Below are 144,179 nucleotides of genomic sequence, written 5' to 3'. Positions count from 1 at the left end.
GACTTACTCACTATCATGAGAACAGAATGGGAAAGACCTGCCTCTATGATTCAGTTACCTCCCACTGGGTCCCTTTCACAACATATGGGAATTCAAGATGAAATTTGGGTGGGGACACAGCCAAACCATATCAATTCTTTCCATGATATATTATGATATAACAGTGCAATTGAATTAACTGTAGGTGTATGTATTTACATAAATTGATCCTAAACTATAGAAAGGAAAAATAAAGTCACTGAAGAGTATATCCTGTGTACTCCCTAGTACCTGGGACCACAGGCACGCACTACCATGCCTGGCTAATATTTTATTTTATTTATCTTTTTTTTGTAGAGATGGGATCTCCCTATGTTGCCCAGACTGGCCTCAAACTCCTGGGTTCAAGGGATCCCCCTCCCATAGCCTCACAAAATGCTATGCTAGGATTACAGGCATAAGCCTCCATGCCAGGCCCCTATATAGCTTTTTATTCTTCCTTTTCCTGTGTCTTTTTTTCTTTCTTGTTTTTCCTTGCCTTGCCTTGCCTCCTTCCCTTCCGTTCCCTTCCCTTCCCTTCCCTTCCCTTCCCTTCCCTTCCCTTCCCTTCCCTTCCCTTCCCTTCCTTTTCTTTCCTTTTCTTTTTTCCTTTCCTTTTGTTTCTTCTTTCTTCCTTTCTTTCAACAGATATGTGATCTAATCACAGATATGTGTTTTAATTACAAAGTAAGGTAGAGAGCACCTTGAAGTATAGCAGATTGGTGGACTGTATAACTATCCTAGTTAAGGCCAAGTGAATTTGAGTAGTCTATGAAACATCCAGGTAGAAAGGATGTCTAGAAAAGGTATATGGTATGTCTGGAACTAGAAACTAGGCACTATTAGCATAACTGGATACTTAAAACCATGAGAGTAGTAGGCATTTCTCAGAAAAAGCAGGCAGAGTGAGAAAAGTCATTGCTGAAAATGAAACCCGATGGAATACTAACACTTAAAGGCAAAATACAAGAAAAAAAAAAAAAAAAAACACCTGATAAAATAGGCTAGCAATACATTCTGAAAAAAAGTAGAGAGGTGCAGTGGTAGTGTTTTCAAAGTCAACTGAAGAAACTGTTTTTACTAGAAGGAGACTATTAAGAGTATAATTATTTATCAGGACAAGTAAAATGAAGAACAGAAATATGACCATGGAGTTGTATAATTGGCAACTCTAACTACCTTTTCTGACCCTGCTTTTCTCTGTCTCAATCCAGAGGGTAGAGGGGTGGAGAAGGGAATTGAGTGTTAAGAGTTATTGATCCATTCAGCCAATATTTATTAAAAACCAACAGCTACAGAATACTTAGAAAGCTCCAGGTTAAAAAAACAAAAACAAAACAAAACAAAACAAAAAACTATCTCTCTCATTGTTTTTCTTTCCTTTTTTAATGAAGTGTCAAGAATTGGTAAATGTTAGGAAGAAAAAGCAACTGTGGAGAAGAATAGCCAGAAACAAGTAATCTGAGAATGGGAATATGAAGGTTCAATCAGGTTTAGAACATTATTCAGTTTAAGAGATATTTGAAAATAAAATGCAGAAAAATCGTGAAAAAAAAGATAGAAAATAATGGGGTTCTATTTACAAAGTGTACTCAGACAGATCCATTAAGAGGAGATGCTGTTTGATTGAGACCTATACAATGTGAGTCCTAAGACCATATCTAAGGGAAGAACGTTTCAGAAAATTGAATAGCAAATTCAAATTTACTAGATTGGGAATTTTTCAGGCAGAGAATTGTGTGGCATATTCAAAATATCATTGGAGGGTCAGCAGAGCTGAAGTGCAGTGAGCCCCAGAGACAAAGGTAAGACATTATGTCAGAGAAGAAGTGTAGTGGGAAGACAGAGAAGGTAGTGGAGAACCTGGATTTGAACCCAGCTAGTTGGGCTCTAATGTCCCCATATTTAATCTCTAGTTGGTATTACCTCTCAGCTTAGAAATGACGCCTGAGGTTCTACAAAGCATTTGCAGAGATTGGGGCCCCATGTACTCCTGCCAGAGTCTATCGTTATAAGTCAACAGAGCTCCCAATGTGACCTGGAGGGACATGTCAGTCCATGTTAGAAGTTAATTTCTGAGAATAGACCCCATTGGACAATCACCCTGGTCTTCCTTAGAGGTCAGTTAAGGATTTCTGAATAAACAAAACAGGATGTTCCTCAGATTTGGTTACATAAATATATAATATACAGCAATTACTACTACTACTATAAATAATAAAATAATGATGATAATCTCATCAGTTTCTTATGATAGAAATGGTTATTTACTTCTTTACAGAAAGGCATATATACCCTTGGAAGTTTAACCACAAGTTATGAGGTCATAGGCTAAAAAAGATGGACTGATCGATGTTGTATATTAATTAGGTATAAGGAGTGGGCCACCCAAGATTAGGAATCACCAAGAACTGACCCAAACATCTCTTAGGCAAGCTACTGATCCAATACCAAGAGAAGTTCAAATAGGCTCTAAGGCTAAGAATAACAAAAGGTTTGGATTTCATCTCCATTAGGTGGATTCATACACATACAAATCTTCATCCTTATTACACAAAACAGAAATGTGAAAAGGATCTCAAGTTTTTATGACCAACTAAAGCTGTGTATTATTTGCAACCACTGTTTCCAGTTGTCAGTTGTGCTCTTTTCTCAGATTCACAGAGGATGCCAGGTAATAACTTAAGCCCCACTTGTGAAAATAAAGCCCACTGTTAGCTTTCTGCAGGTTTCCTTAGCAATTACAATATCTACTCTGTTACAGACTGAATGTGTATCCTCTCAAAATTCATATGCTGAAACCCTTCTCCCGAGTGTAATGGTATTAGAATGTGTGGCCTTTGGGAGCTAATTAGGATTAGGTGGGATAACGAGGGCAGAGCCCTCAAGAATGGGATTCATTTTCTTTTGAGTCACTAGAGAGTTTGTTTCTCCTCTCCGCTCTCCACTGTGTGAGGACACAGTAAGACAGTTGTTAACATCTGAAAGAGGGTCCACACCAGAACCCAACTGTGCTGACACCCTGATCTTGGATTTCCAGCCTCCAGAATGGTGAGAAATAAATTTCTGTCATTTATAAGCCAGCCAGTCTAATGTAATTTGTTATAGCAGTTCTAACTGGCTACGAGATGCTCTATAAAGAACGAAGATATATCTGAATTGTCAACTTTAAATCATTCTGTACATATCTAAACCCAATTTTTACTTTTGTTCTTATTTTTTCTTAAGCTTTAATGATTCAAATTTAAACAGAACTTCCTATTTACCTCTCACTAAAATATTTTATCAGAAAGTTAGTGCCAAAGAAGTCAAAAGCATTTCCCAACACACTGAGAGCCTTCCTCTAGGATTCATGTCATTTTCTTTTATATGTATTCATGGCAAAACTGAGCTAAAGAGCTTTAGGCTCTATTTCTCATGGGCAAGTCAGAGTTATAGTTATTTCCTTACAACATTTCAAAGTGGTGTGAGAAAAATGCCCCCATTTCTTCCAAATGAGTATATTTTCTATGCATATACTATAATGATAAGAGGTGAAAAAATATTGAAGTTTTGGTCACACATTAGTCTTATTCATATTATGATATGAGCAGTGTTTCTTAAGAATACAGTTACAGGTTGGTGTTTGAGAACTGCCGGAAGTCTAGTAGCTTGGACCATCACATCTTCTTTAAAATGACTACATTGGCAAATATCCTTGCAATTATTTGTCATGTTGTGATGGTTAATACTGAGTGCCAGCTTGATTGGATTGAAGGATGAAAAGTATTGATCCTGGGTGTGTCTGTGAGAGTGTTGCCAAAGGAGATTAACATTTGGGTCAATGGGCTGGGAAAGGCGGACTGACCCTTAATCTGGTTGGGCACCATCTGATCAGCTGCCAGCATGGCTAGAATCTAAAAAGCAGGAAGAAAATGTGAAATGATGAGACTGGCTGAGCCTCCCAGACTACATCTTTCTTCTGTGCTGGATGCTTCTTGCTGTTGAACATCGGACTCCAAGTTCTTCAGCTTTGAGACTCAGACTGGCTTCCTTGCTCCTCAGCTTGAAGACAGCCTATTGTGGGACCTCACCTTGTGATTGTGTGGATCAATACTCCTTAATAAACTCCCCTTCATATATACATCTAACCTATTAGTGCTGTCCCTCAAGAGAACCCTGACTAATACAGATTTTGGTACCAGGAGTGGTTCTAGAGGAACAGAATATTAAGGATGGAGTTCTTTCATTGGTTTTGGGGTTTCTGGAGTTCGGTGCTTAATACCCAAAATGCTACGGACTCTACTTCTAATAGTATGGAGAACACTATTAGTCGTTGGCATGAACTGTTTAGACAGTTAGGCAAAATAAATGCATTTGACACTCCTGATTCACCAATCGTGAGAGGCAGGAGCTTAGCTACTCTATACATAATACCTTTGGCCATATGTGGAGAACCAAGGAACATAATGAAGCTGGTTGGTTTCTCCTAAGTTCACTGTACTAAATGATGAAAGAAAATTATGAACTCAGGAATTCTAACTCCTGGCTTCAGAAGCAGATACTGAGACTCAAGTCTTCTAAGATTGCCTTGAGTGAGAGTCTTATCTCCTGTAGAGAAAGAGCTGAAATTGTGGAAAAACAGACATGAGCTCTTATCATTGCAAGTGGCTGACCTGCAACCAAAAGTGCATGCACAGCCTCACCAGGTGTCTGCTGTTAAAGTGAGGGCATTAATTGGAAAAGAATGGGATCTTGCAACCTGGAATGGGGGTATGTGGGAGAACCCTGATGTAGCTGGGGACACTGAGTTTGTAAACTCCAATGAACCTTTTTTGCTAGAGGAAACAGCTTCCCATTTCCAAGTAGTGCCAACATCCCCTCCCCAACCCCTGCTGCCATTAGCCTTTCCACCTTTGTCTGAGGAGATAAACACTGTGTTGCCTAAGGCAACAGTTATGGCTTCCCCTCAGGCAGTTGCCAGGCAAGAAAATGTTGATTATCCTCAGGAGCCACCCCCAACACCCTCGTTAGCTTCTAGACCTATAACTAGACTAAAGTCCTGGTGGGCCCCTAGAGATGAGGTTGAGAGTGTGACCCATGAGGAGGTGGGCTACACTAAAAAATAATTGCTTGAGTTTTCTAATTTATATAAACAGAAATCTAGAGAACAGGCTGGAAATAGATGTTATGAGTGTGGGATAATAGTGGAAGGAACATAGTGTTGGATCAGGCTGAATTTATTGACTTGGGTCAACTAAGTAGGGAATCTGCATTTAATGTTGCAGCTCAGGGAGTTAAAACAGGTTCTTAATAGTTTATATGCTTGGTTAGCTGAAATATGGATTAAAAGATGGCCCATTGTAAGTGAGCAGGAAATGCTTGATCTCTCTTCGATTAATGTAAAGGAAGGGATCCAAAGGCTTAGAGAGACTGGGATGGTGGAGTGGACCAGTCACTTTGGACCTACTCATCCTAGCTGGGAGGGTCCAGAAGATGGATCCTTGACCAACGCCTTGCGAAAGATTTGTGAAAGCAGCACCTGTGTCTTTTTTTTTTTTTTTTTTTTTTTTTTTACTTTAAGTATTAGGGTACATGTGCACAACGTGCAGGTTTGTTACATACGTATACATGTGCCATGTTGGTGTGTTGCACCCATTAACTCGTCATTTAACATTAGGTATATCTCCTAATGCTATCCCTCCCCCCTCCCCCCACCCCACAACAGTCCCCAGAGTGTGATGTTCCCCTTCCTGTGTCCATGTGTTCTCATTGTTCAATTCCCACCTATGAGTGAGAACATGCAGTGTTTGGTTTTTTGTCTTTGCGTTAGTTTGCTGAGAATGATGGTTTCCAGCTTCATCCATGTCCCTACAAAGGACATGAACTCATCATTTTTTATGGCTGCATAGTATTCCATGGTGTATATATGCCACATTTTCTTAATCCAGTCTATCATTGTTGGACATTTGGGTTGGTTCCAAGTCTTTGCTATTGTGAATAGTGCCGCAATAAACATACCTGTGCATGTGTCTTTATAGCAGCATGATTTATAATCCTTTGGGTATATACCCAGTAAAGGGATGGCTGAGCCAAATGGTATTTCTAGTTCTAGATCCCTAGAATTGCCACACTAACTTCCACAATGGTTGAACTAGTTTACAATCCCACCCACAGCGTAAAAGTGTTCCTATTTCTCCACATCCTCTCCAGCACCTATTGTTTCCTGACTTTTGAATAATTGCCATTCTAACTGGTGTGAGATGGTATCTTATTGTGGTTTTGATTTGCATTTCTCTGATGGCCAGTGATGATGAGCATTTTTTCATGTGTTTTTTGGCTGCATAAATGTCTTCTTTTGAGAAGTGTCTGTTCATATCCTTTGCCCACTTTTTGATAGGGTTGGTTTTTTTCTTGTAAATTTGTTTGAGTTCATTGTAGATTCTGGACATTAGCGCTTTGTCAGATAAGTAGGTTGCAAAAATTTTCTCCCATTCTGTAGGTTGCCTGTTCACTCTGATGGTAGTTTCTTTTGCTGTGCAGAAGCTCTTTAGTTTAATTAGATCCCATTTCTCAAATTTGGCTTTTGTTGCCATTGCTTTTGGTGTATTAGACATGAAGTCCTTGCCCATGCTTATGTCCTGAATGGTATTGCCTAGGTTTTCTTCTAAGATTTTTATGGTTTTAGGTCTAACATGTAAGTCTTTAATCCATCTTGAATTAATTTTTGTATAAAGTGTAAGGAAGGGATCCAGTTTCAGCTTTCTACATATGGCTAGCTAGTTTTCCCAGCACCATTTATTAAATAGGGAATCCTTTCCCCATTTCTTGTTTTTGTCAGGTTTGTCAAAGATCAGATAGTTGTAGATATGCGACATTATTTCTGAGGGCTCTGTTCTGTTCCATTGGTCTATATCTCTGCTTTCGTACCAGTACCATGCTGTTTTGGTTACTGTAGCCTTCCAGTATACTTTGAAGTCAGGTAGCGTGATGCCTCCAGCTTTGTTCTTTTGGCTTAGGATTGACTTGGCAATGCGGGTTCTTTTTTGGTTCCATATGAACTTTAAAGTAGTTTTTTTCCAATTCTGTGAAGAAAGTCATTGGTCGCTTGATGGGGATGGCATTGAATCTATAAATTCCCTTGCGCAGTATGGCCATTTTCACGATATTGATTCTTCCTACCCATGAGCATGGAATGTTCTTCCATTTGTCTGTATCCTCTTTTATTTCATTGAGCAGTGGTTTGTAGTTCTCCTTGAAGAGGCCCTTCACATCCCTTGTAAGTTGGATTCCTAAGTATTTTATTCTCTTTGAAGCAATTGTGAATGGGAGCTCACTCATGATTTAACTGTTTGTCTGTTATTGGTGTATAAGAATGCTTGTGATTTTTGCACATTGATTTTGTATCCTGAGCCTTTGCTGAAGTTGCTTATCAGCCTGAGGAGATTTTGGGCTGAGATGATGGGGTTTTCTAGATATACAATCATGTCATCTGCAAACAGGGACAATTTGACTTCCTCTTTTCCTAATTGAATGCCCTTTATTTCCTTCTCTTGCCTGGTTGCCCTGGCCAGAACTTCCAGCACTATGTTGAATAGGAGTGGTGAGAGAGGGCATCCCTGTCTTGTGCCAGTTTTCAAAGGGAATGCTTCCAGTTTTTGTCCATTCAGTATGATATTGGCTGTGGGGTTGTCATAGATAGCTCTTATTGTTTTGAGATACGTCCCATCAATACCTAATTTATTGAGAGTTTTTAGCATGAAGGATTGTTGAATTTTGTCAAAGGCCTTTTCTGCATCTATTGAGATAATCATGTGGTTTTTGTCTTTGGTTCTGTTTATATGCTGGATTACATTTATTGATTTTCATATGTTGAACCAGCCTTGCATCCCAGGGATGAAGCCCACTTGATCATGGTGGATAAGATTTTTGATGTGCTGCTGGATTCGTTTGGCCAGTATTTTATTGAGGATTTTTGCATCAATGTTCATCAAGAATATTGGTCTGAAATTCTCTTTTTTTGTAGTGTCTCTGCCAGGCTTTGGTATCGGGATGATACTGGCCTCATAAAATGAGTTAGGGAGGATTCCCTCTTTTTCTTTTGATTGGAATAGTTTCAGAAGGAATGGTACCAGTTCCTCCTTGTACCTCTGGTAGAATTCGGCTGTGAATCCATCTGGTCCTGGACTTTTTTTGGTTGGTGAGTTACTAATTATTGCCTCAATTTCAGAGCCTGTTACTGGTCTGTTCAGAGATTCAACTTCTTCCTGGTTTAGTCTTGGAGAGGGCATGTGTCGAGGAATTTATCCATTTCTTCTAGATTTTCTAGTTTATTTGTGTAGAGGTGTCTATAGTAGTCTCTGATGGTAGTTTGTATTTCTGTGGGATCGGCGGTGATATCCCCTCTGTCATCTTTTATTGCATCTATTTGATTCTTCTCTCTTTTCTTCTTTATTAGTCTTGCTAGTGGTCTATCAATTTTGTCGATCTTTTCAAAAAACCAGCTCCTGGATTCATTGATTTTTTGAAGGGTTTTTTGAGTCTCTATTTCCTTCAGTTCTGCTCTGATCTTAGTTATTTCTTGCCTTCTGCTAGCTTTTGAATGTGTTTGCTCTTGCTTCTCTAGTTCTTTTAATTGTGATGTTAGGGTATCAATTTTAGATCCTTCCTGCTTTCTCTTGCGGTCATTTAGTGCTATAAATTTCGCTCTACCAGACTGCTTTGAATGCATCCCAGAGATTCTGGTATGTTGTGTCTTTGTTCTCCTTGGTTTCAAAGAACATCTTTATTTCTGCCTTCATTTCATTATGTACCCAGTAGTCATTCAGGAGCAGGTTGTTCAGTTTCCATGTAGTTGAGCAGTTTTGAGTGAGTTTCTTAATCCTGTGTTCTAGTTTGATTGCACTGTGGTCTGAGAGATAGTTTGTTATAATTTCTGTTCTTTTACATTTGCTGAGGAGTGCTTTACTTCCAACTATGTGGTCAATTTTGGAATAGGTGTGGTGTGGTGCTGAAAAGAATGTATATTCTCTTGATTTGGGGTGGAGAGTTCTGTAGATGTCTGTGAGGTCCGCTTGGTGCAGAGCTGAGTTCAATTCCTGGATATCCTTGTTAACTTTCTGTCTCATTGATCTGTCTAATGTTGACAGTGGGTTGTTAAAGTCTCCTATTATTATTGTGTGGGAGTCTAAGTCTCTTTGTAGGTCACTAAGTACTTGCTTTATGAATCTGGGTGCTCCTGTATTGGGTGCATATATATTTAGGATAGTTAGTTCTTCTTGTCGAATTGATCCCTTTACCATTATGTAATGGCCTTCTTTGTCTCTTTTGATCTTTGTTGCTTTAAAGTCTGTTTTATCTGAGACTAGGATTGCCACCCCTGTCTTTTTTTGTTTTCCATTTGCTTGGAAGATCTTCCTCCATCTCTTTATTTTGAGCCTATGTGTGTCTCTGCACGTGAGATGGGTTTCCTGAATACAGCACACTGATGGGTCTTGACTCTTTATCCAATTTGCCAGTCTGTGCCTTTTAATTGGAGCATTTAGCCCATTTACATTTAAGGTTAGTATTGTTATGTGTGAATTTGATCCTGTCATTATGATGTTAGCTGGTTATTTTGCTCCTTAGTTGATGCAGTTTCTTCCTAGCCTTGACGGTCTTTACAATTTGGCTTGTTTTTGCAGTGGCTGGTACCAGTTGTTCCTTTCCATGTTTAGTGCTTCCTTCAGGAGCTCTTTTAGGGCAGGCCTGGTGGTGACAAAATCTCTCAGCATTTGTTGTCTGTAAAGTATTTTATTTCTTCTTCACTTATGAAGCTTAGTTTGGCTGGATATGAAATTCTGGGTTGAAAATTATTTTCTTTAAGAATGTTGAATATTGGCCCCCACTCTCTTCTGGGTTGTAGAGTTTCTGTCAAGAGATCAGCTGTTAGTCTGCTGGGCTTCCCTTTGTGGGTAACCCGACCTTTCTCTCTGGCTGCCCTTAACTTTTTTCCCTTCATTTCAACTTTGGTGAATCTGACAATTATGTGTCTTGGAGTTGCTCTTCTTTAGGAGTATCTTTTAGGTGTTCTCTGTATTTCCTGAATTTGAATGTTGGCCTGCCTGGCTAGGTTGGGGAAGTTCTCCTGGATAGTATCCTGCAGAGTGTTTTTCACCTTTGTTCCATTCTCCCCGTCACTTTCAGGTACACCAATGAGATGTAGATTTGGTCTTTTCACATAGTCCCATATTTCTTGGAGGCTTTGTTCATTTCTTTTTATTCTTTTTTCTCTAAACTTCTCTTCACACTTCATTTCATTCATTTTGTCTTCCATCGCTGATACCCTTTCTTCCAGTTGATCGCATAAGTTACTGAGGCTTGTGCATTTGTCACGTAGTTCTCGTGCCATGGTTTTCAGCTCCATTAGGTCCTTTAAGAACTTCTCTGCATTGATTATTCTAGTTATCCATTCATCTAATTTTTTTCAAAGTTTTTAACTTCTTTGCCCTTGGTTCGAACTTCCTCCTTTAGCTCAGAGTAGTTTGATCTTCTGAAGCCTTCTTCTCTCAACTCGTCAAAGTCACTCTCCGTCCAGCTTTGTTCCATTGCTGGTGAGGAGCTGCGTTCCTTTGGAGGAAGAAAGCGCTCTGGTTTTTAGAGTTTCTGGTTTTTCTTCTCTGTTTTTTCCCCATCTTTGTGGTTTTATCTACCTTTTGTCTTTGATGATGGTGACGTACAGATGGGTTTTTGGTGTGGATGTCCTTTCTGTTTGTTAGTTTTCCTTCTAACGGTCAGGACCCTCAGCTGCAGGTCTGTTGGAGTTTACTGGAGGTCCACTCCAGACCCTGTTTGCCTGGGTGTCAGCAGCGGTGACTGCAGAACAGCGGATATTGGTGAACCTCAAATGCTGCTGCCTGATAGTTCCTCTGGAAGTTTTGTCTCAGAGGAGTACCCAGCTATGTGAGGTGTCAGTCCGCCCCTACTGGGAGTACCTCCCAGTTAGGCTACTCGGGGGTCAGGGACCCACTTGAGGAGGCAGTCTTCCCATTCTCAGATCTCAAGCTATGTGCTGGGAGAACCACTACTCTCTTCAAAGCTGCCAGACAGGGACATTTAAGTCTGCAGAGGTTACTGCTGCCTTTTGTTTGTCTGTGCCCTGCCCCCAGAGGTGGAGCCTACAGAGGCAGGCAGGCCTCCTTGAGCTGTGGTGGGCTCCACCCAGTTCGAGCTTCCTGGCTGCTTTGTTTACCTACTCAAGCCTGAGCAATGGCAGGCACCCCTCCCCCCCGCCTTGCTGCCGCCTTGCAGTTTGATCTCAGACTGCTGTGCTAGCAATAAGCGATGCTCTGTGGGCGCAGGACCCTTCAAGCCAGGTGCGGGATATAATCTCGCAGTGTGCCGTTTGTGAAGCCTGCTGGAAAAGCTCAATATTAGGGTGGGAGTGACCTGATTTTCCAGGTGCCGTCTGTCACCGCTTTCTTTGACTAGGAAAGGGTATTCCCTGAGCGCTTGCCCTTCCCAGGTGAGGCAATGCCTCACCCCGCTTTGGCTCACGCACGGTGCACTGCACCCACTGTCCTGCACCCACTGTCCAGCACTCCCCGGTGAGATGAACCCAGTACCTCAGTTGGAAATGCAGAAATCACCCATCTTCTGCATCTCTCACACTGGGAGCTGTAGCCTGGAGCTGTTCCTATTTGGCCATCTTGGATCCACCTCCCACACCTGTGTCTTTGAAGAGCTCTGTAATAGCTCTTCTCTGTATGTCAGATCTAACTGGGAACCACGGTCGCTCAACTACAAAATGTAAATACAGTGGGAATAATTGGATCGTGAAGTGGCAGGGACAAAGTGGCAGCACTCAACCATCAAAGGCCATGTAGGAGTAGCTACTGTAATGGACAGCAGAGGCAAAGGGCGAATCAGAATAGTCTGACTCCTGTACAGCTCTGGCATTGACTAACTATTAATGGTGTTTCTAGAAGTGAAATTGATATGAAGCATACTGCATTCCTTCTTAATTTATATAGGCAGAAAACTTCTAGGTTGAATAGACAGAAGGCTAATTTAAATTATAAAAACAGAGAATCACGATTCCTCAATCAATTTCTAGGCTTGAGCCAGTTTACAGACCCAGAACCCCTTCAATGAAAGGGAGGCTGGGTTGTCTTGAGGAAGGACTTCACTACATTACTGAAAATTTATGCTGTCAATCTTTCTCCCATCATTACCCAAGGAGACCTCTGGCCTTTAACAGAGTGACTGTGCATTGGGGAAAGGTAAATGATCAGACATTTTGGAGACTATGGATACTGGTTCTGAGCTGAAGTTGATTCCCAGAGACCCCAAATGTCATTGTGATCCTCCAGTTAAAGAAAGAGCTTATGGAGGTCAGGTAATTAATGGAATTTTAGCTCAGGTCTGACTTACAGTGGGTCCCTGAACTCATCCTGTGGTCCTTTCTCCAGTGCCAGAATGCATAATTGGCGTAGACATACTTAGCAGCTGGCAGAGCCCCCCCGCCTGGTAGGGTGAAGGGTTTTGTGGTGGGAAAGGCCAAATGGAAGCCATTAGAACTCCCTCTCCCTAGAAAAATAGTAAATCAAAAATAATATCACATCCTTAGAGGGAATACAGAGATTAGTGCCACCATCAAGGACTTGAAAAACACAGGGTTGGTGATTCCCACCATATCCCTGTTCAGCTCTCCCATTTGGCCCACCAAGAAGACAGATGGATCTTTGAGAATGACAGTGGATTATCATAAGCTTAACCAAGTGGTGACTCTAATTACAGCTGCTGTAGCAGATGTTGTTTCATTGCTTGAGCAAATTAACACATCTCCTGGTACCTGATATGCAGCCATTGACTTGGCAAATGACTTTTTCTCTATTCCTGCCCATGAGGCCCACCAGAAGCAATTTGCCTTCAGCTGGCAAGGCCAGCAATATGCCTTTACTGTCCTATCCGAGGGGTATATCAACTCTTTGGCTTTGTGTCATAACTTTATTTGGAGAGATCTTGATCTCTTTTCGTTTCCACAAGGTATCACACTGGTCCATTACTTTGATGACATTATGCTGATTGGATCCAGTGAGCAAGAAGTAGCAAACACCCTGGACTTATTGGTGAGACATGCAGGCCAGAGGATGGGAAATGAATCTGCCTAAAATTCAGGAAACTTCTACCTCAGTAAAGTTTCTAGGGGTCCAGTGGTGTGGGGCCTGTCTAAATATTCCTTCTAAGGTGAAGAATAAGTTACTGCATTTCACCCCTCCTACACCCAAGAAAGAGGCACAATGCCTAGTGGGCCTATTTGGATTTTGGAGGCAACACATTCTTCATTTGGGTGTGTTACTCCAGCCCATTTATTCGGTGATCCAAAAGGTTGCCAGTTTTGAGTGGGGTCCAGAACAGGAGAAGGCTCTGCAACAGGTCCAGGCTGCTGTTCCACTTGAGCCATATGACCCAGCAGATCCAATGATGCTTGAGGTGTCAGTGGCAGATAGGGATTCTGTTTAGAGCCTCTGGCAGGCCCCCATAGGTGAATCACAGTGGAGGCCTCTAGGATTTTGGAGCAATACCTTGCCATCTTCTGCAGATAACTGCTCATCTTTTGAGCGACAGCTCTTGACCTGTTACTGCGCTTTTGGTGGAAACTGAATGTTTGACTATGAGTCATCAAGTCACCATGCAACCTGAACTGACTATCATGAACTGGGTGCTTTCTGACCCATCTAGCCATAAAGTGGGTCCTGCCCAGCCACATTCCGTCATCAAATGGAAGTGGTATATATGAGATTGGGCTTGAGAAGGTCCTGAAGGCACAAGTAAGTTACATGAGGAAGTGGCTCAAATGCCTTTGGTCTCCACTCCTACACCCTGCCTTCTCTCCCCCAGGCTGCACCGATGGCCTCATGGGGGAATTCCTTATGATCAGTTGACAGTGAAAGAGAAGACTAGGGCCTTGTTCACAGATGGTTCTGCATGATATGCGGGCACCACCTGAAAGTGGACAGCTGCAGCATTACCGCCCCTTTCTAGAACATCCCTGAAGGACAGTGGTGAAGGGAAATCTTCTGGAGGGCAGAACTTTGAGCAGTGTACCTGATTGTGCACTTTGCATGGAAGTAGAAATGGTCAGATGTGTGATTATATACTGATTCATGGGCTGCAGACAGTGGTTTGACTGGATGGTCAGGGACTTGAAAGAAGCATGACTGGAAAATAGGCTACGAAGAAATTTAGGGAAGGGATATGTGAATGGACCTCTCCGAGTGGTCAAAAACTGTGAAGATATTTGTATCCCATGTGAGTGCTAACCAATGGGTGACCTCAGCAGAGGAGAATTTTAATAATCAAGTGGATAGGATGACCCACTTGTTCTGTGGACACCACTCAGCCTCTTTTCCCAGCCACCCCTGTCATCGCCCAATGGCCCATGAACAAAGTGGCCATTGTGGCAGGGATGGAGGGTACGCATGGGCTCAGCAACATGGGCTTCCACTCACCAAGGCTGACCTGGCTATGGCTACTGCTGAGTGCCCAATTTGCCAGCAGCAGAGACCAACACTGAGCCCTTGGTATGGCACCATTCCTCGGGGTGGTCAGCCAGCTACCTGGTGGCACGTTGATTATATTGAACCTCTTCCATCAAAGAAAGGACAGAGGTTTGTCTTCACTGGAATAGACATTTACTCCAGATATGGGTGTGCCTTTCCTGCATGCAGTGCTTCTGCAAAGACTACCATCTGTGGACTCATGGAATGCCTTATCCATCATCATTGTATTCCACACAGCATTGCCTCTGACTGAGGCCCTCACTTTACAGTGGGCTTATGCTCATGGAATTCAGTGGTCTTACCATGTTCCCCATCATCCTGAAGCAGTTTGTTTGATGGAATGGTGAAACGGCCTTTTGAAGTCCCAATTATAATAACAACTAGGTGACAATACTTTGCAGGGTTAGGGCAAAGTTCTCCAGAAGACTGTGTATGGTCTGATTCAGCTTCCAATATATGGTACAGTTTTTTCCATAGCCAGGATTCATGGGTCCAGGAATCAAGGAGTGGAAGTGGAAGTGGCACCACTCACCATCACCCCTAGTGATCCACTAGCAAAATTTGTGCTTCCTTTTCCCACAACATTATGTTCTGCTGTCCTAGATGTCTTAGTTCTGGAGAGAGTAATGCTGCCACCAGGAGACACAACAATGATTCCATTAACTGAAAGTTAAGATTGCCACCTGGACACTTTGGGCTCCTCCTACCTTTAAGTCAACAGGCTAAGAAGTTACAGTGCTTAAGTTACATATCTTTAAGTTACAGTGTTGGCTGGGTTGATTGACCCAGACTATCAAGATGAAATCTGTCTACTACTCCACAATGGAGGAAAGAAAGTGTATGCATGGAATACAGGAGATCCATTAGGTCTTCTCTTAGTATTACCATGCCCTGTGATTAAAGTCAATGGGAAACAACAACAACCCAATCTAGACAGGAAGGACTACAAATGGCCCAGACTCTTCTATAATAAAGGCTTGGGTCACCCCACCAAGAATAGATAAATAAATAAATAAATAAATAAATAAATAAATGACCTGCTGTGGTGCTTGCTAAAGGCAGAGGGAATACAGAATTGGTAGTAGAAGGTAGTCATAAATATCAGCTATGACCACGTGACTAGCTGCAGAAACAAGGACTATATTTGTCATGAGTATTATGAGTATTTCCTCCTTCTTTTGTTAAAAACTTGTTTGTACATGTATACACTTGTACTAAGAAAATATCTTCATTTTATTTCCTTTTTCTTTTATCATGTGACATAAGTTTTATTGACTTCACATCAGCATTTAAGCATTGTTAACTTTATGTAATAGTATTTGGGTTGGGGACTGTTGCGTTTCCGGTATGAAGGATAGTTGTATTATGTTAGGCATAGTTATGACCCTATTATTGTCTTTATTTGAAGATTATGTATGATCTCAGAAGATGTGTACAGGCTCAAGTTGACAAGGGGTAGACTTGTGATGGTTAATACCGAGTGTCAACTTGATTGGATTGAAGGATACAAAGTATTGATGCTGGGTGTGTCTGTGCCGGTGTTGCCAAAGAGATTAACATTTGAGTCAGTGGGTGGGGGAAGGCAGACCCACCCTTAATCTGGGTGGGCACCATTTGATCAGCTGCCAGCATGGGTAGAATAGAAAAAGCAGGTAGAAAAATGTGAAAGGACAGACTGGCCTAGCCTCCCAGCCTACATCTTTCTTTTGTGCTGGATGCTTCCTGCCCTCACACATCGGACTTCATGTTCTTCATTTTTGGGCCGTGGATTGGCTCTCCTTACTCCTCAGCTTGCAGACAGGCTATGTGAGACATTGTGATCATGTTAGTTAATTCTTAATAAACCACCCTGATATATATATATACACGTGTATATATATGTACATACATGTGTATATACGTATATACACGTGTATATATATGTACATACATGTGTATATACGTATATACACGTGTATATACGTATATACACGTGTATATACATATATACACGTGTATATATGTACATACGTGTATATACGTATATACACGTATATGTATACATATATATGTATCCTATAAGTTCTGTCCCTCTAGAGAACCCTGACTATTATATATGTCAATGACATAATTTATTTTCAAATTTTATTTATTATTTTTAAATTTTGTAATATTTAATTGACAAATAAAGATTATATATGTTCCAGGATTAAAAATGTGGTTACTTGATATGCATATACTGTAATTTTTATCATATCAAATTAACCAAATTATCACTGCCTATGGTTTGCATTAAATCCCATAATTGCTCATGTTATAACTGAAAGTTTGTGCCCTTTGAGCAACATCTTCCCATTTTCCCCAAGGGACCAGTATTAAGATCATATCAGAGCCAGAAAAGAAGGCTAGGAAATAAGCCAAGTATATATGTATTATCATAATGTCCATACTACCTGAGGTGATCTACAGATTTAATGCAATCCCTATAAATTTCCTATGACATTTTTTATAGAAATAGAAAAGAATTCAAAAATTCATATGGACTCTCAAAAGACCATGAATAGCCAAATAAATCTTAAGACAAAGCAATGTTGGGGCCATCACATTCCCTAATTTTAACTATATTACAAAGCTATAGTAATCAGAACAGTATGGTATTGGGATAAAAATAGACACATAGACCAACAGAACAGTATAGAGAGCCCAGAAAAAAACCCAATCATGTATGGTCTACTAATCTTTGACATATGTGCCAAGAATACAAAATGGGAAAAGGACAATTCCTTCAATAAATAGTGTTGGGAAAACTGTATATACACATGCAAAACAATAAAATTGGACCATCATTTTACATAATATACAAAAAAATACTTCAAAATGTATTAAAAATGTAAATGTAGGTTCTGAAATCATAAAACTTCTAAAAAAAGAATTTAGATAAGTAGATAGATATCTACTTAGCAACTTCCTCTTAACTAATTAATTACATGAGAAAAGTGTCACATAAGAAAGGATGCTCAGTTCCATTAGGAGCACATCAACTTTGTACTTTGGAAAAAGTGAATGAATTATGTTTTAATTTCAGTTTCACAATTTAATAACACTAAGACAAGTAGACTTATTACAGTGAGCCTAAGAGAACATAAATATATTTCTTTAAAATCCTCAACAGAGAAAAATAATTTTACCGAATGAAAGAATGTAATATTATAAAAACATCTACTGTTCTCAAACAAATGCATGATTTAATCAATTTTCAGTCAAAATGACAATTTTTGACCTTTTTTTAGTCATTTGAGAATGACAACTTGTCAAAAGTATTTAAAAATATATAGTAAATGTTAGAAATGCCAAAAGATTTTTGCAAAAATATTTAAAAAGTATTTTTGCTACACCAGTTTCTGAAACAGATCTACTGTAAATATAAAATATTTGTATATCATTAAACAAGCAGATGAGAGGATTGAAATATAGAGTTCAGCATTAGGTCCAAGGATATAAGGAAAGCACATATGACTAAAAAGTGGTGAGAATGTTTAACATTCAGCTCTCTGGGGCTGCAGCAGGGTAGAGGGGAGACTGATATAGAGTTTACCAGTTTCTGTGTTATAAATGCTTAGACTATAGCCAATTATAAGCTACCAATGTCATACCAACCAGCTTTCAAAACTCATAACACTTGGAGCACACAACTGATAAAAGTGTTATTTCAGTCTCCTGGAAAATGTTTGCTTAATAAATGATTGCCTAACCAACTTAACAAAAATAAAGTTAAAAGCCTAACACACTTAAGACAAAAATAAAATCTCTATTGTCTATATGTAAATTAGCCATATTTTATTACATGAGAAAATAAAACTTGATGGATAAAAAGACACAGATATAGATAGATGATAGACAGATAGATAGATAGATTGATTGATTTACACTGAGAAAAGCTAAAAGACAAACAATAGACTAGGAAAGCATTTGAACCATTTATTGTAATCAAAATTTAATATTCCATGTATACATGGACCATCATTTCTATATGGACAATTGTGTGTATACACACCCACCCACCCATCCACACACCGCACTATAAATTCAAAAGCAGCAAAAATTAAAATAAAAATGATACAATAAGCAAGAAAGACAACCCATAAAAGATAACTGAAAATTATTAAAGAAGGAAATAAAAAATACTCTGAAACTCATGGTAAGTAAATCACAAGAAAACATCATTTTTAAAAAACATCAGATTAACAAAATTTAAAAGACTAGTAATATCCGGTATTAAATGGGGAAATGTGTATACTGGAACATTTTGTGGAGAAATGTAGTCTTACATATTCTATAACAACTGTGAATTAAAATTATTATACATACTCTGACTTAACAATCCTATTTTGTTGTGTGTGTGAAGTGGAGGAGATCTCTCTTCAAGAGAAAAATTCAATAAACATGAATAGAAACATGTATGTCTACAGGGACTTTTTTAATGGTAGCAAAAGATTTGGGAGTAGACATATATATGCCAATAGAGTAGGTATGTTTGAATTGGTTATAAAATATTAACACTGTGTAGTATAATCCAGCATCAAAAGTGAATTGTATCTCTCACTATTGATGTGATGGGATATAAATGATACTCCAAAGACAAAAGTTGCTAAACTGTTATTAAAATCTCATTTTTCTAAGACAGAAGTAATTGAAGTCCCTATACATGCCTATATATTGGCATATGTGTGTTTAAAAACAGAATAATATGAGATATCTCTGCTAAAAAGATAGACTCAAGGTAGGTATGTTTGTGAAGTAGGTAGGGTGAGTGAAAATTACTAGCATTATCATTTTATATCTCAACATTATTTAGTTTGTTAGAAAGTGCATTGTGTAAATAGCTAGAACGGAAGGTTTGAAATGTTCCCAACACAAAGAAATGATAAACGTTTGAGGTGATGGATGAGCTGCATACTCTGATTTGATCATTACACATTGTAGACACATGTCAAAATATCACATGTACACAAATAAGTACAAATACCTACCAATTTAAAAATAAAGTATATTGTGTGGCATTTAATATTTAAAATATACTGAAATTTTGAAATAATTTGTTAGATTAATATATATTGAATTGAATGATTGCTGTGACGTATTTCATGAATAAAAGAAAATGATTACAAACAAAATAGACCTGTTTCAAAATTAAAACAAATAAAAGTGTTATATATGTTATGTATGATAAGTTGAATTTATTTTTATTATTATTTTATTTTGTGTTTGAATGAAACAAAAAACATGATAGAAAGATTGAGAAAAAAATTCAGTCTTTTACAATATTTGTAGTAATGGAATTGGCATAAGCATTCTGGGAAATATTTAGGTAAATACATATGAAAATACTTAAAAAATATTTGTCATTGTCTCCAAGAAACTTAACTTTCAGTCATTAATCTTGAGGAAATAATTGAAACATTTATTTGATGAATAAATTTAGCAAAGATTTGGCTGCTAATATGTCACAACTTAAATGTAGTTTTTACTAAGCGACTGATTAAATGCACTGTTGTTACAATCAGGCCTGATAAGTAGCTGATAGTCACTGACAGTCCCGATGGTTTATGTTAGCATCTGTTTCTGCCATTTGCTTTGTGGTTATTGGTTGGCGGTTTGTGCCCACAACATGCAAGATGTTAATATTCTAAATATTACACCCAAATATAATCTTCTGAGAGTACAGTCTACAACCATTAAAAGTGACATGGCGCAATGGTGTTTCCCTGCTTTAATAATTTGCTATTTTACTCTCAAGAATTTTGCCATATGCATGTGCCACCTGAGTCAATATTTTCTTAATATAGTTCCCTAAGTCTGCTAATAATCTTGTCAAAAATAGAAACCAGCATTGTTTAATATGAAGGAAGAGTAATGATAAATACAAATATGATCAAAACAATACTATTAATTATAAGCTTGATAAGCCTGTTTAGGCATTTTAGAAAAGGATAATTAACAAAAAAATGACTATTTAAGTCATCCGTAAGTCTTCTTTATATAATCCGAATGACTGCAGTAAAATGAGAAATGAAATGAAGTTTATGTTATTGACATAATGTTATTTAGTGACTTGTTCTAAACAACATGAAATTAGCTTCTGTAGTCATAACATCAAAGACATATATCCTACATTTAAGGAAACACTGAGATAGATGAAAAATGAAAGCCTTATTTGGTTCCAAGAGAGAGAAAACCCAAGCACAATGGCTGAGGCAATTTAGGTTTATGTTTCTCTCATATTGAGGAATCTGGTGGTAGGCAGTGCTGGGCTAGAGGCTCAAGGATGATGTGTCTGTGATCCTCTTTGCCTTTCCCTCATGCTCCAAAGAAGGCTGTTAAGGTGCCAGTCTTCAAATCTATATACAAGTTGGAAGAAAGTAAAAGGACGGGGAAAAGAAAGAATGAAGCCATCTGGACTTATTTAATTGGAAAAGCAAATGTTTGGCAAGGTGCGGTGGCTCACCCCTGTAATCCCAGCAACCTGGGAGGCTGAGGTGGACAGATCACTTGAGGCTAGGAGTTTGAGACCTGCCTGGCCAACATGGCAAAACCCTGTCTCTACTACAAAAATAAAAATTAAAAAGCCAGGTATGGTGGCACATGCCTATAATCCCAGCTACTCGGGAGGCTGAGGTACGAGAATCGCTTGAGGTGGAGGTTGCAGTAAGCAGAGATCACGCCAAGACAAAAAAAAAAAAAAAAAAGAAAGAAAGAAAGAAAAGTAAAAGTTCAACAGTTTTCTGGAATGCTCCCCGCCCCCAGCTCTCTTCTCTTAGACCTTTTTGGTCCAAACTGGATCATTGCTCACCCTACATGCCAAGGAGGGAAGGGGATTCTTGTGAGTGGTTTTACTAATCTTTATCCTTCCTTTGGACTGGACACCTTGCTGTTTCACAGACATCCTTTTTAGGAAGAAAATAGGGAATGGATGGTAGCCAACAATAGCTACCATAATGTGCATGGTGTTCATGATGTATTTTCAACACAGTTTAAAAATGACATATACAATGTTCTGTTTTTCAAAAGGATTTAGCATGTGTGTATACACATGTGTGTACTTATTAATGAAAATCTATGTGTTGCTTTAAAGGAACTTCCAGGGTGTTGGGATTACAGGGGTGAGCCACCATACCCTGCCAAGGATGTGGTTAAAGGAAATGTGAGGTGACAATTTTTTAACTCAATTCTATTTTAAATATTAGACTTATAGTATTTAAAAAATATAAGATTAATGTCCTTTTTGAATCAGATTTTGTTAGATTTTAGAAAATAGAAAATAGCCCAGGTTTTCTGACAGGCTTTGCTCTGCTCACCTAGTGTCTTAGTGTCCCAACAACCAATCTCCGTGGCCTGTATGTAGACCAGAAAATTACTTAACAGGGGTAAGAGGAATTACATGCTTCTTGTTCAGCAAATACGTTGTTTCATTTGGGAAAGTCTAAACTGTAGATAGAAATCTGACTTTAATCTTCTATTTATGCCTTCATAGCAGCATAAAGAGCTGGGTAGACAGTGCAGGGCTTACCGTTTTGAGACAAGAGCTTTCTCTGTTATCTAATTCTTCCAGAATCCAGATTTTGTGGCCTTTAGACAAAATGTAAGCTACATCTGTTTGATTCAACAATTGTATAAATTTTATTACTGTTGAGACAGAAAGTATCCCACAAGAAAAATAATGAATTTCCAGCATTACATCTTTGTGTATTTGTATGAATGGCATGGCTCTGAAATTTTGTTCAGCTATCTGAGTGGGTGTCTGCCTGGTGCCCTGGGATTTTAGTGCCTTTTAAACATTCTGGCACAAAGCAAGCCTTTTTTTTTCCTTAGTTGTGTGTGTGTGTGTATACATATATATACATATATATATACATATGTACACATATACATATGTACATATATACATATATACACATATACATATGTACATATATACATATATACACACATATATACATACGTATATATACACACACATATATATACATAATTCTTAATCACAATGATGATTCAACTAAAAATCATTTCTGTATTAAATAAAATTTCTGGAAACCAAAGATAACCTTCACGCACACTTGATATTAAAACAAGGTCACTGGTCCCTTTCAATAGTTCCAGCTAGCTCACTCCAGAATCAGTGAGCATAAAAGGCCACTCAGTCTGTCATATATGATTGCTACTTTTTATTTAATGCCTCTTGGTTTTCTCATTTCCTGGTGGGGGCAGGGATTTCTCAATCTTTTCTGAAATTTTAGATAGGTGTAAGGCCAAATTCTAAATGATGGCTGCCTTGACAGCCCCACTGACTAGACTTTATTTATTATCTATATCATGCAGGGCAAAATGAATGTGTACAGGTACACATAGTAGTGTTGGTGGAGAGAATGACCATCTATAACACTGTATTAGCGCTTTATCACAGTCTGACTATAAGCCATAACTACTTTTTTCATTAAAAATTCAAAATAAAACACACTTCATCCTTTCACACACCTGTGTTCTCTCTGCCCTGCTCATCCCAAGGGAACATCTGGACTCGGAATTTAGAAATCATTACATTAGTGAATTGAGAGCAAAGGCAGCCAGCATAAGGATGATAAGAACCAATGAATCATTCATATCTAAGAGTTATGAATGAAGTGGACACAGAGCTTTTCATTGAGGATCAGCATAAAATACCTTCCAGTTGTCAAGCCAGATTGAGCAAAAAAGCAAATTATCTGAGCATCATTTCAGAAAGTGTCAAAGGAAATGCCAACCAAGTGGCAGCAGAAATTTTTGCGTTTCAAAACTGCATGATTTGTCATGACAGAACTTTAACCATTTTATTTTTATAAGGTATTCCAAAGGTGAAAGCATTGCAAGTATTTCTCCCTTATGCTGACATTTAAGTGATATTTATGGGTAAATATAGGCTTTGCTTTTTTATGTGGAATAATAAACCCCATAGCATTTTCTTATGAATATGATCATTGAGGTATAAATTAAAGTTTTAATGAAAGGAAACCAGAGTGACAAGCAGGATTCTCCAAAAACAGCCCTAGATGCTTATGTCAGGTTGCCTAGAAGAATGCAGGCTCCAGAGGGAGAGTTCTACATCCCACATCCTTGTATTCATGCCCTTGTGTAATTTCCTTCCTTTGAGAGTGGGCTGCACCTGCTGTCTTACTTCTAACCAAAAGAATATGGCAAAAGTGATGAGATATCACTTGCGTGGTTAGGTTACAAAAGACTGTGACTCCCATCTTCCTAGCTCTCTCTCTCTCTCTCTCTCTCTTTTACTGGACCTCTCCTGCCTTCTCGTCTTTTACACTTTTCTGAAAAATATTGAAGAGACTTGAGTGGCAAAGAACTGAGAGTGAACTCTGCCCAACAGCTAGCAAGGAAATAATACCAACAACCAAAAAGATTGAATCCTGCCAACGACCACTGAGTAAGCTTGGAAGTGGATCCTACCTTGTTAAACCCCAGTGTGACTGCAGTCCAGTCTGATACTTTGATTATAGTTTCATGGGAGACCCTAAAGCAGAAGACTTAGTTAAAAATTGTGCTATGATTCCTGACACACAGACACTGTAAGATTATGAATGTGCATTGTTTAAACTGTTAAGTTTGGGGTAATTTGTTACAAGCAAAAGATAACTAATACACCCACCAAACCTCCCATGGCTTCCCCATATTTCCAAGTGCTCAGCAGCTGCTATTTCACAACTGAAAACTGCTGACACTAAGGTCAGAAAGCCTGGTGACAAAATAAATCTGTAGGTAAGAGTTGGCTTTCACACTTGCCCCATGTTTGAGGTCAAGTTATCTGAAAATAGATCCTAACCCAAGATGAAAGATTATCTTGTGCAAGTGATTCACTATAGAACTCTTCCTAGAGAAACATATAAAGGAGTGGGGAAAAGCAAGTCAGAGAAGGAGAAGAAGACAAGCAAAGATGTGATCCTTGATGAAGTCTGGAGAAGAGTAGCTTTAGCTTGATCCCACAGAAAAACTCTGGAGTCTAAGTTCCTTCTCAGATTTTTTCCGGGCAAAGGCAAGACAAGCTCTCAGCTGTTTGTTATTGGTGGGGGAAGGTCAGGAGTTGGTGGGATGTGACCTCCCAAGCACTTTTTGCCCTTTGTGCTTCTGGGAAGACACCTCTAGTAGTCCAAGGGTTGGGTGATGAAGAGGAGTCTTACAGTATGGACTGTATGAACCAAAAGCACAATGACACTGAAGAAGGAGAGTACAAAACTGGTAGAATGCATTTGAGAAGATCTGAACAGAGACCAGCAAGGTGCACTACTACACGCTTTAAAAAAACCTACTGAAGCACATTCGTCTAGCTCTGGCCTGGTGCAAGCACACCTCTCCACAGGATGCTGGGAAATGGGGACCCCTTCTCTCTTTATGACTTCCAGCCTGTGTTTCCTTCACGTGTTAAAGACAGAAACTTTACAGCGTCTTGAATTTATAATTTTTTTTAACTTATAAATACAGTGTACGGTTAAAAAAAATTGACTCACGTGACCATAAGTAACAAAATTAAAATGTTCTAGTCATGGATTTATAAAAATTAGATGATCTGATGGTGATGTTGGAGAGAACAAAATATAAATATTATGCTGTAGTAAGCCAATATGTGGGAAGATTCAATAATCCTGTGTAGTTGAATTCATTCCCACAGTCTGAGAACCAATCTGAGGCAGAGCACAGGTGTGGTAGCAGAGACCTCTGTGACAGGGACAGGTGTGCTAGCCGGGGCCCTCTGTGCTGTGTCTCTGTGACTTTGAACAAAGCCACATTTCTTTGCCCAGAATTAAAACCAGAAGATTCTATTTGGTCCTTTTGTTAAAATTATTATATTCACGACAATTAAAATATATACCTTATCCTTCTTACTTCAAGCCTGGTTGGCTTGGTTATTATTCAGTGCTAAGTAAAATGCTCTGGTGGACACAATGCATAAAATGGGTTATGTGTTCCTTCTGAGCACCTGTATATGTATCTGGATTTTCCACAGTCTCACCAATGCTCAGTTGTAGCAAAAGCCTAGGACATTAAAGATGGGGCTCCTCCCTACACTTGAGTCTCAGCATGCAAAAGTTAGAAACATTCAAGGCCACCGAGTGAAATGAAACAACAAATGAACCAAAAAAGCAAGTGATCTGAGGATACTCACTCTAATGAGTGATGTCTTCCACATGTGAGTCTTCATCTAGTGCCAATCTGTAGGTTGATTCTGACATGCAATAGAATCACAGGTGCTGTCACGTTACTTCAGCCTCTGACTGTCCATCTATCAAAAGAAGTCACCTCAGAGTGCTAAGAATGGCTGCACAATCTCAGCCAGACAACTGATGTTGCTGAAGGAAGACAATCAAAATATCCAGTAGATCAAAACTGGCAATCATCCACCACTCGCTTGCTGGTGATGAAGTGTCCACCAAGAAAAAGTGTAAGACCAGACTGAAAAGCAGTAAGACAAGTCATTTACTGGGGTCCTAGACATTGCAGCTTGAGGAACAGATCCTGCTAGAAGCCAAATTGTGTTCAGAAGACAGAGAGGGGAGTAGCAATGTAAAAGAAAGCTAAGGGTGATTACACAAGTTGTTTTCAAGTAATTAACGTTGAAGGAGCCTGGCTTAGTACATTATTCTATAGTTAATTGGTTGTTGCTGTTCAAGAGTCACAGTGCTGGTGAAATTTAGGTGTTTTGCAGAATGTTGTGGTTGTTGAGGTTTGGGCCAGTTCAAAGGTGCAAGGCAAAATTCCAGGATTTTTGTTTTTCTTGTTGTTGTTGTTGTTTGTTTGTTTTTTGACAAGGTTGCAGGTCATGCAGATAGTCCTTGGAATGGCTTCTCAAATTTATTTTAGGCCTCTGATCCAGAGAGATGCCATTTTGTATGTCACATTTCACAGAAGAAAGAACATTCATTACAACTTTGCCTAATCTGGGGAGGGGCTGCCGGGAGGCAGGTGGTACTCACACAGAGGATTAACCCTACCGAACAAAATTATCAGGTACTTTCCCCAAAAAAATAGTCAATAAAGTGAGGCTTTGGGGCTGATTACCTGCCAATCTGACATTTGAAGCAAATAGAATAGTCTGACAGACAACTTTAAGCCACTACTTTTTAATACGCTGGTAAAGTTTCCGTAACTTTCTTTTCTTCTTATATAACTCTCTTTAAGATAAAGGTTGTGAATTTCACGTTTTCACTTGCTCTCAAAAGAAAAAAAAACTGGGAGCATCCCCAGGAGCCCCATGTATTGAGTGGAGGTTCAGAGATAATGAAGGATAGAAGAGAACAGGAAAAAGGAGAGCATGGCAAGTGCACTCATAAGAGCAAAGTTTACACATCTGAATGTCAGTAATGTAAAGATTTCTGGGATAGCTTAAAGCCGACCTAAAACTTCACATAAAGGCACTTATGAGAACTTTCTTTTGCCTTAAACATTTTTCCCTTTCTTTTCTTTTTCTTTCTTTTCCTTTTTTGTAATCTCAAATTGAGAGACCCTCAACTGTTTCCCAGGAGGCAGATTTTTTGGGAAAAGCCAACATCTATTGGTTTTTAATGGGGCTTCTCACAGGAATTTTTGTACCTGGATAATGAATCAGATAAGAATTAGCTATTTCACTTTCTCGTTACCAGCATCTCCAGGTAAGCTTGACCTCTGTGTGCCCCAGGCTTTCTTGAAAAGGTTTGGCTCATTATTTTGAAGCAACAGGTCAACTGTTATCTTACTGCAATCATTTCCTGCCATCAGACTGTCACAAATCCTTAGAACACAAAACTGATATTTTAAATGTTAATACTGTTGTATTCATAGCCATGAATGAAACTTTCACTTTTTAATGGCATCACAGATTGTAAGATTTTTTGAAAATGTTATTTTATAATTATGTTCTTCAGGTTGCTTAGAGTCTTTTAACCACTACATCAAATTGAAAGAACAATTTAATAAATATAAAGAAAAGAGTTATTTTATTGTAATAGTAATGATATACTATGGGGAAACAACTATTGATTTTACTTACCATTAATTACCTAAGAAGCCGAGAGGAAATAATTTTTTAAAGCAATTCTCAGTTGTCTGTGGAATTCATGTATATCTGTAGGAGACTCTATGTTGGATTGTTCTCTTGAGAAAACAGCCATCAGTAAGAACAGCCATACAATTTTCATAATTATGTTTCTTATTTTACTGGTTAGAAAAATGGTACCCAAAAGGTATCCTGAAGTCAAATTTCATCAGCATTATGTAAGTGAAAAACCTTCACTAAAAAACATTATTTGTCTTGGAATTGTACACTGTGTACTATAAAATATATACATTATTTTTCTGTAGTTATTTATTTATTTATTTATTTTTACATGAATAAGTTCTTTAGTGATGATTTCTGAGATTTTGGTGCACCCATCACCTGAGCAATGTACCCTTTACCCAATATGTAGTCTTTTATCCCTCACTTCCCTCCCACCCTTTCCCCTGAGCCCTGAAAGTCCATTGTATCATTTTTATGCCTTCGCGTCCTCATATCTTAGCTGCCACTTATAAGTGAGAACATACAATATTTGGTTTTCCATTCCTGAATCGCTTCACTTAGAATAATGGTCTCCAATTCCATCCAGGTTTCTACTAATATCATTATTTTGTTTCTTTTTACAGCTGAGTAGTATTCCACTACATACCGTTTTCCATAGTGGCTGTACTAGTTTACATTTGCACCAACAGTGTAGAAATGTTCCCTTTTCACCACTTTCACTCCAACAAGTATTATTTTTTATTTTTTGATTATGACAATTCTTGCAGGAGTAAGGTGGTGTTGCATTGTGGTTTTCATTTGCATTTCCCTGATCATTAGTGATGTTGAGCATTTTTTATATATTTGTTCATCATTTATGTATCTCTTTTTGAGAATTGTCTATTCATGTCCTTAGCCCACTTTTTGTTGGGATTGTTTGTTTTTTTCTTGCTGCTTTGTTTGAATTACTTATAGATTCTGGATATTAGTCCTTAGTCTTAGTATAGATTATGAAGATTTTCTCCCACTCTTTGGGTTGTCTGTTAACTCTGCTGATTATTTCTTTTGCTGTGCAGAAGATTTTTAGTCTAATTATGTTCCATCTATTTATCTCTGTTTTTGTTGCATTTGCTTTTCAGTTCTTGGTCATGAAATGTTTGTCTAAGCTAATGTCTAGAAGGGTTTTTTCCAAAGTAATCTTCTAGAATTTTTATAATTTAAAGTCTTAGACTCAGGTCTTTGATCCATCCTGAGTTGATTTTTGCATAAGGTGAGAGATGAGTATCCAGTTTCATTCTTCTACATGTGGGTTGCCAATTATCCCAGCACCATTTGTTGAATAGGGTGTCTCTTCTCCGCTTTATGTTTTTGTTTGCTTTGTCAAAGATCAGTTGGCTGTAAGTATTTGGATTTATTTCTGGATTGTCTACTCTGTTCCATTGATTTATTTACCTATTTTTATACCAGTACCATGCTGTTTTGGTGACCATGGCCTTATATTATAGTTTGAAGTCGAGTAATATGATGCCTCTAGATTTGTTCTTTTTGCTTAGTCTTGCTTTGGCTATGCGGGCTCTTTTTTGGTTCCATATGAATTTTACGATTGTTTTTTCTTGTTCTTTGAAGAATGATCATGGTATTTTGATAGGAATTGCATTGAATTTGTAAATGCTTTTGACAGTATGGTAATTTTCACAACGTTGGTTCTGCCCATCCATGAGCATGCAATATGTTTGCATGTGTGTGTCATCTATGATTTCTTTCAATAGTGTTTTGTAGTTTTCCTTGAGAGGTCTTTCATGTCCTTGATTAGGTATATTCCTACGCTTTTAAAAAAAAAATTTTTTTTTTGCAGCTACTGTGAAAGGGGTTGAGTTCTCGATTTGATTTTCAGCTTGGTTGCTGTTTGTGCATAGCAGAGCTACTGATTTGTGTACATTAATTTTGTATCCTGAAATTTGATGAATTTATTTATCAGTTCTAGGAGCTTTTTAGATGAGTCGTTAGGACTTTCTAGGTATATTATCATGTCATCAGCAAACAGTGACAATTTGACTTCCTCTTTACTGATTTGGATTCCCTTCATTGCTTTCTCTCGTCTGATTCCTGTGGCTAGGACTTCCAGTACTATGTTGAATAGAAGCGGTGAAAGTGGCATCCTTGTCTTGTTCCAGTTCTCGGGGAGAATGCTTTCAACTTTTCCCTGTTTAGTGTAATGTTGGCTGTGGGTTTATCATAGATGACTTTTATCATCTTAAGGTATGTCCCTTCTATGCTAGTTTTGCTGAGGGTTTTAATCATAAAGGAGTGCTGGATTTTGTTAAATGCTTTTTCTGCATCTATTGAGATGATCATGTGATTTTTGTTTTAAATTCTGTTTATGTGCTGTATCACATATATTGACTTGCGTATGTTAAATCTTCTTTGCATCCCTGGTATGAAACCCACTTGATCAGGGTGAATTATCTTTGTGATATGCTGTTAGATTGGGTTAACTAGTATTTTGTTGGGGATTTTTGCATCTATTTTGTTAATCATATAATACGTTCATCAGGGATATTGGTCGGTAGTGTTTTTTGTTGTTGTTCTTATGTCCTTTCCTGGTTTTAGTATTAGGGTGGCACTGGCTTCATAGAATGATTTAGGAAGGATTCCCTCTTTCTCTATCTTTGGGAATAGTGTCCACAGGATTGGAACCAATTCTTTGAATATCTGATAGAATTCAGTGGTGAATCCATCTGGTCCTGCACATTTTTGTGGGCAACTTTTTAATTACCATTTCAGCCTTGCTGAAATGTTATTATTGATCTGTTCAGTTTCTATTTCTCCCTGGTTTAATCTAGGACGGTTGGGTATTTTTCAGGAATTTACCTATCTCTTCTAGATTTTCTAGTTTATGAGTGTAAAGCTGTTCAAAGTACCCTTGAATAGTATCCTTGAATGTTCTTTTTATTTCTGTGGTATCAGTTGTAATATCTCCCGTTTTGTTTCTAATTGAGCTTATTTGGATCTTCTCTCTTCTTGGTTAATCTCGCTAGCGGTCTACTAATTCTATTTATCTTTTTAAAGTGCCATTTTTTTTATTCCATTTATCTTTTGTAGTTTTTTGTTTCAATTTCATATAGTTCTGCTCTGATCATGATTATGTCTTTTGCTGGGTTTGAGTTTGGTTTGTTCTTGTTTCTCTAGTTCCTTGGGGAACCTTAGATTATCTGTTTGTGCTCTTTCAAACTTTTAGATGTAGGTATTTAATGCTGTGAACTTTCCTCCTAGTTCTTCTTTTGCTGTATTCTAGAGGTTTTGATAGGTTGTATCACTATTATTGTTCAGTTGAAATAATTTTTTAATTTACATCTTGATTTCATTGTTGACCCAAGGATCATTCAGAAGCAGGTTATTTAATATCCGTGTGTTTGCATGGTTTTGAGGGTTTCTTTTGGAGTTGATTTCCAATTTTATTTCACTGTGGTCTGTGAGAGTGCTTGACATAATTTCAACTTTCTTAAATTTGTTAAGACTTGTTTTGTGACCTATCAATCATATGGTCTATCTTGGAGAATGTTCCATATGTTGATGAATAGAATATATATTCAGCAGTTGTTGGGTAGAATGTTCTATAGATATCTGTTAAGTCTATTTATTCCAGAACGTAGTTTAAATCCTTTGTTTCTTTGTTGACTTTTTGTTTTGATGGCCTGTCTAGTGCAGTCAGGCCATCCACTATTATCGTATTAAAGTCCTCCACTATTATTGTGTTGCTATCTATCTCATTTCTTAGGTCTAGTAGTGACTATTTTACAAATTTGGGAGCTCTAGTATTAGGTGCATATATATTTAGAATTGTGATATTTTCCTGTTAGACTAGTCTTTTTATCATTATATAATGTCCTACTTTGTCTTTTTTTAACTGCTGTTGCTTTAAAGTTTGTTTTGTCTGATGTAAGAATAGCCACTTCTTGCCTTTGGTGTCTATTTACATGGAATATATTTTTCCACCCCTATACCTTAAGTTTATGTGAGTCCTTATGTGTTGGGTGAGTCCTTGAAGACAGAAGATACCTGGTTGGTGATTTCTTATCCATTCTGCCATTCTGTATCTTTTAAGTGGAGTATTTAGGCCATTTACATTCAATGTTAGTATTGAGATATGAGGTTCTATTCTATTTATCATGCTATTTGTTGCCTGAATACCTTAGTTTTATTTTTTTTCATTGTGCCATTGTGTTATAGGTCCTGTAAGATTTGTGCTTTAAGGAGATTCTATTTTTTTGTATTTCAAGGATTTGTTTCAAGATTTAGAGCTCCTTGTAGTGCTGACTTGATAGTGGTGAATTCTCTCAGCATTTGTTTGTTTGAAAAATATTTTATCTTTCCTCCATTTATGAAGCTTAGTTTCACTGGAAACAAAATTCTTGGCTGATAGTTGTTTTGTTTAACAAGGCTAAAGATAAGACCCCAATCCCTTCAAGCTTGTAGGGTTTCTGCTGATAAATCTGTTAATCTAATAGGTTTTCCTTTATAGGTTACCTGATTCTTTTGCCTCACAGCTCTTAAGATTCTTTTCTTTTTCTTGACTTTAGATAACCTGATAACTACGTGCTGAGGCAATGATCTTTTTTCAATAAATTCCTCAGGTGTTCTTTGAGCTTCTTGTGTTTGGATGTCTAGATCTCTAGCAAGGCCAGGGAAATTTTCCTTAATTATTCCCTAAAATATGTTTTCCAAACTTTTAGATTTCTCTTCTTCCTTGGGAACACCAATTATTCTTAGATTGGGTCATTTAACATAATGCCAAACTTCTCGAAGTCTTTCTTCATTTTTAAAAATTATTACTTTTTTGTGTTTTTTGGATTGGGTTAATTCAAGAGCATTGTTTTCAAGCTCTTAAGTTCTTTCTTCTGCTTGTTTGATTCTATTTTTAAGACTTTCCAGTGCATTTTGCATTTCTCTAAGTGTGTCCTTTATTTCCAGAAGTTGTGACTGTTTTTTGTTTATCCTATTTCACTAGAGATTTTCCATTTTTATCCTGTATCTTTTATTTTATTTTATTTTTTTTGAGATGGAGTCTCACTCCATCACCCAGGTTGGAGTGCAGTGGCGCAATCTCAGCTCACCGCAAGCTCTGCCTCCCAGGTCCACAGCATTCTCCTGCCTCAGCCTCCCGAGTAGCTGTGACTACAGGTGCCCGCCACCATGCCTGGCTAATGGTTTGTATTTTTGGTAGAGATGGGGTTTCACCATGTTAGCCAGGATGGTCTCGATCTCCTGACCTGGTAATCCGCCCGCCTCGGCCTCCCAAAGTTCTGGGATTACAGGCGTGAGCCACCGCGCCCGGCCCATTTTTTTTATTTTTTAAAGTTGGACTTCACCTTTCTCTGGTGCTTCCTTCATTAGCTTAATAATCGAACTTCTGGGCCAGACGGGGTGGCTCATGCCTGTAATACCAGCACCTTGAGAGGCCGAGGCAGGCGGATCACGAGGTCAGGAGATCGAGACCATCCTGGTTAACGCGGTGAAATCCCGTCTCTACTAAAAATACAAAAAAATTAGCCAGGCGTGGTGGTGCACACCAGTAGTCCCAACTACTCAGGAGGCTGAGGCAGGAGAATCACTTGAACTCGGGAGATGGAGGTTGAAGTGAGCCGAGATCGTGCCACTGCACTTCAGTCTGGGCAACACATCAAGACTCTGTCTCAAAAAAATAAAATAAAATAAAATAAATAAATAAATAATCGAACTTCTGGATTCTTTTTCTGGCAATTCAGAGATTTTGTCTTGGTTTGGATCCATTGCTGGTGAGCTAGTGTGATCTTTTGTCAGTGTTAAAGAACCTTGTTTTGTCTTATTACCAGAACTGTTTTCCTGGTTCCTTCTCATTTGGGTAGACTATGTCAGAAGGAAGATCTGGGACTCAAGGGCTGCTCTTCATATTCTTTTATCACACAGGGTGCACCCTTGATTTGGTGCTCTTCCCCTTCCCCTAGGGTTGGACTTCCCTAGAGCCAAACTGCAGTGATTGTTATTTCTCTTCTAGATCTAGCCACCCAGCAGAGCTACCAGGCTCCAGGCTGGTACTGGGGAGTGTCTGCAAAGAGTCCTGTGATATGCATTTTCAGGTCTCTCAGCCATGGATACCAGCACCTGCTCCAATGGAGGTAGCAGAGGAGTGAAGTGGACTCTGTGAGGGTCCTTGGTGATATTTTTGTTACATTCACTGGGTTTTGTGTTGGTTGGCCTCCATCCAGAAGGTGGTGCTTTCAAGAGTGCATCAGCTGCAGTAGAGAGGATACAAGCTTGCCCTAGGGTCAGGCAGTGGGTGGGGCCACAGAGCTCCCAAAAAATTATGTTCTTTGTCTTCAGCTACCAGGGCAGGTAGAGAAAGACCATCAGGTTGGGGCAGGGTTAGGGGTGTCTGTGCTCAGACTGTCCTTGGGCAGGGCTTGATGTGGCTGCTGTGGGGGTGGGGAGTGTGGTTCCCAGGCCAGTGGAGTTATGTTCCCATGGAGATCATGGCGGCATCTGCTGTGTCACACAGGTCACCAGGGAAGTGGGAGAAAGTTGGCAGCCAAAGGCCTCACCCAGCTCCCACATAGCCCGTGGCCCAAAAGGCTCGTCTCACTTCCACAGTGCCCCCTTAACAGTACCAAGTTTATTTCCAGATAGCCAAGCAGGGCTGAGAACTTGCCCCAGGTTACAAGCCTCCCAGCTTAGAAAGCAAGCTGACTCACAGCTCCTCAGCTGTCCCAGGGAGCCTGCAGCAGCAATCCACCTCCTTCAAATGATCTGTGGATCCCCTTGGCTTTCCTGGTATGTTAATGCGGTAGGGCTTGGAACAAAAGTTCATGATGTCAGTCTCACACACTGCTCTGTCTGTCAAAGTGGGAGCTGTAAGTTACTCCTGCCTCCTATCCACCATTTTTTACATTAATATTTAATATGCAAGATATTTTAAATACTTAATTATTTTTATTTGATTTGGAAACAAAATTCTGCACTGTAACCTCAAAGGGAAAAATTAAAAATATATTTATAGTCTTATTTTTCACTTAAGAACAGAATTTGCCTGTTTGTTTCTGCAAAAAAAAACCCTGAAAAAAATCTGCATTTTTTTCTTACACGTACAAACTCTAAAATTTTAACTCCTCTATATCACTATGATTCTATTTTATTTACAAAATTCAAGTTCTAATATTTTTCACCCTGAAAAGATTTATGCTCTCTTTAATCTGTGTGAATAAAATTATTATAAATGTGAAATATCAATGATATTTAGGTGTTACTTACTAGCAAAAGGTATGTCTGGTGAGGGCACAACAGAACAAAATGTAACCTTTGCAGGACTGGAATTATTTATGGATGGCTTGGAGGAGTCACTTGGGCTGGATGTGAAATATGAGCAAGTATCAGACAGTAGGTGATGGTTCAAATATATTCCAGGTAGACGGCAAATAAATGGCACAGGTTAGATTGACCACATGGTAAGGGATTGCAGACAGGATTTGACAGGGGGTTTAACCACTTTGACCTAAAAAATATGCACTAATCCTGGCATCCTTGCCTCATTGGATCTGATTTATCTCTAAGTAAACCAGACTTTGTTGGATATACAATACATCAAACTACACAATTTGGAGATGATAGTAGTAAACAACATGGTTATGAAGATAACAGTCATCATGATATAAGAGGAAATTATGTTTGTCTTGTTTCTATGGTAAAATTTATCAAGCTAAAAGAAGGACCTAAGAAGTTTAAAAGAGATTCTGCATACAATACCATAGTTATTGAACAAAAGTTGTATTAACTACATTGTTAATAATGCTCTCATTAATTTGGATCATGTGATCTTTGAATTACACTTTTGGAAACAGTGACAAGGAAATTAACCAAAACCAACCAGACAAACAAAAAAGAGGCGCAACAATCTGTTGTTTATGTTGTTTGTATATCAAGTACAGTTTAACATCTTCTCTATAAAGTTTTCTGAAACAGATCTAGGCCTCTTTTGACTCCCATATATCTCTGGTAATACTGCAATTGTTGCTTTCATCACACTGTATTATAATTACCTTTCACTTTGACATCTTCCTAACTATATTGTGCCTTGAATCCAGGTTTATCTTTGGAAATCCATTCCCTAGATTAATGCATAATAAATAATTGGTACAAACTAAACAGATAATTGATTGCCAATAACTACATATTATACTAGAAAGACTAACAAGAAAGAAAAAAATAGATACATTAATGTATGAAGATAATGAGTGTATAAACAGCCCCCAGAGAGATGAATTGGCTTTCTTTTTACTGTTCTGATAGGGAAAAATGTCAAGAATAATTTTTAGAACACCTTTGCTGTGTCATTTTATATAATGGTATATGCCATTTTATTATGATCAAAAAGAATTTAGGATCAAATTTTAACTGTCTTTAGTGAAATGTCAGTATCAGGACACCTATCCTTTTCAGAATTACATGCCTGAAGCTTCGTCAATATAACTATGTGTGGAATGAATGAGTGAAGATCTAATTTTAGATAAATGACCTGCTGAATTTCCACAGTGAATAATTTCCCGAGAAAGCATGAAAAAATGCTTTGCAATAAAATAATATCTTAAGCCCAATAGAAGTAGTGCAAATTCATTTGTAAAATGTAATGTAATTCTGTAAACAGGATAACCACTTGCAAAATAAACTTTTGGTTAAATGAAATATTTCATGTATGCACTTTGCTTAATGATAGGCACACCTCTATAACAAGGTGTAGATTGACCTAGAACTGACAATAAAATTTAATGTGGTTTCACTAGGTCAGAGATAGTTTAGAGATAAGGAAGTCTGCAAAAAAAAAATAAAACAATTAAAGCCAAAGAAGATATCTAAGTATGGAATATTAAACTATGTTCTAATTGCTGGCAATAAATACATAAACAGGAGAAATTCAAAAAATCAGTTTTAATATATAATACTCCTGAAGTGATCTAAACTTTTTTCCTGAATGTAAAATCATCATCTCAACAAGTTACAGTAAAACATAGTTTAAAAATCTTCTAAAATCAAATGCCGTTAGAACTAACAATGGCTCTTCCTCTCCCAAATACTTTATTTTTGTACCTCTATACACATGTGGAGTCAATTATTTTTCTACATAGTTTAAGAAAAGAAATACAGGTGTAAAACTGACTGAATATGAAAAGAAAAATAAGGAAGAATATGATTTTCATCTTATCAGCAAAATACTGGTATTGAAAAATTACCACTATAGTTCTTTTAGTCTGAGCATATAAAAAAATGTGGTTTTCCTACAATGTAATGATGAATAATGTGACATTATAATCAAACTGTCAAGTGCAAAAGACAAAGAGAGAATTCCAGAAGAACAAGAGATAAGCATCTAGTCACTTTTAGGGGAAACCCCATCAGGCTAACTCATCACAAATCTTATAGGCCAGGAAAGAATAAAATGGTATATCCCAAGTACTGAAAGAAAAAGAAACACACACAAAAAAATGCCAAACAAGGATATTATACCCAGTATAGTTATTCTTCATAAATGAAAAAGAAGTAAAGCATTTTGCAGACAAGCAGAAACAGAGAATTTACCACCACTAGACTGACCCCACAAAGATGCTTAAAGGAGTCCTATGCATGGAAGCAAAAGGACAATATCTGTCAACACGAAAACACACAAACGTATAAAACCCACTGGTAAAGGAAACACACAAATGAAGAAAAGAAAAGACACAAATATTACCACTTCAGAAAATTACCAAAGTGTGATGATAAACAACAAGAGAGAAAGAGATAACAAAGGATATGCAAAACTAACAGAAAACAACAAAATGACAGGAATAAGACTTCACATATCAATAAAAACCTTGAATGTAAAAAAAATCAAATCAAGCCCCAACTATAGTCTGCATACAAGAAACTTACCTCACCTGTAAAGACACCACAGGCTGAAAGTAAAGGAATGGAAAAAGATATTCCATGCATATACATATCAAAAGTGAGCAGGACTAGCTATACTTATATCAGATAAAACAGACTTTAAGTCAAAAATAGTAAAAAGAAACAAATAAGGTCATTATATAATGATAAACGGATCAATTCAACAAGATGATGTAACAATTGTAAATATATATGCACTCGACAGTGGAGCAGCCTGAGATATATAGTGAATAATATTAGATCTAAAGGGAGAGACAGAGTCCAATACAATGATAGCTGGTAATGTCAACACCCCACTCTTGGCATTAAACAGATCATCTAGACGGAGAATGAACAAAGAAACATTAGATTTAAACTGCACTTTAGACCAAATGAACCTAATAGACATCTAAGAACATTTTATCCAACAGATGGAGAATACACATTCTTCTCATCAGCACATGGAACATTCTCCAGGATACACAATATGTTAGGCCACAAAACCAATCTCAACCAATTTTAAACTATCAAAACCATACCAAGTACCTTGGTAGACTACAATGGAATAAAACCAGAAATCAGTAAGAAGAGGAACTTTGGAAACAATAAACATATGTATAATTAAACAATATGCTGCTGAATGACCATTGGGCCAAGAAAAAAACACAGAGGACATAAAAATGTGAAACAAAATATAAACACAACATATCAAAACCTGTAGGATACAAAAAAGCAGTGCTAACATGGAAGTTTATAGCGATAAATGCCTGTATCAGAAAAGCAGAAAGATTTCAGATAAACAATTTTAAAATTCACCTTAAGGAATTAGAAAAGCAAGAACTAATTAAAGCCAAAATTAGTAGAAGAAAAGAAGTAATAAAGATCAGAGAAGAACTAAACAAATACAGACTAAAAAAATACAAAGAATCAATGAATCAAAGATTTGGTTTTTTTGAAAAGATCAACAAAATTAATACTAGCTTAACTAAGCAAGAAAAAAAAAAAAAAAAGAAGGCCCAAGTCAACAAAATCAGAAATGAAAAGAGACGCAACAACTGATACAACAGAAATGCAAAGGATCATCAGAGACTGTTATGAGCAACTGTATGCTAATAAATTGGAAAACTTATGAATAAATTCCTGTACACATGTCATCTATTAAGACTGAATCAGGAAGAAATAGAAAACCTAAACAGGCCAATAATGAGTAGCAAGATTGAATCAGTAATACAAAGCATCCCAACAAAGAAAAGCCCAGGACCAGATGGCTTCACTGCCAAATTCTACCACACTTATAAAGAAAACCTAACATAATTTCATCTCAAACTATCCAAAAAAAGTGAGGAGGAAATATTTATTAACTAATTATATAAGGCCGGTAATACCCTGTTATCAACCAGACAAGGACACAAAAAATAAAGAAAACTACCAGCCAATATCTCTCATGAACATAGACACACAAATTCTCAACAAAATATTAGCAAACTGAGTTCAAAAGCACATTAAAAAGGTAGTACATCATTATCAAGTGTGACTTATCCCAGGCTGTAAGGATGGTTCAGCATATGCAAATCACATCAAGAGAATGAAACACAAAACCCAGTAGATGCAGAAAAAGCATTCCAGCCAACTTGCTGCAAATGACAAGATTTTGCTCATTTTTGTTACTTAAATATATTCCATTGTGTGCACGATGGAATATACCCATATTTCTCAGCAGTTTTATTCGTTTCTTTTCATTCTTTTTTCTCTATTCTTGTCTGCCTGTCTTATTTCAGAAAGGTAGCCTTCAGCTTTTAGATTGTTTCCTCCGCTTGTTCTATTCCATTATCTGTATTTGTGATTGCATTGTGAAGTCTTGTGTTGTGCTTTTCAGCTGTATCAGGTCGGTTATGTTCCTTTCTACACTGGCTATTCTGGTTATTAGCTCCTGTAATGTTCTATCATGATTCTTTTCTTCTTTGCATTGGGTTACAACATGCTCCTTTATCTCAGTGAAGTTAGTTATTATCCACCTTCTGAAGCCTACTTCTGTCCATTTACCCATCCCAGCCTCAGCCTAGTTCTGTGCCCTTGCTGGATAGGTGTTGCAATTATTTAGAGAAGAGGCACTGTGGCTTTTTGAGTTTTTAGCGTTTATTTGTGTTGACTCTTTCTCATTTTTGTGGGCTTATTTACCTTTGATATTTGAGGTTGCTGATCTTTGAATGGGTTTTTTGTGGGGTCTTTTTTATTGGTGGTGGTGGTGTTGCTTTCTGTTTGTTTGTTTTTATTTTATCAGTCAAGTCTCTCTTCCATGGGGCTGCTGTGGCTAGCTTGGGGTCCACTCCAGACCCTAATCGCCTGGATCCCTCCCAGACCTGGAGGTATCATCAATGGAAGCACCTCCTTTGGCTGGGGGTATGAGCTCCCCTAGCTCCATGCCACTCATGGGTGGGCTGTTGCCCCATCCTGTTTTCCTCACTCTTTGTGGGTTGCATTGAATGCCTAGTCAGTCTCACTGTGAGAACCTGGGTACCTCAGTTGAAGGTATAGAAAAGAGAGCAGCTGATTGCAGCCACTTCTAATTGGCCATCTTGGCCTGCCCTACCAGCCACTTCTTATAATTATTATTTGCACAGTGTATTTGTTTCTCCCTATTTAGTTTCAATCTATCTTTGCAATGATATTTAAAAGTGTGACTCTAGTAAGCATCATATATTTGGATCTTGCCTTTTTATTTAATTTTTCAATCTCTATCATTTAAGTTTAATATTATAAGTTAATATTTAATGAAACTGTTAATATGCTTTGATTTAGGTCTACTATTTTATTATTTGTTTACTTTTTTTCCCTGCTGATTTTTGACCTCCCTGTGTTTTCTTCCTTGGATCATTTCAATGATTTCTAGTTTTCCATTTCAATTTATTTATCGACTCCTTTGCTTTATTATTTTCTATGATTTTTAGGAGTTTCTAAAGGGATTGAAGTAAATATACCCAACTTGTTACAGCCTACTGGGAGTTAATATTGCACTGCTTCATTTTAAATGTAGAAATCTTACAACCATACATATATCTACCTACCCTCATGTTATACTGTAGTTGTCATAATATTACATTCACATGCATGAAAATTCTGATGTTACAATGCTTGCTTCAAAAACATACATATTTTATAGAATTTAAGAAACCATATTATTTTATATATTTTTGGTTTTTAGGTATGTTCTTAGTTACCATTTCTAATGTTCTTCATTCCTTAAGATTCAAATTATTCTCTGGTATCTTTTGCTTCAAACTGAAGACTTTGGTTTTGCATATTTTACAGAGCAGATCTATTGTCAACAAATACTTTCAATTTTTTATTCTAGTAAAGCAAAACAAAACAAAAATTGTTTATGTATCGTGCCTTCATTCCTATGGAATAGTTTCTATGACTATAGAACTCTCATTGATCCCCTTTTTTCTTGAGCACTTCGTAGATATTATTCTACTGGTCTAGCCTCCATATTTTCTGGTAAGAAAGTCATGACAATTCAATTGCTGGTTTTCTTTTCTTTCGTTCTTTTTTTTTTTTTTTTTTTTGAGACAGAGTCTCGCTCCATCACCCAGGCTGGAGTGCAGTGGTGCAATCTTGACTCACTGCAACCTCCATCTCCCTGGTTCAAGCAATTCTCCTGCCTCAGCCTCTCAAGTAGCTGGGATAACAGGTACCCATTATTTTTCCCTTCAAAGATTTTTATGTTATTTCTTTATCTTTGATTTTCAGCAGTTTAATTACGATATGTTTAATAATGCTTCCATTTTTCTGTGCTGTAGTGGAAATGTCAATAGAATTTGGAATTTGAAAATGTGAGCTTAAATACTAGTCTGGCCACTTACTTGCCATGTAACTTTAGGCAAGTCAATTCTCAGAGTCCAACATCTTAGCTGTAAAATGAGAATTATATGATCTGCATTATGAAATTTTTGAGAGGATCAAACAAAATAACACATGTGAAAGTGCTCTGTAAGGTGCAATATGAAACATACAATGTTTGGTGATGACTAAATTGAGGGTCAAAAAGGCTAGATAATGACCCATCTATTAAGTGGTAGAAGCTGGATTGGTAACTCCAGGCACGTCTGACCCAAAAGTTTATGCTTTTTCTACTTTTCCATGTTGCTTCCATTTACGTGATGACAATTCTCTCTTAACTATTTCTTCCAAATACACCTTTGAGTACCTACTATGGCTCAATTACTAAATTGGGCACTGAGGATAGAATGATACATCACAGTACCTGACCTTGAGGAATTCCACGTGCCATCCTCTTCAATGTGTTGACTCCTCTCCAGTTTCTGTATTCTTTTTGTTGCTTTTAGGAAATTCAGGTGGTTATTTTTACATTGTTTAGAGATATGTAAGTGTTATTTGCAAGAAGATTGGTCTAATACAAGTCACTTAAACACTACAAGAAGCAGAACCGCTGTCCATGAGTTTTGAATTTTGCTGTCTAGTTCCTTGATCAGTTTTATAGATTTGGAGAAATTAAAAACCACGCTGCTACGGCTGCCCCATCTGAAAATATTCTTCTATTTTTAAAAATATAAACCCAATGCCACCACTATTCTTTCTGTAATGCAGTGTTGGTCCAGATTACTACTTCTTTTAAAGAGCAACAATGTTTATTTGAGTTTCACTGCTAAGAAGTAAGAGATCAGCAGCATAAATTCAACTACAGATTCTTTCAGTGTATTTCTACCTTCCTTCACTCATTTATACCTATTGTCTTCTATTTTTGAAACTGCAATGTTTCATATTTCTGATGTTGATCATACACTTACTCTTATAGCTGTCAGAATTAAATAACCGGTTCCAAATGTCCCATTTGTTTCAGTAATTTTGCAGGTAAGAATAAAAGGTTTCATTGGAGGCCTATTCTAACAACATGAGTGAAAAACAGATACCGGTTTTGTAAAGTCAGCCTCTCAGAGTCTTTTTCTCTTGATCAATGTCTCAATTCTCTTCCAAGATGATACTGATCCACCTACAAAGGTAAAGAAATAACATTCATAAACTAAGTTATTATCGACTTGACCATTTTCCATAGCAGATTTCAATGAAATCAGCCTTTTACCTACAACCTTCTTCTATTTGTATTTCTCTTTGTAATCTTCCTATCTGTTATCTCTGAGATACTATATTAATGAGATTTGGATAGAACATGATGTATAAACCATCAGTGTTCACTTCAGCTGAGCATTTTTTGGTTTTGAGCAGCTCAAATTATGCCATGTGATAATGCTGGCATTTTACTACTAGATAGTGTTCTGTAAAGCATTATAAGACACTTGGAAATCATCCAGATGCTTGCTGGGAATGACTCATTTTATGTTGACGCTTACTTGCAATGCTGGCACCATTAGCTACTTTAGATTGGTAGAAGCCCTCTCCTCCAAATTTTGATTTTGGGTAAACAGGTTGAACTATGATAATATCGTCACAGCCTTCTCTTAGTGAAATTCAACCCCCCGACCTTATCTTGGATCATCTGAAAACTGGCAGATTCACATGCTACTTTTGCTGAATCTAGAACTTTCTTGCAATGACCCTAGTATCTTGTTCTTGGCTGCTGCCATCTTGAGAAAGGGAAGAAACTGGAAGAGGTTTATATGTATTTTTATTTAAAAACAAAAACAAAAACAAAAAAACACTGTATCTTCAATGTGGTTTGGGGAAGAAATGTAGACAACTATTTTTATTCTATTTTTAATTTTAAACTAGAACTTGCAGTTGTTTTTGAAAAAGCTTAGATTTCACATGTAAAATTCCTTTAATATATTTCATGAATCTCACTCTTTCCATTCTCGTGTTGCATATGCGCTCTTCATTTTGTACTTGAAAGTCTGCTGTAAGTAGAATTTCAAAAGAGAACTAACTTTCATGAAAATATATGGTATTACAAAAATGGTAAATATAAATAAGTAAGCTATTTTAGGAAATCTACAATCAAATCTTTGCAAAACTGTTTCATCAAAAGGAAAATATATACTGTATAACTTTTAAGGAAAAAATATTAATTTGATGCAAACAAATTTATAGGTAGCATACTTTACTGTAGTCTTGGTAAGTATGAAAGAATTAAGGAAGGCACTAAGTTGAATTACTCTATATTCACTGCTGAGGATTTTGAACCTGTGAATGGTGGTGGTAAGAAGATGGGTGATATGGTAATATCTCTGTGTTTGAAAACATAATTTTAGCTAGTGTGTTTGAAAAATTACTGATGGTCTGCGGGGCTACAACCAGGGAGTCAATAAGGAGGATATTAGAATGAAGGTAAAGGTTGATAATAGACGAGGACAGGGAGGAATAGGCAGGAATGGAGTAGAAGAGGAAACGGTTGGGAAGAGTGGGAATCTATTTGGATACATTAATTTGGAGATTCTATAGCAGCAAGAGTGCATACATAGATTGATAGAAGATGAAATATTAATATGAGATTTTTATATCAGGCAATAGATATTAGAGCTATGGTATATAGAGTGAGGAATAAGGGTAACAACAATATTTAATTGTTAGATAGAATGAAAGACAAAGAGGATAGAAAATACATAATCCTCATTTAGCATATTTTTCCCTCTCTTTTTGTGTATACATGTCTGTTTTTTTTTTTTTTTTTTTTAAGACAGGGTCTCTCTCTGTTGCCCAGGCTGGAGTGGGTGGCATGATCACAGCTCAGTGCAGCCTCAGCCTCTTGGGCTCAAGTGATCCTCCTGCTTCAGCCTCCCCAGTAGCTGGGACTACAGGCATGCACCAAACACCAGGTTAATTATTTTATTTTAAGTAGAGATGGAGTCTCACCCTGTTGCACAGGCTGGTCTTGAAATCCTGAACTCAAGCCATCCTTCTGCCTCAGCCTCCCAATATGCTGGAATTACAAGTGTGTGCAACTATTTAAATTTTTTTTTTAATTATACTTTAAGCTCTGGGATACATGTGCAGGACGTGCAGGTTTGTTACATAGGTATATATGTGCTATGGTGGTTTTGCTGCACCCATCAACCCATCGTCTTCATTAGGCATTTCTCCTAATGCTATCCCTCCCCTTGCCCCCCATCCCCTGACAGGCCCCCGTGTGTGACGTTCCCCTCCCTGTGTCCACGAATTCTCGTTGTTCAACTCACTTATGAATGAGAACATGTGGTGTTTGGTTGTCTGTTCCTGTATTAGTTTGATTAGTTAGAATGATTGTTTCCAACTTCATCCACATCCTTGCAAAGACATGAACTCATTCTTTTTTATGGTTGCATAGTATTCCATGGTGTATTTGGGCCAGATTTTCTTTATCCAGTCTATCACTGATGGGCATTTGAGTTTGTTCCAAGTCTTTGCTATTGTAAGTAGTGACACAATAAACATACGTGTGCATGTGTCTTTATAGTAGAATAATTTATAATCCTTTGGGTTATGTACCCAGTAATGGGGTTGCTGGGTCAAATGGTATCACCAAAAGCAATTGCAACGAAGCCAACATTGACAAATGGGATCTAATTAAATTGAAGTGTTCTGCACTGCAAAATAAACTATCATGAGAGTGAACAGGTAACCTACAGAATGGGAGAAAAAGTTTGCAATCTATCCATCTGACAAAGGGCTAATTCCCAGAATCTACAAGTAACTTAAACTATTTAAATTTTAAAAATAGTCTGTGACAAGAGGAGCCAAGGTGGCTGAGTAGACACAGCAAAGAGTAACATCTCCTACTGAGGGACCAAGACACTGGGGAGACTGGCGTGCTCCAAGCAGATCTTCAGAGGAAGGGTATTGAGAGTGCATCAAGGGAGGATGCAGGTGTGGGGCTGAAGTAGGAGAAAGGTGAGAACCCTGTACAGGGCTACCAAGCACCAGGACTTGTTCCCTGGACCCCAGTGATTCCTAGGGAAAGGGTGAGTTGAACAGGCAAAGTGGTCTGCTCTAACCACAAGAATCTGTATTCATGGCATCAGGAGACCCCACAAACACTTGCGTTGGCAGGGAGAGCTGCTTAGAGAGTTGGTAGGGGTGGGACTACAGCCTGTGTGGAGCCCAGAGAGTTTGGTGTGGGAGTGTCTGCAGTGGAGTATGGCTACAGGTGCACATACCCCAAGGCTCACCATACACCTCTAGTAGACTTTAGCCTTAGGGTGACTGGCGTACCTGCATAGAGCAGGGTGGTGTTGCCTGTGAGACAAAAACAGTTGGATCTGAATACTTACCTGTGTGCTGGCCTCTCCCCCAACAACCTGGCTGCACCTGCTTGCATGGAAGGCTCTGATGCTCAACCAAGGTACTTCCCTGTGGCCATAATCATAGCTCCTACCCTAACCAACAGAGAGTTCCAGCAGACTGACCCCTCCTATGGGCACCAGTCCACCCACACCCTCTCTCCACTGAAGCCCCTCCCCACTGCTTTGTTGTCATGCTCTCTCCCATGGCTACCCTCCCACCACTTTGCAAGCATGCATGCATGGCTGGACCTTGCCCCCACTCCCCAACCAGCATGCATGTGCACGTTCACTACTGTGTACTGCCATTACTGCCAGTGAAGATGCACTCCACTGACTCATCCCTCGTGGACATGCAGACACCTGACCACACAACCATCACTATGAATGCATGCATAGATGCCAACAATGCCCCACCGCCAGCCCATTGCTGTGAATGTCTATATGGACACTGGTGTCTATGCCGGTGCCAGCACCTTGCCTCCATTGCCACTGCCTCCACTGCATTTTAAGCATGTGTAGGAGTGCTGCAGCCCCAGTCCTGCTGGCACCCCACCCCAGCTAACACATGTACACCACACCGTACTGGTGCAGTTGCTGGCATGCACAAGCAAGCACCAATCTCATGGCCACTGTCCTGATGAAGTGCTTTGGCCAGCTTCACATATTGGAGTATGGTGGCCGGGGGACCCAGTACACTTCTACCCCTCCGGTGCAACAGGTTTATAATCTCAAAGGGCCACAGAACAAAGCTGGAGGCCCAGTCCCAGCTCCCAGAGTCAGAGCATGCAGCCCAGGAGTACTGAACTCAGACTTGACCCCATAAAATCTTCCAGAAAAAAGCCCCGTTGACTGGACCCACCTTATATCACAAACAACCCTCAAGGTCATCAAGGAGGATAAAGCAAAGAACCCCATCCAAAGGACAGGAACTTCAAAGACTGAAGGCACATCATCCCACACAGATGAGAAAGAACCAACACAAACACTCTGGAAACTCAAAAAGCCAGAATGTCATCTTACCTCCTAACAAGCATGTTAGTTCTCCAGCAATGGTTTTTAACCAGGCTGAAATGGTTCCAATGACAGGCATATACTTCAGAATATGGAGATGAATGAAGATCATCGAAATTTAGGAGAATGTCAAAAACCAGTCCAAGGAATCTAAGGAGCACAGTACAATGATACAGGAGATGAAAGGCAAATGGCCATTTTAAGAAAGAAGCAAAGTGATCTGATAGAGCCAAAAAACTCACTTCAACTACTTCATGATACAATATCAAGTATTAACAGCAAAATCAATCCAGCTGAGGAAAGAATCTCAGAGCCTGAATATCAATTCTCTGAAATAACTCAGACAACAATTTTTTAAAGATGAATAAAGAATAATGAACAAAATCTTCAAGAAACATGAAATTACGTAAAGAAATCAAATCTACATCTCATTGGTGGCCCTGAAAGACACGGAGATAAAGCAAGCCACTTGGAAAATGTAGTTCAGAATATCGTTCATAAAAATTTCCCCGACCTCACTAGAGAAGCCAACATTCAAATTCAGGGAATGCAGAGAACCTCTACAACATACAAGATGGCCATACCTAAGACACATAGTCGTCAGATTTTTCAAGGTTGAAATGAAATAGAAAATGTTAAACACAACTCTGGAGAAGGGGCAGGTCATCTACAAAGGGAACTCCAACAGACTAACAGAGGACCTTTCATAAGAAGCCCTACAAACCAGAAGAGATTGGGGACCTACATTCAACATTCTTAAATAAAAGTAATTACAACCAAGAATTTCATATCCAGCCAAACTAAGCTTCATAAGTGAAGGAGGAATAAGATCCTTTTCAGCAAGCCATCGTTAAGGGAATTTGTTATTACCAAACCTGCTTTACAAGAGATTCTTAAGGGAATGCAAAATACAGAAAGGAAAGACCATTACCAGCCACCACAAAAATGCACTTAAGTACATAGACTGCTGACACTAGATAGCAACTACACAATCAAGTCTGCATAATAACCAGCCAACAACAGGATGACAGGATCAAATCCTCATATATCAATATTAATGTTGAATGTGAACAGGCTAAATTCCCTAATTAAAAGCCAGAGATGGGCAAATTGGGTAAAGAAGAAAGACCCAAATGTATGTTGTCTTCATGATACTCATCTCACATGCAATGGCATCCATAGGCACAAAGTAAAAGGATGGAGAAAAATCAAGCAAGCAAACAGAAAACAGAAGAAAGGGAGGGGTTAGTATTCTAATTTCAGATAAAACAGACTATAAACCAACAAAGTTGAAAAAAAGACAAAGAAGGGCATTATATAATGGTAAGGAGTTTAATTCAACAAGAAGGTCTAACTATCCTAAATATATATACACCCAACACAGAAGTACCCAGATTCACCAAAAAAAAAAGTTCTTAGAGACTTAACAAAGAGACTTAGATAACCATAAGATAATAGTGGAAGATTCAACAACCCAGTGTCAGCACTAGACAGATCACTGTTTCAGAAAACTAACAAAAATATTTGGGACTTGACTCCACACTTGACCAGATATAACTAACAGACATCTACAGAACTTTCCATCACACTGGAAAAAAAAATACAGAATATACATTCTTTACATCTGCACATGACACATATTCTAAATTTGACCACAGAATTGGGCATAAAACATTTCTCAGCAAATTCCAAGATAAAAATAAAATCATACCAACCACAATCTCAAAGCACAGCACAATAAAAATTGCAATCAATACCAAGAAGATTGCTTAAAGCCCTACAATTACATATAAATTAAACAACCTGTTCCTGAATGACATTTGGATAAACAAAAAATTAAGGCAGAAATCAAGAAATTCTTTTAAACTAATGACAACAAAGATACAACATACCAGAATCCAGGATACAGCTAAAGCAGTGTTAACAGGGAAGTTTACAGAACTAAATGCCCACATCAAAAAGTTAGAAAAACCTCAAAGTAGTAACCTAAAATGACACCTAGAATTACTAGAAAAAGAAGAGCAAATCAACCCCAAGTTACCACAACACAAGAAGTAACCAAAATCAGAGCTGCAGTGAAGGAAATTGAGATGCAAGAAGCTATACAAGAGAACAATTAATCTAGTAGTTTGTTATTTGAAAAAATAAATAAGATTGATAGACCATTAGCTAAACTAACAACAAAAAAGAGAGATCAAAATAAACAGAATCAGAAAAGACATATGAAACATTACCACTGACCCCACAGAAACACACAAAACCCTCAGAGCCTCCTATGAACATCTCTATGTACATAAACTAGAAAATCTAGAAAAAAATAGATAAATTCCTAGAAACATACAACCTCTCAATATTGAACCAGAAATAAGTTGAATCCATGAACAGATCAATAATGAGTTCTGAAACTGAATCAGCACTAAAAGCCTATCATCCAGAAAAAGCTCAGGACCAGACCACTTCAGAGCTGAATTCTACCAGATGTACAAAGAGCTGGTGTCATTCATACTGAAACTATTTCAAAAATTGAGGAGGAGGGACTTCTTCCTAATTCATTCTATTAGGCCAGCATCATTCTGATCTCATAACCTGACAGACACACAAGAAAAAGAAAACTTCAGGCCAATAACCTTGATGGACATATATACAAAAATCTTCAACAAAATACTAGCAGACCGAATCCAGCAGCACATCAAAAAGTGAATCCATCACAATCAAGGAGGATTTATCCCTAGGATACAAGGTTGATTCAACATATGCAAATCAATAAATTTAAGTCATTGCATAAACAGAACTAAAAACAATAACCAAATGATTATCTCAATGGATGCAGAAAAGCCTTTTGATAAAATTCAACATCCCATCATTGTAAAAACCCACAATAAAGTAGACATTCAAGAAACATACTTCAAAATAATAAGAGCAATCTATGCTAAACCCAAAGCTAACTTGATACTGAACAAGCAAAAACTAAAAAGCTTCCACTGTGGGAATGAGAATAAGACAAGATGCCCACTCTTGCCACTCCTATTAAACATAGTACTGCAAGTCCTAGTCAGATCAATCGGGCAAGAGAAAGAAAATAAAGACATTCAGATAGGAAGAAACAAAGTCAAACTATCTGTGCTGTAGACAATGCGATGCTCTACCATGAACTCCATAGCCTCTGCCTAAAAACTCCTAGATCTGATAAACGATTTCAGCATAGTTTCAATATACAAAATCAATAGCATTTCTACACACCAACAATGTCCAAGCTGAGAGCCAAATCAAGAATGCAATTTTATTCACAATAGCCACAAAAAGAATAAAATACCTAGGAATACAGGTAGTCAGGGAGGTGAAAGTCTCTACAATGAGAATTAAAAAACACTGCTGAAAGAAATCAGAGATGACACAAATAAATGGAAAAACATCCATGCACATGGATAGGAAAAATCAATATGGTTAGCATGGCCATACTGCCCAAAGCAATGTACACATTCAATGCTATTCCTATCAAACTATCAATGACATTCTTAACAGAATTAGAAAATAGTATTTTAAAATTAATATGGAACCAAAAATGAGCCCAAATAGCCAAGGAAATCCTAAGCAAAAAGAACAAAGCTAGAGGTAGCACATTACCCAACTTCAAACCATACAACAAGACTGCAGCAACCAAAACAGCATGGTAGTGGCATAAAAACAGACACACAGACCAATTGAACAGATTGAGAGCCCAGAAAAAAAAAAACACACACACACACACACATTCACAACCATCTTACCTTTGAAGAAGTTAACAAAAACAAGCAATGGGGAAAGGACTTTCTATTCCATAAATGGTGCTGGGATAACTGGCTAGCCATATGCAGACAATTGAACCTCAATCTTTTCCTTATACCACATACAAAAAATCAACTCAGGATGGATTTAAAGACTTAAATATAATACCTTAAATTATAAAAACCCTGGAAGATTACCTAGGAAATGCCATTCTGGACGTAGAAACAGGCAAAGCTCACATGATGAAGGTGCCAAAAACAACTGCAACAACAACACCAAAAAAATGACAAATGTGACCTAAGTAAACTGAAGAGCTTCTGTAGAGAAAAAGAAACTATCAACAGAGTAAACAGATAACCTATAGAGTAAGAAAAATTAATTGCAAACTCAGCATCTGACTAAAGGCCTAGTATCCAAAGTCTACAAGGAACTTAAGCAAATTAACAAGCATTAACCAAACAACCCTATTAAAAAGTGGACAAAGTACATGAACAAACACTTTTCAAAAGAAGACATACATGTGGTCAGTAAGCATATGAAAAAAAGCTTAATATGACTGATCATTAGAGAAATGCAAACCAAAACCACAATGAGCTACCATCTTACACCTGTCAGAATGACTATTATTAAAAAGTCAAGATCTAACAGATGCTGGCGAAGTTGTGGAGAAAGGGAACACTTGTATACTACTGGTGGTAATGTAAATTAGCTCAATCATTGTATAAAGAAGTTAGGCAATTTCTCAAAGAACTTAAAATAGAATTATCATTTCCCCCAACAATCCTATTATTGGGTATATACCAATGGAATATAAAGCATTCTACTATAAAGACTATATGTATGTTCATCACAGTACTATTTACAATAGCAAAGACACGTAATCAACCTTAATGTCCACCAATGGTAGACTGGATAAAGCAAATATATATACACAATGAAATACTATGGAGTCATAAAAACGAATGAGATCATGTCCTCTGCAGAAACGTGGATGAAGTTGGAGGTCATTATCCTACGCAAACTAACACAGGAACAGAAAACCAAATACCACATGTTCTCACTTACATATGGGAGCTAAACATTGAGTACACCAAAAGGACATAAACAAGGGAACAACAAATACCAGGGTTTACTTGAGGTTGGAGGGTGGGAAGAGGGTGAAAAACTACCCATAAGGCACTATGCTTATTACCTGAGCGACAAAATAATCTGTACACCAAAACCCTGTGCCACGAAATTTACCTATATAACAAACCTGCACATGTACCCATGAACCTAAAATAAAGTTAAATAAATAAAAAAGAATAGCCTATGACAGCCTGGCCAACATGGGGAGATCCCATCTTTGCAAAAAAAAAAAATCTAAAAAAGTAGGCAGTTGTGGTAGTGCATGCCTGTGGTCCTAGCTACTCAGGAGGTTGAGGTAGAAGGATTACTTGAGCCTAGGAGAGAGGTCGAGGCTGCAGTGAGCTGTAATTGTGCCATTGCACCCCAACCTGGGCAACAGAGTGAGACCTTGTCTCAAAAAACAATAGCCTATGACTCATCAATTAACTTTTTGAATCTTGATTATTTTTAATTTTTATTTTATTTTCAGTTCTGGGGTACATGTGCAGGATGTGCAGGTTTGTTACATAGGTAGACATGTACCATGGTGGTTTGCTTGCACCTATGAACTCAACACCTAGGTATTAAGACCAGCATGCATTAACTATTTTTCCTAATGCTCTCCCTCTCCTCACCCCATTTTTATTTGAAGCCAAACATCCAAAAAAGCAATTCTTTTTTCTTAATATTTTGGTTAAATGGGGAGTGAATTTTGTATATTTCCAGTATAAAACTGAAGATGTTGCCATCATAGGATATTTTCCCAAAGGTTTTCATGTACACAATATCATTTTTTCAAGGATCCACCTGAATTACTTCCATTAGAGTCACTCATTTAGGCTAAGTAATTATTTTCAAGAGGCTCTTGTGTAAATGAAAATGTCTTACCTCTTTAGCCTGTAAGTTGTGGTGAATATTTTTGTGTTAGTAAATACGGACTATTAAAAAAAATCCTGAGGGAAATTACATTACGAGAGATATTTGAGGGACGGGAGCAGGAAAATCATTGTAATCCTGATATCTGTTATGGAAAGAAATATCATGTTAGGCAATTAACTGGTAATGCTTATACCACTGTGATGCAGGATGTTCTGGGAGGCAAAGCAGTATAGTGGTTGAGAGCCTAATGGCTTTGGTTCAAAATTCTGTTTACCACTTCCTGGCTGTGTGATCTTGTGCAAATAACTTAACCTCCCTATGCCTAATCCATGAAATAGATACTATTATAGTATCTGTCTGCCAGAACTATTAGAAGAATAAAAGGAATTTCTGCATAACAAAGAGTCTGCTTCAGCTAATGCTGACTATTATTATTAGAGAAGCTGAAAAAAACAGATAAAAATGGCTACAAAAAAATGGAAACGTATTGAAAAAAATTCACACTGTATGTTAAAATATTGACTGAATGAGAACAATTTGTGTCAGATGAGCAAACAATACATGTCAAAGAATAGAACCTCATAATGCCTTATACATATTAAATTATCAACACTAATAAATGAATAATTATAAAGGAAACATTTTTATGTCTGACCATATATTTGAAAGTAAAGTAATAAAATGGAATAATGCAGAAAAATAGGTAATTAGTTAACCACAAAACAATGGCAGGTATATTTTTTAAATTGTATTTATTGTTTTATGAATTATCAACAAAAATACTATATGCCTCTACTAAACAAAGAATGTGGTCAAATGAAATTATCATCAAAAAAATCTAAAGAGTATTAGTTAGTCTTTAACAGTGTTGATGCTGCATTTTTAACTATCTTCCCGTGTAATTAAATTATTTCCATTGAGGTTTCTGAAGGTTTTCTTATGGCATCACTACGACTGCGTTTAAAATGTGTTTAGACACTAATGTAGTTTGTATAATAACCTGTTCATCAGCAAAAGGCCTAGGGAAACAAGAAAAAAAGTGTCAAATTCTTCATATGAACTTATCTAAAAAACTCAAGTATGTATCTAATATCAGCAAACCAAATACCAAATATTGTTTTCATTCTTGATTTTCAGTATAAATAGCATTCTGTCTAAACTAGTTTGAGTTAAGGAGGGCTGCTGAGGAAAGCCTGATGTCCTAGTCTGTTCCAACTACTATAACAAAATACATTGACTGGGTGGTTTATAAACAACAGAAATTTATTTGTCACAGTTCTAGGAAAACTAGAAAGTCCAAGATAAAGACACCAGAAGATTCAGTTTGGGGTAAGTGCCCATCATCGTGCTCTGACTTCACATAGTGGAAAGGGCAAGGGATTTCTCTAGGATCTCTTTTATAAGGGAACTAATCACATATAAGGGAGTTAATCAACTTTCAAAGTCCCCACTTCCTAATCCATCACCTTGGGGATTAGTATTTCAACTGTAAACATTCAGTTAATTGAACCTAACTTTTGTGTGTTTGCATATGTCAGTATTTAAATGTATCACTACTTTTTATAATGAACCCCCAAAAAATCTGGAATTAGAATACATCTAAAGCCTTCTTTGAGGCTTAAGACTTGAGGCTGTTATCCGTTAATTTTAAGAAGTTGATGATTTGCACTACCACCGTAAATGTGCGATGACATAAACCAGATTATGTTTGATTTGATTTTGTGGTGCTCATATAGCAGTTCTAATTAACAGTCAAATAGCTCAGATTCAAGTCTCCTCAGGCAAACCTACAAAATCTTTGAGGGAAGAAAAAGCTGTTAACTGTCACCGAATTTTGCTTTTTATTTTTTCTCTTCTCTGTCAAATGTCAAAGTGATAAATCAGGAATTTGAAAACCATATCAAAGAAAGGCAAGCACATGTTGTGGCAGCTCCACATCAAGATTCACATCTGCATAAAGACTCTTGGACCAAGGTGCTGTGCAACCTACCATTGAGATGCAAGGCCCTGACTTGCTCTTCCTGTCACTTTCAATCACTCATTCACGTTCAACAGGGACCCATCCAATATAAAGATCAAATGACAAAATAAGCCTCCAATCATGAGTTGCTACAGCACAGGTGCATCACTGTGTCCACTTCATGCCATTTTGACAGGGCTTGTCATACAAAGGCAAAGACTAATGTTAATAGACATTTCAATAAATTATTTTTGAAAAGTTATTTACTGTATGCTTTCACAGGAGAAGCAAGGGTAAATCATTTAAATTTACTCGCAAAAAGTGATTGAGTTGAAAATAAAAATGAGATTTTAAATGTGTGTATATATATTTGAGATGGAGTGTCACTCTTACTGTGTCACAGAGGCTGGAGTGTAGTGGAATGATTTCGGCTCACTGCAACCTCTGCCTCCAGTCTTCAAGCAATTCTCCTGCCTCAGCCTCTCGAGTAGCTGGGACTACAGATGTGCACCTACAGGTGTGCCACCGTGCCTGGCAAAATTTTTATATTTTTAGTAGAGATGGGGTTTCACCATATTGGCCAGGCTGCTCTACAACTCCTGACCTCAAGTGATCCGCCCAACTTGTTCTCCCCAAAGTGCTGAGATTACAGGCGTGAGCCACTGCGCCCGGCCAAAAACAAAAACAAAAACAGAAAACACTGGTCTCCTTGAAAACTCTCATTGGTAAAAGCAAATGCAACATTGTGAGCATATTTTGCTGGCAGCTTCCCTCCTAAACTGAAGCCACACTGTCTTGTGTGTGTATCCTGTGAGTCATCTGCTGTTACTCATTTGTGTGCTCTCTTTTGCTTCTTTTCCCCCTCTTTCTGAGTGTCAGTTGAACTTCAAAGGGATAAAGGAAACAAAGCTTGATATCAGGTAGAGTGGCAACTCTTTTTTAAATAGAGGAAGTGGTTCCTGTGAGAAAAAGCTGAAATTCTTACATAGGGTTTGAGTCTCACGAACACAAGTCTTTCCTAAAACTCCTAGAAAAGCAGCACATTACATTTCATGTTTGTCTCACTATTGTTTTTTGATGACTACCATTTATGCTGGCAGAAACAATACAGCATTTCAGAGGGTTCTAGTCAGAATTTTTTGTAACATACTGCAAAAAATATGAGAGACCATTTGAGAGACCAGAAATAAATAGTCATCAACACCAAGAATTGAAACACATAAGTCATTAAAAATGACTTGCTTCAATAATATATTTCCCTAAAACAACAAATATAGTAATGTCATATAATACAAATTGGTATAGGAAAAAAAACCGTTAAGTGAGAAACAATGTCATAAAGTTAAAACAGAGTGACTGACTGTACAGTGATAAAATAAAACTATGTAATATTTAAGTTGAACTATATAAGATTGCTGATATCTGACTGATTTTTACCTAGAAAAATGCCAGTTTCATATGTATATTTTTAAATTACAGTGTCTTGCTCTGTTACCCAAGCTGGAGTACAGTGGCATGATCATAGCTCACTGTACTCTCCAACTCCTGGGTTCAAGCAATCCTTTCACCTCACCCTCCCAATCAGCTAGGACTAAAGGTGTGTGGCACCATGCCTGGCTAAGTGTAAAAAAATAATTTTGTAGAGACAGGGTCTTGCTATGTTGTCCAGGCTGATCTCGAATTCCTGGCCTCAGGAGATCCTCTCTTCTCAGACTCCCAAAGAGCTGGGATTACAGCTGTGAGCTACTGAGCCTCATTTATATGGTTTTATCTAAAGCTAAAATATGCTCTATACAAATAACATCTTCAGAGATCTTGCATCTATCATGTATGTTGTCAACAGGATTTTTCTTTTTTATGACTAAAACATCCAGGTAAATCATTATTTTTCAAAATTCTTCCCAAGTAGGAATCTTTATCAAATTATTTATAAAACCGTATTGCTTTTTATCTTTTCCTGCCCTTTTTTCACACTTGTGTCTGTAGAAAAGCTTGATGACATTTAGAAAGTGCATCTAATTCATATGTTTATCACTTGTTGAAAAGAAAAATCCATTTTGTACAACTTGAGAAATACACTTCCTTTGTTTGGGAATTCAAACATTGCTACCAGAGGTTTATTTGCCAGAGAGCAGGTAAACTTCCTGCAGTAGTCGAAGTTTGAGGCGATTATGCTGGCAGAAACAACTATCTAACCAGAGAAGTTACAACTGGGAAATAATTAGAACTCTGGTCTTTGGCATCCAGTTCAATGGTTACAAGGAGGGCTTGCAAAGATATCTCTGACCCCTTAGTCCTTATTACCTCATTAACAAATATCAACGAGAATGGCTGGTGGGTGATATCTTCCCTTTAATGTGATTGCTGCATAATTGACAAGAACAAAATATTTTCTTGCTTTATGCCACACTACCGTAGTTAGCAAGACTACAGCAAAATGTAAAAATGTGATGGACATGCAAAGAAGTTAAAGAGTTTACCAGCAATAGGATTCTCTAGTCTCATGGCATGAGAAGCAGTGTTAAGATGTTATACATGCATACATATATTTATGGGTAAATATCATATTATCAGAATTGTTAGGTACTTGTAAGGGTAGAAATGAACTAAAGATATACATCATACCTGGCTTTTTAGTTATTTTCAAACTCTAATAAAATTGCATCTGACCTTGGTAACTTTTTTGCAAAATAGAACTGTTAATTACCCATCTATATATTTATTGATTAAAATAGCATCCTTAAGCTTTTAATTTTCATATTTATTCTCTATATGGTTTTATGTTTTCAGTATATGGAGTTAATTTTTCTATGTGAATATGTACTCTATCCTCCTTTTTAATTTTTATCAATCTCAAATTTTACCTTTACATTTAATTTTATGTTTGCTATCCATATTACTTTTTAGAACCTACTATTTATGGAAAGAGAACTCTCTTCATGGCACCATGCTAGGTTGAAGCTAGGAATTTAACTTAGCTTATTTATTGAATAATCTAGACTTCTTAGGTGCAAGAAGAAACCAGTTAATTTTTTGTCAAAACTGCCCCTATTGTCTGCCCTAGGGACTCTTGCCCCTAGATGAAACACCAACAGATTTCATGTTTTTCTTTTTTTTCTGGTTATTACCAAATGCTTTAGAACCCAGTCTATTCTACTATACAAAATGTTAGATTTTAGGATTTCACCCTATATGGATACAATATCCCCTCTCACTCCACCAATTGGAAACATCATTGAGAGTGTTAGAGCAGCACAGTCACTTTGATGACTGCAGCATTGTCCCTCTGTATATGACAAATTTTTGTAGGGTGATTTTGTAACTGTCTCAGAAATTTGTCTGCTGGATATTACGTTAATTGCTCTCTAGTATAAAAGATATCTCGATTAGTTGGCTGCAATTAATTCAGAACATCTTAGCTCTGGTTTTCTGTGTTTGGTGTAACTGGGACATGTCAACTTATCAGCTTGGGGAGATAGGCCTTTAAACTTTCCTTGCGCCTCATCTTTATTTTTCAGGGTATACTCTGGCCTATAGGAAATAGATGCCTTAATCCCACAACTCCAGAATGGTGTCCCTCTCTTTCACGGTGTTAACTTAAGCTAGATTTTGGTCCTTTACTTTTATAAGTATAAATTGAAGTGCACAATCAGTTGACTTTAATTAAAGGAGATTATTCTAAGAAATCTGTGTGGGCCTCTTCCAGTCAGATAAAAAACCATAAAATTAGAGAGACAAGGTTTCCTACAGGAAGAAGAAATTCCCTCTATGAATAGAAGCTTTAGCTTCTGTCCAAGGGTTGCAACTTACATTTTTGATCTTGTTCAGATTTCAGGTTTGCCTTGGCAGCCTCCCATAATTGCATGCTTGCAATACATCTCTTAATACATATCTACTTCTGGTTTCATTTCTCTGTTTGTATCTCTTTGACAGATGCAAATCTTGGTACCTAAAGACATTCAAGAGAGACAGAAGCTTAGGATGAGTTTTCTGAATTGGTTATGTATTTTCTGGTATTGGTTCTCTGATTCCATCTAAAGACACTGACGACTCAATTTTCATTGATGAAGAAGGCATTGGTAGTCCGTGGCATGGTATGATAGTAGCAATATGAAAAACATTGCCATTGGACATTCCTAATCAAATGCTTATAAAAGGTAGTGTTCTGGGTGACCCTGTATTTGATATCTCAAAATATTCAAATTAAACTAAGAAGTATAATGGGATTGGCTGGTTGCTTCTAACTGCCCTAGAGAATGTGGGGAAAAGAGTCAAATAAGAGCTTCAAATTTGCAATGGAAACTCCTTATATATGACCTTGAAGCTTCTATGCTTGACCTGAAAGAAACTCTTAACTTCTGTTGCTGCAGGGCTGAGATTCTGAAAGTTAAACCCAGAGCCTTATCCTGCTGGTTGCTGAATTAAAAAGCAAATTTAATTACCAACTTTACAGAGTTTCTTTCATTAAAGTGAGAGCATTTATTAGGAAGAAATGAGATCATGAAAATTGGAATGGAGAAATACAGAAAGATCCATATGGGGGACATCAAATCTGTAAGTTTTGCTAAATATTCTTGCCAATAGAATGAGCCTTTTCACTCCTGCCTGACTAGGTTACCTCTGCTTGGCCTGAAGAACCAACTCCTGTGGTAGTTGCTTTGCAAAGCATTGCTGATTCTCGTTAGGATTTACACTGCTGTTTTTCACTTCGAGACCTATAATTAGAAGTCCCAGCAGGCCCTAGAGGATAAGGTACAAAATGCGATTCATAAGGAGATGCACTATACACATGATGGAAAAAATACAAAGGTGGATCAGGTTGAATTTATTGATATAGGTAAACAAAATAAAGATTTTGCATTCAAGTTTTCTTTCTTTTTTTTTTTTTTTGTTTGTTTGAGACAGAGTCTTGCTGTGTTGCCCAGGCAGGGTGGAGTACAATGATGCCATCTCAGCTCACTGCAACCTCTGCCTTCTGGGTTCAAGCAATTCTCCTGCCTCAGCATCCTGAGTAGCTGGGATTACAGGCACACACTACCACACCGGGATAATTTTTTATTTTTAGTAGAGACAAGGTTTCACTATGTTGGCCACGCTGCTCTTTAACTTCTGACCTCAAACAATCTGCCTGCCTCAGCCTCCCAAAGTGCTGGGATTACAGGCGTGAGCCACCATGCCCAGCCCTCAAGTTTTATTTCAAGGAGCTAGAAAGAACCCTGACAGTTTAGTTGGTTGGCTGAAACATGAATCCAAAGGTGATTTACACCAAATGAGGTTGAAATGCCAAAACTGATTCGGTATAATATAGAGAAAGGAATACAAAAGCTTAAGGAGATTTAAATGTTGAGTGGATTTATTATGGAAGACCTGCTCATTCACTCTGGGAAGGCCCAGAATTTTTCCCATGACTGTGAGAAATGAATTTTTCAGGGCATCTAAGCATCTTTAAGTTCTCTGTGATCACTTGTGTCTGTAGGTCAGAAATTACAGTGGGAATGCGTGTTGCCAAGCTAGAATCTATAAATGCAATGGCATAATGGTATCCTACGGAGGCGAGACCAAGTAGAAAAGATCTTCAAAGTCAAAGTGGGCATGGATGTCATAATAGACAGTGAAGTCAAAGCAGTAATCCTTAATCTGATTTGCAGAGACCTATGGTGTTGGGTGGTTGATCATGGTGTTCCTACAAACGAAACAGATAGGTAGTCCCCTAGTTCTGTGTAAAGGGGATAGTTCTAGGTCAAGTGAACAGAGGACTAACTTGTATGATAAAAGCAGGAGGCAGGACCACTCAATAAATTTCTAGACTGGAGGAAATTTACAGACACAAAACTCCTTGAATAAAGGGGAGGCTATATCCCCTTGAGAAAGGATCCCATTACACTGTAAACAATCTACTCTGGTATTCTTTCTTCAAGCCTTCTGTTAAGGGACACATGACCAAATGCTAATTTCCAGAGATCCGAAACTTTATTGTGGTCTATCAGTTAGAGTGGTAGACCTCAGAGGCTTATGAAGGTCTGGTGATCAAAACAGTTTTATAGCAGCTGTCTCACCGTAGAAGCAGTGGGTTCCTGAACATATTCTGTGGTTATTTCTCCGTGTTAGACTGCATCATTGTTATAGTTAGACTTAGCAAATGGCAGAATATCCACATTGGTTCCCTGACCTGTGGAATGAAAGCTATCATGGTAGTAATGACCACATGGAATACAATCAAACTATCTTTATGTACAGAAATAGTAAAGAAAAAGCAATGCTACATTTCTAAAGAGATTTCAGAGATTAATGCCACCACCAAGGACTTGAAAAATGTTGTGGAAGTCAGTGTGACGATTCCTCAGGGATCTAGAACTAGAAATACCATTTGACCCAGCCATCCCATTACTGGGTATATACCCAAAGGACTATAAATCATGCTGCTATAAAGACACATGGATACGTATGTTTATTGCGGCACTATTCACAATAGCAAAGACTTGGAACCAACCCAAATGTCCAATAATGATAGACTGAATTAAGAAAATGTGGCACATATACACCATGGAATACTATGCAGCCATAAAAAATGATGAGTTCATGTCCTTTGTGGGGACATGGATGAAACTGGAAATCATCATTCTCAGTAAACTATCGCAAGAACAAAAAACCAAACACTGCATATTCTCACTCATAGGTGGGAATTGAACAATGAGAACACATGGACACAGGAAGGGGAACACCACACTCTGGGGACTGTTGTGGGGTGGGGGGAGTGGAGAGGGATAGCATTAGGAGATATACCTAATACTAAATGACAAGTTAATGGGTGCAGCACACCAGCATGGCACATGTATACATATGTAACTAACCTGCACATTGTGCACATGTACCCTAAAACTTAAAGTACAATAATAATTAAAAAAAAAAAACCAGAAAAAAAAGGTAATAAAAGGCATGCAGAAAGAGAAGAGAGAAATAAGACTGTCATTATATGCAGATGATATAACTTTCTATGTACAAAATGCAAAAGAACTGACAAACAAGCTTCAGGAACTGATTGATTACAGCAAAATTACAGAATAAAAAGTTAATATGCAAAAAAAAAAAATGTAGGGGTTGTGATTCTCACCACATCCCCATTCAACTGATCTATCTGGCTTGTGCAAAAAAGAGATAAGTCTTGGAGAATGATAATATATGAACTTAATCAAGTGGTGACTCCAGTTGCAGCTGTTGTTCCAGACATGCTTTCATTGTCTGAGCAAATTAAGGCATCCTCTGGTACCTGATATGCAGCTATTGTTCAGGCAAATGCTTTTCCTTTATCCTTGTTATGAAAGACTGCCAGAAATCAGTTTGTTTTGAGCTCTTAATGCCAGCAATATAAATTCTCCAACCCTGTGTCATAATTTAGTCCATAGGGACACAATCACTTCTGCCTTCCACAAAACATCACAAAACAAAGTTTACACTGCCATCCAGTAACTTTGGGTTTCATGCCTCTGAAACAATAAGCAAAGAAGAAATAATATTATCAAGGCATTACATTGATAATATTATTCTGGTTAGAACTAGTAAGCAAGAAATAGCAAGTATTATAGACATATTTTTAAGGGTACAGAGGTGTGAAACATGTTGAGACGTTCCTTCTAAAGTTAAGGATAGTTGTCACATTTGGCCTCTTCTACAACCGAAAAAGAGCACAACACCTAGTTGGCCTTTTCTGGATTTTTTTTTTTTTTTTGTCAGCAACATATTCCTTATTTGAGTTTTAAGTACGGCCCAGAACAAAAGAAGGCTCTGCAAAATGTCCAGACTGCTGGGAAAGCTACCCGGACACTTGGTCCATACAATCCAACAAACATCTTGCAGTGTCATACACAGATAGAGATGTTCTTTGGAGTCTTTGATAGTTCCCTATCGGTGAATCCCATTGCAGTTCCTTATGATTTTTGAACAAAACTTTGCTATCCTCTGTGAATAACAGCTTTCTTGAGAAACACCTCTTTGGCTTGCTAATGGGACTTAGTAGAGACTGAACATTTAAATCTAGGCTGCCAAGTTCCCATATGACCTGAGCTGCCTATCATGAACTAATACAAACTGACCCACTAAACCATAACGTTGGTTGTGCACAGCAGAACTCTAGTATGAAATGAAAGTGGTGTATACAATCAGGTCTGAGCAGATCCTGAGAACATAAAGGAATTGTATGAGAAAATGGTCCAAATACCCATGACCTCTATGCCTGCTACATTACCTTTTTTCTCTAAGCCCACTCCTATGCCCACATAAATAATTTCCTGTGACCAGTTGACTAGGAAGGGAAAACTGAGGCCTGATTTATTATTGTTTCTGCTTGATATGCAGGTACCACCTACAAATGGACAGCTGTAGCACTAAAGGCCCTTTCTGGAACATTCCTAAAAAACAGTGATAAAGGAGAATCTTCCCAGGGGGTAAAACTTCAAGCAGTATTCTGGACTGTTTATTTTCCTAGGAAGCAAAAAACAGTCAGAAGTAAGAGTCTATATTAACTCCCAAGCTCTGATCAATTATTTGACTAGGTGGTCAGGGATTTGGAAGGAGCACGATTGGAAAATTGGTTCCAAGATAGTGTGGGAAAAAGTATGTTTATAGACTTCTCTGAATGGACGAATAATGAGAATTATTTTGTCCTGTGTGAATTCTCATAAAAGGATGATCTCAAAAGAGTAGATTTAATTAAACAAGTGGATAAGATTATCTCTTCTGTGAGTACTAGTCAGCCTCTTTCCCCAGCCCCTCCTGCCATTGCCCAACAGGTTAATAAAGAAAGTGCCCATGGCAGTAGGGCTGGAAGTTATGCTGGGTTAAGCAATTGGACTTTCACTCCCATTGTCAACCTGGCCACAGCTACTCTTTACTGTCCAATCCGCCAGAGGTAGAGAACAATACTGAGTCCTTGATATGGAACCATTCCCTGGAGCCCGCTACCTAAAAACAGGTTGATTACACTGGATCACTTTCATCATGAAAGGTGCAGCACTTTGACTTTACTGGAAAAGACACTTACTCTGAATATGGACCTTTATTTTCATTTACAAGATGTTCCTGCCAAAACTTCTACCCATGAGTTTACAGAATCCCTTATCTGCCTTTAAGGTATTCAACACAGTATTAATTGCTTCTGATCAAGACACTCACTTCACAGCAAGTAAAGTGTAGCAAAGGGACCATATTTATAAAATTACTAGTCTTACTATGTTCCTTATCCATAAGCAGCTGGTTTGACAAAATAGTGGAATGGACTTTGAAGCATTTAAAACACCATCTAAGGGATAATAGTTAGTGAGGCAGGAAAAATATCCTCCAAGATACTGTATACGATCTAAATCAGCATCCAATATAATGGTGCTTTTTATCTTACAGCCAAGATTATTGTCCAAGAATCAAGGGGTGGAAATGAGAGTGATTCCACAAACTTTTACCCCTAGTGATCTGTTAGCAAAGTTGATACTTTCTGTTTCATCACCTTAACATCTGATGGTTTAGAAATTTTGGAGAAACAACAATGGCCATTGAACTGAAAGTATAGACTGTCATCCAGTAACTTTGGGTTTCATGCCTCTGAAACAATAAGCAAAGAAGGGGATTACTAAATTGGCTATGTGGCTTGGTGCTGAATACCAAGAGGAAATTGGGTTGCTGCCATAGAATGGAAGTGAGAAGCAGTGTGTCTGGGATACAGGATATTCCATAAAGCATCTCTTAAGATTATCATGTTCTGTGATTAAATCAATGGAAAACTGCAAAAACCAGATTCAGACTAAACTTCTAACGGTTCAGATCCTTCAGGAATGAAGATTGAGCCACGCTGTCAGGCAAATAACAACAACTAAGTATAGTGATTGCTGAGAGAAAAGAGGATATTGAATGGGTAGTAGAAGGTAGTTCTAAATACCAGCTATGATTATGTAGTCAGTTGCAAAAATGAGGACTGTAATAGTATGTCTGATGGTTAATTTTATATGTAAATTTGACTGGGTCACAATGCTCACCTATTTAGTCAGACATTATTTTGAATATTTCTGTGACTTTTTTTTTAGATAAGATTAACATTTAAGTTGGTGAACTTTGAGCAAAACAGATTACTCTCCATAATGTGAGTGGGGTTAATTCAATCAGCTGAAAACTTTAATGTCCAAAGTGTAACCACCCCAAGAGCTAAAAGGAATTCTATCAGTAGACTGCCTTTGGATTTGAACTGCAACTCTTCCCTGGGCCTTCAGCCTTCCAGGCTGCCCCATCAGATTTTGGACTTACCAAGCTCTGCAATCACATAAACCAATTATTTAAGATCTCTCTCTCTCTCTTTCTTTCCTTATCCCATTGGTTCTGTTTTGCTGAAGAATCCTAATATGTTTGTATATATAAGCTAAATATTTTTATTTTCTACCCTCTCTTATTCCTTTGTCATAAAATATAACTTTATATTACAGCATTTGAATTACTAAATATCATCAGAGAAGAGTGGACATTACTCAAGGTTTTTGAATCATTGCCTCATGTTTTTTAGTTGCATGCAAGATAGTTATACTGTATTAGGCAGAATTATGATATTGTTATTCTTATTTAGAGATTAATATGGATTAAGAAGATTTTTGCATGGGTGCTAAAGTGAAAAGGACTAGGATGTGAATGTAAATTTTGTGCATCAAGTTGGTTAGGCTCCAGCCTCACTTATTATTTACCTACTGAGAAGGTATTTTGTAGAAGTGAATACAGTTCATAATCAGTTGACTTTAAGTAAGAAAGATTAATCTAGCGTATCTCCATGGGCCTGATTTAATTAGCTGAGAGTCCTTAAGAGCAGAGCTGAGGCTTCCCTGCGGAAGAAGAATTTCTGCCTGTGGATATGTGCTTTGGCTTGTGCCGCAGAGTTCCATTCTGCCCTTCTTGATTACCTACGATATGAATTTTGTACTTGCCTAGCTATGCACTAGCATAGCACAAAATAATTTCTTGTAATGAATCTGTTAATATATATTTTCTATTAGTTCTGTTTCTTTGGTTGAACTGAATCAATAGGAAATATACATCATTTCCAGTGGACATAATGATAAACACTGATATGGATGGAAGATAAGGTGCCAATCTTCCAAGTGTTCGAAGTATTATGTAAATCTCAAATTACCAACATCATTATATTTACAATTTGCTTTCATGCTTTAAGATCTGGGTTTAATTAAGGGGTTTTCCATATTTTTGACCATGTTTATTAATATGTTTTGGTTAGTTAACCAGATACTTCACTAGCAAAAGTGGAATACATGGTAACCTATATTATACAAATGTCATTGTGAATGGTTAACTTTGATGAAATAAATTCTATACTTGCAGAGAATATGGTAGCTGAAGAAATTAGCCTTTAAATTTAAACATGTTGATAAAGTGAGACTAGCAGACGTACTTGGAATTCCATCTATCTATCTATCTATCTATCTATCTATCTATGAGGCTGAGAAATAGATGAAATGGGGAGGCATTGATCAAAGGGTATAAACTTCAGCTATAAGATGAAAAAGTTCTGGGGGATCTCATGTACAGAATAACTATAGTTAATAATGCAGATAGAATTAGTTTTTACTGGTTGCCAGTTATGCAATTTCTGCCTTCACTTCTCATATTAGCTTGAGATACTTCTTGAGGTACATTTAGTAAGTCCTGACCTGTTCCATCAGAATGGTTAGACTTCTATAGAAATGCTCATATTAATGAAATCATGGAATTGCAAATTACACATTTTCCCCTTTGTGTTCTCCTAAATTAATTTATATATTTCTAATGACTCACAATGATGTTGAGCATCTTTTTCTGTGTTTACTGGCCATTTGTATATCATCCAACGTGAAGTGTTTGTTCAAATATTTTGTGTAGTTTTTATTGTATTATTATTGAGCAGTACAGTTCTTTATATATTTTCTGCAGAAATACTTTGTAACTTACACATATTGCTAATATTTTATCCTACTTAGCATTATGCTGTATGATTTTCTTGTATTATCTTTAGAAAAGCAGCAGTTTTTAATTTTGGCATACTCTATTATTATATTCTTCTATACTTAGTGACTTTGTATCCTGGTTAAGAAATTGTTGTTTTATAATAATTTTCTCCTGATAATGTTATTGTTTTATGTTTTAATTTAATGTTAATTTTATTTCTAGAAATTTTATCTTAATTCTATGACTTAATTATAAAGTTTTTGTGAATAATTTTTGAGAATGTTGTGAGGTATGGGTAAGATGCCTTTACTTTTACAAAAAATACATTTCTTCCACAACCATTTCTAGAAAGACTAAACTTTCCCCATTGATAGATAGGGCTATTTTCATATGTTTTATTCTGCTTTATCAGAATAGTCATATATATATATATATGAATAATATATATTATTATTTGTGTGTGTGTGTGTATATATGTATATATACACATGGATATATACAGTTAATATGGTTTGGCTGTGTCCCCACCCAAATCTCATCTTGAATTGTAGCTCCCACAATTCCCACATGTCATGGGAGGGACCCAGTAAGAGGTAATTGAATCATCATGGGGGCAGGTCTTTCCCATCCTATTCTCGTGATAGTGAATAAGTCTCACAAGATCTGATGGTTTTATAAAGGGGAGTTCTCCTACACAAGCTCTCTTGCCTGCCACCGTGTAAGACAAGACTTTGCTCCTCCTCCACCTTCCACCATGATTGTGAGGCCTCCCCAGCCATGTGGAACTGTGAGTCCATTAAATCTCTTTTTCTTTATAAATTACTGAGTCTTGGGTATGTCTTTATTAGCAGCAAGAGAACAAACTAGTACAATAGTCATACTTACCAATAGTGGCAGTTTCATTTCTTTCTTTTAAATATGTATTTATTTCTCTCACCTTACTGAACTAACTAGGACATTCAATACAATTTTGAGTCAAAGTTGTGTAAGCATAAATCCGTGTCTTCTTCTCAATTCTCTTCAGGATTTTCATAAATACTCTTTATCAATATGAATAAATTTCCTTCTCAATATTTTACTAAGAGGTTTGTTTTTTCTTTTTCTGGTCATCAATGAGAGGTGAATTATTACAAGTGTTATTGCTCTACCTGTTGAGATGATTATACGATATTTTTCCTTTAATCTGTGATCATGGTTAATCACTTAACATGGTTAATCACTCAACATTTCTAGCTCAACATGTGGCTGTGTTTCAGATGTTAAATCAACCATGAATTCCTGTTATAAAATTCATTTGATCATGAATCTTTTAATAGAGTCCAAGATTAAGTTTTCTAATATTTAGTTTAGGATGTTGTGGCTATACTTATGAGGTATATTATTGGTAGATTTATTGTAATGCCTTTTCTTTTAGTTTTCATATCAGAGTAATGTGGGCCTCATAAAATTAGACTTCATTCCTTCCTCTTTTCTTTCTAAAATTGTTTGTGTAAGATTAATATTCATTATAAAATATTTGATGCAATTCACTAGTGAAACCTAGTGCTTCTTAAATGTTAATTCATTTTATGGATAGAGAATTGTATAGACTAAGAATTTTCTTTTTTTTTCTTGTTTCAGTAGGTAATGTGTGTCTTTTAAGATTTTTCCCTTTTATCTAGATAGATTCTATTGTCATAAACTTGTTTGTGATATTATCTTACTTTCCTTTTAATTTCTCTACTATTTGTTATGTCTCTTTTATTTTAGATGCTATATTCGGTTATCTCTTTTTAAAATTGATTAGTTTAGATATTTTTGTCAGGTGTTTAAGTTCTATGTATTTCATAAACTTCAGAATACACTAATATCCTATTTAAGTGACCAATTATATACTAACAATTAAAAGTGCAAAAATGAAATTTATATTTACTCACATCTTTGGCACTCTTTATTTCCTTGTATTCTTTTAGTATTCTTTCCAGAGTTATTTACCTCAGGCTGCAAAGTTTCCTGTAATGTTTCAGGTAGTGCATTACCGCCAGCAATACATTTTTACGTTTTGCGTTTGTTGGTAAGTATCATTATTTTGCCTTCATTTTTCAAGATTATATATAATAGATATGGAATTCTAGGTTGACATTTTTTTTTCTGTTTAGCACTTTATCGTGTCATTTCATTGTCTTCTTTACATCACTTATGATGAAAAACCTACAGTGTTCTTTTATTTGTTTCTCTATTCTATATATGTCTTTTTATGGCTATTTTTGAATTTTTTTATTTCCATAGGTTCTGGGGGAACAGATGTTAGTTGGTTACATGAGTAAGTTTTTAGTGGTGATTTGTGATATTTTATTACACTCATCACCTTAACAGTATACACTGAATCCAATTTGTAGTCTTTTATCCTATACCTCCTTCCCACCCTTTCCCATGAGTCCCCAAAGTCCATAGAGTGGCATTCTTAACGCCTTTGCATTTCCATAGCTTAGCTTCCACATATGGGTGAGAAAATACAGTGTTTGGTTTTCTATTCCTGAGTTACTTCACTTAGAATAATAGTCTTAGTTCCATCCAGGTTGCTGCAAATGCCATATATACCACAATTTCTTTATCCACTCGTTGATTGATGGACATTTGGTTCCGTATTTTTGCAATTGCAAATTGTGCTGCTATAAACATGTGTGCGCAAGTATCTTTTTTGTATAATAACTTCTTTTCCTCTGGGTGCATATCCAGTAGTGGGATTGCTGGATCAAAACGTAGTTCTATTTTTAGCTCTTTAAGGAATTTCCACACTGTTTTCCACAGTTGTTGTACTAGTTTAAATCCCCACCAGCAGTGTATAAGTGTTCCCTTTTCACTATATCCATTTACAGCCAACTGATCTTTGACAAAGCAAACAAAAACATAAAGTGGGGAAAGGAAACCCCATTCAACAAATGGTGCCTGGATAATTGGCGAGCCACATGTAGGAGAATGAAACTGGATCCTCATCTCTCACTTTATACAAAAAACAACTCGAGATGGATCAAGGACTTAAAATCTAGGACCTAAAAATATAAAAATTCTAGAAGGTAACAACAGGAAAACCCTTCTAGACACTGGCTTAGGCAAAGACTTCATGACCAAAAACTCAAAAGCAAATGCAACAGAAACAAAGATAAATAGGCGTGACTTAATTAAAGAGCTTCTGCACAGCAAAAGGAACAGTGAGCAAACAGCCCACAAAGTGGGAGAAAATCTTCACAATCTATACATTTGACAAAGGACTAAAATCAAGAATCTCCAAGGAACTCAAATTATCAAGAAAAAAAAAAAATCCCATCAAAAAAATGGGCTAAGGGTGTAAATAGACAATGATGCATTCATCATTGGCTTTCAGGACTTTGATTATGATGTGCCTTAGTGGTATGCACGTTTTTCACTTGTTTAGGGTCCGTTGACCTTCACAGATTTCTGAGTTCAGAGTTTTCATCATATTTGGAAAGTTTTTGGTCATTATTTCTTCAAATAATTTTTTATTCTCATTCTTTTAGGTAGGTGAAGTCACATGTATATTGGACTATTTGATATAATTATAAAGGATGCTAAAGCTCTGCTTATTGTTTTCAGGGTTAAAAACATCTTTTTGTTTCAGTTTGGGTAGTTTCTCTTTTTCTTGCATTAAATTCACTGATCTTTTGTTATGTTAGTTTCCGATCTGTTTCCAGGCCTGTCCAGCAAGTTTTTCTTCTCAGATACGTATTTTTTCAGTTGTTGAAATTCTATATTTTATAGTTCCCACCTTTCCATTCATTATGTTAATGTTTTTCTTTAATACCTTAAATATGTTCATGGTAGCTAGCTATGAGTGTCTCTCTCTTTTCTTTTTCTATTTGTCTTTTTCCTTCTAATTTTGGATCAAGATTTCTGCTTTCTTGCATTTCTGTTTTAGTCGGTTCGGGCTGTTAAAACAAAACACTATAGACTAGATGGCTTAAACATTTATTTCTCACAGTTCTGGAGGCTGGAAACTACATCAGGGTGTCAGCATGGTAATGTTCTCGTGTGGCCTCTCTTTCTGGTTTTCTCATATGGGCAATTTCTTGCTGTTTCATCACATGTCCATGGTGAGAAAAAGACACACATGCCACATACAGAGAGAGAGAGAGAGAGAGAAAAGGCAAGCTCTCTTGTGTCTCTTCTTAGAAAGGCACTAATCTTATCGTGACAGCTCCACCCTTATGATCTAATTACTTGGCAAAGGCTCTACCTACTAATATCATCCCATTGAGGATTAGAGTTTCAACATACAAAGTGGGGGAGGGCACACAAACATTCAGTTCATAGCACTTGCATGTGATGTGGGATGCTGGACATTGTTTATACTGCAATATTTTATGTTTTGCTTTCATTATCTTCTTTTAAAGGATGTGAAATGTTGGTTTTCCTGGCAAGTATTAATTTACTTTGGTATTAGCTCAATAATGATGATGATAATGTGTGTGTATGTGTGTGTGTCTGCTGTGTGTGTGTATGTGCATGCATATTTGCACTAATGAGACAACTCTAAAATAGCTTCCCCCTAAGGGAGATTATTTCTCTTCCTAAGAGAAGAAAGGAATTTTTGGACTCTCTATTAAATGTCCCAGGTATTTAACAAGGTTTCTCCAATCTGTTTTATCAGATCTCTAACATTTTTCAATACTTTGCAAGCTCTAGGAAATGTTGCTAGAAATTCTTGGTAATTGCTTCCTTGGTAGTTTCTTTTTCTGAGCACATAGAGTCTCGCCTTCACATGTACATTTCCAAATATTGGCCACAAGTCAAGGGAATACCTATGCAGATTTAGTCGTTCTCCCACTGTGAATGTACCTTCTGACAAATATTTTGCCCTATATTCTATCTGCTTGAGTTTATCTAAACTCTAGTCTTCATCCCTTCAATTTAGCAAGACCATCACGGCTGTGTGAATTCCCTTCCTGTCTGTGCTTTGAAAAAATCATTCAGGCCATGCGTGGTGGCTCACGCCTGTAATCCCAGCACTTTGGAAAGCCGAGGCAGGTGAATCATCTGGAGTCAGGAGTTCGAGACCAGCCTGGCCAACATGGTGAAACCCCGTCTCTACTAAAAATACAAAAAAACAGCCAGGCATGGTGGCGGGTGCCTGTAGTCCCAGCTACTTGAGAGGCTGAGGCAGGAGAATTGCTTGAACCCAGGAGGTGGAGATTGCAGCGAGATGAGATTGCACCACTGCACTCCAGCTTGGGTGACAAGAACAAGACTCCATCTAAAAAAAAAAGAAAAAAGAATAAATTATTCAATCTAAAAAATTGGACAATTGCAGGGCTTACTTCGTTTTCTACTCTCAGGACTCAAAGTCCTGTGCTGTCTCTAGTCTATTTTTTTAAAATATATACTTTATTTTCTAGAGTAGTTTTAGGTTCACAGAAAAGTGCAGCAGAGAGTACAGAGATTCTCCATATATTCCCTGCCCTCCCACATGCATAGCCTCTCCCCGTCCCCGCCCCTGTTAGCATTATCTCCCACTACAGTAGACCATTTGCTACAATTGAGGAACCTACAATGAACACATCATTATCACCCTAAGTCCAAAGTTTGTGGCTCACTCTTGGTGTTGTATGTACTGTGGGTTTGGTAAAATGTATCATGGCATGCATCCACCATTAAAGTATCATGCGGAATAATTTCACTACACTAAAAATCCTCTGTTCTCTGCCTATTCATCCCTCCCTCCCTTCTGACCCCTGGTAAACACTGGTCTTTTTATTGTCTTCATTGTTCTGCCTTTTCCAGAATGTCATACAGTTAGAATCATACGCTATATAGCGTTGGTTTGTTTCTCTTAGTAATATGCATTTAAGTTTCCTGCATATTGTTTTATGGCTTGATAGTTCATTTCCATTTAGCATGAGTAATATTCCATTGTTTAGATTTACCTCGTTTATCTATTTCCCTATTGAAGGACATGTTTGCTTCTACATTTTAGCAATTATAGATACAGTTGCTATAAACATCTGTGTGCAGTTTTTTGTCTGGATTTGTATTTTCAACTCCTTTGAGTAATTACCAAGTATGATTGCTGGATCATAAGATATGTTTAGCTTTGCTAGAGACTGCCAAACTTCTCTCAAATTGGCTATACCATTTCAAATTTTCATCAGATTCTGTTGTTTCACATCCTCCCCAGCATTTGATGGTGTGAGTGCTGTAGATTTTGGCCATTCTAATAGGCATGTAGTGATATCTCATGTCATTTTAATTTGCATTTCCATGATAACATATAATGGGGAGCATCTTCTCATATGCTTTTTATATGCTTATTTGATGAGATATCTGTTCAACCCTTGGGCCATTTTTTAAATCAGTTTGTTTTCTCATTGTTGAGTTTTAAGAACTCTTTGTATATTTTGCATAACAATCCTTTACTGATATGACTCTTACAAATATTTTATTCTATTTTGTGGCTTTTTAGAAACTCCCTTTACAGTGTCTTTATTAGAACAGAAATGTTTAATTTTGATAAAGGACAGCTTATTAATTCTGTTTTTCATGTATTATGCCTTTGGTTGTATCTAAACCCTTGGTCATCTAGACTTTGTCTTGTATTATCTTCCATAAGTTTTATAGTTTTGTGTTTTACATTCAGGCTTGTGATCTGTTTTGAGTTAATTTTTGTAAAGTGTGTAAGGTTTGTGTCAAGATTCAAATTTTTGGATGCGAATGTCAGTTTTTCCATTACCACTTGTCGACAATCTTTTTTTTTTTTTTCCGAGTCTGATCTTATTTATTTGTTACTCAAAAAATCTTATTTCTGACTGGATTCATACTTAGAAGTAGAAGCTTGCAGAGAGGAAAGTCTGCGTCTCTTCGCAATTTGTTCCTGGTGCTTCTCCTTAGCCTTCTTCATTCTCTTGGCCAAAAGTTTAGCATATTCTGCAGCCTCTTCCTTATTTTTTTAGTATGCTGCTTCTTCAGAGCAATACGCCGCCGTTTGTGCTGCAGGACATGTGGACTAACAAGATGCTGAATCTTGAGTCTCTATTATTTCTTCTACTCCTTCATCAAAGAATAGTTGATTATGTTTATGAGTGAATATTTCTGGGCAGAGTTTCTTTTTCATTTATTTTGTTCAGTTTTCTAGCTCTTTATGAGGGAGGGCTAGTTCCGTTTTAGTTAATCATTATGGTCAAAAGAGGAAATCCTGAAGTATAACTTTTGAAGGACAGATTAATTTGATCTAAGTTGGGATTTATAAGGAAATATTATTTTTAAAAAAATTTAGGGTAGCAAAACAAAGAAGAGATAAGTAGTATTGGGTAGACTTTAAAGGAATATAAGTAACTGACAGTAAGAATAAAGAAAAAGTGACCAAGGTCATTAAATAATGCTTTATTTGGAACGACTAGTAAGCATATCCTCTGTTTGTCTCTTCCTCTTTCTCAATGTATTAGCTCAGATTTATTCTATTTTAAAGGTATTAGGACATAATTTTATGATCTATAGATGGTATAGCTATTTTAATCAGCATTAATAGCTCAGAGATAGTGCCCACTATGTGTTTATTTTGCTCTTGAAATCAGGTGGTGAATTGAGGGATATTAATAATGCTTCTGGTATTAGCAATTCCAGTAATAATGGCAATATCATTTATAAAACAAGTTACACTTTACATACAGACTTTATATATAATGTTGTTATTAGTCTGCTAGGGGTTCCATAACAAAATATTACAGACTGGATGCCTTAAAAACCAGATATTAATTTTCTTACAGTTCTGGAGGCCAGAAGTCCTAGATCAAGGTACCATCAGGGTTGGTTTCTAATAAGGCTTCTCTTCCTGGGTTGCCTTCTCATTGTGTCCTCACATGGCCTATTTCTCTTTCTGTGGGTGTGGGGAAGATTGAGTACACTCTCTGGTGTTTCTTCCTTTTCTTATAAGGAAACTAGTAATATTGGATTAGTGCCCCACCACTTTGACATTGTTAACCTTAATTAAAGTCCCTGGTTCCAAATATAGTCACATTAAGGGTTAGGGCTTTTACATATGAATTTTAAGGGAAGACAATTCAGTCCATAGCAAATATCTTATTTGATGATAACAGTTCATGTTTTATTTTAAAATATGGGTCTATAGTTTACATAGTTTTTGTATTACCAAACAAAATAAGCCATTTTCAAAAATGTTTCATTGGTTGTGCACATAATTTTACTTTCAAACTTTTTAATGGTGAAACATGTCATGCAGAAATCATGTATGAAGACTACATGTTATGCTTAAATAAAAATGCTAATGTGAACACTGTTGTTGCCCTGTGAATTAAGAAATAGAACTTTAATTTTTCTTAGCTATCACATCATCCACATCCAAGCCAGTGTATTTTTCCTCCTTTCGCAATCTCATTACATCTCTTTCTCTCTTCCCAAACCTAACTACTGTCTGAAATTTCATGATAACAATTTCCTTGTTTTTTATAGACTTGTTACTTAACTATGTACATCTAAACAATACACTATTTAATGTTGCCTATACTTAATTTGTATAAATGAAATAATAGTGTGTATATATTCTTAGATTTTTCTTTTTGCCTAACATCTTTCATCCTTTTGAAATTCATTCTTCTCATCAAAGATAGCTGTAGTCATTTATTCCCACTGCTAAATAATATTCAGTTGCTTGTAAACATCACAACTTATTGTTTATAATAGTGATAAAGTTTAGGTTTATTTTTCTATTGCTTCTTCAATGAATATGCTCCTGTATGTCCTCTAGCACACGTGAAAGTTTTCCTCTAGGTTACTGATATGGCTTGGCTGTGTCCCCACCCAAATCTCATCTTAAATTCCCACATGTTATGGGAGGGACCCAGTGGGAGGTAATTGTATCATGGGGGCAAATCTTTCCTGTGCTGTTCTCATGATGGTGAATAAGTCACATGAGATCTGATGGTTTTAAAAAGAGGAGTTCCCCCACACAAGCTCTTTCTCTTTGCTTGCTGCCATCCATGTAAGATGTGACTTGCTTCTGATTGCCTTCCTCCATGATTGTAAGGCATCCCCAGCCACAGGGAACTGTAAGTCCAATTAAACCTCTTTCTTTCGTCAATTGTCCAGTCTCTGGAATGCCTTTATCAGGAGCAGGAAAATGAATTAATACAGTAAATTGGTATCGGTAGAGTGAGGCATTGCTGAAGAAATACCCAAATATGTGGAAACGACTTTGGCACTTGGTAAGAGGCAGAGGTTGGAACAGTTTGGAGGGCTCAGAAGAAGACAGAAAAGTGTAGGAAAGTTTGGAACTTCCTGGATACTTGTTGAATGGCTTTGCCCAAAATGCTGATAGTGATATGGACAATAAGGTCCAGGCTGAGGGGGTCTCAGATGGAAATGAGGAACTTGTTGGGACCTTGAGCAAATGTAACTCTTGTTATGTTTTAGCAAAGAGACTGGCAGCATTTTGCCCCTGCCCTAGAGATTTTTGGAACTTTGAACTTGAGAGAGATGATTTAGGATATCTGGCAGAAGAAATTTCTAAGCAGCAAAGCATTCAAGAAGTGAGTTGGGTGCTGTTAAAGACATACAGTTTTATAAGGGAAGCAGAGCATAAAAGTTTGGAAAATTTGCAGCCTGACAATGCAATAGAAAAGAAAATACCATTTTCTGAGGCTAAATTCAAGCTGGCTGCAGAAATTTACATAAGTAATGAGGATCCGAATGTTAATCCCCAAGATGATGGGGAAAATGTCTCCAGGGCATGTTTGAGATCTCCGTGGCAGCCCTTCTCATCACAGGCCTAGGGGCCTAGGAGATAATAGTGATTTCCTAGGCCAGGCCCAGGGTCCTCATGCTGTGTGCAGCCTAGGGACTTGGTGCCCTGTGTCCCATCAGCTCCAGCCATGGATTAAAGGGGCCGACGTAGAGCTAAGGCCATAGCTTGAGAAGGTGCAAGCCTCAAGGCTTGGCAGCTTGCATGTTGCGTTGAGCCTGTGAGTCCACAGAAGTCAAGAATTGGGGTTCAAGAACCTCTGCCTAGATTTCAGAAAATGTATGAAAACTCCTGGATGTCCAGGCAGAAGTTTGCTGCAGGGGCAGTGCTCTCATGGAAGACTTCTGCAAGCACAGTGAGGAAGGAAAATATGGGATCGGAGGCCTCATGCAGAGTCCCTACTTGGGCACTGCCTAATGGAGCTGTGAGAAGAGGGCCACAATCCTCCAGACCCCAGAATGGTAGATTCACTGAGAGCTTGCACTGTGCACCTGGAAAAGCTGCAGACACTCAATGCCAGCCTGTGAAAGCAGCTGGAAGGCAGGCTGTACCCTGCAAAGCCACAAAGGCAGAGCTGCTCAAGACCACGGAAACCTGCCTCTTGCATGAGCGTGACCTGGATGTGAGTCATAGAATCAAAGGAAGTTATTTTGGAGGTTTTTTTTTTTAATTTTAATTTTATTATTATTATACTTTAAGTTTTAGGGTATATGTGCACAACGTGCAGGTTAGTTACATATGTTTACATGCGCCATGTTGGTGTGCTGCACCCATTAACTCGTCATTTAGCATTAGGTATATCTCCTAATGCTCTTCCTCCCCCCGCCCCCCACCCCACAACAGGCCCCGGTGTGTGATGTTCCCCTTCCTGTGTCCATGTGTTCTCATTGTTCAATTCCTACCTATGAGTGAGAATATGCGGTGTTTGGTTTTTTATCCTTGCGATAGTTTGCTGAGAATGATGGTTTCCAGTTTCATCCATGTCCCTACAAAGGACATGAACTCATCATTTTTATGGCTGCATAGTATTCCATGGTGTATATGTGCCACATTTTCTTAATCCAGTCTATTGTTGTTGGACATTTAGGTTGGTTCCAAGTCTTTGCTATTGTGAATAGTGCCGCAATAAACATACGTGTGCATGTGTCTTTATAGCAGCATGATTTATAATCCTTTGGGTATATACCCATTAATGGGATGGCTGGATCAAATGGTATTTCTAGTTCTAGATCCCTGAGGAATCACCACACTGACTTCCACAATGGTTGAACTAGTTTACAGTCCCACCAACAGTGTAAAAGTGTTCCTATTTCTCCACATCCTCTCCAACACCTGTTGTTTCCAGACTTTTTAATGATCGCCATTCTTACTGGTGTGAGATGGTATCTCATTGTGGTTTTGATTTGCATTTCTGTGATGGCCAGTGATGATTTTTAAGATTTGACTGCCCCACTGGATTTTAGACTTGCATGAGGCCTGTAGCCCCTTTGTTTTAGCCAATTTCTCCCAATTGGATTGGCTGTATTTACCCAATGCCTGTACCCCAACTGTATCTAGGAAGTAACTAACTTGCTTTTGAATTTGTAAGCTCATAGGTGGAAGAGACTTTCTTGTCTTGGATGAGGCTTTGGACTATGGACTTTTGAGTTAATGCTGAAATGAGTTAAGAGTTTGGGAGACTGTTGGGATGACATGATTGGTTTTGAAATATGAGGACATGAGATTTTGGAGGGGCCAGGGCAGAATACTATTATTTGGCTGTGTCCCCACCCAAATCTCATCTTGAATTCTCATGTTTTGTGTGAGGCACCCAATGGGAGGTAATTGTATTATGAGGGCAAGTATTTCCCATGCTGTTCTTGTGATATAGTGAATAAGTCTCTCAAGATCTGATGGTTTTAAGGAGGAGTTCCCCTGCACAAGCTCTCTCTCTTTGCCTGCTGCCATCCATGTAAGATGTGACTTGCTCCTCCTTACTTTCCACCATGATTGTGTGGATTCCCTAGCCACGTGGAACTGTAAGTCCAATTAAACCTCTTCCTTTTATAAATTATCCAGTCTCAAGGATATTTTTATCAGCTATGTGATAATGATAATGGACTAATACAGTTATATACCTAGGAGTTGAATTGCTGGAAACCAGTGATACAAATGTGAAAATTTATCTGTCATGTTCCCCTCAAGTAACCAATTTGCACATTAAGCAGAATTATATTAAATTTAATATATAAAAAAAGTCTTTCTAAAACTCAAATCACAACTATGTTGAAACTTTTCTTTCCATGTATCTTAATGCTTTTACGTGTTCAATTACTGGGCTGCATTCTGAATCAGTTAATCACATCTATCTTTGAATTCACTCATACTTTCTTCACTTAGGTTAAACATTCTGAGTAAACCTCTCTAATAAATTCCTACATATATATATATATATATATATATATATATATATATATATATATGAAATTCTATTTGGTTTATTTTGGTCTATTTGAAACCTGATTCCTCATTCACTTTTTCACTATCACTGCCTCAATTTTATTATAAAAAGCCTTCTTCTGGCTCTTTTATAGGCCTTCATAAGCTTCTTTTGCCCTAAAATAATTTTTAATTCCAAATAATTTGCCTCTTTTCTGTTGTCTTTTTGCTTTTAGAATTATCCCTTATTAGCATTTTATAGGTTTTTTTTTGTTTTTCACATAATTGTAAGAGAACAATTTTGTATTGTTTTCCCTATGTTAATAATCTTTCTTAGTTGCTTCTAAATATTTTGTCAATATCTCTTCTCTTACAGTGTCTAGTAAGATTTTTCCCATTATTATTATTCAGCAGTTTATTATATAAAATATTCCTTATTACATTTTCTCTGACTTTAAAAGCTTTTTTAAAAGTCTTAATCTCCTTTAAACTATCAGTTTCAATTTGGTTAATACAGAAATATAAAAATAGTTGGTGACTCATATATTAAATTTTTAAATTTAGAATCTATTAACCATTTTCTGCATTCCTGATAAAGTGCTAAAGAATTTATAGGCATTACCTCATTTTAAAAATCCTTCCAAAATGTATAATTTTCTTTTATATACTTTGTCTAGAAATAATGCTATACAGTACTTTCCCAACCATGTGTAACACTGATAAGGCTTTAAAAGATTTGTCCTATCAAATTAAATAAACATGACATGCTGTGAGGCAGGCAGGTGCCCTGAATATAAGACCATATGAATAACCAACTATGATATAATGTGATACTGAATTATCTATGCTCCTTTATTGAAATAAGGAAAATAGTGCCAATGAGAATAGCCATAATATGTATGTGTGTCTTTGTAGATATTTAACAAAAGACTAAATATCAGTATATTGGAGAAGAAAAACTAGAAATTAAAAAATAACAGATCTTTAAGGCAAATCACATTAGCATTTGTTTTTCATCTTTGAAAATCATAAAACCTATTACATCACCTGACCTTCATTGTTTTTCAGTCTAACTAGATATTGTATATATAAAAGTAGCATACCCCAATCAAACCAAATAATATAAGGTATTCTGAATCATATATTCCTATTTTCAAAGGATCCTATACTACTGAGTATATTTGTTAAAGACATGAGGTAATCATCCTTCCATATTTTCACATTTTTTTGATTAATTGGATCATTAGTATAAGTAATTTATAATATCAGTTATGCTCAAGTGCATAACTTAATGTTTTCATGCTCTTATAACATTTTAATATAGTGGGATGAAATTGTCATATTTTTCTAAGCTAAAACCTTTATTCAAATCACATACAATTACATTCATTTTTCTAAACAAAGGCAATAAGAAAGTCTTCTGTGTTATGACCTGTCAGACTACCACTAAAGTTGTTTTACTCTACAATAAGACAAGCAAATTACTTACAAAAATACTTAAAATTACTCTTCATTATTCTCCAATACATGCTCACTGCAAACATTGATATTTCTGTCTGGAAACATCGTATTTTGCCCTTTGATTAAATTATTTTGGACAGTAGAGGTGAATTACTAACTAAAGTTTTATTGTTTCAATAGGATGATGAGAATTAATTTAGATAACATCAATACTAAGATAATTATTAAATGCTATTTAAGCATTTTATATATGTAAACTAGTTGGTTTAATAAAAGTCTGAGAATTAAAATAATTTTGAAAATAAATTTTTCTTAACACATTAAACCTTAATATATTAGGCAATTTCTATGGAAAATTTGTATGTTAATAAATATATGAGAGTTTTATTTGCACACGTAGGTGCATATTTTAGAACTCTACTTCATATTTGGATGCATTATTATAAGACTAAGCTTCCAGTCTCCATTGGAGTTTCTGGGCTGAACTAGGAGACATTTTGCATGTCGATACTAGACTGCTGTGTCACGACCATGGACGTGTTTGTATATTGCCAGCCTATGCTATCTATTTTTGGCACCATTGTGTACAATAAATCTTCACCTTCAGAGGCCCTAAAATGCATTATATTGCTTCTCTTTAAAAAAATACTACCATTGCTTCCTATAAAATAAGCCTGCTTGTAAAACCTAAATGTTTCAGCAACAATAGACTTCCTGCCAAATAATGCGTAACCAAGAAAAAAGTAATTGACTTTACTAGCAATGCAATGAGCCTTAGATGAATTGTATCTTATAATAGCATATGAACCTCTCTCTTATAAACACATTTTAGCAAGTAAATTTTGTTTAAGAAATGCCTTTATTCTTATGAATTGGAAATAACTATTTTGATATTCAAATAGAGTTATCTAATAATATTAAATATTAATATATAATATTTAGAAAGTGAATTTTACTCCATTCTGTACTTTAAAGAATGCCTTTATTTTGGTACCCTCTGACTGCATAATTGTGGAAAGGTGTGATTTGTCTATTATGAATTTCTGCTCCTTTAAGGCTTAGAAATGTCATGAACATCACTATGATTAGTAATTAGGAAAAGGTCCCCTCTACTTATTCTGAAAATACTTTCCTTCTTGCTCAATTCTGCAATCCATGTCTGTCATCAGGTTCACTCAAAAAGGGCAGTATTTCATGTCAGTATTTTTACTTCCGTTCTTACCCATTTCTTTTTTATCTGCTATCCTTATCATTGTCCAAGTTTGCCATTTAGGAATAACACACAACTGGCTTAATAACAGATGTGAAACTTTTTCATATGTTATTCAGTTTCCACAACCAATAAAGTATTCTGTATTTAAAACAGAGCCAAATGAAAAATGCGTTTTTCAAAACACAGGCTTCCATCACTAAACGTCTGTGATATTTAGTGTAGATGGTATACAATTATACTTAAGCCTCATCGTGATGCTGCTCTCCAGGTTTGAGTCAAGGTTGATTATAACAGATAAAATTTCTTAGTACTGAGGAAAATTAATGATGATGTGCTTAAGATTATATCCTCTGATCTGTAAATATATAGCAAGTTTTAAGCATGTCTTTTGGGGATAGTGATGTAGAATAAAGTTTCTTGGGACATTTTCCAATTATCAGAGAGTGCCATTTATAAATACTGGAAATGGCTGAAAGTGAATTGAAGAACTGTTCTCCCCTTAAGGGCCAAACTGTAACAATCCCATCACCCAAAGACATTTTTAGGTACTCAGAAGGGGCATATTGTTGAGGTATTGAAACAGATGTCTTAGATTACATTAAATCAGTGGGTTCATGTAGTGGAAGTCAATTACAATAGTGCTTCTTTCCACAACAAATGCTGGATTAACAGTTGGTAATATTTCCTAACAGATATTTGAGGGCAAAACGTGAGATGGTTGTGGGCACTTGCAATGCTCAAGATTTTCTTTTCAAGTCAAAGTGACTGACAAGGTTTATTGGATGCCAATGTTGTTTTGAGCTTGAGAATACCAAATGAAGGCTGATGCTAACACTCTTTTAGAGAGGGAAATGTGAGAGCAAGGTAGTTGCAACATAACAAATATTCTTGATGGTTCAGGCATTCATTCCCTTATTACAGCAGATGGCAACAATTTAGTCAAATAAAATTTTTTATCACTTTTTGACTAAATTAATTTAGACTTATTTTTAAATAAAGATGATTATAAGTAAGTGTTAATATTCATGATGAATTCAGAGATAATTTGCTACTGAGAATTATCAGTCACAAGAAGCAATTTAACTTCATTGAATCTGATGACATTAAATCAACTGGTGCTTCACTAATAATATTTTCACAAAAACTGGAAAAGTGACCTATACTAATTACAGGGGAATAGTTCAAATGAAAAGATATTAGGGTTCTGGGAAGGAAACATATAACATTATAATGTAGTAATTGTTAAGTAATTATGAACTGGGGTTGTTTTTATGAGACCCAAACACAAAATGTTTTACAAGATTTTTAGTATCAGTGAAGATACATAGATGAAAATTGGTACGTCTTGTTGTCTGTGTTTCATTACCCTTTACATTTAGATGGAAGTTTGGTAGAAAGAGCAAACACTGGAATCACAGTGTTGTCCAGGCTGTGCTTTTCAGGTTATTGTAACTTTGAGGAAGCTACTTGTCCATGTTACCTGAATGGTCAGTTTCTTCATCTATAAATATGTTGTAATAATGCTTATTTCATTATACAAAGGTTTCAATGCAAGATATGTCAGATGTGCTTTTTACACCAGGCTATTAAATTTTCATTATTTAAATTATTGCTATTATTATTATTTGAGTTGCTAATTTTATACTTTGTTCAATAATGCAACTCAACCATCCAGGTACTGTTGTTATCCCAAAATAATTGTTAGAACCATACTAGAACTGTACTACTCCTCACATATTTTAAAGTTACATCTATTGTTTATTTTTATTTTTTTTTATACTTTAAGTTTTAGGGTACATGTGCACAACGTGCAGGTTAGTTACATATGTATACATGTGCCATGTTGGTGTGCTGCACCCATTAACTCGTCATTTAACATTAGGTGTATCTCCTAATGCTATCCCTCCCCCCTCCCCCACCCCACAACAGGCTGCGGTGTGTGATGTTCCCCTTCCTGTGTCCATGTGTTCTCATTGTTCAATTCCAACCTATGAGTGAGAACATGCGGTGTTTGGTTTTTTGTCCTTGTGATAGTTTGCTGAGAATGATGGTTTCCAGCTACATCCATGTCCCTACAAAGGACATGAACTCATCATTTTTTATGGCTGCATAGTATTCCATGGTGTATATGTGCCACATTTTCTTAATCCAGTCTATCATTGTTGGACATTTGGGTTGGTTCCAAGTCTTTGCTATTGTGAATAGTGCCGCAATAAACATACGTGTGCATGTGTCTTTATAGCAGCATGATTTATAATCCTTTGGGTATATACCCAGTAATGGGATGGCTGGGTCAAATGGTATTTCTAGTTCTAGATCCCTGAGGAATCGCCACACTGACTTCCACAATGGTTGAACTAGTTTACAGTCCCACCAACAATGTGAAGGTGTTCCTATTTCTCCACATCCTCTACAGCACCTGTTGTTTCCTGACTTTTTAATGATTGCCATTCTAACTGGTGTGAGATGGTATCTCATTGTGGTTTTGATTTGCATATCTCTGATGGCCAGTGATGATGAGCATTTTTTCATGTGTCTTTTGGCTGCATAAATGTCTTCTTTTGAGAAGTGTCTGTTCATATCCTTTGCCCACTTTTTGATGGGGTTGTTTGTTTTTCTCTTGTAAATTTGTTTGAGTTCATTGTAGATTCTGGATATTAGCCCTTTGTCAGATGACTAGATTGCAAAAATTTTATCCCATTCTGCAGGTTGCCTGTTCACTCTGATGGAAGTTTCTTTTGCTGCGCAGAAGCTCTTTAGTTTAATTAGATCCCGTTTATCAAGTTTGGCTTCTGTTGCCATTGCTTTTTGTGTTTAGACATGAAGTCCTTGCCCATGCCTATGTCCTGAATGGTACTGCCTATGTTTTTTTCTAGGGTTTCTATGGCTTTAGGTCTAATATGTAAGTCTTTAATCCATCTTGAATTAATTTTTATGTAAGGTGTAAGGAAGGGATCCAGTTTCAGTTTTCTACATATGGCTAGCCAGTTTTCCCAGCACCATTTATTAAATAGGGAATCCTTTCCCCATTTCTTGTTTTTGTCAGGTTTGTCAAAGATCAGATAGTTGTAGATAGGCAACATTATTTCTGAGGGCTCTGTTTTGTTCCATTGGTCTATATATCTGTTTTGGTACCAGTACCATGCTGTTTTGGTTACTGTAGCCTTGTAGTATAGTTTGAAGTCAGGTAGTGTGATGCCTCCAGCTTTGTTCTTTTGGCTTAGGATTGACTTGGCGATGCGGGCTCTTTTTTGGTTCCATATGAACTTTAAAGTAGTTTTTTCCAATTCTTTGAAGAAAGTCATTGGTAGATTGATGGGGATAGCATTGAATCTATAAATTACCTTGGGCAGTATGGCCATTTTCATGATATTGATTCTTCCTACCCATGAGTATGGAATTTTCTTCCATTTGTTTGTATCCTCTTTTATTTCATTGAGCAGTGGTTTGTAGTTCTCCTTGAAGAGGTCCTTCACATCCCTTGTAAGTTGGATTCCTAGGTATTTTATTCTCTTTGAAGCAATTGTGAATGGGAGTTCACTCATGATTTGGCTCTCTGTTTGTCTGTTATTGGTGTATAAGAATGCTTGTGATTTTTGCACATTGACTTTGTATCCTTAGATTTGCTGAAGTTGCCTATCAGCTTAAGGAGATTTTGGGATGAGACAATAGGATTTTCTAGATACACAATCATGTCATCTGCAAACAAGGACAGTTTGACTTCCTCTTTTCCTAATTGAATACCCTTTATTTCCTTCTCCTGCCTGATTGCCCTGGCCAGAACTTCCAACACTGTGTTGAATAGGAGTGGTGAGAGAAGGCATCGCTGTCTTGTGCCAGTTTTCAAAGGGAATGCTTCCAGTTTTTGTCCATTCAGTATGATATTGGCTGTGGGTTTGTCATAGATAGCTCTTACTATTTAGAGATACAGCCCATCAATACCTAATTTATGGAGAGTTTTTAGCATGAAGGGTTGTTGAATTTTGTCAAAGGCCTTTTCTGCATCTATTGAAATAATCATGTGGTTTTTGTCTTTGGTTCAGTTTATATGCTGGATTACGTTTATTGATTTTTGTATGTTGAACAAGCCTTGCATCCCAGGGATGAAGCCCACTTGATCATGGTAGGTAAGCTTCTTGATGTACTGCTGGATTCTGTTTGCCAGTATTTTATTGAGGAATTTCGCATGGATGTTTCTCAGGGATATTGGTCTAAAATTCTCTTCATTTGTTGTGTCTCGGCCAGGCTTTGGTATCAGGATGATGCTGGCCTCATAAAAAGAGTTAGGGAGGATTCTCTCTTTTCTATTGATTGGAATAGTTTCAGAAGGAATGGTACCAGCTCCTCCTTCTACCTCTGGTAGAATTCGGCCATGAATCCATCTGGTCTTGGACTTTTTTTGGTTGGTAAGCTATTAATTATTGCCTCAATTTCAGAGCCTCTTATTGGTCTATTCAGAGATTCAACTTCTTCCTGGTTTAGTCTTGGGAGAGTGTATGTGTCCAGGAATTTATCCATTTCTTCTAGATTTTCTAGTTTATTTGCATAGAGGTGTTTATAGTATTCTCTGATGTTAGTTTGTATTTCTGTGGGATCGGCGGTGATATCCCCTTTATCATTTTTTATTGCATCTGTTTCATTCTTCTCTCTTGTCTTCTGTATTAGTCTTGCAAGCAGTCTATCAATTTTTTTGATCTTTTCAAAAAACCTGCTCCTGGATTCATTGATTTTTTGAAGGGTTTTTTGTGTCTCTATTTCCTTTAGTTCTGCTCTGATCTTAGTTATTTCTTGCCTTCTGCTAGCTTTTGAATGTGTTTGCTCTTGCTTCTCTAGTTCTTTTAATTGTGATGTTAGGGTGTTAATTTTAGATCTTTCCTGCTTTGCCTTGTGGGCATTTAGTGCTATAAATTTCCCTCTACACACTGCTTTGAATGTGTCCCAGAGATTCTGGTATGTCGTGTCTTTGTTCTCATTGGTTTCAAAGAACATCTTTATTTCTGCCTTCATTTCATTATTTACCCAGTAGTCATTCAGGAGCAGGTTGTTCAGTTTCCATGTAGTTGAGCAGTTTTGAGTGAGTTTCTTAATCCTGAGTTCTAGTTTGATTGCCCTGTGGTCTGAGAGACAGTTTGTTATAATTTCTTTTCTTTTACATTTGCTGAGGAGTGCTTTACTTCCAAGTATGTGGTCAGTTTTGGAATAAGTGCAGTGTGGTGCTGAGAAGAATGTATATTCTGTTGATTTGGGGTGGAGAGTTCTGTAGATGTCTATGAGGTCTGCTTGGTGCAGAGCTGAGTTCAATTCCTGGATATCCTTGTTAACTTTCTGTCTCATTGATCTGTCTAATGTTGACAGTGGGTTGTTAAAGTCTCCCATTATTATTGTGTGGGAGTCTAAGTCTCTTCGTAGGTCTCTAAGGACTTGCTTTATGAATCTGGGTGCTCTTGTATTGGTTGCATAAATATTTAGGATAGTTAGCTCTTCTTGTTGAATTGATCCCTTTACCATTATGTAATGGCCTTCTTTGTCTCTTTTGATCTTTGTTGGTTTAAAGTCTGTTTTATCAGAGACTAGGATTGCAACCCCTGCCTTTTTTGTTTTCCATTTGCTTGGTAGATCTTCCTCCATCCTTTTATTTTGAGCCTATGTGTGTCTCTACATATGAAATGGGTTTCCTGAATACAGCACACTGATGGGTCTTGACTCTTTATCCAATTAGCCAGTCTGTGCCTTTTAATTGGAGCATTTAGCTCATTTACATTTAAGGTTAATATTGTTATGTGTGAACTTGATCCTGTCATTATGATGTTAGCTGGTTATTTTGCTCGTTAGTTGATGCAGTTTCTTCCTATCCTCAATAGTCTTTATAATTTGGCATCTTTTCACAGTGGCTGGTACCAGTTGTTCCTTTCCATGTTTAGTGCTTCCTTTAGCTCTTTCTGGGCAGGCCTGGTGTTGATAAAATCTCTCAGCATTTGCTTGTCTGTAAAGTATTTTATTTCTCCTTCACTTATGAAGCTTAGTTTGGCTGGATATGAAATTCTGGGCTGAAAATCCTTTTCTTTAAGAATGTTGAATATTGGCCCCCACTCTCTTCTGGTTTGTAGAATTTGTGCCAAGAGATCAGCTGTTAGTCTGATGGGCTTCCCTTTATGGGTAACCCGACCTTTCTCTCTGGCTGCCCTTAACATTTTTTCCTTCATTTCAACTTTGGTGAATCTGACAATTGTGTGTCTTGGAGTTGCTCTTCCCGAGGAGTACCTTTTAGGCGTTCTCTGTATTTCCTGAATTTGAATGTTGGCCTGCCTTGCTAGATTGGGGAAGTTCTCCTGGATAATATGCCACAGAGTGTTTTCCAACTTGGTTCCATTCTCCCCGTCACTTTCAGGTACACCAATCAGACGTAGAGTTGGTCTTTTCACATAGTCCCATATTTCTTGCAGGCTTTGTTCATTTCTTTTTATTCTTTTTTCTCTAAACTTCTCTTCTCTCTTCATTTCATTAATTTGATCTTGCATCACTGATACCCTTTCTTCCAGTTGATCGAATCAGCTACTGAGGCTTGTGCATTCATCACGTAGTTCTCGTGCCTTGGTTTTCAGCTCCATCAGGTGCTTTAAGGACTTCTCTGCATTTGTTATTCTAGTTAGCCATTCATCTAATTTTTTTTCAAGGTTTTTAACTTTTTTGCCATGGGTTCAAACTTCCTCCTTTAGCTCGGAGTAGTTTGATTGTCTGAAGCCTTCTTCTCTCAACTCATCAAAGTCATTCTCCGTCCAGCTTTGTTTCGTTGCTGGTGAGGAACTGTGTTCCTTTGGAGGAGGAGAGGTGCTCTGATTTTTAGAGTTTCCAGTTTTTCTGCTCTGTTTATTCCCCATCTTTGTGGTTTTATCTACCTTTGGTCTTTGATCATCGTGACGTACAGATGGGTTTTTGGTGTTGCTGTCCTTTCTGTTTGTTAGTTTTCCTTCTAACAGTCAGGACCCTCAGCTGCAGGTCTTTTGGGGTTTGCTGGAGGTCCACTCCAGACCCTGTTTGCCTGGGTATCAGCAGCAGAGGCTGCAGAACAGCGGATATTGGTGAACAGCAGATGTTGATGCCTGATCATTCCTCTGGAAGTTTTTTCTCAGAGGAGTACCCGGCCGTGGGAGGTGTCAGTCTGCCCCTACTGGGGGGTGCCTCCCAGTTAGGCTACTCGGGGGTCAGGGACCCACTTGAGGGGGCAATCTGTCCATTCTCAGATGTCCAGCTGCATGCTAGGAGAACCACTGCTCTCTTCAAGGCTGTCAGACAGGGACATTTAAGTCTGCCAGAGGATTCTGCTCCTTTTGTTTGGCTGTGCCCTGCCCCCAGAGGTGGAGTCTACAGAGGCAGGCAGGCCTCCTTGAACTGTGGTGGGCTCCACCCAGTTCGAACTTCCTGGCCGCTTTGTTTACCTACTCATGCCTGAGCAATGGTGGGCGCCCCTCCCCCATCCTTGCTGCTTCCTTGCAGTTTGATCTCATACTGCTGTGCTAGCAATGTGTGAGACTCCGTGGGTGTAGGACCCTCCGAGCCAGGCATGGGATATAATCTCCTGATGTGCCGTTTGCTAAGACTGTTGGAAAAGCACAGTATTAGGGTGGGAGTGACCTGATTTTCCAGGTGCCATCTGTCACCCTTTTCTTTGACTAGGAAAGGGAATTACCTGACCCCTTGCGCTTCCCAGGTGAGGCGATGCCTCACCCTGCTTCGGCTCACACACAGTGCGCTTCACCTACTGTCCTGCACCCACTTTCCAACACTCCCCAGTGAGATGAACCCAGTACCTCAGTTGGAAATGCAGAAATCACCGGTCTTCTGCATCGCTCATGCTGGGAGCTGTAGCCTGGAGCTATTCTTATTTGGCCATCTTCTATTTTTTATTCTTAAGCAAGTATAGATATTTGAAAGTATGATGTGTTTAAATATTGACAGAACTTGAATATAAATACCATAATTGATAACATCATTTATTTAAAAACATATGAATGAACTATTACTTTGAGTTGGACATTTTATATCATTCATTTTGTCTTCATGAATTTGTATTCCCATTCCAATTTAGCAACATTAATTTGTCCTAATGTAATATGATTTTATGCTTGCAAGCCTTATATTGAATATCTTACCATACTTCTCTACAAATATTTATTTTAAAATTTGAGTCCCTGTTACCATAAGGCTCTATGTATCTTCTAGGTAAGTTTTTATTACAATTGTTAATAGTACATAATTTATTTAAAACAGCAAAATATATTATAAATTCTAATAAATACAATTTTAGAAAGGAAAATGTATTTGAAATGCTTTTTAAATAGCATTAAAAATAGCATTAAAAATAGCATTTAAAAATGCTATTTGAAAATAAGAATGCTGTGGATTAATTATTAGAAGCAATTGTGAAAATATTATTTCATTTGTTAAACTGGAGATTTTTATGTATCAGACCACCACTAATGTGAGTTTTGAATCAGTCATATGCTTTATGTTGAGTGTCATTGTTAAAGGGATGTAGGAAAGGAGAACCTGCAGAGCAAATAACATTTCAGCTTTATTCATTTTAAAATAGATTGCAAATAAAATTTAGAAATATGGTATCTGATTTCCTTAAAGCTATTAATAATTTAATAGCTCCTTTCATTAACCCGGGGCCTTTCAGGAATACAAATTAGAAAACCATTTTCTTAACACTTTCTTCATCCCTCAAAACATGAAAACTCTCCTGCTCTTTGTTAATTCTGAATATCAAACATCTTTGTGTGTTTGCATCAATTAGTCAAATTGTCTCAGCTATAATAGAGATGGACTAATATAATTCAAGAGAGGTTAGGCAGATCTAAGTAAATCTAACCAATGTGGAACCCAATCAAATCAGCTATGTAAGGAATAATTCTGTGTTTCCAAACCCTGGCCATTCCCTATAACTGAGAGGTTTGTTTGTTTGTTTAAAGACAGTGTCCCACTCTGTCATCCAGGCTGGAATGCAGTGATGAAATCAGCACACTGCAGCTTCGACCTCCAGGACTCATGTGATACTCCCACCTCAGCATCTTGGGACTATAGGCGTGTGCCACCATTCCCAGCTACTTTTTATTATTATTATTTTTTTATTTTTTGCAGAAGCACTGTCTTTGTATACTGCTCAGGCTAGTCTCATACTCCTGCGCTCAAGCAATCCTCCCACTTTGGCGTCCCAAAGTGCCAAAATTACAGATATGAGCCACCGTGCCAGGCCTCAGAGGTTTTCTAGGGCCCTGAAATATGGAGATGTAAAGAGCCACCATTATGTATAACAAGAAAATCATATTTATCAAACAGCCCACTATGTGGGTGGCCTGGCAAGGGAATCTATGACTCTTCAGCATTTAATCAGCATAGAGGGCTAAATAACTGGTTGGCATGAGGCCAAAGAGCAGCCTGAGGTGGGGAAATCTGATAACATTGAAGAGGAGGCCTCTGTACTAACTTAACAATATGTTAAAGACGTGACTGAATTGAGAATCATTTATATCCATTAGAGAATATTCTAGGTAGTATTTTTATTTGTTTGCTTGTTTGTCCATCTTTTGGGTTTTTGTATAGCTCAAGTAGAGAACATTTTGAATTCAAGTTCAGTCTACCTTTGCCAAAGAAGCAGGGATGAAGAGCAGAGCTTCTGTGTAATTTCAGAAGTTTTTTCAGAACTGTCTTCTGTAAGACCTTTGAATTACCCTCATTAAAGGTGCAGTGTGCTTTCTAGTGGCTATTGATTTATATTCAAAGATTTTTTGGTGACATACAAAGGAATAAAGGATTAACTAGATGAACTTTCGTCTAAAAAAACTATAAAACAGTAAACCTGAAATAGTAAATGCCATTTCCAACATCACACAGCTAATGGCAAAGCTGAGTTTAGAACCTGCTGTTTCAATTCACTGCTTTCTCCGTCTATCCTAATGCTAGACTCATTCTACAAGTGAGGTCCCCAGGGCAGGAGCATCCAAATCAGCTGGGAACTTGCTAGAAATTGAAATTTTCTGGTCCCACCCTAAGCTGAGGGGATCCAAAATTTTAGGTCTGGGGCTTGGCAATCTTTGTTTTAACAAACCTTCCAGTGATTCTGAGAAAGCTAACATGAGAACCACTGTTTTAGAGGCTACAGATCAAAATTAAAAATAATTTGTAACAATGCTGTTTTACATGCCCTTGGCTTTGGTGCACTGAGGCAGTGTCTGTGTCCTGCCTTTGGAAGGCTACTGGGCACCATCTTGACACAAAATAGAAGTTGTACCATATAGTGTTAAAATGTTGACCTGTGCATTTTTTTAAGTCCATCTCTCCTTCATTTTGATTTTTTATATTTTTTGGTAGAAAAGGTTACAGACTTTGAATTTTAACCATGATTTTTTTGGTTATTAACGGTCTACATGAAGAAGAAATGATGGGCGCAAACAATCAGGAGGCAGGGAAGCACTGCACCAGCTCCTAACACAAGAGTGCAACACGTTATCCACTAGATATGACACAACCAGATTGCCCCTACAGCCAACGCTTCAGGAAGAAACAGCCTTATACTCACAGGTAAGAAATATTTTGAAAGGCTATTTGAAAGGTAAAATCTGATGATATATATTTTCAAATAGGTTATATTTATATTTTAAAAAAGTTAAATATACATTTGAGAGCAAGGACAGGTGTAACAGTTGTTCAAAGGAAAAAAGTTATGAAAGATATTGAAGTTCTACAAAGGGATTCTGATGTTAAGTTAAATATTTGATTTTTGTAATATGTGACACAAAGTGTGATTGATTGATTATGGAGGAGCTGATTTCATTATCAATATTCAAGGAATATGTGTATGCTATGGAGAGAACAGAATTAACTATTTAAGATATGGACAGTTGTTTATGTAAAGCGTAGTAATCTCTGTTACTGTAACTATAATCAGATATGTAATCAAGCAGAAGACTTAAATTCTTGTTTTCAAATGCTTGTTTAATTTATATAATTATTCTTGTTGCTCAAAACATGCTGTTATAGCATCATTTCATAAAATAAGCATAAATTTAGTACACAATACAAGCAGACTAACGGTACATTAAAAAAGGATATTCTTGAGAATGTTAACATGACGTTCAAATGTTTTCTTTTAACCCAATACTTTAATGGTTAAATATGTTGTAAATGAATGAGGAAGTTACCTAAAAATATCCTTAAGAATTATTATATATATTTTCCTAATGAATGAACACATCCACACACTTTTCTCTTTCCTATTTTTATTGCTCAATAAATTTAAGGACACATAAAGAAAAAATGAATACTGGCTCCTTAGACATCTTTCCCATATGCTTCCAATATACAATTTGGAAGGAAAAGGAGTGGTTGGTAGCTAAATTGCTGAATATACTTCCTTGCAATAAAAAGAAAAGTGCCTTTGTAGAAATGCTGTGGAATTTTCCTATTAAACATGGTGGAATAATTTCTTACCATCTGTAGCATTCATTTAAAAATATAAACAGTGGTGTATTTGCCATCTGTTTGAATGACTTTTTATGATACTTTTTGAATCTGTCATTCAATGATATCACCAATTTTATCATCTAAGGATGATGGCTTAAACTATGATCAATGACATTTTTGGTAGCCAGACATACATGCTGTGGAAGTGAATCAGCAAAGGGCTATAAAGATGGCCAGTAACAGCCATGATAGCTCTGTTAACACCAATAAAACAGTACAGAATAGCTATTTGAAAGCATTTAACATCTTGCTGAAGGTAAAGAGCAAAATATCTGTGGAATGAGTGCTGCGTATCAGCTTGCATCACGTAGCTATTAAACAGGTAAATTACAATCCCAGCCCTTCCCACATCCTTGAAAACATTTTTTAAAATGATATTGCCCACAGCAATTTTTACCAGAATTTCTAACCAGCGTAATGTTCCAAGAAAACTAGTGAGTTTCTCTACATATTTGAGACTAATTAAAAGTTTACTGAATGAAGTCAGATATAGACATTTATCTTCAAGAGAATGTCAATGGGCCCATTAGTATTTCCTATACGGAGGTGGTATAAAACACACAGATGTTCACAGACTTAAATTTCCAAGGATAAGATAATAGTTCTCATGGAATTAAGACACCAATCAATCAGTTTATGAGGTTTGGAATATTTACACAAGAGCAAAACAAAATCATTCCTTTATAACACATTTTTTTAAAACGTTTATTTTAGGTTCAGGGGTACATGTGCAGGTTTGTTATATAGGTAAACTTGTATCAGGGGGGTTTGTTATACAGATTATCTCATCATGCAGGTATTGAGCCTAATACCACTAGTTATTTTTTCTGGTTCACTCCCTCCTCCCACCCTCTGACCTCCAGCAGGCCCCGGTGTCTGTTGTTCTTCTCTATGTGTTCATGTGACCTCCAGCAGGCCCCAGTGTCTGTTGTTCTCTATGTGTTCATGTGTTGTCATCATTTGGCTCCCATATATAAGTGAAAACATGTGGTATTTGGTTTTCTCTTCCTGTGTTAGTTTGCCAAGGATAATGGCTGCCAGCTCCATTCATGTCCCTGCAAAGGACATAATCTTGTTCCTTTTTATGGCTGCATAATATTCCATGGTGTATGTGTACCATATTTTCTTTATTCAGTCTGTCATTGACAGGCATTTAGGTTAATTCCATGTCTTTGCTATTATGAATAGTGTTGCAATGAACATATGTGTGTATATGTCTTTATAATAGAATGAGTTATATTCCTTTGGGTATATACTCAGTAATGGGATTGCTGGGTTGAATGGTAGTTCTGTTTTTCGGTCTTTGAGGAATTGCCACACTGCTTTCCACAATGGTTGAACTAATTATGCTCTTACTGAAAATGTGGAAGCATTCCTTTTTCTCTGCAACCTGGCCAGCATCTATTATTTTTTGACTTTTTAATAGTAGCCATTCTGACTGGTGTGAGATGGTATCTCATTGTGGTTTTGATTTGCATTTCTCTAATAATGAGTGATGTTGAGCTTTTTTCATTTGTTGGCTGCATGTATGTTTTCTTTTGAAAAATGTCTTTACTTGTACTTTGCCCACTTTTTAGTGGGGTTTGTTTTCTCTTATGAATTTGTTTAAGTTTCTTATAGATGCTGGATATTTGACCATTGTCAGATGCATAGTATGGACACATTTTCTCTCATTCCATAGGTTGTCTGTTTACTCTGATGATAGTTTCTTTTGCTGTGCAGAAATTCTAGTTTAATTAGATCCCATTTGTCAATTTTGCTTTTGTTGCAATTGCTTTTTGGCATCTTCATCATGAAATCTTTGCCCATTTATGTCCAGAATGGTATTGGCTAGCTTGTCTTCCAGGTTTTTATAGTTTAGTTTTGGGTTTTACATTTAAGTCTTTATCTTGAGTTGATGTTTGTATATGATATAAGGAAGGGGTCCAGTTTCAAGCTTCTGCATATGGCTAGCCAGTTATCCCAGCACCATTTATTGAATAGGCCGTCCTTTCTCCATTGCTTGTTTTTGTCAACTTTGTGGAAGACCAGATGGATAGACATGTGTATTCTTATTTCTGGGCTCTCTGTTCTGTTTCTTTGGTCTATATGTCTGTTTTTGTACCAGTATCATGTTGTTTTGTTTACTGTAGCCCTGTAGTGATTTGAAGATAGATAGTATGATGCCTCCAGCTTTCTTTTTTTTTCTTTTTTTTTTTTTGCTTAGGACTCCCTCGGCTACTTGGGCTCTTTTTTGGTTCCATATAAATTTTAAAATAGTTTTTCTTAGTTTCGTGACTTAGTTTCGTGAAGAACGTCATTGGTAGTTCAATAGGAATCGCATTGAATCTATAAATTGCTTTGGGCAGTATGGCTGTTTTAATGATATCGATTCTTCCTATCCATGAGCATGGAATGAGTTTCCATTGTTTGTGTTGTCTCTGATTTCTTTGAGCAGTTGTAACACATTTTAAAATAATAAATTTTGGGACATTTTCTCTATATATTACAAATATGTGCATAATTACTGAGTAATGCCTTGCCACTTATTACCTTTACCCTGGAAAATAGTAGTCTGGCAAAAAAGAAGGTCAGCAAAATTCAGAAAAGACAGGGAGAATGTAAGATCATATTCTTAGTGAGCCTCACTGATGGCGAAGAGAACTATAACCTCTCTGATCTTCAAGTTAATGTATATAAAGGTATTGTTTTTTTATTCCAGATTTAGTCATTAAATATTTTTATACAAGTATCTGTTGAAGATATACTTCAGAGATTCTAGAGTCAAGGATTGAGGTGTCCTAAAGCACTTAATTGGGCCTAATTAAAGAATAGCATACTAACAATATTTAATGAAGGTTGTATAACACTGTAATAGAGAATGACTTTGACATTCAATTCATTACTGCTAGAAATTAGTTCAGGAATGATTCATACAAAAACACAGAGATGGAAAAAAATATAAAGTTGGAAAAACACATACTGACTTTAAAATAAGTTATATATAGTGGCTACATATTATTTATATTAATAAAATATATATTTAAATAGCCATTTATGTCTCTTATTATAATCAGTTTTATAGTAGTTCTAACGTGTATTTTCTAGCAAGATATCACTGGTGTGAATTTGCTATCCACGAGAGAATATCACTGAGAAAGTTTAGCTCTTGTAATTGACTAATAAGTTTATTTGAATATAGTTTATTTGGGAGCAGACACATGGGAGGTTTGCAGGCAATGTCAATGTATTCTTAAAATTCCAGGGAAAAATATGCTATAATGCTTATAGTATAAAGTATAATACTATATACCTTTGCTGTAGTAAAATAGCTTGATGTAAGATAAATATAAAGAAATTAATAATTTCTCAATACAACAGAAAGGAAGTAGAAATTATTTTTAAAATGTGTATCTATTCACAATCACAACAAAATATATAAAAATCTAGAAATGAGTACAAGAAGAAAAGGTGAAAACTTTACCAAGAGACAAAAATACTTGAACAAAAAGAGACGTATATTATATATTTGGATGAGTGACAAAATATAACAGATTAAATATACTTTAAAGCTTCTTTGAGAAAAACAAAGGTGATAGTAAGACCATTTGGAAGGACACTCGGTATAATAGCTCAGATGTCATTGAATAGGATGAGGCATGAAAGGAAGGAATTTGATCTATTAGGTACTTAAACATACAATAACTAAAACACTGTAGCATTGATATAAAACCTGTAGTGTTGGTAAAAATAATAAAATAAATTAGCCCCAAATACACATACATATTTAATCTACCTGTATATGTGTATGTTCAAATATAAATGAATTTAGTATTTAAATAAAAAATTACTCAACCGAGGATGCTGGAAAAATTGCTCTATATTTACAGAAGAAGTAATTAATTAATTACAAGAAATCACAAAAGGAATTCTTTTTTGGATATCTTAAAAAGCTATATATGAAAGATGAAACCATAAAAGGCCTAGAAGAAAGCTACAGGTAAGCAGTTAAATTATGACTAGGAATTTTCTAAGTATGCAAAAGAAGTTATCTGAGAATGTTAAAATGTATTAAAGTATGATACATTAAAATATAATATATTAAAAGCTAAATAAAAAACCAATGAGCATATTTGCAAGAAGTATGACAAAGTATTACTTTGCTTCATATAAACTGTTTTTAAATAATCAGGAAAATATATCAGTTAGCCTGAAAAAATAATTCACACAGAGAAAAATAAAAAAATTAAAAAAATGTAATTTTTTGGTAATTCAGGAAATAGTGATTAAAATATTAAAGAGAGAGGACTTTTTTATTAGTATCTTTTAAAGATTTAAGAATTTTTTATATTGCAAAATACTAATTTCACTTGTAGCAATCTTCTTTAAAAAATAAGCTTATCTTCCAAAAATTATTACTTTATTTTTGTAAATAGAGAAAAATTCAAGATTTTTAGACATATTAGGCTAGAAGAATGATATTAAAAGCCATGGTACAAACACAAAAAGTAATTCTGCTATTAAAAATTATAATTTTGGCCCTTCTTCTTTTTCTTCCTCTTCTTTTCCTTTCTGAACAATTTGGTCTCAAAATCATTTGATTTTGAGGGGACACTTGTAGATGCCTGCATTGGGTACTGGTGACCAAGTAGGATAGAAGGCACTTGTGCTTGATGTCAGTCAGCCTGAGCAGGGTAGGGAGGGTGTCCCCACAAGGGACAGCCTGAAGTAGGAAACTCAAGCTACAGCAGAGTGAACAGGTGCCCATGTGGTGGACAGCAGTAATCATGTCCACGGTGTCACCTACCTGGAGACATGGGTGACACACTTCTGGTGTGGGTGGTCAAAGCCTAAATAGTGTGAAGGATCTTCATGAAGGAGGAGCACCCTGGCACAGGGCTCTGTAGCTGAGCAGAATAAGGTCATCATCTTCACAAGTGAAATAGGACTGTTTTTAAACACAGATAGTGTATCTATGAAGGAAAATGAAAGTGGCTTTCTCACTGAAGGAGAAGGCATTGACAAATTTGGAATGCGATGAAAACAGCATAAACCAGGTGATATTGGATGATAATTGAAGATACTGGTATGGACTCAGTTTTCAACATGTAGGTATAGGCAAATGTAGACATATTTCTCTCTGGAAAAAAAGGGAAAGTGGGTGGAGAGAGAGAGAGAGTTCCATGCATTTATGCAGAACATTCTGGGAAATTAGGAGGTGAGAGGATCAGCAATTTATATTTTAAAAACACAAATATTTAAAAATATTATTTAATATACTGAAAATTCTTATAATCATCATATTGTTTAAAAAATTTAAAAATGCAATTTGGAATATTATTTAATGGCCTAGATAAAATATTATTCACACATATAAACACTCATATATGTGATGTGAGATTAGAAGTTAAAATGATGTAAGCAGTTTCCCATGTAAATGGTCAAAGCTTCAGTTCTAAAAACTTAGAAAAATGATGGAATCTTAACCACATGCAATGTTAATAAAACAGTTTATGAGGATGCTTCACATTTCCCTTCAGTTGCGTGGTAATTATAAATTATTACTCTACTGATCAAATATTAGTGAGAGCTGTAGTTTGACATTTTTACAGTTTGGGTTGATGGATTTACCCATGACTAAAAATAAAGACTTTTTAAATATATATATACACCAAGAAATTAACTAGATAGCATAATAGAGATCAGGTTAACTGCACAAACTTTGGGGTCACTTAGTTTGAAGGTCCAGTCTCCCCAATTAAAAGCTATGTGTTAAGTTTGAAGAAGTAATATAATTTCTCATAAGGGGTTAATAAAGCCTGTGTTATTGGCTTATTGAAAGAATTAAATCTGGTAATATATGGTGTCTGTCATATGATAAGTATCTAAGAAAATGTAGTCATAAATTATTATTATCTCTATATCACTAAGGGAAGGCTAACTGCTGAACCAAACAACCCCAACATTTCAGAGTTTTAATGAGAAAAACAAATGTTTCTCACTTATTTTACAGTCTCATGCAAGTCAGAAAGGAGGTGTTGCTCTGTTCAGCCATTCAGCAACCCAGACTCTATTCATTATATGCTTTTGTCATTTTCTAAGATCTTGATGTCCCCTATGGGATTCTTTGCATCTATCTGTCATACCAGTAAAAAACAGCATGTGAAAGGCATACCCATTCTTAATCACTTTGGTGAATGTTGGCATGCATTATTTCAGCCCATCATTTATTGATGAGAACAAAGCACACTTTTACACAGGGTCTAGGAAATGTAGTCTAAAGATAAGCCCAGGATGAAAAGAAAGAATAAATATCTTCAAGTACTTGTGGTCTTTGTTACAATCTTCTGCCATTCTGGTCTGAGTATACGAATTATCAGTTACCTGATTTATATTATTATTTATATGTATAAAGATATTAAAATATTCCTATGTAAGAGTGAAATGTTTCACATAAATTTTGAAAGAGGAAATAAATTGCTTCCCAGAAGGCCCAAATGGGTTGGGAAACAACAGTGTCAAATAACTTGAAATCAATTAATTTAACTTTCTTGGCTCTGAATAATCCAACTCTTTGTAAACATGATTTAAAATCCAGGCCAGCTCTGTCACTGACATGACACACAGATACACTCATATATCTTTTGTTCCACAACCGTTTGGCTTGTAGGACTCCTTTTACTTTGTTGTTTGTTTTGTTTTCTTTAGTCTCGCTCTGTCGCCCAGGCTGAAGTGCAGTGGCGCAATCTCGGCTCACTGCAAGCTCCACCTTCCAGGTTCAAGCCATTCTCCTGCCTCAGCCTCCTGAGTAGCTGGGACTACAGGCACCCACCACCAGGCCTGGCTAATTTTTTTGTATTTTTAGTAGAGACGGGGTTTCACCATGTTAGCCAGGATGGTCTCGATCTCCTGACCTCATGATCTGCCCGCCTTGGCCTCCCAAAGTGCTGGGATTAGCAGGATTCTTAAACTATAATTTTAAGGTAAATCTGTCCCCCTTTGCCTCTTTAAAATTAATTCAGTGGTCAATAAGATATCTGCGATTTTCCTTAATAAATTCAAACGTGGCACTATACACAGAAGAAACTAGCTGGTCATGAGTTGATGACTGTTATGATGGTTGATACGTGCTTAGAAGTTCATTATACTATGATCTCTGCTTTTGCACTTTTGAAATTTACAATGAAAAAAAATTTTTAAAGAAATTCAGTGACCAAAATTATTTCTTTCACGTACATAAATATTAAGTCAGTCCATTGACTTACAACTCTTCATAAGTAATATAAATCATATGGTCACTTTAAGTCAGAAATTAATGTACTTTCTTAATTCAGAAATTATAATTGGTAGACCCATATAACGATAAAACTCTTAAATAATCTACCCTCCCCAGTTAAGAGATTTTTCAGGCAAGCAGTCAGCAAATTCAGTAGGATTGTATTGTGGTTCATTTTCCTTTTCCTACTCATATATCCATTTGCAGAGAAAACGGATTCTGATCTCCCTCAGATCGGACTTTTTAGGGACGGGGGAGAGTAAAAGGGCACAGGAGAATTCTTACTTAGTGTGTGTTTAGATGGCTTTGCAGTTTATAGGCACTGCAGGTGTTTAAAGCCTACTTGTTTTTAGGGCACTTTTATGGGTTTTACAGAGGTCCCACTGAGAATTTCTTCTGCACTGCCCATAAGGCAGGCCATAACACTTTCCTGTCACTTCCACTACTTCCCTCATCTTGTTTTGTGCTGGTCTACTCCACTCTACGTAGTCCCTTTCAGATTAAAATGCTGCCAACCCTTGCTCTGTAATAGCCCATCACTCATCCTGGGAAACACTCAGGTATCCTTTGACCCAATGAACTCTGGAAGCACATGCACCTCTTGTTGAGCTCCTCTACCAATTGTCGGATAACTCATGTGTACCATTATATTTTTCAGATGGAAGCCAGACAGCAATCCACCATTCAACATAGTAAACCACACATTAAACTCTCTGAACACATATTAAACTCACTATATACAGGTGAAGCTAGCTGGTCATGAGTTGATGACTGTTATGATTGTTGATACATGCTTAGAAGTTCATTGTACTATGATCTCTGTTTTTGCACGGTTTTGTTCATGGCCTTCTCACCAGGCTTAGACGACTTCTACTCTTATTCTACAGGTATCAGAGTATGGCTGTGTTAAAAAAATTATCTTTATAACTCACCGTTCTTAATGTTAACACTATGAATGATGACTTCAGGGCTGTAAAATCTAGTTTGGATTATTTTCAAACGTTCCGTCATGACATGGCGCTGAACCGATATCTGGTCTCTTTCAATTTATTGTTGTGTTAAAAATTACCCCAGGAGCTGAGTGACATGTTGAAACAATATCAGTGCTGGATTTGATGGTCTTTGAAAGATAATGATGAATGGAAATACAACAGATAATGAAGATAGGCAAATATCATGATTAAGAAAAAAAAAAAGCTTTCTGGAAACTAGAACCAAATGGTAAATTTCATGTTGATTTCTAGAATTCTTAGACTAAATTAGGAAACATTTGGTTATTTTTCAGGCAATGAAATATTGTGGCCTAGGAGCAAAGTGATTTATTATTAACAAATACAGATGTGTTCATAAGTATTGATCCAAATATAGATATTGCCAATAATAGCAGTTATGTTTATTATGAGATTAGTAAGAAATTTAACAATTTATTTGATATTCCCAATTTTTAGATTAGGCTTAATATATGGGCTGAGAGTTAGAGGTATTAGATATCTAGTTGAATATTATTATGAAAACAAGTTCATTATTAATTATGCCATTTCTGAAGAAAGTCTCTCATAGAATAATACTCTTTCTTACTCAACGTTTTAATTGATGATTTAGGTAAAAATATGTCAAATATATAGGTAACACATTAATGTACTTTTACTTTTGTGTAGTATGTAACTTGCTTGATAACTACTTATTAAACTTCATTTTTTCATCTTCTGTCGTTTTGTCCTAGAGCTTTGAAACTTACAACTTAAGATAATACATCACCTTAAACAACAATGGTTGAATGATTCGTTCCACACACATTACTATATGAATAATCTATATTAGTAGACAAATGTATTTCTCAGGCATTCTCAAAAGTCAAAGTTGTGGCTCAATTATACAGTAACGGTTTTGGATATCTGGGGGTAGAGCAATTAAGGTTAATAAAAATGAGACCTTGAAAATGAGCCAAGGCATTTTAATGAAACGTGTTTCTTTTGGAATTTGAAGCACATGGTACATTGAAATGCCATATGATGGATACTGTCAAGGATATGTCAACAGTAATGGATGATACCTCTCCCTGTTGGTCTGTAAGGTGATTTTTTTCAAAGGGAATCTTATTATAATCAGTTGAAGACCATATGGTATGTAGACTATAATAGCTAGTTTATCTTTGCCTCTCTACTGTGAGCAAGACTACGCCCTTTCTCTGACTCGTTTCCAAATGGAAGTTCAGACCAGCCTTCAGCATTTTTGAAAATTTAAATAAAGGAACTTTATAATGAGTAGAATTTAAGGGCATAAAAAGACCCATATTTATTTCCTTTTATCGTATCAACTTTGTTTCACCAGTCCATCTATATCTATTTTACAACATTTAAGAAAATAAAAAAGGAATAGACAGCAAAAAAGAAGCAAGAGAAAAAGAAAGGTAATAGAAAAATAATTTTAAAAGAATGGATAAGAAAAGAAAAAAACATGAAAAGTGCTCAACTTATTGATAAAAATTATTAGAAATAGAAAAGGAGGCCGTTCTTGTGGGAGTGAGGTGGTATCTGTCGCGTTGTGGTTTTGATTTGCATTTCTCTGATCATTAGTGATGCTGAGAACTTTTTCATATCCTTATTGGAAATAGTAGATGTTGGCATGGATGCAGTGAAAGGCAACACTTTTACACTGCTGGTGGGAATGTAAACTAGAACAACCATTATGGAAAACAGTGTGGAGGTTCCTTGAAAAACTAAAATTAGAACTACCAATTGATCCAACAATCCTACTATAGGGTATCTACCCAGAGGAAAAGAAGTCATTATATGAAAAAGATACTTGCACACGCATGCTTATAGCAGCACAGTTTACAGTTGCAAAAATGTGGAACCAACCTAAATGCCCATCAGTCAACAAGTGGATAAAGAAATTGTGATATCTATATCTAGATATAGATATCTATATAGATATCTAGATATAGATATCTAGATATAGATATAGATATATAGATCTATATATCACAATGCAATGGTGTGTGTGTGTATATATATATATATGTATATATATCCCAATTCAATGGTGTGTGTGTATATATATATATATACCCCAATACAATGGTGTGTGTATATATATATATATACACACACCAATTCAATATACCATTGAATTGAATATATACCATTGAATACTACTCAGCTATAAAAAAGGAATGAATTGATTGTATTTTCAGCAACCTGGATAGGATTAGAGACTATTATTCCAAGTGAAGTAACTCAGGAATGGAAAACCAAACATCATACATTCTCATTCATAAGTGGGAGCTAAACTATAAGGATGCAAAGGCATAAGAAGAATACAATGGACTTTAGGGACTCAGGGGGAAAGGATGGGAAGGGGGTGAAAGATAAAGGACTACAAATTGGGTATTGGGTTCAGTGTATATACTGTTTGGGTGATGGGTGCACCAACAATCTCACAAATCACCACTAAAGAACTTACGTAAGCAAATACCACCTGCTCCACCAAAAGCTATGGAAGTAGAAAAAAATTTTAAAAAGACATATGAAAGGAGGAAAAACAAACAAAATAGAAATACATCATCTTTGCTCTCCCTTTCTCCTCACATCACTCTCAACGCATACACATTGCTTCTAGATGAACAACACTCACTTTGTCAGATTACACAGCAATTTATGTTGTTCTTTTAAAAAGTAGTAATTGTACTTTTTAAGGCAGTATACTATATATTCAGTTAGGTTCTAATCTAAAATGCAGTGTCCAAAAACACCTCACATAGCAAATGTTTTCTAAATGGAAGCTTATTATACAGTGAGATCACGGTCCAATTAATGTTGCAAAGTGAGACCCTTTTAATCAACATTTTCTATTTGTCTATTAAAAAGATAAGGATGTGAATGTGTGGGTGTATGTGTATAAATATGTGTGTATGGTTGACGTCAACTTCATTGCATTGCTTAAGCAGGGAAAAAAGGCTGAAATCATAAAGATTTGAAAAGTAGTCTGGAAAAAATGAAATAATTAGATAATTGGATAAACGCTAACATTCCCTAATACACAGGAAAATTATATAGTGCTATGTAGTAAAGGTCAATATTGGGAGAAAGGGTCAGCAGAAGGAGTCATGAGGCCAAACAAGTTCTAAATGTATATGTAGACTGACCAAAATAAAGTTTCTAATTACTTATGCTTAATAATGGGATGTATTATAGAATCTGTATTGGTATCTGGGTAAACTAAATAATATTTAAGTACCTTTACCAGATAGACAAATGTAATTTTGAATTTCTGTCTTTGTGGATTCTAAAGGTTCAAAAAATCTTTCTCTAAGTGTGGAGAACAATAGGAGAAAGTAAAGAATCCAAGTAAGATGATGTGAGAAAGGCTGATACCATGACTGAGAAGCTCAAGGATTTTATAACAAGATTGTTAGGAAATGTAAATCTATTCTACAATTGGAGCACAAGTTCTGATTTTCAAGATGAAACTAAATGAAATAATTTTAGTGGTGTAGCTCAGATGAATCAAATGGCTTGGCAGGAAGCAAGAGTGTTAATAAACGGACTTTAAATTTCCCAGTCCTTAAATCCCCTAGAATAAAAGAAAAGAGAGACAGCAAGAGCCTGAGTAAGACCATTAAAATTCATTTCTACATTTAATTTGGTGATGAATTTGGAGGGAAAAATCTATTACTCTATGTTCTTTAAGTTGAGTTATAATTTAATGTAACCTGTTCAATAACTTTTAGGTTCTTGACTTTCAAACTTTTAAACTTTTTAGACCACATCTAAAATACTACATTTTGCGAAATCCGATCTATATGCACTCACACCCATACTACTGATAAAAGCTTTCCTGAAATACTGCTTGCTGTGATAAAGAGTGAGGTTCTGCTTTTGATATTTGACTGCTCACAGATTTCATATCCCACCATTCCCCGCTTTGTCTCTTACCTCACATCTAGGAAAACTAGTAAGAAAGCTGACTCTCTGGGGCTAAGATGGGTGTAGGAATTCAAATCGCCCAAGGCTCAGATGACACGTGGGAATCTTCATCATGGCTCCGCTCCCTGACCACCATAAAAGCCTCATCCATTCTTCTTTCATGACTCTCTCAAGTCATTTTCGCACCTGCCTGGAGCTTTCTTACTTTCCTCAGAAATCCTTTGATGTGGATCATAAATCTTTTACACTTTCTTGGTGCATATATGCCATCATTAGCGTCCATAAAGGACCAAAATTTTTGAGCCATTTCACCTTTTTAAGGTGAATGTAACATTTTCCTGTGTGTGATGAATTTCGTATTTTCTATTCCACTTCATTAGATTTCATTTAAAATAATACCAATCATTATAAACTGATTTTAAAGCCCATTAATTGATTGTATATGTCAACTGAAAATTCCAGTTCAAAATAAGAAAAGCATGTTAAAAATTCTGACCCTTGGTAAATGCATTGTTGTAATTTTTGTGTGTCTTTTTTTACCCTCTCCACTTACGAAAATGCCTCTCCCTTCTCTTATAGGACACCACTTTCTTCTGGCTCCTCACCTACTTTCACGTTCTACTTTTTAAAGCTATAAATCCCCCAGAATTTTGCCTTTTAACATTTCTGAAACTCTCCCTGAGTATTCTGATCTACATTATTGACTGAATTCAGCCTTGGTGTTTGTGTTCCAGAATTAAACTTCTAATTAAGACCTTTCTCCTAAGACCAAACCTGAATATTCGGCTTAGTGCAAAATATATCCATGTAGCTGTCCTCATAAACACTTGAAAAGGTTAAATTTATTTTCTCACCCTTCAACCCACTCTTTTCCCAAATAATCTGTCTCTGGTAACAAATGACTTTATTGTGTTCTCAGGTTTTACCGATTTTTAAAATATTTCTTTTAAAAACTTTATTTTAAAACAGTTTTAGATTTATGCAAACATTGTAAACATAAGAGTTCCCATTTATTGCACAGCCAGGTTCCTGCAATATCTTACATTTGTATGCTACATTGTATAGTAGATTTATTACAGTTAATGAACCAATATTGATCTATTATCATTAACTAAAGTGTGTACTTTATTGTCATTTCTCAAGTTTTTACCTAATGTTCTTTCTCTATTTCATGATACCATACAGGGACTGCATTACACTGAGTAGGCATGTCTTCTTAGATTTTTCTTGGCTGTGATAGTTTCTCAGGCTTTCCTTATTTAGATGACCCTGAAAATATTGAGATATTTTATAGAATGTCACTAACTGAAATTTATCGGTATTTTGTTCATGATTAGACTTGGAGTTATGGGCTTTTGAGAGTGTCACTTTTCATCACATCATATCAAATGTACATATTATCAAAATAACAATGATTTGTTATTGCTGATAACCCTAATCACCTGGCTAAAGTAGTATTTCTCCTATTTACTCACTGTAAAACTACTCTTTTCCTCCATTTTCTTTTGGAATGAAGTGCAATGCACACTTCAACAAGATAACTAATTTTCCACCTCCTTGAGCATGGAGTAGCTATGTAAATTATTTAAAATTATTCTGCAGAGAAAATAGGCTATTCTTACCCATTTGTATATTGAGTCTCCTTGTATCAGTATGGACTCATAGATATGTATTTTATACTCCAGATTTTAATCAAATTATGCTTTATTTTGTTGCTCAAATTGTTCCAACTTTATTTATTTAGAGATCTTTCAGTTAGCTCCTGTGGGTTTTTATTTTTTTTACATTAATCAGTTGCCTGTATTTGTATTAATCTATTCCTAGGCTATCTATTCTATACCTATGATCTATATAAGTTTATTCTTTCAACAAAATCTCAGTCTTAATTACTATAGCTTTATAGTAAGTCTTGAAATTGCATAATGTGAGTATAGCAACTTTGTTTTTTTATCTTCAATATTATGTTTACTTGTTTTATGTCTTTTAACTTTCTGTAGAAACTTTAGAGTCAGTTTGTCAATATCTACAAATAGCTTGCTATTTTGATTGAGAACATGATGATCTATAAATCAAGATGAAAAGAATTGAAATCTTAGCAGTAACTAGTCTTCGGATTCATAAATGCAAAATTTCTCTCCATTTATTTAAATCTTCTTTGATCAATCCATCAGAGGACTGTAGATTTCTGCATATAGATCCAGTACATACTTAATTAGATTCATGTGTATTTTATTTTTTGGTGTAATTGTACATGGTACTATGTTTTTAATTTCAAATTTCAATTGTTCATTGCTGGTTTAAAGGAAAGCAATTAACTTTTGCATATTAACTTGGATCCTATTTGACTAGCTCAGGAGATTTGTTGTCAATTCTTGGGTATTTGCTATAGAGACAACAATGTCATGTGAGAATACTGTTTTCCAGAGTGGTTGTACTAGTTTACATTCCCACCAGCAGTGAAAAGGTGTTCCCTTTTCTCCACATCTATGCATATATATATATATATATATATATGTATATAGATGTAGATATATATATATGTGTGTGTATATATATATATATATACCTTTTGTTTAATTTTTAATTTTCTTGATTCTTGATTCTTGTTACAGATCCTAGTGGGAAGGTGCCCAATTACTCGCCATTGAGCATATGACATTAATATAACTAACTATTCTAGCTTTTTTGTGATTAGCATTAGTATGGTGTATTTTACTCTGTCACTTTACTTTTTTTTACTTCAATAGTTTTGGAGGTACAGGTGGTTTTTGGTTATTTGGATAAATTCTTTAGGTGTGATTTCTGAGATTTTGGTGTACCTGTCACCCAAGCAGTGTACACTGTACTCACTGTGTAGTCTTTTAACTTTCACCCCCTCCCAGCCTTCCCCCCAAGTCCCTAAAGTTTATTATATCATTCTTATGCCTTTGCATTCTCATAGCTTAGCTCCCATTTATAAGTGAGAACCTGTGATATTTGGTTTTCCATTCCACTTCACTTAGAATAATGGCCTCCAGCTCCATACAAGCTGCTACAAAGGCCATTATTTTGTTCCATTTTATGGCTGAGAAGTATTTCATAGTGTATATATAGCACATTTTCTTTATCCATTTCTTGGTTGATGGGCATTTAAGTTTGTTCCATAGTTTTGCAGTTGTGAACTGTGCTACTATAAACGTGCATGTGCATGTGTCTTTTTCATATAATGACTTTTTTTCCTTTAGGTAGATGCACCACGATGGGACTGCTGGATCAAATGGTAGTTCACTTTTAGTTTTTTAAGGAATCTTCATACTGTTTTCCACAGTGGTTGTACTAGTTTACATTCCCACCAGCAGTGTAAAAGTTTTCCCTTTTCACCACATCCACGCCAACATATATTATTTTTTAACATTTTAATTATGGCCATTCTCACATGGTATCTCATTGTGGCTTTAATATGCATTTCCTGATAAATAGTGATGGTGAGCATTTTCTCATATGTTTGTTGGCTGTTGTATATCTTCTGATTACGAGACTGATGTGCTGCCTGCTGTGCTATGGAGGCACGGCTTGTGTGTACATCCTTTTTTTGAGAATTTTGTATTGATGTCCTTTGCCCATTTTTTGATGAGAATATTTGTTTTTTTCTTGCTGATTTGTTTGAGTTACTTTTAGATTCTGGATATTAGTTCTTTGTCAGATGCATAGTTTGAGAATATTTTCTCCCACTCTGTGGGTTGTCTGTTCACTCTGCTGATTATTCCTTTTGCTGTGCAGAAGCTTTTTAGTTTAATTAGGTCCCTGTATTAGTCAGGGTTCTCTAGAGGGACAGAACTAATAGGATATATGAATATATGAAAGGGAGTTTATACACAATCACAAGGTGAAGTACCATGATGGGCCATCTGCAAATTGAGAAGCAAGGAAGCCAGTGGTGGACCAGTCCAAGCCCCAAAACCTCAAAAGTAGGTAAGCTGATAGTGCAGTCATCAGTCTGTGGCCAAAGACCTGAGAGTCCCTGGCAAACCACTAGTGTAAGTTCAAGAGTCCAAAAACTGAAGAACTTGGAGTCTGATGTTTGAGAGCAGGAAGCATGCTTCACAGAATAAAGATGAAGGCCAGAAGACTCAGCAAGTCTTCTCTTCCATCTTCTCCTCCCTGCTTTATTTTAGCCACACTGGCAGCTGATTAGATGGTGATAACCCAGATTGAGGATGGGTCTGCCTCTCCCAGTCCACTGACTCAAATGTTAATCTCCTTTGGCAACACCCTCACAGACATGCCCTGGAATAGTGCTTTGTATCCTTCAATCCAATCAAGTTGGCACTCCATATTAACCATCACAGTCCCATTTATTTATTTTTTGTTTTGTGGCATTTGCCTTAGGGTTCTTAGTCATGAATTATTTGCCTAAACAAATGTTCAGAAGAGCTTTCAGATGCTATCTTCTAGAATTTTTACGGGTTTCAGGTGTTAGATTTAAGTCTTTGATCCATCTGGAGTAGATTTTTGTATAAGGTAAGAGATGATTCAGTTCCATTCTTCAACATATGGCTTGCTAGTTTTTCCAGCACCATTAATTGAATATAGCCTTTCCCAACTTTATGTTTTTGTATGCTTTATTGAAGATAAGTATTTGGCTTTATTTCTGGGATCTCTATTCTCATCCACTGATTGATGTGTCTACTTTTATACAAGCTGTTTTGGTAACTGTAGCCTTGTAGTGTAATATGAATTTGGTGATGTGACGTCTCCAGATTTGTTCTTTTTGCTTAGTATCACTTTGGCCACTCAATACTTTTTTGGCTCCACAGAATTTTAGAATGTTTTTTCTAGTTCTGTGAAAAATGATGATGGTGTTTTGATGTGAATTGCATTGAATCTGTAGATTGCTTTTGGCAGTATGGTCATTTTCACAATATTGATTCTACCCATCCACGAGCATGAGATGTGTTTCCATTTGTTTGTGTCATCTATGATTTCCTTCAGCAGTGTTTTGCAGTTTTCCTTGTAGAAATCTTTCACCTCCTTGGTTAAGTATATTCCTAAGGGTTTTTTGTTTGTTTGTTTCTTTGTTTTGCAGCTGTTCTAAAAGGGATTGAGTTCTTGATCTGAATCGCAGCTTGGTTGTTGGTAGTGTATAGTAGTGCTACTGATTTGTGTCCATTGACTTTGTATCCTGAGACTACTGGATTCATTTATCATGTCTAGGACCTATTTGGGTTTTCTAGCTATATGATCATATGATCAGCAAACAGTGACAATTTGACTTCTTCTTTTCCAATTTGGATTCCATTTCTTTCTTTTTCTCTTGTCTAATTGCTCTGGCTAAGACCATGATATGGTTTGGCTGTGTTCCTGCCCAAATTTCATCTTGAATTATAGCTCCCATAATTTCCACGTTATGGGAGGAACCTGGTAGTAGGTAACTGAACCATGGGGGCGGGTCTTTCCCATGCTGTTCTCCTGATAGCGAATAAGTCTCACAAGATCTGATGATTTTATAAAGGGGAGTTCCCCTGCACAATCTCTCTTGCCTGCCATCATGTACGATGTGACTTTGCTCCTCATTTGCTTTCTGCCATGACTGTGAGCCCTCCCCAGCCAGGTGGAATTGTGAGTCCATTAAACCTCCTTCCTTTATAAATTACCTAGTATCAAGTATGTCTTTATTAGCAGCATAAGAACAGACTAATATAGACTGCCAGTACTATGTTGAATAGAAGTGGGTAAACAGGGAATGCTTGTTACTTTTAAACTATCTGAGTTTTTTTTAAGTTGGCTTCTGATAAATAAGAAATAGTGGGTCTGTTTCTGTACTACTCTGATAACCTACTTCTTTCAATTGATGTATTTAGACCAGTCACATTTGAAGTGCTTATTAATACAGTTGAATTAATAACTAATGTATTTTCTATTTGTTGCATTTTTAATTTTTTTCTCCCTTCTCTGGTTCTAATTTACTATTTTATATAATTCAATGTAATATCTTATAGGATTTAAATATTTTTTTAAAAATGTTGTTTTAGTGCTTCCGTTGGAGCTTTCAAAATACAGTTTTAACTAATGTGTCTAGCTTCAAATTATATATTGTACTGCTTCGCATGTGGTACAGTACCTTATTAAGGAGTTTTCTCAATTTCTTCCTCCTATTATGACATTCCTGTTAATAATGTTCATATTGTATTGGTGCTTAGTGTATTGGGTGCTTTCCACTTAAACACCAACATATTAGTAACATTATTATTAATATTTCAGTTATCCTTTAGATAAATAAAGAATAAGGAAAACAATTTTGACTTCCTTTTTCCTTCTCTGACATTCTTGCTTTTTAAATGTAGATCAATGTTTCTGAGGTATATCACTCTCATTCTCCCTGAAAATTTTATTTTAATATTTCTTGTTGGACTGGTCTGCTAGCAAATAATTTTTAGTTTTTCTTTGAGAAAATATTTATTTCTCCTTCATTTCTGAAGGATAAATTTTCTGGATATAAAACTCTAGGTGTTTTTGTTTGTTGTCTGTTTTGGTTTGGTTTTTGGTTCTCTCAACTTAAATAATTTAGTCTAATTTCTGTCTGTCTGCCCGAATTCTGATAAGTCTACTGTAATTTTTACTCTTGAATCTTACAGGTAAGCAAATACTTCTTTTACCTCTTGCTATATCTTTTTAAAGATTTTCTTTTTGTCTTCTAATTTTTGTAGTTTGATTATAACTAATTGTATACTTTTTGGTAATTATCCTCTTTGGTGTTCTCTGAGCCTCCTGAATTTGTGGCTTCATGCCTGTCATTAAATTCAGCAAATTCTTAGTAAATATTGCTTTGAATATTTATTCTGCTCCATTTCATGTTTATTCTCCTTCTGGTATTCCCATTACATGTGTGTTACAACTTTTGGTATTGGCCCTGTTTATTGATGTTCTGTTTTTATTTTTCTTTGAATCTTTTTACATCTCAGTTGGGGCAGTTTATAATGATCTCTCCTCAGGCTCACTGATTCTTTCCTTCTCTATGTCCAGTCTACTAATGAGCTCATCAGGGGCATTCTTTACTTCTGTTATAGTGTTTTCGATTTTTAGCATTTTCTTTTGATTCTTTCTTATAGTTCCCATCACTGCTTACACACACTTGTTTTTGCATGTTGCCTTTTTTCACTAAAGTCCTAAGCATATTAATCATAGTTATTTTAAACCCAATGTCTGATAATTCTAACATCTATGTCATGTATCAGTCTGGTTCTTGTTCTTATTTGATCTCTTCAGTCTGTGGTTTTTTTGTGGTTTTTTTGCCTTTAACATGCCTTATAAATTTTTTGTTGAATATCAGGTAATAAGATTTGAGGTAAATAGGCTTTTAGTGTGAGATTTTATGTTGATCTGGCTAGAAGCCAATGTTTAGTTTTGCCTCTAGCTATCTCTTTCGCCATTTTATTTTGGCCTTTCCTAGAATCTCTTTTTTATAGAGTCAGTGTCTGGCAGCTCTTTTAGGCTGCAATCCATTCTCATTATATTGGAGCATTGTTTGGATGGTGGTGAGGTATAAAGGATGGAAAGTGTTCTATAACCTTATAGTTAAATTCAATCTTTTAGTAGTTCCGTGTCCCCGGTCTTTGATATTCACAATAGTTATTTTAGTGGTACAGCTTGTGGTTTTTGTTGTTGTTGTTGTTATTGTTTCTTTTTTGATGCTTGAGACAATAAGGCTAGAGAATGCTGGAGTCTGAGAAATACCTTTTCCTCAGGTAGAATAAATCTCTTGTAATGCCTTTTTTCCTCCTATGTTATGGAGACTACCCTGGGGATATTTCACAATGATTACTTTTTCTCTTCCATTGCCAGGGTAGATTTTGGATTCTTTCTTCATTCTTCATGGTGATAACTCCTGATGGGGTTCCTGGGGATAAAGCCATGAAAGTGTAGGGACCCTCTTAAGTAGTTCTTCACTCTCATGCTAATCCACACTTAGCCTCCAATAGTTTGTCAAAATTCTCATTTAAATATTAATTAGTTTATGGTTCCAGAACTTTCTGCTCCAGGTTAGCAGATCTTGGCTATATTTCCCTCGATTCTCCTGTTTCTCCATATTTTAGTGTGTCAACTGGTTCTATCTACAACCTCAGGTCTCATGTGGGTCCAAGAAAGGTTGTTGATTTTTCACTTACTAGTTATAAAGACAGGAGTGGCAAGTTCTGTGTTTTTCTTTTTCCAAATCAGAGCTGAAAATGGATGATAGATTTGTTTCTTAAATTCAAAATCATTTTAGATTTTTTAAAAAGTTGTAGCCAGATTTCTCAAATACTTTAACTGGATTCCCCAAATGTTGACATTTTCCCCATTTGCATTGTCATTCTTCCTATTTCTCGGTCTGTACATACATATATATTTTCTGAATCACTGGAAGTAAGTTGTAGACAGGATATTCTTTCACCCCTAAGTAGTTTAGTTTATAGTTCCTTAAAATCAGACATTCTCATAAATAAGCAAAATACAATGATTCAATTCAGGAAATTAACATTAAAAAGCATTATTTTGTAATTTACATTCCTCATTAAAATTTCTTACATTCCTCATTAAAATTTCATTGCCTAATGTTCCTTGTAGAAAAAGAAACAAATTTTTTGTCCAGGATCAAAGCCAGGATGACATATTGCATTTAGTTGGCATTCTCATTAGTCTTCTTTAATCCAGAAGAATTCATTAGCCTTTCTTTACCTTTCATGTCCTTGACATTTTTGAAGAGTACAGGCCCTTTATTTTATAAAATAAATTCACATTTTTCTGATGTTGTCTTGTAATTTAATTCAAGTTATACATTTTTTTCAGAGACACCAAGAAGAGATGTTGTACTTTTGGTTAAGCATTCATGAGGAGGCATGTGATATATATTTGTCACATTACATGTGAAGTTAACTTTAATCACCTAGTTAAGGTAGTATTTGCCAGGTTTCTACATTGCAGAATTGCTGTTTTAGTGTTTGTAATTAATAAGTACCTTGTCGGGAGGTATAATAAATATCTTGTTTCTCATCAGCTGTTCATCTTCTACATTTAGTAACTTCTGATAATTCTTATTTAAACAACAATTATTATGGTGGTTGTCAAATGGCAATTTTCTAATTTCATGTTTCTTTCTGCCTAAGATGACATTCTATTGTAAGTAGCATTTCAAGATGATAAAACAAGAAATTTGAAAATTGTTTATAATTTCTTTTTTTCTCATCAATTATGCTGGCCAATCATGTGGCAACTGCTTGACTAACGTATAGCACAGAAATTAGATATTACTATTTCTATAAAATCAATGTCATAAAGAGCTTTTGAAAAGTCACAGGGTAAAAGTATTCAAAAACAGAAGAAAAAATAAACAAAACCTCCAGGGTAGCTATGCAATGATTTCACAACATTACCTACCTAACTGAGAAAGCCTGACACTTTGTGAAGAAGCAGCTACAGGCTTAAAATCTATAAAACAGGGTCAGATTCAGGTGGTTCAAGAGTCTGAATCTTTTTACCCAATTACGTCCTCCACACAGAGAAGTCTTCCTTGTCTACAGTGGGAAGGTCATTAGATGTGCCCAGAGCAATACTTTCCTTCTTAACACTAATCTAAGTGAGAATTGGTTTTATCAAATGTGTGTAATTATTTGTGAAATGCCTAAACTTTTATGTCATGCCCCTGGGGTTTTTCAAAGAATAAAATCATATTCAGCTCCTTGTTGGATGAGAATGAATCACAGTTGGATTGAACGTAAAAGAAAATCTCTCAAAAGATATCCCAAAACAACCATTGCCAAAGAGAATATCATCTAAAACTTATTAGGGTGGATATTTGCTCCTTATCATTACTATCATATGCTTTATTGATTTAAAAAGCATTCTCTGTTTCCTCCAGGAGCTCATATAAAACAGCCACAGAGCTATAACATCTGCTTGCCTGGATTGACATAATACATTTGAAAATCAAGTTATCACAGACGTTTCAGTCTACAGTTGCACTGTTTTTCTTGTTAATGTCCAGTAGCTAATGTAATATGTCATCTCTGAAAAGCCAAGCTCAGATTTTCTGATTAAGTTTGGCACCAGGAAGAATAATGAGCTGCATTATCCACAGACATGAACGATACATTTGTTCATAGACAGAAACCACTACCAGCTATGCACTTATTTAGTAAAAAAGGACTGGATAGGAAACCACCTTTTTTCTGTGTATAAAAAGATTTTAAATATTGGGAACATTAATTTATAGATAATCACTCCCATATTCCTACTAGATAAATGACTAGAAATGAATATTTTGATGCAGGTTGGCATGAACAAAATGTTATTTTTTGGAGAAATCTGTGTGAGGATACAGATGTTATTTCAGTGTTTAAATTCAAACACATATACACAAACATCCTTAGACAGAGCTTGCCCCCTTGTGTGAAAGGTGAGCCATATATACATCTTAATAACTATTGAGGATACTGCTGCAGGGTATTACTTCATGTTCATGGTGATGATACAGACTTAGCAATAAAAGATAAAACAGTACTTTTATTTTCTATTCAAGGAGATGAAGTTTTAGGGTGTATTTAGGATTTCCTTCAAAATTTAAAAAAAGTTAAAAGGAAATTTGCTGTAATAAACATCTGAATATTGGAAACAATAATTTCGTCCAAAAATAGGAATGATTAACTGTACAAATTACAACAGGAATTAAAGGAATTACAGCAAAGTATCAAAAATATTGTTTAAGGATCTTTCTTATTTATCTTTATTTTATTTATATTTTCTTAATTTCTGTAGTGATCCTACTGGAGATGGCATCTGAAACTGCTACCATTGATAATTTGTTCTGTTAATTTATGAGGAATGGGATGTATAACAGTGGATAAAACAAGGTTAGTCTGTGTAATTTTCAGAAAACCTTTTTATGAAGACAGCTGTTCCCTAGAACTGCAAGACATAGAAGCGTTATGAATAAACCTTATGTATGTTCTGTTAAAACAACTGTTGAGAGGAGTGGAGCCAAGACGGCCAAATAGGAACAGTTCCAGTCTATAGCTCCTAGTGTGAGTGACACAGAAGACCGGTGATTTCTGCATTTCCAACTGAGGTACTGGGTTCATCTCACTGGGGAGTGCTGGACAGTGGGTGCAGGACAGCGGGTGCAGTGCACCATGCCTGAGCCGAAGCAGGGTGAGGCATCGCCTCACCCAGGAAGTGCAAGGGGTCAGGGAATTCCCTTTCCTAGTCAAAGAAAGGGGTGACAGAAGGCACCTGGAAAATCGGGTCACTCCCACCCTAATACTGTGCTTTTCCAAAGGGCTTAACAAACGGCACACCAGGAGATTATATCCTGCACCTGGCTTGGAGGGTCCTACGCCCACGGAGCCTCGCACATTGCTAGCACAGCAGTCTGAGATCAAACTGCAAGGTGGCAGCGAGGCTGGGGGAGGGGTGCCCACCATTGCCGAGGCGTGAGTAGGTAAACAAAGCGGCAGGGAAGCTCGAACTGGGTGGAGCCCACCACAGCTCAAGGAGGCCTGCCTGCCTCTGTAGGCTCCACCTCTGGGGGCAGGGCACAGACAAACAAAAGGCAGCAGTAACCTCTGCAGACTTGAATGTCCCTGTCTGACAGCTTTGAAGAGAGTCGTGGTTCTCCCAGCACGCAGCTTGAGATCTGAGAACAGGCAGACTGCCTCCTCAAGTGGGTCCCTGACCCCCGAGTAGCCTAACTGGGAGAGCACCCCCAAGTAGGGGTGGTCTGACACCTCACACAGCCGGGTACTCCTGAGACAAAACTTCCAGAGGAACGATCAGGCAACAGCATTTGTGGTTCACCAATATCTGCTGTTCTGCAGCCACCACTGTTGATACCCAGGAAAACAGGGTCTGGAGTGGACCTCTAACAAACTCCAACAGACCTGCAGCTGAGGGTCCTGTCTGTTAGAAGGAAAACTCACAAACAGAAAGGACAGCCACACCAAAAACCCATCTGTACGTCACCATCATCAATGACCAAAGGTAGATAAAACCACAAAGATGGGGAAAAAACAGAGCAGAAAAACTGGAAACTCTAAAAATCACAGCACCTCTCCTCCTCCAAAGGAATGCAGCTCCTCACCACCAATGGAACAAAGCTGGATGGAGAATGACTTTGACAATTTGAGAGAAGAAGGCTTCAGAACATCAAACTACTCTGAGCTAAAGGAGGAAGATCGAACCCATGGCAAAGAAGTTAAAAACCTTGAAAAAAAATTAGATGAATGGCTAACTAGAATAACCAATGCAGAGAAGTCCTTAAAGGACCTGATGGAGCTGAAAACCATGGCACAAGAACTATGTGATGAATGCACAAGCCTCGGTAGCCGATGTGATCAACTGGAAGAAAGGGTATCAGCAATGGAAGATGAAATGAATGAAATGAAAAAAGAATAAAAAGAAATGAACAAAGCCTCCAAGAAATATGGGACTATGTGAAAAGACCAAATCTACGTCTAATTGATGTACCTGAATGTGACGGGGAGAATGGAAGCAAGTTGGAAAACACTCTGCAACCAAGTTGGAAAACACTCTGCAGGATGTTATCCACGAGAACTTCCCCCATCTAGCAAGGCAGGCCAACATTCAAATTCAGGAAATACAGAGAACGTCTAAAAGGTACTCCTCAAGAAGAGCAACTCCAAGACACATACTTGGCAGATTCACCAAAGTTGAAATGAAGGAAAAAATGTTAAGGGCAGCCAGAGAGAAAGGTCGGGTTACCCACAAAAGGAAGCCCATCAGACTAACAGCTGAACTCTCTGCAGAAACTCTACAAACCAGAAGAGAGTGGGGGCCAATATTCAACATTCTTAAAGAAAAGAATTTTCAGCCCAGAATTTCATATCCAGCCAAACTAAGCTTCGTAAGTGAAGGAGAAATAAAATACTTTACAGACAACAAATGCTGAGAGATTTTGTCACCACCAGGCCTGCCCTAAAAGAGCTCCTAAAGGAAGCAATAAACATGGAAAGGAACAACAGGTACCAGCCACTGCAAAAACAAGCCAAATTGTAAAGACCATCAAGGCTAGGAAGAAACTGCATCAACTAAGGAGCAAAATAACCAGCTAACATCATAATGACAGGATCAAATTCACACATAACAATATTAACCTTAAATGTAAATGGGCTAAATGCTCCAATGAAAAGAAACAGACTGGCAAATTGGATAAAGAGTCAAGACCCATCAGTGTGCTGTATTCAGGAAACCCATCTCACGTGCAGAGACACACATAGACTCAAAATAAAGGGATGGAGGAAGATCTACCAAGCAAATGGAAAACAAAAAAAGGCAGGGGTTGCAATCCTAGTCTCAGATAAGACAGACTTTAAAGCAACAAAGATCAAAAGAGACCAAGAAGGCCATTACATAATGGTAAAGGGATCAATTCAACAAGAAGAACTAACTATCCTAAATATATATGCACCCAATACAGGAGCACCCAGATTCATAAAGCAAGTCGTTAGTGACCTACAAAGAGACTTAGACTCCCACACAATAATAATGGGAGACTTTAACACCTCACTGTCAACAGTAGACAGATCAATGAGACAGAAAGTTAATAAGGATATCCAGGAATTGAACTCAGCTCTGCAGCAAGCGGACCTAATAGACATCTACAGAACTCTCCACCCCAAATCAACAGAATATACATTCTTTTCAGCACCACACCTATTCCAAAATTGACCACATAGTTGGAAGTAAAGCACTCCTCAGCAAAGAACAGAAATTATAACAAACTGTCTCTCAGACCACAGGGCAATCAAACTAGAACTCAGGATTAAGAAACTCACTCAAAACTGCTCAACTACATGGAAACTGAACAACCTGCTCCTGAATGACTACTGGGTACATAACGAAATGAAGGCAGAAATAAAGATGTTCTTTGAAACCAGTGAGAACAAAGACACAACATACCAGAATCTCTGGGACACATTCAAAGCAGTGTGTAGAGGGAAATTTATAGCACTAAATGCCCACAAGAGAAAGCAGGAAAGATCTAAAATTGACAACCTAATATCACAATTAAAAGAACTAGAGAAGCAAGAACAAATTCACAAGCTAGCAGAAGGTAAGAAATAACTAAGATCAGAGCAGAACTGAAGGGAAAAAAACCCTTCAAAAAATCAATGAATCCAGGAGCAGGTTTTTTGAAAAGATCAACAAAATTGATAGACCACTAGCAAGACTAATAAAGAAGAAAAGAGAGAAGAATCAAATAGACCCAATAAAAAATGACAAATGGGATATCACCACCGATTCCACAGAAATACAAACTACCATCAGAGACTACTATAGACACCTCTACACAAATAAACTAGAAAATCTAAAAGAAATGGATAAATTCCTCGACACATACACCCTCCCAAGACTAAACCAGGAAGAAGTTGAATCTCTGAATAGACCAATAACAGGCTCTGAAATTGAGGCAATAATTAATAGCTTACCAACCAAAAAAAGTCCAGGACCAGATGGATTCATAGCCGAATTCTACCAGAGGTACAAGGAGGAGCTGGTACCATTCCTTCTGAAACTATTCCAATCAATAGAAAAAGAGGTAATCCTCCCTAACTCATTTTATGAGGCCAGCATCATTCTGATACCAAAGCCCGGCCAAGACACAACAAAAGAAGAGAATTTTAGACCAATATCCCTGATGAACATTGATGCAAAAATCCTCAATAAAATACTGGCAAACCGAATCCAGCAGCACATCAAAAAGCTTATCTACCATGATCAAGTGGGCTTCATCCCTGGGATGCAAGGCTGGTTCAACATACGAAAATCAATAAACGTAATCCAGCATATAAACAGAACCAAAAACAAAAACTGCATGATTATCTCAATAGACGCAGAAAAGGCCTTTGACAAAACTCAACAACACTTCATGCTAAAAACTCTCAATAAATTAGGTATTGATGGGACGTATCTCAAAATAATAAGAGCTTTCTATGACAAACCCACAGCCAATATCATACTGAATGGACAAAAACTGGAAGCATTCCCTTTGAAAATGGGCACAAGACAGGGATGCCCTCTCTCACTACTCCTATTCAACACAGTGTTGGAAGTTCTGGCCAGGGCAATCAGGCAGGAGAAGGGAATAAAGGGTATTCAATTAGGAAAAGAGGAAGTCAAATTGTCCCTGTTTGCAGATGACATGATTGTATATCTAGAAAATCCCATTGTCTCAGCTCAAAATCTCCTTAAGCTGATAAGCAACTTCAGCAAAGTCTCAGGATACAAAATCAATGTGCAAAAATCACAAGCATTCTTATACACCAATAACAGACAAACAAAGAGCCAAATCATGAGTGAACTCCCATTCACAATTGCTTCAAAGAGAATAAAATACCTAGGAATCCAACTTACAAGGGATGTGAAGGACCTCTTCAAGGAGAACTACAAACCACTGCTCAATGAAATAAAAGAGGATACAAACAAATGGAAGAACATTCCATGCTCATGGGGAGGAAGAATCAATATTGTGAAAATGGCCATACTGCCCAAGGGAATTTATAGATTCAATGCCATCCCCATCAAGCTACCAATGTCTTTCTTCACAGAATTGGAAAAAACTACTTTAAAGTTCATATGGAACCAAAAAAGACCCCACATTGCCAAGTCAATCCTAAGCCAAAAGAACAAAGTTGGAGGCATCATGCTACCTGACTTCAAACTATACTACAAGGCTACAGTAACCAAAACAGCATGGTACTGGTACCAAAGCAGAGATATAGACCAATGTAACATAACAGAGCCCTCAGAAATAATGCCACATATCTACAACTATCTGATCTTTGACAAACCTGGCAAAAACAAGCAATGGGGAAAGGATTCCCTATTTAATAAATGGTGCTGGGAAAACTGGCTAGCCATTATGTAGAAAACTGAAACTGGATCCCTTCCTTACACCTTATACAAAAATTAATTCAAGATGGATTAAAGACTTACATGTTAGACCTAAAACCATAAAAACTCTAGAAGAAAACCTAGGCAATACCATTCAGGACATAGGCATGGGCAAGGACTTCATGTCTAAAACACCAAAAGCAATGGCAACAAAAGCCAAAATTGACAAATGGGACCTAATTAAACTAAAGAGCTTCTGCACAGCAAAAGAAACTACCATCAGAGTGAACAGGCAATCTACAGAATGGGAGAAAATTTTCACAACCTACTCATCTGACAAAGGGCTAATATCCAGAATCTACAATGAACTCAAACAAATTTACAAGAAAAAATCAAACAACCCCATCAAAAAGTGGGCAAAGGATATGAACAGACACTTCTCAAAAGAAGACATTTATGCAGCCAAAAGACACATGAAAAAATGCTCATCATCACTGGCCATCAGAGAAATGCAAATCAAAACCACAATGAGATACCATCTCACACCAGTTAGAATGGCAATCATTAGAAAGTCAGGAAACAACAGGCGCTGGAGAGGATGTGGAGAAATAGGAACACTTTTACATTGTTGGTGGGACTGTAAACTAGTTCAACCATTGTGGAAGTCAGTGTGGCGATTCCTCAGGGATCTAGAATTAGAAATACCATTTGACCCAGCCATCCCATTACTGGGTATATACCCAAAGGATTATAAATCATGCTGCTATAAAGACACATGCACACGTATGTTTATTGAGACACTATTCACAATAGCAAAGACTTGGAACCAACCCAAATGTCCAACAATGATAGACTGGATTAAGAAAATGCGGCACATATACACCATGGAATACTATGCAGCCATAAAAATTGATGCGTTCATGTTCTTTGTAGGGACATGGATTAAGCTGGAAACCATCATTCTCAGCAAACTATCACAAGGACAAAAAACCAAACACCACATGTTCTCATTCATAGGTGGGAATTGAACAATGAGAACACATGGACACAGGAAGGGGAACCTCACACACCGGGGCCTGTTGTGGGGTGGGGGGAGGGGGGAGGGATAGCATTAGGAGATATACTGAATGCTAAATGACGAGTTAATGGGTGCAGCACACCAACATGGCACATGTATACATATGTAACTAACCCACATGTTGTGCACATGTACCCTAAAACTTAAAGTATAATAATAGTAAAATTTAAAAAAAACAACTGTTGATATTTATTAAAATTCTCAAAAATTTCCATTTTTTAACCTAGTATCTTATGGTTAAAAAGAGTAACCTGGTCATCTCATGTTTAAAATTCTATTCCAGTGCAGAAAAGCATGAACACAAATAAAAAAAATTAGTGGAAACATTGAATGCAATAAAAATACTGTGCAAATTACCTAAAATTCTAATGACAGTGAAATAATCAACTACATTCTTCTATTGTCACACAATTAAATATTAATTCTAAAGAAAGCAACAGCAAATCTTTTTTTTCTATGTTTTCCAAGATTTGTAAAATCTCTTGGAAATAACATAAAATAGATCCTGGAAGTAACATAATATAGATTATTTTTGTAAAAGAAGGTGAGCTACCATACTATTTGTTGTTGCAGTAAAACAAAGCAAAACAAAACACCAACATGTTTTTCCAATGGGATTTTCCCCTCAAAAAGCTTATAATCATTTGGATTTACTTACTCCCAAATAATAATTTCATTAAATTTTAAGCCTTGTAGCAGGTCAATTTTATACATAGGGAACTTAAGGAACACAAAAGAAAATAATGTGGATAATGTTTACAGCAGTATCCAAGGAGGAATTTAGTTTTCCTGCCTTTGTTCTCTTTCTTTTATACACAATTAGTCAAGATTTTTGATGATGCTAGTAATGATAAATTAGTTATCATCTGTTTTTGAAACCAGGTGTAGATTTAGCTTTTATTATTTATTCAGAAGCCAAAATTCCTAAATGATTTTTGGTTTATTCTGAACAAAGTTTCTTGTCTGAAAATCCACCCTTTTCCATTGTCATTCTTAGTGTGTGTGTGTGTGTGTGTGTGTGTGTGTGTGTGTGTGTGTGTATATATTCAAATTTATACCATGAAATTTTATAACTAGCCAAACTAGGGTACATTTGTAACATAAAAAATCTGTCTGCATGGCTATTACTGAGAAGACCAAAAATAACAGATGTTAGAGAGAATACAGAGAAAAGGGAACTTATACACTGTTGGTGGGAATGTAAACTCTCTGGAAAACAGTATGAAGATTTCTCAAATAACTAAAAATAGATCTACTACATGATTTGGCAGTCCCACTACTGGGTATCTACCCAAAGGAAAAGAAATCTTTATATCAAATAGTTACTTCCACTTGTGTGTATCATAGCACTGTTCACAATATCAAAAATATGGAATTGACTTAAACATCTATCAAAGGAAAATTGGATAAGGAAAATATGGTATCTATACACAATGGAATACTATTCAACCATAAAAATAACAAAATCACGTCTTTTGCAGCAACATGGATGGAACTGGGAGCCATTATCTTAAGTGAAACAACTCAGACACAGAAAGACAAATACTACATGTTCTCACTAATAAGTGGGAACTAAATAATGTGTACACATGGAAGCAGAGTATGGAATCATAGACAACAGGGACTTGGAGAAGTTGGGAGTTGGGAGGGTGGATAATGAGAGGTTGCTCGGTGGGTACAATGTATGTTGCTCCAGTGACAAATATACTGAAGGCCCTGGCTTCATCAAAATGCAATATATCAATGTAGCGAAATTACACTTGTACTCCATTAATAAAACACAAGTTAAAAATAAAATGAAATAAATACCTTTCATCTTAAAAAAAACCTCTGCGTTTTGAAATGTTTGTCATTAAATCAGCCATAACTAAAATTTATTATAGGGTCAATAGCTGGGAAATCATTCCATTTTTTCTTAAAAATCTGTGTGTGTGCCTGTGTGTGTAACACACAGGCACACACACAGGCACACATATACATAAAGGAACACACAGTGAGAGTTAGGAGGTGTCTTTTATTCTTGGCCATTCTTAGCTGATCATAACACAAGGAAAAATGTTTCCGACTCAAAATAGAGAAGGGAAGCTTTCTGGTAGCTACTTGTATTGAAGAGGATCTTCCAGATATAATCCCACAAGACAACTGATCATCTATGTGGCTATCGTCAAGTAGGAATTTGCATGAATGTAGATTCAAAAAATGCATTTTCTCTCCTCATATTTCCCTCATCCTGATCTCAGTTAAACTCAATCTCAGGGTAAGTCCACCTGGATTAAATTAATTTAAAAAATGGTTCTATCTAATTCAGTTCAATCAAATGTGAAGCAACATAAAAAAGAGGCTCGCTATTTGTAAAGTTAACATATGCCTTGTTTCCCAAGACAGCGCATTTAAAACTTCATTTCAAAACAAAATAAAGGGACTATATTTGACTTGTAATGTAACCAAAATTATCTAGGAACTAATTGCTCATACATTGTCTAGGAACTATATTCCTACAAACGTACAAAGCTCTGTTACTCAGCCAGATTTGTACAATGTCAGCCACAATGCCTTCTCCTTGAGTTAGTGCCCTGTTATGTCTCCCTTTTCTGATGTTCTCAAAGGAGGAGGGAAGGGCACTTTGGCCATTGTAACAACCTCCCTCATACTTTCTCCAATATTATACTTTTGACATAAACAAGGGCTGTGGTTGCAAATCTCTAAATTAGTGAACACTTGCCATTAGACATGGATTTTTTAGAGTTAAATTTTTTTTACTGGTTACATTTTTTAGAGTTCTTGGTTTTATTTTACTCTCAGAATCAATGCCAGTTGTATTTCTTTTGGGTGTGCTTTTTAAAATATAAAATATTATTTTTATTTTATTGTAAAGTTGCAACCCCTATTGCATATGAAATAATGCATATAGAGCAAAAAACGGTATGTGGCATTTCATTTTGCTGGGCAGGTTGCTAGGTTTACTCATTAGCTGAATGTGTTCCTCACAAGTAACGAAAAAAAAAAAGTTAAACCTGCAATGTCACAAAGGTAGACCAAAAATCCGCTAAGATCAATGAGGCAATTATTTTTATATTTTGCAGTATAGTAATTGGCTTTAGAGTAACCATGTTTCTGAATACATTCCCATCTTTTTGAGTTTTGATCTGCTTTGATGACATTTGGTCCACATACATCCATATTATCCCACCTTTCACACCCAGTATTCTGAATCAGATTCTCAGTTCTCTTGTCCAATATATCACAACGTCCATGAGACAGCACTTAATCCTTCCTTAGAAATTTTTTATTTACTTCAAATAAAGTTTTATTTATTTAAATATAGAATGTCAGGATTAAATTGTTATTGTTGATAACATTGTTTATGGAATAAAATATAACTGCCTCATCCTATAGTATAATTATTTTACGTTAATGACCATTTAATTCTTCCCTGCCCAGACTAGTCAAGATGCTTTCTTTTTTTTCTTCAGAAACCATTTCAAAAGCAATTACCTGGAAAATTGCCCTTGATAATTTGAAAGGGATTTTAAAAATGTAAATATTGAAACATTACCCAAATTATCTCTTTAAAAAGAAATGGGAGGAGAAAGGGGAAATCAAACATGTCTGAAAAACCTAACCTCTTGTGTGCTCCATCCTCTTTTGGGGCGTTTAGGAAGTAGCTAATAAAATCCCAACAACACACATAATGGAGCAGCTATTATAAGCCCCATTTTACAAATTAGGAAATGAGGACAAAAAAAGCTTAGGTAATTTGCCAAGCCCCTATCCAGTTGTGTTCTAACTAACCTTGTGTATAGTATGGACCATAGGCTTCATTTTATAAGTTGAACTTGTCTTCATGTTCTGTTTACAAACTGCACTAACAAATGTGGCAAGAAACAGTTACTAGATGCAAACTATCACTTAGACAATTTCTCAGAATGAAAAAGGCAGAAAATATAAAAAAGCACATCCAACTTCCACATTATTCAAATAATGCTGCTAAGTATTCCAAATTAATTGGCCTACCTATTAGTAGATGTTTGAAAACTATTAACATTAAAAGCACAGGACTTTTCAACTCTTAAATAAAAAGTATTATTACATCCAATTTACATGTTTAAATGCTCATCCATTAGTGATCTTTTGCACCTTAAAAATCCATCATACCTTTAAAAAACCTAATTTCATGTTATGAATCTCAGTGTTCAAATTCCTATACTTCATTCCGTTTATGCTTTCAAAGACAAACTGAGGTATCGGGGAGGGAAGAATACTGATTAGAATTCAAGACATTTGAATTCTAATTTGAATATGCCTTTAACTACAAAGGTTAAAAAAGGTAGGAAATTTGTTTTCTCACAAGTAAACAAGTAAATGAATGTTAGAGTATTTTTTTTTCTTTCTTTTATTATTATTATTATTATTATTATTATACTTTAGGTTTTATGGTACATGTGCGCAATGTGCAGGTAAGTTACATATGTATACATGTGCCATGCTGGTGCGCTGCACCCACCAACTCGTCATCTAAAAACCAAACACCGCATATTCTCACTCATAGGTGGGAATTGAACAATGAGAACACATGGACACAGGAAGGGGAACATCACACTCCGGGGACTGTTGTGGGGTGGGGGGAGGGGGGAGGGATAGCATTGGGAGATATACCTAATGTTAGAGTATTTTAAGATCCCTGTTGGCTGATACATTATTTAAAATTATTGGGGCTAAGTACATGAACATCTTTCTTTATAAACCAACACAATATACTAAAACTTATATTTGAAAAAATAGGAGCCAATTTCCTTTTAACTTATAAAAGGATAAACTACAGAGTTTCCTTTAGTGTCAACCTCCAGTAGGGCCTGTGCTTTATTTACAGTCTTTGTAATTTATACACAGATTTTTAATATGAGTTAACCAACAAAATGTACTAATTATAATGTCTAATTATAATGACAAATTCTACCTGTTTTCTTTTGACAGAGAAGCTACATTATATGATTGCTAAAATGACTAGGAGGAAAACAGAATAAGAATCTCACATCTTCCTACTATTATCCATGACCTTTATAAATTAAAAGAAGTGACTTATGACATTTTGCTGAAGATTGCGTCTTCCTCTGCTTGGAATATGTTCCATATCTCCAAAATAAAATACAATTAATAGTCATATGAAGCCAAGGAAAAGTGGCTAAGGATAATGAATCCAAAAGCAAGGTTGTAAGAATGAATATACTTGGGAATTTTTTCTCTAATTTGAAGATGGACATTTCTTCACTGATTTGCCATTACTAAATTATTTTAGAATTTATTTAGCCTGCAAAGGGATGGGGGAGTTGGAAACATCAGAAAAGCGTTTCAGGTGTAGAATGTACTGTTAACCAGGATAGCAGAGAACCAATGTTGACCTGAATATTTCTGAAGAAAGGAAGCTAAGTTTTTGACCACCAATTGCAGGCCGTATTAGCTAGAACACAGGTTAGAATATTTAATATGAATGGCTGCCCATTCCCACTGCTTAGGTCAAATAAATCAGAAGGACTGGGTTTGGGATCCAGTAAGAATATACTTGAAAAGGTCTTTAAGTTATTCTTATATGCAACTAGAGTTAAGAACTAATATTCTAGAGAAATAGTTCCAAACTTGGCTATGTGTTAGATATTCCTGGGGAAATAGAAATAATGCAAAATGCATCCAGTGATTGTGGTTTCTTGGGTATGGCTAAGCAAGTTGAAATTTAGCAAATGCACCAGGTATTTCTGATGTAAGTGGACCTCAGTGAGAAACACTGCCCTAAACAGTAGTCCCTGACGAATGCATATAGTGAGGTCAATTTCTGATAAACATTGAAAGAGGATGTTCATTGAACTATCTATTCAATCAGTAGACAAAGTTACAGGTTTGAATAAAGATGGGCATGGTGAACTTATCTATAAAGGACAAACTGTAGTCCATTGTTAAAATGTAGATTCCTGGAGAATCAATCTTTGAGGGTTTGGGGTCTTGGGATATGTATTTTATAAGCCACTGATGCTCTGAAAATATGCCCTAGTTGAGCAGGGATCTCCAATGCCACTCTCTGGACTCTTTAAATGACTTTTCTGGGTAATTGTAAAGCAATGAAGGAGGTGCCTATCCTTTCTGTATAAGATTTAAAAAAAAAAAAAAAGGCAATAGGACCAGTTGTAAGTCTCATATAAGATCCCTGTTTTAGCAAATAACCCAAATCCTAAAAGTGACTATTATCCAGATACACTCATCACTAGGTATAGGGGCAAGTAGATGGGCTTGTGCTTGGGGAGATTTAATAGGAGAATCTAAGGACATGTGAAGGGATAATAAAATTCTAAAACACTGCCAGGTCACATTGTCCCGATCCTCCTACATATATTTGGTTGTTATTAATTGCAAGGGGTTTGTCAAGGGCCGATATTCCCAGGCTGCATCATGTGGTCAAGTCTTGCCCTCCTAAAACTTTATTGTATATATGAGTCTCTTGGGCATCTTGTTAGAATGCAGATTCTGACTCAGTATGTCTGGGATGGGGCCTGAGATTTCTAATGAGCCTCCAGTTAGTGCTGAGAATACTGGTCCAAAGACTGCACTTTGAGTTGCAAGGATTTAGGCAGTGTCTGTAGGTCATGACAGCAGCCTACACTCTCAACTTTTATCATTTTCTTGTGAATGAGATTATTGATTATAGAATAAATTCTCTTGAGAGCATTTAGATGCATCCCTGCCAACTCATCACACCATCCTCTCTTGGATTGGACTCCTTCATATTCTTCACTTTTGAGAGCTCCCATTGTTCCAACCTCTTAATAGCTCCTCAAAATATTTAATTCACAAACTGCCACATTTTTAATTTACAGAAGGCCTGTGAAGTTTATATTATTTTATCCGCTTTACAAAAGAAAAATTGAGGTTGCAGGTTAAGTGTCAAAACATACTTAGGGGGATTCCATGGCTTGCCCAAGGTTACAAAGATTCAAATTCAGACTTCTAATTTCAGGTTCAAAATTGTTTTCCCTAAAAACTCAGTTTTGTGTGCGAACTATGATCTCTCAATTCTCTTTACCTATTGGAATAACACATCAGTAATAGAAACAATCAGGACTGCCATGAATAATTTTATAGGCTTGGATATAAAACTCTACATAAATTTTAACTAAACCTCAGCAATACCCATATGAAGTATCATTATTTTCACATTAGTATAGAGAGGAATAAAACAGAAATTGAAATCACCTAGTTTGCCTGAGGCCAACAGAATATGGAATACAATGTATAATAATTCACAGTGAGTTATCACATTCTATATTCACACATTTTATAAAAAAGAAGGTATAATTCGTTCACAGAGGAATACATGTAAAAGCTATTCTATGGGTTATATGGTATGTTAACTTACCTAATGAGCCCCTCACTGAGGGATCCAGCTATATCAATGAGTCATGATATCTGTTGTACTTTACTGTATAATACCAGAATTAAAACAAAATTTAACAATTTTATAAAAGGCAACACCTGTAATACAATGTAATGTGATTCCTAGTAGCTTCAGAATAAATTGTTTTTAAAATTTCAATGTCAATGTAAAGAGAAAACTTTCTCAACATTTTAATTAATATTTCATTTCTAAATTCAATCAAAAGTCCACCATCGGACAAAAGTTTCCCTCTGCAATCCCTGTGGTCTATCTTTTGGGGTCTCTAGTACTCTGTTAGAGAACAGAACACACAGAAAGAAAGGGAGGGGATTGAAGACAGAGGAGAAAAATGAACTCAGTAACTCTGTACCAAATTATTATGGAAAATGAGACCTCAATGAAACTTTCTCACCAGATGACTTAGGTCTTTTCAAAATGCCATCAAGCCAGTGATCTGAAGCACAGTCTATGACAACATGTTTCATCAGTGGTTATTTTTACAGTACTTGCACTATCATTTTGGTGGCTCTATATGAATGAGATTTAATATACTAACTATAGCATATATTAATGACCAGTTTTCTCAAACAGCATCACATTGTTTGAAGTTTATTGACAAGGGCTTCCTCCCATCAGGAAAGTAAGGAAATATTCATTTTCCAAGCCTTGGTAGAGACACTTTCAAGTACTTGCTTCCATATGTTGAGTTAACATGATTATCTTTAGTTATTTTTTTTAACCTTAATAGTGAACTTACTAAATTTGAAGACTGGAAAACATGAATAATTAATTATGTGAGATAATAAAAAAGGGAAAATATATTATATAATATTAGTAGCAGTTAGGATTGCGTCAATAGGATTAAATTATTGTGCATCCTCAAATAATTGAAAAGGGAAACTACATATGTGTGATATCTGAATAATACATCATATATATCTGATAATATCATCCTCTATTTGTTCTTCCTTTTTTATTTTTGCTTTTATCTTACTCATTGTATTTTTGTTTTTTACTAGGACTTGTTTTTCTATCATATCCAAACAAACTATTAGCCAAAAATTTTTAAAAAACCTGTCATATTACATCGTGTAATTCAAACCAATTGCTTAATTACACTCAAGCTGTTTTATTTCCTAAATCATTTAGTCAAACTTAAGGATGTTAACCCTGTAGAATTGTACTTTACTTATGCTTTAAACACAATTGAGACACATTCATATTATCAAGCCTGTGGAAAGGATAATGAATTTCTCTTTGTTATGATGCATTTTCACTTCCAACTTCCAAGGACAATTACTGTGCACTTTTGTTTATGATGTAGAGTATTGTCTGTGACACTTGGCCACTTAGTACATTGCCTCAAATTGAGTATTGTAAAGTATTTTCTTTTATTTATAGGAAAGAAAGAGACATTGAAAATAATGTGTAGAGCTTTCTAAATAAAATAAGACTTTATGAGTTTGTTTTCTGTGTTCCAAATTTTTACACTTTTTTGCTACTTCATTTTAAAAGAATTCTTCATTTGAAAGAATCGATTCCATTTTGAAAATGGGTTTCTGGACCCGTAAAAAGCAAAAAGTCTTTATTACCTGAACACTGGCCAAAAATAAAATAGCTGTGAAGTGTAATTATATAGATGTGCTATAAAATATATTTCTAGATTGTTACGAGTGTAGGGTAAATTCCCCAGATACATTTCCTTCTATATTCTTTAGACTTTTTGATATGTTCCTCACCAATTTACTATTTGAATTATGTTTATTAGCTTGAATTGAATGTGTGTAAACAAACTTTTAATTTCCAGTGTCATTAGATTGAGTATTAATATGTACTAATGCTAAAAGAATTTAGAAAATTGAAGTGATATAAGAAATAAGTGTGATGGTTGATTTTATGTGTCAACCTAACTGGGCTTAGAGGTGGCAAAGAGCTGATATAAGTTATTTCTGGGTATGTTTGTGAGGATTTGAGAATTGAATGGAAAAGCACAGATGTCCTATAGGAAAAAACAGTGGACAAATGGCATTATCATGCAATTATAAGAAAAAATTATTAACATTGCCCATGAACATATGAAACTATATTCATCTCCACTCAGAATAAGATGAATACGAACAAAATCATGCTGAGTTCCAGAGTTTTCCCACCATGACTGACAAAAAGCAAAAAGAAAAGAAAAGAAAAACAAAATTGAATATATGCTCTGCTAGTGAAGCTATGGAGGAAAGGGAACCTTTTACGTGTTATTGCTGAAAATGCAACATGGTCCATTTATGGAGGGGAATTTGACATATCTTTTGATCCACAAATATCTTGTCTAGAGATTTACTCTAAAGATTCACCTTGACTATAAAAAATACATTTGCACAAGATAATTTATTATAGTTTATTTATATTTGCAAAATAGGAATGACCTAAAAGCTCATACTTGGGAGATGAGCTGAATTACAAAAGATGCAATAGAGTCCTATGAAGCTATGGAAAAGACTGAGAAAGAGCTCTATGAAATAAGGAATATACTGCTAAATAATATACTGTATAAAAATATACAGGTTATACTGCTAAATAATTTTTTAAAATAAAACTGTTTACATATTATGCCTACTTTTGTAAAAGAAATAAAAGGAGGAAATAAGAAGATACTCATGCATCCACTTATCTAATGTAAAAAGAAATAGAATGAATAAAGCAGAAAATAGTATGGCTAATTAATGACAAGAGTGATATGAATGGGATGGAATCGATTGGTGGTAGAGTGGCAAGTTTTATTCTGAACTATTTTATAGATTTTATGTTGGGAACCATGGGACAGTCTACATACTTTAAAGAAGATAAGAAAGTCAACATGATGAGGAAATAAATAATCTCTTCCCCTCCAAATAATCCATAATGAAATGCAAACAAAAACAAGTGGACCTGAACAGATTTTAAATTGATAATGTAACCATAGTGAAATGGAAGGGGAAAAAAAAGCCAAAATATTTTTTGAAATCACTCATTTCGAGTATATATACTCAATCTAAAAGTGGAGAACAATGTAAACATGTGCTGAACTCTAGGTAGAATATGTATTTCCTTAATGGTATGGGTTAATAATTCTGAAAATACATTTTATGTATAATTTGTAAAAGCAAATGAATTGACTATATTGAGGATGATAGGAGCTAGGTTTCTCTTTACTGGTGAAGGGAGTTACAAGTTTTTGTTTTCATTTTATTAAAATATCTTGAAAAATTATTTGGAAGAGGGTGACTTGCATGTTTAGCAGCAAAGGCAAAAAATACGGTAGCTATATAGCACTGATGGCTAAGAAATCAGCATTAAGGGAAGACAAAAAAGACAAAGGAGAAGTGAGAAGAGAAAGCCCAAGAGAAGAGGTGGCCCAATGGCATGAGATTGGAGAATTACAAGAAACACCTGCAGTGGTCCAGCGGCTAAAGGGGCTGAGCGCTGCTCGACCAGGCTGGATCTAAAGAGTAGAGGGTAGCATAGAAACAGCAAAGGTCCAGAAATACCAGGAATCATTCTGGGAAAATGCACCTGAGTTGCTATTTAGACTTGTAAACTTTCAGAGGTCTACTAGAGAGAGAAAAACTCAAAGAGGATCTATGGGCCTATAATCCTTTATACAGGAAACAAGGAAATAATGATTTTCAGATTCAGCTGCTTATGAGACCTCATGACCTGATCAGCCACAAGCTCTGGAGGTCTTTGATTTCCAAAGTCTTCATATGCTGATGCTATTATTAATGATAATAATATATGTATGTAGATGAGATAAAAACTGAACAACGGTGACAATTTTAACAGCTTGCAATTCTCTGACCAGTGAAAAAAGTCTATATCAACTCAAATTGCACAGAGGAAAGTTAATCACCAGAAAATTGAAGTCCAACCTACTCATCTGCTCTGATTTTGCCATTGCTGCAGAAGTGTCAACATTATGGCAAGGCAGAGATGTAACAATCAATACAAAAAGTAAACAAGTCAGCTGAATGGACTCAAAGTAAATCATAAATACCTACACCCTCAAGTTAGCAGTGGACTAGTGAGACAGTGAAGTGGCGCATGTGTGTATGTATGTGTGTGTATGTATACACTCATGTGCCTGTGCATGTGTGTGCATGTGTGTGTCATGCACATGCATGTTGTAAGCCCAGATCAGGCTTGAAAATCCTTAAACATTAAGAGCCATTCATTAAGTGATAATATATTCCTAATTGTCAAAAGCTGCATATCCTATATTAGATATAGGGCATTTTGCTTTCTTCATTCAGTCCTATATTCCTTTCACCTTTATAAATAATTCTTAAGAACCTATTATGTGTTATTCTTAAAATAAAAATTAGCAATATGAACTCAAGATAATTAAGCCAATCAGTGTGCCAAGACAAAGTCTCTGCCCCCACAGGTATTAGGTATTAACAGTGTGACAGTGCGTTCAGTTTCTCAAAAAGATACAAATAGATACACTGTCTTGGAGTGTGAGAGAAATGACATCTGCCCTTACATAGCCACACAACTATACCTGCACACACTGAGGTGCTGTGGTTACATGAACACAAGCATACTTTTAAACATGGACTAAAATGAAGAACTCTTTTGACATTAAGAATATATCGGCAAAAATAGCAATATAGTGTGTACGTATTGTTCCTTCAAAATTCATGGAAAGCACGGTAAAATTCTCATTAGTACATATTAAAATGAATTGACGTAAGAAAAGGCATTAAATCTACATTAAACATCTTTAAGTAAATACAGACAGAGACACTTTTCTGCTCTTGTGTGTGTGTTTGTGTGTACAAGCACATGCCTATGCATGTTAAGGAGAAAGAAGAGAATAGAAGCAATGTACATTAAATATTTCTATTCCAAGTACTGTGGTATGCACTTTCCTGAGAACAATTGTGTGAAATAAAATGTGTTACCTGCATTTTACAGATGAAAGACCACTTAGAGAGGTTAAGACACTGGTGGTTTTACATTGCTAACATTTGATGCTTGAAAATGACTTCAAAATTCATTTTGTTAGGTGGACAATCATCTCCTTTGCTAAGTATTATCTTGTCAGCTTATGAAATCAGTTAATTGTAATACTGAAGTTATAAAGTGGCACGAATTTGAAGGAAAACAACACAATTCTGCCTGGCTCCCTTCAGTGTTCTATTTCTTAAAACTTTCACAAGTAGAAAACGCCTGATAATCCATGCAAAGTGAATGATGGGGGGAAGAATTATTGGAAGAATTTGTGAAAATAGTTTCTCCACTTAGAAAAAGCAACAGGTTTTCTCCATGTTCTTAGCAAAACAAACCATCACATCCATAGTAATTTGGTGGTGATTTCAAGGATTACCTAACCAAAACTATGAGTTCCATGGTTTTTCAGTACCTTGATACTTGAAAATATCAATCAGAATATTTTGAAAGCTTCTAATTTTTTAACCCAGTTAACATATAGAGTTGATTCAGTGAAATAAATAGTAACCTTGTTTATGTATTGGGGGACTTGGATTTTTACCTGTGTAAAAATCCTAGCAGCAAGGACAGGCTTTGAGAAATGAGTTTACTGGTTTTGGCGACAAATGGAGATTAAAAAATGTCTCATGAAATACTCCCCAGGCACCACCAGGGAATAATGGCAACCATCAGGATAAAAGACACAAAGAGGCCAAGAAACGGTTAAGAGAGGTCAAAACTCTTCTCCACGACAGTCTTCTCCACGGCAGTATTAGAAAAAAAAAGGTCAGGGAAAGGTATGCTGAACTAAATGAAAAACAAGAATTGTTAGTGGGGGCTGATTACAGGTTTTTTTTTTTAAAAAAAAAAAAAAAAAGAACATACAAACAGGCAAAGAAAAAATGTTATAGTGGCATTTTTGGGAAAAAAAAATTGGATGTTTTTAACAGCTGAATGTTACAGTATTCACATTTATTGTAAATGAAGAATCGGAAGTCAAATACCAGTACCATGCTGTTTTGGTTACGGTAGCCTTGTAGTATAATTTGAAGCCAGATAGCATGATGCCTCCAGCTTTGTTCTTTTTGCTTAGGATTGTCTTGGCTACATGGGTATTTTTTTTCTTTTGTGGTTCCATATGAAATTTAAAGTAGTTTTTTCTAATTCTGTGAAGAAAGTCAATGGTAGCTTGATGGGGATAGCATTGAATCTATAAATTACTTTGGGCAGTATGGACATTTTCACAATATTGATTCTTCCTATCCATGAGCATGGAATGTTTTTCCATTTGTTTGTGTCCTCTCTTATTTCCTTGAGCAGTGGTTTGTAGTTCTCCTTGAAGAGGTCCTCCACATTCCTTGTAAGTTGTATTCTTAGGTATTTTATTATCTTTGTAGCAATTGTGAATAGGAGTTCACTCATGATTAGGTTCTGTCTGCCTATTATTGATTTATAGGAATGCTTGTGATTTTTGCACATTGATTTTTGCATCCTAAGAATTTGCTGAAGTTGCTTATCAGCTTAAGGAGATTTCGGGCTGAGACAGTGGGGTTTTCTAAATATACAGTAATGTCATCTGCAAACAGAGACAATTTGATTTCCTCTCTTCCTATTTGAATACACTTTATTTCTTTCTCTTGCCTGATTGCCCTTGCCAGAACTTCCAATACCATGTTGAACAGGAGTGGTGAGAGAGGGCATCCTTATCTTGTGCTGGTTTTCAAAGGGAGTGCTTCCAGTTTTTGCCCATTCAGTATGATATTGGCTGTGGGTTTGTCATAAGTAGCTCTTATTATTTTGAGATACGTTCCATCAATACCTAGTTTATTGAGACTTTTTAGCATGAAGGGGTGTTGAATTTTAGCAAAGGCCTTTTCTGCATCTATTGAGATAATCATGTAGTTTTTTTCATTGGTTCTGTTTATGTGATAGATTATGTTGATTGATTTGTGTATGTTGAACTAGCCTTGCATCCCAGGGATGAAGCAGACTTGATGGTGGTGGATAAGCTTTTTGATGTGTTGCTGGATTTGGTTTGCCAGTATTTTACTGAGGATTTTCGCATCAATGTTCATCAGGGATATTGGCCTGAAATTTTCTTTTTTTGTTGTCTCTCTGCTAGGTTTTGGTATCAGGATGATGCTGGCCCCAAATCTTCTTTGGTAGAATATCTTGGAGAATTTTTAAAATGAAAATTAAGGATAATTTTTCATTATCATATGATTGCCTTTGCAAGAAGGTGGGCAATGACAAATTATTTGAGAGTGATTGAAAATTTATTTCCTAACAACCTATTTTACTATTTATTTGCTTACTACATTTTTGTTTATTGATACTGTAAATGAAATTCTGTATAACCCCTTTCAAAATTATTTTTCAAAATTGAAATCCAAAATAATGACTTTTAGTATACCGCATTTATGACTCAGAATAAAAAGCTTCCTAACTGCTAGACTAAGCAGAGAATTTAATAAACATAATGAGGCTTTGGGTATTCAACTGGGTAATTCATTTAAAAAAAAAAAAAAAAAAAAAACTTCCTGCCAGGCGTGGTGGCTCAAGGCCGAGGCGGGCAGATCATGAGGTCAGGAGATTGAGACCATCCTTGCTAACACAGTGAAATCCCGTCTCTGGTAAATGCACAAAAGAATTAGCTGGGCTGTGGTGGTGGGCACCTGTAGTCCTAGCTACTCGGGAGGCTGAGGCAGGAGAATGGCGTGAAGCCAGAAGGCAGAGCTTGCAGTGAGCGAAGATTGCACCACTGCACTCCAGCCTGGGCGACAGAGTAAGACTCTGTCTCGGGAAAAAACAAACAAACAAACAAACAAACACTTCCATACTAATTGTCTGGACCATCGCTCTTGCATTGAAATCCACCAGTGAGCTCTTATGGCTGGATTAGTAAATTGAAACATATCCATAATAGCATTTGAGTTCTGCAAGTACCTTAAGAAGGCAAAGAACAGAGTCTTTTAAAATCATTTCATCTGAATGTGGAGAGTTTTTGAGTTCCTTTGTCTAGAAGCATGTTCAAGGTTGATTAGAATTTTTTCTTATAGGAAAATTTTGTATTTCTCAGAAACAGCTACCACAAAACTTACTAACATTACTTACATAATTTCCTCCATCATCTATTTTCCTGCTCTTCCAAACTTTGTGGAGAAAACCAAAATTGATTGTACATTCTTGAGCCGTATCCCCATGGAGACGGTTACCAAAGCAAAGGCAATTCTTCATAGTGTCTGGTTTGATGACAGTAGACTGCTGCCTCTCTTCTGTTTCTCTACTTGCCTATTTGCTGGTTCCCTGCAGGCTTCTTTTTAGAAAGACCTTTGATTCATTAGAAAATGTCTCTTCTTTGTTGTTATTGGGTGTGCCCAGTACTCAAGGTCATTTTTTAGTCCCTCCAGGAATCTTAAAAATTCAATAAAATATTCCATATAACAGGTTTTTCTCTTCATTTGTACTTCTTCCCCCTTCTCCCGATGACTCCTATTTCTGAAGGAAAGACTTGAACATTTTCTCCTACTTCTAGTAAGGGATTCTTTTCATCCACAGTCAAGTGAAGAATAAGACCATCCTTCTTTGTAAAATTAAAATATCAGTTAAAGGGATGACTGGGTGAAAAAGAAAAAAGGAGAGGAGAATAATGCTAAAGTAAAAGCTAATTAAGGATTTCATATCATGAATCTAAGTAAAACATAATAGTGACCTTTGGTTCATTTTCTCATGAAAAATTGCATCAGATCAACATCAATATTAAGATTACAGCTTTACAAATAATCTAATAAACTAGATCATGTACTAATATGTCACAAGGATCAAGTGTCGAAAGTCACATTTAAATCAGTGAAGGGTGACAAATAATCTTTAAACTATTTAAATGATATAATATGTTTCATAAGTTTTATTTTTATTTTTTCTATAGTCAACTTTTTCCGGTGGGAGGGTAGCACACACAACACTTTGCAGATAATTTACCTCTTTTGCAAAAAGAACAATTTCAATATATGGTTTTTAATTTGCACGACATGACTTTAAATAATGAGGTTGCTTTTCACATGTGCTTTACAGAATCAGTTCCTTGCATATGAATGAGATGTGTCTCCAAAAAGATCTTAACATACAAACTATAATTTTCTAAAAATCTTGTGCAATATACATTTAAGAAATCATAACAATTTATATTCAGTGGGTGAGAGAGGAACAGAGAAGTAATCAGGGAAGATGCAGAGCTGCACTGAAGGATAGAGTTTAAAGGCCATGCTCTGGGTTTAAATGCTGTCTACCATATATGAGTTGAAGGAGTGTGAACATCTGAACTTCAGTCTCCTAATCTTATATACGGACAGAGCCTCCATTTCATGGATTGTCTTTTTTGCTTTCTTTTTTAAAAAAAATAATTCTTTGGATGTTTTATTATCTTTTCAATATACCTATATTTCACAGTTTTGAGCTGTAGATCGCCAGTCTACAAAAAAAAGAAAGATCCGGCTGGGCGCAGTGGCTCACGCCTATAATCCCAGCACTTTGGAAGGCCGAGGGGGGCGGATCACCAGGTCAGGAGATCAAGACCAGCCTGGCTAACACGGTGAAACCCCGTCTCTACTAAAAATACAAAAAAAAAAAAATTAGCCGGGTGTGGTGGCGGGTTCCTGTAGTCCCAGCTACTCTGGAGGCTGAGGCAGGAGAATGGCCTGAACCCTGGAGGCAGAGGTTGCAGTGGGCCGAGATCGCACCACTGCACTCCAACCTAGGGGACAGAATGAGACTCTGTTTCAAAAAAAAAAAAAAAAAAAAAAATCCTCTATCATGATGCATTTCAGAGACCACTTTGAGGCTGTTAAACAGACATCCCTCCAAGAGGATGGGAAAGCCTCATTTGCGCAATGAAGATGGACAGTGAAAAAGAAATTAGATGGCTTCAAATCACTTTCTAATGGCAAAATTAAGTCACTTTCTGTGTGAATCTTTCCCAGATCTTGGTTGGGTTTGTTTGTTTCAAAGTAAGTAATGTTTGTTAAATTGAATTGGATTGACACTTGAAGCTGTTCTCTCAAACTAAACACTTGTCCAGGGCTAAACTTCTAATTCTCATTATTATTTACTTATTTATCTCTTGATTTATTTATTTAGCTGCAATTTCTCTCCAACCTTTATGAGTAAGTATCTATCTCCAAAGTCCCAGAATACATATGGAGGCATATCTTTATATGTGGCAGGGGTACTTTAGGTGACAAATGTGCCCTATTTTCTTGTCATTTTCCAAATTTAAATAAAAGCATATGGGAAGGAGTATGGACATCTCTGGAGGGATGAACATCCTTGGACTACAGTTCTATGTTGCTCCTAAGGGAAAAAACTATAGTCTACTTTTGTTAGAGGTTTGTTTACTGTGAAGCTAATGAAGCTTAAGCTTCAGCCCTCCTTAGTTAGAATGAGCCCCCTCCAAGACTATGCACCTAATTTCACTTTTGCAATTTGAATTTTTTTAAGCAAGGAAACACCCACACTTGTATAAGCTTCAGGCCCTAGCATACCTGAATCTGCCCCAAATATCATATACATGTTTATTTTTTTGAAAAAGACTTCAGAAGGTGTTATTGCTAAAAATGACAAGGGCAACTGTCAGTAATAATAACCTTATTATTAATTTTCATGTGTTTCCTGAGGCCCTTTTTAGGCTAATTATTTATAAATACTTTACAAACATTTTGCCCAAACCTTAGTAATAACTGTGCAATGTAAGAAACCAAGGGAGATTTACAGAGATATACAAAGAACTGATTCAATCTATGTTTTGCCTTATTTGGAAATATTTCCTAAGTTCTTTACACCACATCGTGCCTCAGTGTGATACAGTGGCTATTTTTTAAAAATTCTTTTTACATGTCACTAGGTACTAACTGAAAGTCAATAGAATAGTAAAGTGAGTTGGCATATGGCTTTTAAATTGTTTACTTAGTTGTAGGTCATGCTATGTCAAATCACATCTGACTTTAAAACACCAAATAATACATTAACAAGTAAGGTAATAGTCTGTCAAGTCTGCATGCTGGGAGCATTAGTGGAAGATGAATTAACCAATCAACAAGGTTGTTAAATGTTAGTAGGTATGAGATCTGAAAGGGTGAATGTTAATTCGAATAATGTTAAATGGTATTCATGGGATGGGTGAACTAGGCCTCACACTTAAAAAATAACTCAAATATGGAATGGTCCAAAAATGCTTCCTTGAGACTATTTATAGAGACACCACGGTTTTATATTTCTCGGTTGATGTGGCTTTCCGTTCAAGACATTACATTTAATGTGTATGTGAACATTTTGTGAATCTGGCCAAGAGGAAGGATTTTCTATAAATTTTCAAGTGATAAAAAGCTCTGAGTGTTTACTAATCTGAGTCTTTGAGGCTCAGAGAGCTCAGTAGGCTAATAGCCTATGCAGAGTGGCTCCATATATCTGGGGTAAACTCACATTTTCTAAGCTGAGAATACTGATAAGTGAAACTAGAATGCAAATTAATTATGTTGCAATGAAAATGTAAGTGCCAAATGACTCTTGCAAACTCATTTCCTATAGCCAGGCCTATTTATTGCCTCTTGAAAAACTACATACAAATCAAAATTATGAACAAAAAGAGAGTAAGTATGGTATCAGTTGGTACTCAATAAACATTTTTGTTGAACGAATGAAAGACTAACATACTGTGCCTTCTGGGTTTTTTCTTTGTTTGTTTCATTTGGTTTCGCCACATGGCTTTTCCTGCCAAGCAGCCGTGACCATAGACAGTTACTGCAAAGTTTTTCCACACATGCCTTTCTGATTCTCCTCTTCTTGTGCTTAGGACTCATGGATGCCCTTTTCACTGCTGCATTCTTTCTCTCTACATATACTATTCTTTCCTCATCTGTGGTTTGGCTTTCCACAGTTTCACTTACCCATGGTCAACTAGGGTCCTAAAATATTAACCAGAAAAGTCCAGAAATAAACTCATAAGTTTTAAACCGTGCACCACCATCCTGCTTTTCTCACCAGGGCTGTGAATCATTCCTTTGTCCAATGTATCCATGCTTTCCACCAGCTGGTTAGTCACTTAGTACCCCTATTGGTTATCAGATGGACAGTCACCTCAGCATTGCAATGCTTGTGCTCAAATCACCCTTATTTTACTTAATTATGGTCCTGAAGTGCAAGGGTAGTGATGCTGCCAACTTGGAAATGCAGAAGAGAAGCCATAAAGTGCTTCTTTTAAGTGAAAAGTTTATGTAGTTAATAAGGAAAGAAAAAATAATTGTATGCTGAAGCTGCTAAGATCTATGTTGAGAATAACCCTTTATCCATAAAATTATGAAGACGGAAAAAGAAATGCAAGCTAGTTTTTGCTGTCAGATTTCAAACTGCAAAAGTTACAGCCATAGTGTGTGATAAGTAAGTGCTAAGATGGAAAAGACTTCTTTAAATTTCTGGGTGGAGGACGTGAACAGAAATGTGTTCCAACTTAGGACAATCGGGTTCCTTACTAATTATGGTTTCAGGCATCCAGCGGGGGTCTTGGAACTTATCACATGCAGTAAGGAGGGGTGTGTTGTACCTCCTCCACCTCAGCATCTCCTCCTGCCCAAAATTGTTGCATATTCTCTTTCTTAGTGATTAGCTCTATTTATGTTCGATGCAAATCTGAGGTTATCGGTTGCTCCTCCTCTCTCTTCCATCTAGTTTATCCCAAAGTTGTCTACTTGACTCATACATTACTGAAGTCTGTTCACTCCTTTCATGGCTATTGTATCCAAATCAAGCTATCATCTTCTCTTACCTAAATTATCACACTGGCTTGCTAACTGAACCCTCACAGATAACGTATCCCTCTATTCAGTCCCCACACTACTACTAGAGTATTTTAATTTTACCCAAAGACAAATGGAACCATCTCAATTCCCGCCTTTCCCCCTGCCCAAACGCTTTGATGTCTTCATTTGCTTTGGGATAAATCAGACATTTAGCACAGCCTGTAACATTTTGCATGGACTGGCCCCTAATCGATGCTCCCACTTTATCTTGCTTCTTCTGGCTCCAGCCTCAGTGGACCTCTCCTTTCCTTTCATGGCCATGTTCCCTTCTATCACAGGGCCTTCACGTTCTGCAGGGAACACTCCATCCACACCCTCACACTCACCTGTACTTAATTATCACACTCACATCTAGCTTCCTGCGAGAATCTTCGCCTTGACCACCTGGACCAGGTGCAATCTTTCTATTACAGTTTCCCATAGCATCAATGGCTGTCTCCTCAGCATTCACTATCACAATTGGGCATTTATTTTGTCAAAGTAAAAACTGCACTGTACAAAGTTAAACAGGCAAGGCAGACTTTATTCAAGGTGACTGCTACAATAGGAGTAAGACATCAGAACTCAGTCTGGGTTCAACTCCACTAAGACAAAGAGTTGGAGAGTTTTTAAGGGTTGGGGTGGGAGATCTTAAGCCATCTGTGCTTACTAATTGGCTTTACCTAAAGGAAAAGTAAATTTTATTATATCTTCATGGCAGGAGGTAGTTTTATAATTTGGACTAAGGACCTTGCTACAGTTAAGCTTCTACTCTCCCACAGACTCTGAGAGGTAAGGGCACTATCCTCCTTAATTGCATTTCAGAGGGATAGTTCCTAGGTTCTCCAGAATTGCTTTCTTGGGTTGTGACACAGGCAAGAGGCTTTTTAAATAGGGTGATGGGTACACTAAAAGCCCCAACTTCACCACTGTGCAACATAAGCATGTAAGAAACCTGCACTTGTAACCCCTAAATATATTTAAAAAAAAAAAAAAGATTTACATCTCAAATGGGGGAGAGAAAGAATTTACAATTACAGGATTTTGAAAGTAAATGCTTAAAGAAAAAGGAGGACAGAGGCCTAAAGGCAGAAAGAAACCCATCTAAAGTTTAGACAATCTGAAGGCAACATTAAGAATATCTTGGTCAACTTGCTATTCCCCTGATTAAATTGCCCCAGTGGCTTCCTATAATACTTAATATTCAAATCAAAATGCTCACTATGCCTATAAGGCCTAGAAAGAGTTGAATCCTTTCTCCATTGCTGTCTTTATCTCCTTCCATTTTCCGTTGCTTGAAATGCTGTCATTACATTGCCTTTTGATAACCTCCATAAATACACCACATGCGTTCTCTTCTTGGGCCTTATATACCAGTGCTTCTCTCTTTCTCTGTGGGCTCCATGAGGACAAGGACTTTGCATCATTTTCACTTTTGTACTGTCAGTACTCTAAGCAAATACTGAACACATAGAAAGTGCTTAATTAGTGTTTCTTGGTTGATAAAAGGGAAGACTGACTGAATGAATAAAAGAATGAATGAATTTAAAAATATTATGATCAAATTTTTCTGTTCTTTAAAATGTCTATTTTTTTAAACCACAACTTTGAATTGTCCTGGCTCTTTTAGTTTTAAGTAAATTTCACAGTTTATTCCTCACATGAAAACTATTTTTCTTTATACCCAAGTTTTTTTGTGAAGTCTCACGTTAGCCCCTAAGTACTGACCACAGTGCCATTAAGAACACTATTTTGAATAAGAACTGTTTATAAGCAAAACAAGAACACAAACAGAAATAAATAAGCATATTCCGCAGTGTGTCATAGCAAACACACATCATGGGGCTTGAAGAGGTTCAATATTGGAGACTCAAGCAGCCACGTAGGGTAGAGACAGAGGGTGTCATGGGAATCAAAGAAGTGATGAGGGAGGCACAGTGGTGTGCCCAGAACACAGATTCGACTGTACAATATGCACTCAAAGTCACACTCATATTTCATACTCTAAGAATCCTGCCAGGTCTATTAGAACATAAAAGCACAGCATCCCTACC

At 36.5% G+C, this 144,179-nt stretch overlaps 1 long non-coding RNA gene across 1 annotated transcript; it reads left to right on the top strand.

Annotated features, from left to right (window-relative positions):
* Positions 1-34,187: 34,187 nt before the first annotated feature.
* On the top strand, positions 34,188-126,961 carry LOC129060449 (uncharacterized). Its single transcript, XR_008527184.1, has 4 exons — positions 34,188-34,380; positions 91,700-91,847; positions 115,743-115,837; positions 126,889-126,961. It is a non-coding gene; the product is annotated as an uncharacterized LOC129060449 (long non-coding RNA).
* Positions 126,962-144,179: the final 17,218 nt, after the last annotated feature.

Source organism: Pongo abelii, chromosome 6, assembly GCF_028885655.2.
Source record: "Pongo abelii isolate AG06213 chromosome 6, NHGRI_mPonAbe1-v2.0_pri, whole genome shotgun sequence".
In the NCBI taxonomy this organism is placed as follows: Eukaryota; Metazoa; Chordata; class Mammalia; order Primates; family Hominidae; genus Pongo; species Pongo abelii.
This window is presented reverse-complemented; position numbering and strand designations above follow the sequence as displayed.